The sequence below is a fragment of the Oryzias latipes genome, chromosome 17 (genome assembly GCF_053564925.1).
Source record: "Oryzias latipes strain Hd-rR chromosome 17, Olatipes_Hd-rR_3.1".
NCBI classification, from domain to species: Eukaryota; Metazoa; Chordata; class Actinopteri; order Beloniformes; family Adrianichthyidae; genus Oryzias; species Oryzias latipes.
In genome coordinates this window covers 20,650,475-20,787,058 of record NC_136253.1, presented here as the reverse complement: position 1 = coordinate 20,787,058, position 136,584 = coordinate 20,650,475, and the positions used below count along the sequence as shown (strand labels likewise).

The 136,584-nt window shown below is 40.4% G+C and overlaps 14 protein-coding genes across 28 annotated transcripts in view; 8 read left to right on the top strand and 6 right to left on the bottom strand.

The window, feature by feature from the left end:
- mier1b (mesoderm induction early response 1b, transcriptional regulator) overlaps positions 1–3,435 on the bottom strand; it is a 9,049-nt gene extending 5,614 nt beyond the window's left edge. For 2 of the 8 annotated variants that reach the window (XM_078935037.1, XM_011486499.4), the window contains exons 1-4: positions 3,324–3,435; positions 2,200–2,224; positions 1,790–1,938; positions 808–1,002 (exon numbers count right to left, since the gene is read on the bottom strand). In XM_078935037.1, the coding sequence (XP_078791163.1) occupies positions 808–1,002; positions 1,790–1,938; positions 2,200–2,224; positions 3,324–3,332 (378 nt within the window). In that variant the 5' untranslated portion in view covers positions 3,333–3,435. Of the gene's footprint in view, positions 1–807; positions 1,003–1,789; positions 1,939–2,190; positions 2,225–3,159 lie in introns of all 8 variants that reach the window. The other 6 variants (XM_011486500.4, XM_011486498.4, XM_011486502.4 and 3 more) reach the window with 5 other exon arrangements.
- A 3,548-nt stretch (positions 3,436–6,983) lies between these two features.
- Positions 6,984–21,733, bottom strand: LOC144981296 (SH3-containing GRB2-like protein 3-interacting protein 1). The gene is made up of 17 exons (XM_078935035.1): positions 21,727–21,733; positions 21,308–21,351; positions 21,001–21,025; positions 20,828–20,891; positions 20,665–20,741; positions 19,650–19,724; positions 19,500–19,568; positions 18,661–19,425; positions 16,689–16,810; positions 16,386–16,536; positions 15,840–15,951; positions 13,740–13,895; positions 13,463–13,595; positions 13,184–13,386; positions 11,985–12,049; positions 11,079–11,243; positions 6,984–10,970 (listed from the first exon to the last, which is right to left on the bottom strand). Exons 4-17 carry the CDS (start codon positions 20,848–20,850, stop codon positions 10,948–10,950), a joined length of 2,139 nt encoding a protein of 712 aa, XP_078791161.1. The 5' UTR covers positions 20,851–20,891; positions 21,001–21,025; positions 21,308–21,351; positions 21,727–21,733; the 3' UTR covers positions 6,984–10,947.
- Positions 21,598–28,845, bottom strand: sgip1b (SH3GL interacting endocytic adaptor 1b). Its single transcript, XM_023965184.2, has 7 exons — positions 28,456–28,845; positions 23,246–23,306; positions 22,837–22,876; positions 22,520–22,576; positions 22,251–22,308; positions 21,839–22,014; positions 21,598–21,738 (listed from the first exon to the last, which is right to left on the bottom strand). The coding sequence occupies exons 1-7, from the start codon at positions 28,463–28,465 to the stop codon at positions 21,715–21,717; spliced, it is 426 nt and encodes a 141-aa protein (XP_023820952.2). The 5' UTR covers positions 28,466–28,845; the 3' UTR covers positions 21,598–21,714.
- A 23,888-nt stretch (positions 28,846–52,733) lies between these two features.
- LOC101155144 (phosphatidylinositol 3-kinase regulatory subunit gamma) lies at positions 52,734–57,969 on the top strand. Of its 2 annotated transcripts, none has more exons than XM_023965050.2 (10): positions 52,734–53,083; positions 54,379–54,490; positions 54,585–54,683; positions 54,801–54,981; positions 55,061–55,177; positions 55,288–55,424; positions 55,516–55,692; positions 55,798–55,872; positions 55,962–56,132; positions 56,394–57,969. In XM_023965050.2, exons 1-10 carry the CDS (start codon positions 53,029–53,031, stop codon positions 56,668–56,670), a joined length of 1,401 nt encoding a protein of 466 aa, XP_023820818.1. In that variant the 5' UTR covers positions 52,734–53,028; the 3' UTR covers positions 56,671–57,969. The 2 variants fall into 2 exon arrangements, with proteins under 2 accessions (XP_023820818.1, XP_078791745.1); XM_078935619.1 differs by lacking the exon at positions 52,734–53,083 and adding an exon at positions 53,306–53,583.
- A 12,558-nt stretch (positions 57,970–70,527) lies between these two features.
- On the top strand, positions 70,528–76,851 carry ipp (intracisternal A particle-promoted polypeptide). Of its 3 annotated transcripts, none has more exons than XM_004078998.4 (10): positions 70,528–70,648; positions 71,026–71,422; positions 71,502–71,713; positions 71,779–71,998; positions 73,413–73,568; positions 73,675–73,842; positions 73,935–74,072; positions 75,272–75,394; positions 75,471–75,691; positions 75,768–76,851. In XM_004078998.4, the coding sequence occupies exons 2-10, from the start codon at positions 71,092–71,094 to the stop codon at positions 75,990–75,992; spliced, it is 1,794 nt and encodes a 597-aa protein (XP_004079046.1). In that variant the 5' UTR covers positions 70,528–70,648; positions 71,026–71,091; the 3' UTR covers positions 75,993–76,851. The 3 variants fall into 3 exon arrangements, with proteins under 3 accessions (XP_004079046.1, XP_020566568.1, XP_020566569.1); XM_020710909.2 differs by having other exon boundaries at positions 70,589–70,659; XM_020710910.3 differs by lacking the exon at positions 70,528–70,648 and adding an exon at positions 70,815–70,945.
- A 984-nt stretch (positions 76,852–77,835) lies between these two features.
- LOC101156042 (transmembrane protein 69) lies at positions 77,836–79,354 on the bottom strand. The gene is made up of 3 exons (XM_004078996.5): positions 79,155–79,354; positions 79,003–79,062; positions 77,836–78,917 (listed from the first exon to the last, which is right to left on the bottom strand). Exons 2-3 carry the CDS (start codon positions 79,039–79,041, stop codon positions 78,207–78,209), a joined length of 750 nt encoding a protein of 249 aa, XP_004079044.1. The 5' UTR covers positions 79,042–79,062; positions 79,155–79,354; the 3' UTR covers positions 77,836–78,206.
- Positions 79,332–93,348, top strand: gpbp1l1 (GC-rich promoter binding protein 1-like 1). Of its 3 annotated transcripts, XM_078934931.1 has the most exons (13): positions 79,332–79,781; positions 82,112–82,619; positions 82,714–83,332; positions 83,642–83,756; positions 87,634–87,763; positions 90,061–90,389; positions 90,472–90,547; positions 90,630–90,826; positions 90,921–91,064; positions 91,154–91,309; positions 91,396–91,520; positions 92,500–92,602; positions 92,692–93,348. In XM_078934931.1, the coding sequence occupies exons 4-13, from the start codon at positions 83,697–83,699 to the stop codon at positions 92,866–92,868; spliced, it is 1,497 nt and encodes a 498-aa protein (XP_078791057.1). In that variant the 5' UTR covers positions 79,332–79,781; positions 82,112–82,619; positions 82,714–83,332; positions 83,642–83,696; the 3' UTR covers positions 92,869–93,348. The 3 variants fall into 3 exon arrangements, with proteins under 3 accessions (XP_078791057.1, XP_004079126.1, XP_078791058.1); XM_004079078.5 differs by having other exon boundaries at positions 82,112–83,332; XM_078934932.1 differs by lacking the exon at positions 79,332–79,781 and adding an exon at positions 79,809–79,899 and having other exon boundaries at positions 82,112–83,332.
- A 2,745-nt stretch (positions 93,349–96,093) lies between these two features.
- On the bottom strand, positions 96,094–99,967 carry LOC101155799 (histone-binding protein N1/N2). Its single transcript, XM_011486493.4, has 13 exons — positions 99,829–99,967; positions 99,630–99,735; positions 98,862–98,942; positions 98,676–98,782; positions 98,329–98,604; positions 98,205–98,257; positions 98,059–98,135; positions 97,903–97,976; positions 97,024–97,212; positions 96,792–96,955; positions 96,659–96,700; positions 96,502–96,579; positions 96,094–96,425 (listed from the first exon to the last, which is right to left on the bottom strand). The coding sequence occupies exons 2-13, from the start codon at positions 99,728–99,730 to the stop codon at positions 96,300–96,302; spliced, it is 1,368 nt and encodes a 455-aa protein (XP_011484795.1). The 5' UTR covers positions 99,731–99,735; positions 99,829–99,967; the 3' UTR covers positions 96,094–96,299.
- A 3,104-nt stretch (positions 99,968–103,071) lies between these two features.
- Positions 103,072–106,887, top strand: prdx1 (peroxiredoxin 1). Of its 2 annotated transcripts, XM_023965078.2 has the most exons (7): positions 103,174–103,211; positions 103,485–103,546; positions 103,931–104,047; positions 104,143–104,296; positions 104,384–104,506; positions 106,124–106,254; positions 106,502–106,887. In XM_023965078.2, exons 3-7 carry the CDS (start codon positions 103,942–103,944, stop codon positions 106,582–106,584), a joined length of 597 nt encoding a protein of 198 aa, XP_023820846.1. In that variant the 5' UTR covers positions 103,174–103,211; positions 103,485–103,546; positions 103,931–103,941; the 3' UTR covers positions 106,585–106,887. The 2 variants fall into 2 exon arrangements, with proteins under 2 accessions (XP_023820844.1, XP_023820846.1); XM_023965076.2 differs by lacking the exon at positions 103,485–103,546 and having other exon boundaries at positions 103,072–103,211.
- A 422-nt stretch (positions 106,888–107,309) lies between these two features.
- zte38 (zebrafish testis-expressed 38) lies at positions 107,310–109,919 on the top strand. Its single transcript, XM_004079076.5, has 12 exons — positions 107,310–107,771; positions 107,905–108,049; positions 108,205–108,268; positions 108,384–108,420; positions 108,506–108,526; positions 108,604–108,630; positions 108,718–108,785; positions 108,853–109,001; positions 109,093–109,310; positions 109,378–109,426; positions 109,496–109,536; positions 109,659–109,919. Exons 1-12 carry the CDS (start codon positions 107,724–107,726, stop codon positions 109,704–109,706), a joined length of 915 nt encoding a protein of 304 aa, XP_004079124.1. The 5' UTR covers positions 107,310–107,723; the 3' UTR covers positions 109,707–109,919.
- Positions 109,716–117,915, bottom strand: aldh9a1b (aldehyde dehydrogenase 9 family, member A1b). 2 transcript variants are annotated; one of them, XM_004078994.4, is made up of 11 exons: positions 117,498–117,915; positions 116,393–116,538; positions 116,092–116,221; positions 115,733–115,867; positions 113,662–113,858; positions 113,447–113,587; positions 113,174–113,362; positions 113,017–113,104; positions 112,289–112,430; positions 110,784–110,896; positions 109,716–110,163 (listed from the first exon to the last, which is right to left on the bottom strand). In XM_004078994.4, the coding sequence occupies exons 1-11, from the start codon at positions 117,673–117,675 to the stop codon at positions 110,069–110,071; spliced, it is 1,554 nt and encodes a 517-aa protein (XP_004079042.1). In that variant the 5' UTR covers positions 117,676–117,915; the 3' UTR covers positions 109,716–110,068. The 2 variants fall into 2 exon arrangements, with proteins under 2 accessions (XP_004079042.1, XP_078791056.1); XM_078934930.1 differs by having other exon boundaries at positions 116,092–116,296; positions 117,498–117,889.
- A 200-nt stretch (positions 117,916–118,115) lies between these two features.
- On the top strand, positions 118,116–123,329 carry uck2b (uridine-cytidine kinase 2b). Its single transcript, XM_004078993.4, has 7 exons — positions 118,116–118,271; positions 120,228–120,387; positions 120,763–120,859; positions 121,231–121,373; positions 121,571–121,668; positions 121,885–121,933; positions 122,182–123,329. The coding sequence occupies exons 1-7, from the start codon at positions 118,167–118,169 to the stop codon at positions 122,316–122,318; spliced, it is 789 nt and encodes a 262-aa protein (XP_004079041.1). The 5' UTR covers positions 118,116–118,166; the 3' UTR covers positions 122,319–123,329.
- A 520-nt stretch (positions 123,330–123,849) lies between these two features.
- On the top strand, positions 123,850–126,876 carry czib (CXXC motif containing zinc binding protein). Its single transcript, XM_004078992.5, has 8 exons — positions 123,850–123,973; positions 124,064–124,147; positions 124,397–124,453; positions 124,542–124,623; positions 124,722–124,753; positions 125,118–125,195; positions 126,345–126,410; positions 126,554–126,876. The coding sequence occupies exons 1-8, from the start codon at positions 123,968–123,970 to the stop codon at positions 126,629–126,631; spliced, it is 483 nt and encodes a 160-aa protein (XP_004079040.1). The 5' UTR covers positions 123,850–123,967; the 3' UTR covers positions 126,632–126,876.
- Positions 126,877–128,326: 1,450 nt separating this feature from the next.
- Positions 128,327–136,584, top strand: part of scp2a (sterol carrier protein 2a) — a 22,370-nt gene continuing 14,112 nt past the window's right edge. The window contains exons 1-11 of the mRNA XM_023965174.2: positions 128,327–128,484; positions 129,880–129,937; positions 130,033–130,104; positions 130,195–130,326; positions 131,556–131,620; positions 131,767–131,893; positions 133,906–133,969; positions 134,095–134,181; positions 135,177–135,327; positions 135,399–135,546; positions 136,282–136,389. Of these exons, the coding sequence (XP_023820942.1) occupies positions 128,431–128,484; positions 129,880–129,937; positions 130,033–130,104; positions 130,195–130,326; positions 131,556–131,620; positions 131,767–131,893; positions 133,906–133,969; positions 134,095–134,181; positions 135,177–135,327; positions 135,399–135,546; positions 136,282–136,389 (1,066 nt within the window). The 5' untranslated portion in view covers positions 128,327–128,430. The remainder of the gene's footprint in view (positions 128,485–129,879; positions 129,938–130,032; positions 130,105–130,194; positions 130,327–131,555; positions 131,621–131,766; positions 131,894–133,905; positions 133,970–134,094; positions 134,182–135,176; positions 135,328–135,398; positions 135,547–136,281; positions 136,390–136,584) is intronic.

Here is a 136,584-nt window from a genome sequence, read left to right as displayed (position 1 = left end):
ATGTGAGGGTGGAGGCTCTTTTACAGAGAGGGCTTAGAGAGGAAGAAGAGTGTAAAAGTAATGGAGGAGAAGAGCAACACTAAAGACCTGTCAGAAGTAAAACATGCTTTCTGTGTTTTGGCCGTCTAAAATACGAAGTAAATCATTCATAACTTGTTTTTCTGCACACTGGCACATTTTTGCATTTTACACAAACCTTAAAGGTATCTTAAAATATTCTGTAAGTTTCCTTAGAAGTTTTAACAAGCAAGTGGCGAGCCTTTTGACACCGAGGTTCCATGGGTATGAGCCCCGGGACAGTTTACGGCTTATAACTGTCAAAAACGGGAGGTAGTTGCTCCACTTTCTCTCAGATGTTCTGGTCTGATCAGATAAGGCCTCTCTGAGTGATTTGTATACTTCCTTCAATAGATCACAGTTTCTTATGACAGTGGTCACTTGTTCATCACGAGTGTTACCCTAGAATATAATCATAGGCAGTATAACCCCTCACTACACACTTTATACACTTTACTAAGACAGACATAATTATTCATTTAACATTTTTCTCTTTTAAACTCTCAAAGTTTAAACTTTCAAAGAAAAATAAGTCCAGTATTTTGGAATGAAAGAGATCTGCTCGCGATCAAAATTGTAAATTTGGCAAACTGAACAGATTATAGAGCCACGGCACAGAAGATATTGATTGGCAAAGGCCTACAGCCAATCAGGACGCAGGACACAACCTGCTGTTAAAAAAAATTAAAAAACATACTAAATTGCATTGAAAAAAATCCGCAAACCAGTGAGACCACAGCTAAAAACTACCTCAGTTCTTTTCAGCTCCCCAGTGCTTCTGCTGCTTTCATCGTTATCAAGATCCTCCTCTTCGTCCTCTTCCTCGTCGTCCTCATCCTCAGGTTCTTCCTCCTCCTCTTCCTCCTCCTCCTCTTCCTCCTCTGCTGGTGATCTACCCCCATAGCCATAAAGGCTCAGCAGCTCATGTATGGGCATCTCACCTTCCTATTAAAAATAAAGCTGAGTTTAGTTCACTTCCTATTATTACTGATTCACAGTAAGACATTGAATGGTGATGAAAGTTGCCCTCTGACACAATGTGAATCTATTAAATCCTCAGTTTATAGAAAAAAACAAGTTTGTTGTTTGTCTATCTTTCTTTAGGAGAGATTGAACTTTTTCAATTTTAAAATTAGCCTAAAGGTTGTGACCAGGAGGAAAAACGTTATTGGTGTGATAAAGACGTCCAGTTTCAAGGTTAAATCAATATTCAAATGCTGTCAGAGGCCCTGTGGCGCGATTTGGGCATCGGGCGCGGCACGTCGGTCCGGCAGCAGCGCCATTTGAGTGTTGCGTCCAGAGTTCAAATCTCTGAACTTTGACAAAGTGGGGTCTTCCATGCATCGTAAATGAGATGCACACAGACACCGCTCCCTGTAGCAATCAGGCCAAAAACATTTGGTGGTAGCTCCTCCCACAAGCCACGCTTCCAAACATAGGCGGCCGACGCAAATCGTGTTTGGAGTTAACGCAGCATTACAATGATGGGAAATGAAAATGTGTTCGTTTATGTAAAAATATATCAGATCCATGAATAATATATCATTCCCATTATTAGTTACAAGTTAAAAGTAACTATTTCAATTAAAAATATCACACTAGATTAAAGACAAATTTTAAAAATCAGGTTAAAAACACACAAACAAACAGGGTTTTCATAACTATAATAAATACCACCAGAAATATAACATTACATTTAGCAAAAGGTCTTACAATTTAAAATAAAACAAACCCGTGCAAGGTCTTCAATCTCATTAACATTGGTGTCGTCTGTCGCCTCCAGCCTTTCTTCCTCCTCCAGTGTGCGTTCATCATCAAAGTCATGCACCAGCATCTCAGCGGTGGGGTCAAAATCATGGTCATCAGAACCTGCTGAACCTCCTTGGAAAGTGCAAGTAAAAAAAGGAAACAAAGGAGCATTTTTGAACCAAAAAGTCATTTATCAATATATAATACCAATTTTAGAAATTTGACATAACAAAATATTGTGTAACCCTAAATATTAACAAAACAGCCCAGAATGTATGTATGCCTTAGAGACCATTAAAATAAGAACAAAGATGGGGAAACCAGCTTTTACTTTTTATTTTTTTAAACAAATTCCTCTACAAATTATGTGTAAGCATTTAGTACCATGTGTACCTGGGCTCGAGTTCCCCAGCGAAGGCTAGAGAGAAAAAAAGGAAGAAAAGTTAGTCAAATAAAAAAGTTCAATACAGATGAAACCATTACAGAACACATCCAGGCATCATAACACAAAGATGTACTGAATGAGACAATACAAGACAGAAATACACACAACATGAATAAAAAAATACATGACAACAAAACAAGAGCCAAACATGTAACAAGTGGGAATAAAAAACAAAAAATTAGGAGGATTATTTGCTTTAGGTAAAATTTTCTTCAACATTTATGTTGACGTTTTAGGATTGTGTTTGTACATTACCGAAATAAATCTCTCTCTCTCTCTCTCTCAAAATCTTAAAAACCAAAAAATCTCAAATGTAAGTATTAAAGGTTAAAAAAAAAACAGGCATAAAATGAATAATTCATGGGATGTGAAACTGAAACCGTTCGCTGCTGAACAGCTTTACATAATCAGGTTCGTGTGGCGGGGTTTTGTTTAATATAAGTGGCATAAGAAAATATAAATGTACAATTAAATTCCTACAACACCTCAGAAACAACAAAAAAGAAAAAAACGATAAATTTCACGTCTTTTTCCGACAAAATATGATAAATAAGTAAATATAAATTTATAATAAATTCCAAAATTTAAAAATGCATCATCTTTAACTATAAGGAATATTCTAGAAATAAGCGCTGACAAACTTTATTCATACTAATTGAAATTACAATTTTTGCAAGCTAAATAATCTTTACTCGTTTTTTTGCTAAAGCATTCCTAATTTAAGCTCGCTATTTATAGATTTCAGGTGAAAAAGAAAAGAAAACGCGTAAATTACAGTTATTTAAAAAAACTTTTAGAATTATGTTTATGAAAAAACGAAATCCTTTGTTGATAATTTATTTTTAAACAAAAACCGCGGAACATAGTCGCTAACGCCGCAGCTAACGTTAGCTAAGCTCAAAGTTTACCAAACATGTCTGGATCCAAAAAATGGCGCCCGTCCAGCGAGACAAAACGCTGACGTTCCGTGTCGTGTTCAAAAGCTACAGCAGGGGAGTGTGAGTAAATCTGGCTGAACCAGCCGCCCACAAGAAGAAAATAATTTTAGTGAAAATGTATAAGACTTTCTTACCTCCGCCATGTTTGTAATCCTGCAGGGTCACGTCAGGGGTCAGCTTCAGCACCCGGATGTGAAGCTCCGCCTACCTGCGGTATCAACAGTCATAAAGCAATGCGGCTCAAATGAAGCGGATTACTTCCTATTCCTATTTTTATTCAATTACAAAAGCACATCATATTATTTGGAGTAGTTTCTGGTGATGATCTATTTGATTTGACATTCAATACTTTATTAATATCTGGGAAATTTTTCATTCATAAGAGCAGATTTTCAAAAACCAAACCCATTACTCAATAAATTTCAAAAAGAGATCAGTTTATATTTTAAATCTCTGAACATAATAAATAACAAAAAACGCAATACAATTATCTTTCATTGAAGATCACATGTTGTATGACAATCCCTAGTATTGTAAACTACAATTTTAATGTTATATTTTTATTTTATATTGTTTTTATTAAAATAATTTTATGTGTAATTTATTCTTTTTTATTTCTTTCATCTGTATCTATGTGTATATGTTTGTTTGAAGTTCAATAAAAATTATATGAAAAAAGTTTTACCGGATTACTTCCTGAAATAAATAAATGAAGAAAAATTAAAACCCCAATAAATCAATCAATACATATAAAATGATGATAATAATAAACAATAATGACAAAATGTGATTTTGAGTTTTATATTTAAATATATAAAATCAAAAGTTTAGACTCAAGCACAGCAATAGAAACATGGCCAACACTAGAGTTTTACATTAGTTAATACCAGAATGTTTAAGTTGTTGTGAAATTGTTTTAATGGCTATTGGTTTCCTTTATTATGCATTTGATACAAAGTCAAGTTGGTAACCTTATGAATCAAACTTGATTCAGTCTTTTGTATTTTGTGTGTGTAAACACACAGGTCATTCCAGAATTGGAGGACGTTTTACATCCCTGCCATCAAATTTTAAATGCACCCCAATCAAAATCCCCAAATCTTGCATTTGCACGTACATTTAATTTTCCTGAAACCAAATCTACAAAAACTAAGGGGGAAAAAATGCTTGAAAGTAGTTTTTTAAAATACCAAAACATATTTTTGCTGTCTCTTGCAACTGTGAAAAACATTTGTCTTAATAAACAAAATATCATTTTCAATAATTTAATTCCAAATGAAACATGTCTCTCACAACATGCACACATTCCTGTTACTATAACTTCTGTTTTTATCATGATAGAAAAAGAATCCAACAGAAAATGACATGATATTCTGGACTTGGCATTGCTTTTCCAAAAGAGTGGCTGAAGCTAAGGAATCTCCTCTCTCTTGTTTGTGATATTTTTACATCATGGTTAGCCTAGATTAAAATTCCTACTCTAACCAAAGCAACCATGTCAAACATTCAATCAGAATAAGACAACTGTTTATTTATTTATCTATTTTACTTATTTACATAAGTACATTTGTCTTCTTGGTCATTAGTAACAGCTATCTGAACAAGTAGTTCCTACTTCTTAGAGAACACCAACGTTAATACAGATTTACAACCCTGTTACCTGCAAGATTGGTACCAGGGTTGCACTGAGTTTGTAAACACCAAATACATAATGCAATAAAAATTGATCTCTTAGCTGAGATAATCACGCCTTTGATGGTTTATTACATGTAGTGTATTACATATTATTGATAACTATGTAGCAGAAAATCATAAAAGTAAGTGTTTATTTGTACATTTTGAAGCCCACATTTCCTCCAATTCTGGAATGATCCACGAAGAAAATCAAATAAACACTTAAAGTTCAATTTTAAGTAACTAGTGTTTTCATGCCATGCTCAAAGAGACAGAGAACTATTGTAATATCTCTTGATCACATATTTCACTATTTTTATGATTCACTGTTTTATATTTCAGTATTTTAATTTTTTGCCAATGTTTGGTTTTAATTATTTTATTCTCCCAGTTTTTAATGTTTTTGCTGTCTCAGGGTTGTAATGTTTTATTGTTCTAATGTTTTGATGCGTCTGTAAGTTGGAAACTGACGGTTTTTAATCTTAATGGGGAGTATGCTGCTTAAATAAAAGTTAAGTAATAATAATTCAATACACTTAGAAATTATATAATTTCTCTTTCTTTTGTTCCTGCTCTGTACCAATCTATTGATCTTTAAATTTCCTCTGCATAGTTTACCCTTTTTTCATGATATAAATTAGATAAGTGTCTCCATAAAAGTGTTTAATTTCTTGGAATAATTGTTCATGATGGCCACAAAACATCCCACTTTGTTGCTATGTGGACAGCAATAACCTCCGTTTGCTGGGAGGTGTATATCTCAAGCGATCCATTAAGCATCTCTTCCTTCAGTCGATGTCAATAAAAACTCTGCAGTTATGACATAAAAGACCACTTCTCTCAGAAACAACACAGATAACCAACAGGTTTCATCGCAACAGGGATTCCCACGCATGTCCGAAATGAACAAAGTGACATCCGTCGTTAAAAGCAGACGATGACTGTCTGAGATAACACCATGCATTTACAGAGGAATCAGTGCATATAAGGGCTGATCAGGACTGATGGTTTTTTGGACTGCAAACATGAGATCCAGAGTCTTACTCATCCTGCTGCTCTGTCTGTTGTGTGCTGCACACACTCAGACACAAGACAACACGAACACACTGCGGCTGTGCGGGCGAGCGTTTCTGAGGGCGTTGGTGTACACCTGCGGAGGGTCCAGATGGAGACGACTGATGGGACCGGAGGAGACCACATCAGCTGGTCAGTGCTCAGACACTCCAACTTTATTGCTTTAGGTTTTGATGCTAAAAACGAAACACTAAAAGAAGCGACTTTGGGCTTGCAGAAGTTTTCTCAGCGTCCATCTATCAGAAGAGAACAGCGGCACCAGTGATGGACCACCAGCGGAGAGACCAAAACCAATTCCTGAGAGTACTGTGTTGTCAGCAAGGCTGCCAGAGAAGCGACCTCTCCAGGCTCTGCTAACAGCAAAAATCACAAGCTGGCCAAAGTAATTGTAAAATGTGACCGGAAAAGATCACTTTTTAAGCTAAAAAAATAAAATGTTGTTCAAAACTCTTGTAACATTTCGTATTCCCTTGCTAAATTGTTAGATTTAAGCAAACGTTTTTTGTTGTTGTCATAATTTTCTCCTTCTTAGCATCAGAAACGTTCAAGATGTCTTGTACTCGGACAAATTTATTCCCACCTGGAAACAGTGAGGACTTAAACATTAATTTTATACCCAAGGATCAGTTCTGTAATAAAGCTTTAATTGTTTAAAAAAAAAGTGAAAATACATTTCTAATTGTCTTAAAATAAAGTTAATGGTTTTCTGTTGTCTGGAAGATGCTTCAACTGGTGGACTCTTGAGACATCTGGAGAATGAAAAGCAGTTCAAATAATGATTGCAAGAATACGATTTGGCTGCTGGGCCAGTAATCACCCTTTTGTTGACCTCTTGTAAGGTTTACATTGTTTATTCCCCATCCTTCTAATTTCCAAAATTGTCAAACTTGGCTCTGTCACAATATTCAGCATATTTGGAATATAATTCAACAATTGAATTTAAATGTTTATTTTTACCTTTTCTTCTTTGTCAAAAGCTTGATGTATCATTTCGTTACACATGTACAGATGAAGATCACACCAATAAATGATAAGGCTGGACACCATTTAGATTATTCAATCCATGAATTTAATTTCAAAGTCTTTGGATGAGAAATTTACACTAGATGATTGCATAATCCCTCTTTTAATGAAGTGAACGATTACAGCACCAATGCTGTAGACCAACATTTACAGAAAACATCAGGTACTAATATATTACTCTGTTCAAAATAAGGCAAAAAAAAAAGTGAACTCTTCTTTAGCTGAAAGAACAATCTGTCTTTTCTAAGAAACTATATTCAGTCTTATAATCAGGCCCAAAGTGTTAAGTCAACACAAAACATTCCATACGATGTGATGTCCACGAAGGATGAACATGAAGCTATGACCTTTTTTCCACAAATTAGATTTGTGTGCCAGTCAAACACAGGATAATATCGAACACCTAACATTGCATGGTTGTAGGTATACCAATGACATGCCAAGTATAATGAGGATGGGTTCCCGAAGGTGCATTAACATCAAAACAGTGAGAAGAGACTTAAAAATGGAGGCATAAGTCTCATCCCATAGCACACGGTACACAACAGCTGCATTGAGACAAACCCAAAATCTCACTGTTGGGGACTGGCGATGGACAAATGCAGCTCTCATGCAGGGCCAGCAACGATTCTTGTCGACCTGCATGTGAGATGAACAGAGCGCTGTGCGCTCTCAATCAAACGCATGATGAGTGCCGACATCAACAAACCATGAGACACTCACAGAAACATCAATTTGCCCAGAGAAATATTTGAACCATAACTTTTTATGTACACTTTTTAAACTTAAGTTTTTAAATATTGCTATTAGAAAAAAATATCACATTTATTTGACATTGAGGGAAGAAAATAAGTCAAGGATTGTATTAGTGCTGTTTTCATAAATAGACTTTTTTTGTGTTACTCTGATGTTTCCGACAGTCCTACAGGGAAATGCAAAAGTTAGCACCCCAACTCTTGGAACTTTTGTCTTTTTGTCAGACAAAAAGGAAACCGTCTTGCTGTTGTGGCTCTCAGTGTCACAGCTTCACATTGTGTTCAACCTGGCTATGCCATGTCTTCTTAAGCAGAAATCTAATACTTACAACATGGGCAACACCAAGCACACCCTCACTGTTTTAAATCATGCCACTTTCCCACCGGGTTCGGAAACATGCATTCAAGCTACCACTTTCAACGTGAAGTCTATGTAAAATAAATGCACATTTTAGGCTTACTCGTTCAAAAGTCTCCCGTTCATACGCAACAACGCACATTTTTAAGTCTGGTTTTGGCCTCAAAGTACAAAACACGCAGCCAGTAAACGCGCAAAAGTTAAACCAGTTAAACTTAAACTTTGACCAACTTTGGCTTTGGTGTGGGTAGCATTTTTCACACACGGAAGTACCAACCGTTTGATAATTGATCATGAAGGAGAAATTAATAACTGCATCTGGGCAGGATAATATGACAAGTCTTTCATATGACGGAATAGAGCTGCAAAAAAAAAAAGCCTGGAGCAAAATTCACAAGATTTGCACCACTTCGATATTTCGCACCTATCCTCTTCCAACTGTGGGTGGCAGACATGCGCTAGTATTGAGTAGCGACAGTCCAGTGTGAACACTATATGCTAAAAGCACGTTCAAGAGCTCCTGTGTTGGCGTATTCTTGAACCAGATGTAAGATGGGAAGTTGCATTTGATGCCAGTTTGAGTCATTGGGTTCAAATTGAGAGTTACTTTGACTAAAAGTGAGGGCTGCGATCTGTTCAGACAAGGCCATTCAAAGTGTACCAGAGCACACTTGACTTCAAATTCAAAACAAGATTCTTGGTTTGTTTATACAACACGTCTGTGCTCCGCCATATTTAAGATAACAGTAACAAAATGCAGACTTTGAGAAGGTTACATATCTAGTGTGATCTCTAAAGGTACAGTAGCAAGATTTTTCAAATCTCCCAATGCCAATTTTTGCCCAAAATGGCTCGACGTAAAACCACAACCATAGCAACCATAGCAAAAAGGAAAAAGACGGACCACATTTAAAAACTTAAACATTATGCTTTTAGCCCTATAAAACCTCTTTCAGCAGTCCCTGCAATTTTCTTTTTTTTTTAAATTATTATTATTGATGGTAAACCAAAAATGAAATGCTGCCACCTACTGTATGAGGTTCATAAAAACAGTGGCAAACAAGGTCAGGCACAAGCTGTCGTGAGCAAAGGGAGCACTGGCCTAGGAGAAGTCAGTTGTGTTGTGGCACGGTTCAGCACACATCACCTGGCATGAGTAGGCCCTGAAATGCTGCAGATAAAAGGTAAATAACACTCGTGAACATAAGCAATGCTGCAAAGATCAATGTACCAAACTACTTCCCCAATGGTTAGTATGAAGATAACGATGCTAAAGTTAAATTTCCATGTAGGTGAATTATGAGCAGACTTATTGCACACTTTGTTTTTGTTTTTTAGGTTTACTGTCTTGAAATGATATCAGACTAGAGAAACCTGTATTGCTGTATTTGTATTTGCGTGGCACTAAAAACCTCAGAGTTGATAGTTTAGGATGTATTTTATTGGGTTAAAAAAGAGGTAACTGACTTAGTTACTTATATTACTGTACTCAAGCTCTCTGTTAAAACCTTGTCCTCCCCCCACCCCAATAAAAGACTTTTCCAGGATTTAAAGCAGCATGTAAGGCAGCTCCAACAAGCATCAACCAGGATTCCTCAGGAAACCAGTGGATCCTTTTCCTTAACATATGGCACCCTCACATCTTTCTGCATGTGTCATAAATATTGAAAGCTTTCTAAAAAGTATGGTTTTTAGGTTGAGTTTTCTAAAAAGATCAGTCTACAGTAGCTGCTAGATCATTAATCTTCTATTTGGCGTAACATAAATCATAATAAGTGGCATTAAAACCCAGGAAATGATATTAAAGGTGGTAAAAGCACCCAATAAAACTGCAAAGCCACTATTGGCTCTCTGTCATAATTGATTGTGATGGCACTAATTCTGAAAACCAAAAAATAATTTTGCCCATAAACTAAATTTTGTCAAAATATCACTCAGTTGTTCAGTCACAAAGACATGTACCATCATTTATTACCTTTTAGAAACTGTTTCAAGCTGTTTTGAAACAACTTTCAATTTTATAAAATGTGAATGTGATTCTAGGTATTGTTAAAACATTGTGAGTTAGTTATATTTAAAAAATAAGTTTTACCAAGTTTGGAATTACATTACTGTCAGTGTAAGATGATGTTGTCTTTTTTAACTAAAGTTAGTTTGATATTTTTATTTTTTTTATATATAAAATATTGAATATAAGCACATTGAGATCTTATGGAGGATAATTTTTTAACAAAGTTCAGGAAATATATTACTGAAAAGATTCCACATCAAAAGCAATCCAAAATTCAAAATAATGTTTGTTTTTTTCCAGTTTAAAACAGACCGGTTCCCTTTGCACAGAATTGATGAAATTGGAGATTTTCTGAGCTTTTCTAAATGAAAGAAAATATTCGGTTTGAACGGCAATACAGTCAGTCACACACAGTGGAAGTAAAATGAATCTGAGGTGGAACTTAAGATTTGACAACAGACCTCAAATCTGTTTTCCGACATGGCCAAAGCAGCACCTGCCTCACTTTTCAAAGTTTCTCAGCTTTACCAGACTGGCTTTACTGTCAAATGATCTTTTGAAGTGCATATGCAAAGACAACCAGTTGGTAAACTTTAAATGAATCTGGATCATTGCATGAAATGTACAATTTTAACATTTGACAAGAACAAAGATCTGGGTTTCCTCAGATTTTACTCCACATAAGGGTTTCATTTGCACACAATGAATGATTTGTGTTTGCTTGCATAAACTCAGCAGCGGATCAGTCTACTGAACACGGTGTCAACTCCGTGAGTTATGAAGTGCACTAAAAATGAGACATAGCCATCATCTTTACAGTCGAAAGTCATTGATTCTCCTGGCTCTGTTCACAAAGAAGTCCCCTAGTTGTCCGCCAAATATTTCCCTGTAAGACAAAAAGAAACGTTTGATGTTGAGCTTTAGAGTGCGTTTTAAGCCAACAACTGTTGAAAGTGTGGCGAGTCAGCCAGCAGTTCTGATTCTGAAACTCAACCTGCAGCAAATCTCTTCTTCACCAACGACAGCCTGTAGCCGGTCCCAACCAGCTGAATGTCACACCCTGACAGAGTGCTGCCCTCGCTACTGAACTGGACCGCCAGCTGGGAGGGTTTACAGGGACCTTCAACCATCTGGAACCGGCCCAGGAGAGCTCCTACTCCTGCAAACATTAGGTTCTCATTTAAAAAATAACATTTGTAATAATCGCAAATATAGCTGTAACATTGCTTAAAGTGCTTTCACTTTAGAAAAGTCAGATTGTTGCTTTGGGCATGGACGGTATTGCTTTAACCTTTTAACTGCCTGCTCGACCAAAAAGCAGAGCACATTTAGAGCACGTAATACTAAAAACATTGATTGTGTGTATTACTCCCCAAACACAATAAGCAGTAGGAAAAAGAAAATATTGGTTTTGGCTTGGTTAGGTAAGTGGTAAATAGCGTTTACTTTTATAGCACTTTACTACCTTCTTGGAAGGACCAAAGCGCTTTACAGTCACAGTCCCATTCACCCACCAATGGTGAAGTGAAGTGAATGGGAAGTGAGCCTGCGATTTTCCGATCAGAGGTCAACCGCTCTACCTCTGCACCACGGCTCCCCCCTTTAAAGGGTTAAAGGGTCAAAAAATGCTTTGATGAGGAAAATATAACAGCTAGTCGTTCTAGTTCCCTGAACATTATGCTGTATATAGAAAAGCAGTGAAACTAAAATTGATATTGCCCTTCTTTCATTTTTCTTGTTTGTTGTGGGGCACATACATAATTTTACTCCCTTTAGTTGGGTTTTACATTTTCCATGTCCACTGCCATAAACTGCACCAGAGTTCACTTTCAAGGGATCCAAGCAACATATTTTACATAAGTGATGCAGACCAAATAGTCCAGTGTGAACGCATCCTTACCTCCGTTTTCTGACCTATGAGAAAGACTCGAGATATTCCACTGTATGGTCCGATGCTCTGGGTTCCTGTAAGAAAATAGAACTTCACATCAGAGAAGACTTTTGACTGCCAAAGAAATGAACATGTAAAATGAAGATTTAGCAAAATACAGATTTGAAAAAAATGTTTTTCTTTTGACTATGAAAGTGAAATTGATTTAGAGATCATAAAAGGGGGTGGGGGGGGGGGTTGTTATGTCATTTTTTTGATTATATCTTCAGATTTTAATTTAAAATAGTTGCATTAAAGAGCCAAAAGCTTGACTTAATTTCTGGTTTTATTGTTTTTACTATTTTTATAGAGAGTTTGAGAAATAGCTGTTTCCACTCATGCACTTCCTAATTTAAACCTTAATAATTGGATCTGTGGAGGACCTGGGCAAATTCCCTAAAAGACCCACTTGGATGGAAATCCTGTTTTTAACATGTTCTAAGATGTAAAGAAAATTAAGCTCAAAATTGTATTTCTGAGTATTTCTTTATTCAAATCATTGTGAATCAGGAGCAGAAGAAAAAAATGCAGTTTGAAAAAGATCAATTTTGTGACGTAGAAAATACGCTGGTTGGACCACAATGGGGAGGGTAAGGGGCTGGTTTGCTCTGGAGGCGAATTTCTAATTAACTATGACCTAGAAAACATTAATTTTGGCTAAAAATTGCATAATTATAAGATCATCAGAGTGAGTTTTTAAACACCAGAGTGGGGAAGCAACAGAGGGGCCAACCTGGCTTAATCCTCCCACCACGAGCTCCAGGTCTTCAATCCATTTCTACTTCTACTACTTCATATAAAGCAAAAGCTGACCTCAATGTTCTGTATAGCATTGGGAGAACTGAAACTACATGAAGGTTCGAATACAACCAAAGTAAAAGCAGATAAAAGTATGTTCCATTATCTTAGCCCTTGTGCTATCTTAGATGACCCCAATCTTACATTGACGTGTTCTCCCTACCATGACAAAGGTGGATAAAGGTGGAAAGATTTCATGTAATCCATGGACACCAGTGAAGATCACAAATCATTGAAGAAAAAAGGTTCAGAGCACTGTCTAGTGGGTCTAGATGACCCAACTCCCAACGTTAAAGTGCCTAGGATAGCACAAGGGTTAAAAGAGCTTCCTCAACTGTTTGGTCAAAAACAATAGAAGACTTGATTCATACCAGATGGCAGGAGGGACCATGGCCTGCAGTTTGGCTACCCCCGCGTCTACTGGGACCAAGAACTGGATGTTGTGTAACGGCACTGGTGCAGCCATGGCCTCGGTGTTGTATTTGTAATCTATTCTAAGGTCTGTGCTGGTGGAATCACTCCGCCAGCTCAGCGCAAGGTTCAGAGGAGTAGACTGAATCCCCTCTGCAGACACCTGAGAGGAAAACACCAGCATGAAGCTCCCGAGGATGGAATCCATGGGTTACCATGGGCCAAAGGTCCTTCCATACCTGATATTTAATCATATCTACATTGTAGTAGGTGGCCTGGGGCTTCTGTTCAGCCACTTTCTTCAGATGACTCAGCAGGTTTGGCATATTTACCCAGAACTCCTTGGTGCCCACAACATTTGTCGTGGAATCACTGCGGATGAGAGGAATGTATTTAGAACAAGTCGGCATCACTGACTCCCCACACCGTGTTACCTACAAATATACACCTTGTTTGTCATTCAAAGACAGCGCACTGGGCTCAGCCGGTCATGTTAGACAGGAACTCTTGCCTTACCAGCACAGCAGCTGTGGGTTGGGAAGGACCTGCTCCAGTCGATTGTAGTTGCTGATGCTAAAAGTGAGGATGGGTTGAGTTGGGTGACTGGCAAAATGTCTAGTTATGCCTGCAGGAAAGGAAAGCACAATTTCTCCAGTGATCTTCACCAAACACCTGCAAAAGAAGAGGAGGACTCAAACAGAGCCTACACCTTCACACAATCTCTAATTCTGACTTAAAATGCAAAGATCTACACCGAACATGGGTAAATCTTAATCATCCTTTAGTCCTGTGCCTTGTATTTGCAAGATTTTGTATACAATTTCAGTTAAGTACTAAGATAATTGTTTTACTTGCCTTATCAAAAATGATATTTTAAGTTACAATATCCCCTTTTTGCTGTTGCATTTAGTCTTTTAGTTGAGTTAAGAAAAAGTCTTCATTTTAAAAACATACGTATAATTTATAAAAAAGGTTTGAAAAGGCATGGTGGTTAGCACTCTCGCCTCACAGCAAGAAGACTCTGGATTGAATCCCGGCTGGGACCTTTCTTTGTGGAGTTTGAATGTTCTCCTCCTGGGTTTCCTCCAAGCACTCCAGCTTCCTCCCACTGACCAAAAATATGCTGTATAGGTTGGTTGATTGATTGATTATTCTAAATTGTCCCAAGGTGTGACAGTGAGTCTGTGTATGGGTGAGATATTGTGTGACTCTGACAAATTGGCGAGCTGTCCAGGGTGTACCCCGCCTTCACCCAACAGTAGGCAGGATGGGCATCCGAAATGGATGGATGAATCACTTTTATTATTATTGAGTAACTGGGCGGGCTCCAGCGACCCTATGACCCTAATCTGGACAAAGGGGGTTTGAAACATGGATGGACAGATGATTATTTATATTCCTTTGAACTTAAACATGATTTAAACTAACAGTTTTTTGACATATTTTCAGGGTAAAATGTCTTTGATAAATGGCTTTAAAATTGACTTTTCTTTCCAAGGTCACTGTTGTTAAAGTTTTCTTCCGACAGTCATGTTGGGACTTCTATCAAAGACTACATTTGTAATAATAAATCTATGACTTATGAAATGGTTAACAACAAAGGTATCCCTTAATGTTTAAAGGTATTTCTTAAACGGTGTGAAAACATTTTAATGTATTTTCTGAGCTAAAAATGACAAAACCAGAGAACTGAATGATTAAATTTTTGTCTGGCAGGGAACTTTGTTATTTAGGATGCATTTGTTTTTATAGTTTTTTACCACCAAGTTTTGCTGCAAAAAGAAAAGGAAAATGGAGGTACAGTAAGAAAGGAGACTGATGGTAGCGTTTAGTTTCACTAAAAGTTTGGTTCTTTCACAAGTCCGTTTCTATTCTAATCATTTTTTTAAATACGTATTTGTTAAATTCAGAAACAATCTATGGCTCCTTTTAGTTTAAGGTTGTTCTCATTTCCACCAATAACTTCTAGAGAGAAAGATTGATGAATGAAATACTGTAAATGTCTGCATCTTTCTTGATCATCTTCAATGATGCTTTATGAAAACTGTTAGCATCTTCAGAATCCTGTTATTGCAGCCAGTTTTTACAATTACACACTGGTATGTAAAGTCAAATAGGATGTCCTATTCACTAATAAATAATGACATAAACAGTTTATTTTATTGTTTGCACCTCTGGATTAAAAAGAAGAACAAGTGGACGAATCATTCACTGACTGCCATTAGTAAAAAATTAATTTTCTAACCAATTTCTAACTAATAACTTTAGAAAACAAACTATTGTTCCCCCAAGGTTTTTATTCAGTACCAACACTGAGAACCAAGTTTCTTTTGGTTTTTTGAGTTTTTGTCTCAGATCTGTGGTATTTTTTAGGTTTATTAAGGTTTTAGACCTCCTCCATAGTATCATTTATGTTTCTCCTTACTCTTGTGTTTCCTCCCACCATCCCGCCATAACAAAGATAAGTAAAAGCACAGATTTAAAGGATGGAATTAAGATTCACCCTGAACACAAAGTCAGCCATGTGTGTCTTCTTTAGGTTTTCATTACGGTAACAAAAGAACTCATAGGATTTAAAGTGTTTTTATGAGTTTGACATGCTGGATGTGGGCATACTTGCTGGGGTCGGCGCCTTTGAAGTAGGCATTAATGGTTTCTGTGAATGCAGCTGCAACAGGTAAAGTGTCCTGGGGTCCCATGGTGAGTGGACTGGGTCCCCTTGAGCACCCTAAAAAACAAAATAAAAGCCCAACAACATCACTTGGAGCTTTACACTGTTTTTTTATACTTTGCTGAAAAGTTTAATCATGCCTTACACTGAAAGGGTGTAAAAATAACCAAAATAAAGAAGTATTAGTGTCTTTTATGAGACTGGGTTCAAAAAGAGTACAGAATGGGATGTACTTAAGCAAACTCAATAGGGGAGAAACAGAAGGATTGAAGTCTTTGCACTTATGCTCAACTTACCTTCAAAGGCAAAATAAAACCTGCCATGGTCAAACCAAAGCAGAGGCTGTGAGGCCTCTGAGTTTGCAGAGACAGAGGAGGGAGAAAATCACGGAGAGGGACAAGGCCATGATAACGAGGCACAGACAACACATGGACTGAAAGTGAGATGTGATGCTGAATGAAGGTAAGCACCTAAACATGCAGTCCGCATACCTGTGGAGGGCATGTTGAGGTCTTTCCCTAAGGTGGGAGTGGACGCCGCGCTGTGCGAGGTAACGGAGGAGATGGAAGAAGAGCTCTCTGCTCTGGCCAGGGGTGCAAAAGGCGGAGGGCTGCCTGAAACTGGCGGACTGAACGACCGACTCTAAGGACGGAACAAGACACGTTCGGATTAAAACTGAAAAGACACTTTGAGAAAGGAAAAAACACATCAGACTGAGGAAAATAAGTAGAAAAATGGAGAGTGATGGCAAAACCAAAAGAGATCAAATAGAAAGGGGGACTTGGCATGAGTACCAGGTCTGTGATTGGCTTTCCTTGTGGCAGCTTTGGTCTTGAAGACGGGCGAGGAGGAGGAGGTGGAGGGATCGGGCTGCCTCGAGACTGAGGAGTGGTTGGACGAACTGGAGATGAAGGACCTGCATAAAGAACCAGGATCTCTGGTTAAAACTGCACTGAGTAAGAAGTTTTACATTGTTAGCTTCAACTAACTTTTCAGCTGTCAGATGAAGGGAAGAAGTAGCCGAGCTCTCAGAAGTTTCTGTGATTCATGGGGAAAATGTTACAGTTTTATTTTGATGTTCTTCTGTCATAACTAACATTGTTTGCAGCTGTTCTTCACAAGCTGTTGTATTAATCCTTTTTGGACACACCTTTTCAAATCACATATGAATTCAGAACATTCTGATTAACATACAAATGAAGTTTATGGTGGAATCGGCAGTCCAACAAGCCCATATCATCACCCTTCCACCTCTGTGTTAGACACCTAGCGTTCACTTGCTGTGTTGTGCTTCGTGACTAAAGACCTCCAGTCGTGTCTCATCTGGGCAGACAATACCATTCTAAATGTCATGGTTTGCTCTGATAAAATCTGTAGTTAAGCTTCCGCGTTGTCTCAATAAAAATTTAAGGTTATGGACATTTGGTATGAAAATGGAAATAACCATAGAATCAGAGAAGCTGCTTGCCAGCAGGTGATGTTAGTATGTGTCTGAAATTACCATTGTCCACAATCAAATGGCCCAGATTTCAGATCCCTAATGAACCTGCAGTGCCTAACGGGCACAAACCATTGTATTTGAATGAGGATTAGTACTGTACAAGTCCTGTCAATGCAATGGAGAGTAGAGAATGAGCCCAAGGACTGCAGCCCTCAAAGATAGTCTGACATCTTCTATGCACCAGGTGGGAATTCTTTTCAGAAACAAGAGCAGGCATAGTTTCTGCAGAGCTGCAGTAGTTCAGTAGAAATTCACCTCTGAATCGTAGGCGCAAGCACGGAACAACCCTGCCCCCATTTCCCATCATCTACCTGTTTACACTCTTGCTAGCCTACAGCCCCTCCCACCCCCAACCTAACATTAACGGGGGCAAAAAAAAATGGAGAGCAATACTGGAGCTATCCAGCCGTACAGTTTTGAGCCGGATGCCAACTGAGACAAGGAAAACAAAAAAGTACATGGATTTATTCATTATTATTCATTATATACTCATTATTATTGTTTAAAAACACCCAAAACATGATTTTCATCAGCGTGGGTCTAAGGGAGGTTACCCAGCTCATTGATGACCAGACTGCATCTGCACTGATGATGTACAATAAGGCTTTCAAAAGAGATGTCAGAGAGGGGTTAGAAGTGACGGTGAGAGCACCTTAAAGTCATCTGTTCTATAGCACAACATCCTGAGCTTGAAGAGAAAGAGGACCGCAGAAGAGACGGACAAAAAAGGAGAGAACTGTAGGCTAAAGAATCATCCAAAGTGAAAATGTGACCTTGACAAAAGAGGAAAATAGGAGGATTCATGTCAGCCTTAATGACCATCATTGCATCAGTCCTTACAGTAAGTCAGCCAGAAGCGAAAAGATTTGAGATGCTACAGCCAGTGCCCCCTAAAGTATTTGCCTTTAGCATTCCAAAGTATTTACATGAGCAGAGAAGAAACACTCTCCTGGATTATGTGACAACTTCCCCTCTGCCTCAGAACAACAACAGCAAATGTTTCAGCTGTTGTGCCATTCTGCACTTGCCTTTTAAACATGTGAAATATATGCACAAAACTGTGCCCATAATCCCATTACAGGTTTGATAAACTAAATTGGGTGTGCTTAGAATATCTATTTCTATTTACTCCTTTTAGAATCATCCACAAATTCATCAAAGGCAATGACCCGAAATGGGTAGAAGGTATTTTTTTGCCTGCCTCACAGAGATGAGTAAATCAAGAATAGATTGTAAATGAACCCAGAAAAGGTCAGAGGACTCACTGCTGCCTGAGTGTGGGCCCGGAGAAGACATAATGGACCTGTAGGTGGTTGGAGGAAGAGGAGGGGGTGTGCCTCTGAAGCTGGGTGTCAGCTCCCTGGGAGAGCCTGTCATGTCAGGTATATTGTCTCTCTGATACACCCCCTCTGGAGTCCGTTTTCCCCCCACAACCCCGTGGACAAGTGGGGACGTGACTCCTGCTCGAGGAGACCTCGGCTCCGTTGGCAGTGGGGTGATGGAGCTGGTGGGGGGAGCTGAGGAAGCGTACCCTGCAAACTGAAGCACCTCCTCGTCCACTGCCTCCTCATCAGGGGATACGGGGAGGGAGCTACTGGGTGAGAAGTCGGGGGGCAGGGGAGGGGCTGGCTCATCTGGAGGGGGGGGTCCAAGCACGATGGAGGGCGGAGAGTCCAGGGGCATAAAAGGAGGAGGAGGCGACCTGGGGGAAAATGGTGGGGGAAAAGGAGGGGGTTCGTTTGGTGGTGGTCCCGGAGAGAAACAAGGAGTTGAAGGGGTGGATGAGGGTGTGTCTGGGGGAGGTGAGTCAGGTGGTGGTGGGGGGGCAGGTTCATCCGGCGGTGGAGGTCTGTCGTCCGTAAAAGTGACCCATCTGGGAGATGCAGTGTCCTCACGGGTGTGGGGACTGTCCACGGGGCCAAACACGTCGTCCAGGTCGGGGGCCGGAGAGCTTCGGTAAGAGGCTGGGGAGAGGGCGTTCAGGTAGATGGGGGCAGAGCTGCGAGCTGCCCTGCCATTGGGTAGATCAACTGCGATAACAAAGAAGGGGGCGGGGTCACAGCGATCCGTGACTTTGAACCCATCACGAGTGACAGAGATTTACCTGCAAAGTCTGAAGGGCAGCCATATTGGCTTCTCGATGGAATGTTTTTAGGAGGAAGAGGAGGAGGGGCTGCAGCGACAGAAAGAATTCAGAGGTATTGTAAAAACACACAAGTCCTGCATCGATGTGATCCATTCATATCAGCTTCACCTCCTGTTGGAAAACCTCTGCTCAGCTGGGATTCAGAACGAGGTCGAGATTCTCCTCTGACACACCCTGGTACCACTGCAATGGGAAAGCAAACAGCTGTTACTCGAACAGAATTTTGCAAAACACAATATTATTTTTAAAAAGTTTAAAAAGTCCATGTGCAAATGTTTTTTTCTGTTATCTCATGGGATCTTTTGAAATCTTGGTCATTTGCTTTTGCTCAGATGTTTGACTTTTTAAAATTTGAAAATATTTAGTTTTGATCAATTGTCAGTTTTTAGAACACTACAGTGCCAAGTACAGATGCGCCTTCCTCTTAATTACCTTTGAGTTTTTTTGCTGAGTAAAACAGAGCAAGCCAAAATCATCAGCCTTCCACCACCATGCTTGACTTTTCTGAAATGTATTACGAAAATTAAATTTACAATGGAATTTCTGAATGTGGTGTTTGAAGAAGAGCTTATTTGTGACCTAGAAAATACGCTGGACGCCACAAGCTCCATGTTATGAGCTCACGGCAACAAGAAGGGGAAGAGGGGCGGGGTTGCCAATGGCCCTGGCACTGGACTGAAGCTGTAACATTGAACATGCTAGCAAAGTATCTGCAGGGTCTATTAGAGTATTTGAATTTCTTTCTAATAATTTCATAACCTGTGACGAAGGTGGATTTCACTTGAAGATTGACAACTATCTTGAGTAATTTACACTTTTGAAATTTTTTAACTAAGTTTGATGAAATAAAAAACAGTCTGAAAAAGACTATATAGCATGTTCAGCGACAGCAATTACAATGAATGGATGTTTTGTTGTCTAGAACAGAAAACGTGGAAATCCTATTGAAGCTGCAGCCTACTGGGGGGCTTATTATTGTCCCTGTAATTGAATTCACCTCAGGGCTTCTTATTGGATTTGTGAACGAATCTGTGAACTAATGCTATCAGTATACTTTTATAACGTATAAAGACCAGGCAAAAACGTTGGCTTTCTTTTGCATTTGACTGAAGAGAAGACAAACCATCATATCTGCTTTGTCTGCTGTCTGAAGGAAACCCAAACCCAAACAAAGGAAGAACGGTTTGCTGTGACGAGTCACTGGAAACAGAAAATGGAACATCAGAAACTGCTTTGTCACAGACCCAACAGTCGGGAAAAGTGCTCAATTCAGAAGGACGCCAGACCTCTGCATTTCAGGAGCCGCCATCGGTGTCGGGGTCGAACGTCGGGGTCTTGCAATTTCCTCGCCTGTCACAAACAAAAGCAAACACATGCACCTTCAGAAATAATTACCAAATGCAGTCAAAATTTAGATTATGAGGAATGTTTTTGGTTATCCATAAAGGGATGTACTCACATGACAAATTCCTTTTTATCTGCCTCTGAAAAGAGAGAAAAATACTAATCAGTAAAGATAATAGACATGGTGTCCATTGTTAATTATTTTTCTGAACTAAATAAAGCAACAAATATTTGAGAATTGTGAAAAAAACTTTTTTTTTCATTTTAGGACTAACTCCTGATATTGAATCAGTTTTAGAAAGACGCTGGACGGCCACAGGTTTGCTTAAATATCCCATAGCCCATTTTAAAACCGGTCAGCCAACTTAGATTAGAAAGCATTGTTTCAGGCTGTCATCCTGCAGATGGAGGGAGAAACTCACCGGACTGCGTCTCTGAGACCAGCAAAAAGGAAGAGAGAACAGACCTGGGTCAGAGAGTGAGTGACAAATCAGTCAAATGGACACCAACTAAAAGGCTACACAGCACACCTCTTTACTTAAAACCGCAAAGCCTTAAAAATGCAGCACAGGCCACAACATCCAGGATCCAGTGGACCAGAACCAGCTGAAGTCTGGTGTGGACATGCATTTGTGCTATGTTTACTTTGCGTTGTGCTTTGCCAAACAGGTTTAAGTAAAGCTGGACTTGAATAGAAAATAACAAATGCATAAAAACAAATACATTAAAACGGCATGCAGAAAGAAGGACCTTTACTATTAAGGCCTTTCCACCAAGTGGGCACATGCCATGCAATCTGTCTTGGCAGTGATACAGCTGTGAAAACACATTACTGGCTTACCGGACTTCTCTTCTACAGAAAAGAAAGACAAGTCAGGAGAAAAGAGACGAGTGGTAAGAAGATGGTGACATTGGATGAACCTGTGTACTCTTAGAGTGTCGTGTTGGCTCACCAGAGAAGGGGAGAGCGCCAGGCCCCCCACTGAGGCTTTCAGCTCATCCATGGATGGAGGGATGCGTCTGGGGCTGTCCGACACCAGCGGTTTGATCCGGATTTTGAACTTCTTCTTTCTATCTTCGTCCTCTTCCGAGTCACTGGAGGACAAAAAATGCTTTTCTTTGGAAGCTGGTAGACAAGGTTAAAGAGAAATAACTGGGATGGGAAGTTTTCAGCAGCATTTTAAAGTAGAGCATTGCATAAGGAGGAGAGCAAAGCATCTGGAAAACTTTTACCGGGGTGACCAAGCGAGGCCAAGCAACGACCTAAAATTTCAACAAGCAAAATTGCAAGTATTTTGTCCGAGGGGTGTAATTATTGATCTGTTTTTTGACTTTTTTTTTTATTCATACTTTGTGAAAAGATATCATCACCTCCATCCCCAGGCCGGAGGCTGAAACCTTCCTCATCCACGTCAGGAGAGGCCTGTGGAGAGAGGAGAGCATGGTCATTCCCACTGCGCCCCCAGCTTACAGAAATGTAGATTTCTATCATCGAGACGCTCTACTTCCTGGCTTAAGCTCTTGTCGACTCACACCACACGTTGCTGCCATTCCCCCCATGCAATTTATTTAGTAAAGCCTCTCGTGAAAAGAGAGAAATTTAGGGTGGAACTGAAGAAAGAAAAGAGACTCACATATCTGTCCCAGTCGATCTCCCCATAGAAACCATTAGGAGCCCCATTTGCCTTTTTCTAGTATTAAAAATAAAAAAATTAAAAAAAAATGTGAAAAAGAGGAGGATCATTTCTATCAATGTTATATTACATATATTGTGTTTTTTTGTACACATCTATTACAATGATTCTATAGCATCTTTAATGGATTTGCTGCAGAATGTGGCAGCAACTTGTGTTTTACTTTTACTATTTACTGTAACATCTTTGTGACTGTCCTCTCTTATCTATCTTTGTTCATATTTGGAAAACAAAGCTGAAGGAAAACCTTTACGTACATTTCCTTTCTTGCCACCTCCTTCTTTGTCAGGTGAGCTCCTGTCAGGGATGTAAGCGTAAAAAAAAACATAAGAACAGAAATTACAGAAAATATGTTCAGTGTTGATTTGACCTCCTTAAATCTACAGTTTTGTTCCCCTTGAACACTAAATATACATTCTTTTTACAAAAACATGCCTTGTTAAGCTCTGGAACGGGCTGGCGACCTGTCCAGGCTGTACCCCGCCTTTGGCAAACAGTAGCTGCAATAGCCTCAGGCAACCCGTGACCCCAAAAGGGATTCAGAAAATAGGTAGTTGTAAGTCTTCCTAAGTGTAGTTACAGCCCAAAAATCTTCTGTTCCGATCCCGCATTTACTTTACATTTTATGATTGAGTGATTGTCGAGTGGGTGTCGGGTCAAACTCACGAGTCTGTGTCCTTCTCTTTTTTTCGTAAACCCAGGGCTTTCCTGGTTCGGTTTTTCAGTCCTAAAGCAGAAAAACAAAAGAACAGTTTAGGCCTTTTGTGTCCCTCCTGCAGTCAGACGTCACCTGAATGCACCTTAAAGCAACAAACAGGACAGAGAAACACTCTTGCCTGTTAAAATAGAGCAATATGGCAAAAAAACTAAGACTACGATGCTGCTTTTTATACCAGCTTGTTGATTTACATCACCGAAAGCTTACTAAAAAGACAAAAAGTACTCTCACACTAACACTTATCAGTGTTTGTTACTGTGAGGCCCCCTAACAATCAAAAGTGTTCCCAGTGGTCTTTTAAATATGATTATGCCATATTTAAGCCATATTTAAAAAAACTGTTATTTTCTAGGACTGCAGGGCAGAAATAATTCATTATAAAGTTGCCTCGAAATTGTGGCCAGGACAGATATCCCATCATCCCTGTGTTTGCACTCTCTCCCACTAGCATACATTACATTACATTACTGGTGCAACAAAAATGGTGAGCATTATCGGAGCTGTCCAGCAGTACGGATTCCAGCTTAGATGAGGAAAACAAAGATGTGCATGGATCTATTTGTCTGCAAGTGGATCATTGAGAATGGAGCAGAACAGGGAGTTTGTGGCCCGACCATGATAGCTACAAGCTTTTTCCACCTGCACTTGTTTGTCTTCACCAGATTCCCAACAATCTGAATAAAGAATATTTCAGAAAAGCACATTTACTGTCTTACTGTCAGATATTTTCTTTATATATGTGCTATAGTTTAATAATTATTTTACTCAGTTACTTTGGGCTTAAATAGAGTACCCAAGGAAATCCTCACGCAAACAGAATTGTTAACAATCCAAAAGGAAAACAGCGAACGTGAAGGCTGTGCTTGGACATCCCTTCTCATCATATCCTGTCCCGTCTCTAAAGGACATGTCTGGGTCCGTGATGTAATGGTACCTAGCTCCACGCTCTCATACAGACCCTTTTCTCTAGTTTTAAGGTGGCCTGACAGCAAATTGACGCACAAATCTCTTTGTAATTAAGTTGGACTCTTTGTTTTTGTAAGCCAGCGACACAGTCAGCCTGAAGAGGCCGTCGCTAAACAAAGGAATTGTCATAATTAACAGCTTTGGCTGGAATTTGTGGGAAGTTAAGAACTTCAACAAGTCAAATATAAAGTTGTCCCATTTTTTCCAAACTTTTTAAAATTATTTTGACAGAAAAAGTCACTTGCTGTCAGGCAAACTTATAGTTTCTAATGCTGTATTAATGGAAAAATGATTATCACATATTTTTAATTAGTTTAAGTCTAAACTAATCGCCAAAAATCACAAGACTCAACAATTTCACAACAGAATACAGGAGAGGTTTAAACTGAAAAGTGTTCACACTTTTATACAATAAGTAAAAAGGTTGTTTTGCGGTTGATCCCCTCTACCGATCTATGTATAGTTGGGACGGGGCGACCAAAAGCGCAAGATCAGTTTTGTAGAGCGCATCTGAGAAAACATCTAAAAACTAACCAGGTTCATTTGTGTCATATTTGTTTGATGATTTAGTTAAAAATAAATTTCTTAGAGAGCCAGACTCTCTTATGGACAGATGATTTCCAAAGAACAAGAGGGTAAAATCTATGGGTGTAGGAAAAAACCTATTCAGCAATATATCGCAATATTTCTTTTGCCGATATTTATATCGACCTAAAATGCTATCGGGACGATATTTATTTAATTATTTATGAGCGTCCTTCAGCGCCTGACTCTTGTTTTCCACTTAAACCCCCCACCGCAAGTTGGCGGAAGAGCACACTGAGCCCTTTGAGCAGCTCTACACCACACAAAACAACTACAAGATCTCTGCTAAAACCAGCTTGTTTTGTTGTTATGAGACATAGAATACTTACCGGTAGTTTTTACTTTTACCGAACCGAAACTCTGTGCCATGTTGCTGCCAGTATCATATAAAAACACGGATTGTTGTGCTTTGTAGTCTGCTCAGATAAGAACGAGTGAAGCATTGGAGCACAGAGGCTAATGCACGGAGCACCAGCCAACATGCTGTCGGTAAAGCGGGCCAAAGTTCTGCAGAACCTCACAGCAATAGATTGTAGTTCAGCGATCTGATGAATCAGAGTAATGTGCACAACGCTCTGTTAAACGGCCCACGTCGTGGCGATGAGCGGTGAAATCCATGTTTTGGCGTGTGAGAAAGTGGAGCTGCAGCTGCAGTTCAGACTGTCATGAAAATAAAGCATCTTAGCCACAATGTTGAAAATAAACAACACTTTATTTCCTCAATCATACTATTAGAACCTTAGTGGTTAAGGATCATATTTTCTCTATTCTCTTCCTTTTACTGAAAAATGTGTTGTTGTGGAAACCAGACAATGTTGACTGTTCCCTTTAAGAATAAATACATTTTAAGTTATCAAAATAAAAGCACCATGAATTTGCTTGGGTAAAAGCAACTTGTATGTGAGATACAGCTGAGTGCTTAACATTGTGATCATTAAATACAATAACTTTTACCATTTTATTACAATGAAAGACGTATTAATATTCAGGTAAATTTTTTCTTAGTCATGCTCATAAAAAAAGAAAAGAAAATGTGTTTTGGTAAAATATTGTGATATATATCGTATCCTGGGACGCATATCGGGACACCCCTAGCAAAAACATTGAGGAATCTTTGAAGACCTACTTCAATGAAAACTGTTTTTTGGTCTTTTTATTCATTTGATTCATGATGGGAGACATTTAGTCAAACTAAGCTCAAAATTGCATTTCTGAGTATTTCTTTTTTCAAATCGTTGTGAATAAAAATGCAGCTGGAAAAATGCTGTTCGAAAATTTGTGACGTGGGTAGACCCCAAGCTCCCTGCTCCACTCCATTCTGATGCACTTGGATCTACTTGACTGCAAGTGCATCAAATAGATCCATACACGTATTTGTTTTCCTCTGGCATCTGGCTAAAACCTGGATTGTTGGATAGCTCCAAAATTGCTCACCTCTTTTGTTGCACCGGTAACTTTAGGTTGTGGTTGTGAGGGGCTGTAAGCTAGCGGGAGAACACGTAAACGAAGAGCTCTCAGCAACAGAGATGGGAATGGGGGGTGGGGTTGCTCCACACCAATGCTCCCACCCATAACTCAGAGGTGAAATTTAACGAACTACTGCTGCTTTGCAGAAGCCATATGTCCGAGGAGCGCTTTTACAATAGATCAATTTTTTTTTTAATCAGCCTTTAAAGGTTTTGGAAATCTTACAGTGCAGAACGTCATCAAAAGATTTAGGGGAAAAAACTGAGAAATCCTTAGTATAAGGAACAAGGCTGATATTCATTGGACATGAAATTACTCTGAGTTAATGTAATTCTTCATCTGTAGATGTTAATTAAAGCTAAATTAGTAAAAATGAATCCATATTTTAACAGAAGCACCAGTGAGTCCTGAAGTCCACATTAAAATAAAACTAGTGTCATAATAGGCAAGTGGAGATTTAGCATTCTTGTCGGTAATCAGGGACACTATGTCCTCCAAGCTGATGAGTGTACTCAGTTCAAACGCATGCATCTATGATGCTATATTTTGGGGTGCATAAGTCCAGATAAATGTGCACCTGTGCACGGCAATGCAAAACCACAGAGTGAAACTGACAATACAACAGTGTGTCTTCCTCTTGGAGGAGTCCAAATGGTGAATGGACCCGTCTGCAGTCCTCATCTTTCATATAAAGAGCACATAATGTCATTAAAAAAAAATATGTCAAACATTTGGTTGACCTTTGCTGCAGATGACATCAAAGCCCAACTATAAAACACCAAAGACTCATGAACACAACACCTCTAAATAGAAGACAAGACGCAAGACTGCAGTAAACAGAACCTCCGTCCAACCAATCTGAAAACTGGAGCAGATATAATTTAGAATTTTTCATTTCTTATTTTAAACCTTTGCTGCATTATTTATGCAATGATGTTAAAATACAACGTTAAGGTTAAAATTCTTTAGGTTTTCCTTTAACACAAATCCATTTTTCCTCTAAAATTTGGTTTGCACGCATACGTTATTGAGCACTTCCTAAAACCAGCATTTAAAACTAAAAAAGTAGTAAAGAATCGCTGATGATCTAAGTCCTCTTATTAATCATATATGTTTAAAACTGAATCTGATTAAATGGTCGTTTTGTCCATTATGACAGGAGGAGGTGTATGGATGCAGGAAAACATGAAGGTAGCTGGTGTTAGAGGAGGGCACGCAGAAGACAGGGTTAGATGGAGGAAGCTGATTTGCTGTGGCAACCCCTGAAGGGAAAAGCCGAAAGGAGAATAAAAATAAGAAGATAACCAAAAAACATACAGTTTTGTTTGTTGTTCTTGCAGTCATCAAGTTTGCCATTCAGGCAAGAAAGAAAGTGTTGCCAGCAAACAACAGAAAACATTTCCTTCCAAACCTTCATGGCTTTTATCAAAGAGTTGTTGAAAATGCACCAACCAGCATGAGATGATCTCACACAAACTTTTGGAGTCAGACTGCTTAGAACAAAGCAAATTAGTTAGTCATCATACCTGACAAAGTTTTGTAAAGGGTGTGAGGAGTTTGTGGCATCGGTGTGGCGTTCACCATCCAGGTGAAGATAGCAGGCTGACAGCAGAACCCAAAGCTAATAATGCCAACCTTGCACTGCCACATGGGACTGAATGCATGGGAAAGGCCCTGCTTGCCATTCATGATTCTTGTTCTTGCAGCCACAACTGCCTTATTTTTCTTTCTTTCTTTTTATTTTCTCCTGCGTGGTGCACTTTTCCTTCATCCAGCTCTTATTTCTGGTGTCCTTCAAATGTAGTTGTCGCTGTCAGAGCTGCAGCAGAGTTGTGCCACAGATTTCTGCCAAGGACACAACTGTAATCCGAACATGAAGCCACACAAGAATTGCCTGCTCTGGGGCTCGTTTCCTTACTCAGTTTCACCACTCCTTAAAATAAATAAATAAAGATCTGTCACGCAGTGGGACACGCACAGCCCAGGGATCGTTAGACTGATCATGCCCCTCAGTTGCTCCACACAGCGTGACAGATCACATCAATGGCTTCACAAGCTTTAAACGGCCCAGCAGGACTCACGAGGACGGGAGGAGGACGCAGGGGGATGAGGCGTGGAAAACATGGCACAGGCTTTTTACCTTGCATCATGGTTGCAGATTTTCATCCTATGTTGCCCTCTGCTGCGCAGGCGGTGGACAGGGAGAGATCTGACCGGTCAGGGGCAGCCTGGGCAGGGCATGCTGTCGCCAAATCACCACCACCCGCACAATTTCCTCCGAATCCTCTCCAAGGACCTGACTCCCAGCTCGCCCCTCACAGAGAAGAAGAGGGCAATGGGAGAGCTGCAAGGGTGCACAAGTAATGAAGGACGCAGCCTGTCCCCTTAACCCTAAAAAATAAAAATAACCAGCTGGAAGGGGATGCAATCCGTGCAGACTAGGCCCCAGATGCCTGAGCAACACCGACAAACGCCATCTCCGAGAGGGGGGATGCTGAGGAAAGGCAGAGGAGGGAGAGAGGAGAGGAGCGGGGAGAGACTGGGCCAGGAGGGGAGGGAGTGGGAGGCTCTGTGATGTCACATTTGCGCTCCGCCAATCCCCACAGCCGTGGTCACGTGGCTGCCGTCCCCTGATGGCTGCCGTCCCCTGATGCCACCTCCCTGCCCCCAGCAGACAGCCACAAAACATTTTTAAGCTGTGGGGCCACTTCTTTTGATTTCTCTGCAAGGAGAAGCTGTCGTCGGGTTACTAAATCGTGATTAAAGCCATCCTGAACTATTTGCGTGACTATTTTAACAACAGAAAATAAACTGATGCAGAAAATGAGGCCTAAACTCATACCTGCAAATAAAGCTTGCATTGTTCATGTGGACGTTATAAAAGTTGTTAAAACTATGTTTTAATATTTGTCTAGATGAAGTAAAAGGAGAGTTTTGTTGAATCTCCCATGGGTCCACCAACGTGCTTATAAAAAGACACAGCCCCAATAATGCAGAAAATACAGCTCTAATTAAAATTGAAACGACTGATTACCCTCCCCCATATTAAAACTTTTTTTTTCAATAAACAAAGAAATATAATTAATCTCAGTGTAAAATCAGATTTTTCTTCATCTCAGCATGTTATGAGAATTTTCTCCTGTCTGAAACATTCACACAGTGACCATTTGGAGAACTGCAACATTTGGTATTTCTGAGTTTGGGTCCAATTTGTAATCCAGATTTGTCCGCATGACACTGTCAGGATAAGATCGGAATAAGCGTCAAAGTTTTGGTCTCCTCTGGAGAGGCCGCTATGATCACACCAAATCCTCAACATTTTGGAGCCTCTCATCTAACAACCAGAGTATACAGGAGCAGATATGAGTCCTTCTGTCCTACAGCTAAGATATGACTGAAACTGGGCCAAGCACTGGATCCTTCTGAACATCTAAATGGCAGGAAATGTCTCAGAATTCAACCATGGCGTTGATATAAAAGGTTGTGTCCAAATTCCTTCACAACGTACCACTTAGTGCACAGTGTTGTACATTTGGCGTTTGGAGGGCTGTCCAAAAAATTCCCAAATCCAGTGCCTTAGAAATTTCCCAGAAGTCTCTGTGAAAACCAGTGTGCATTGATTGGCGAATATAGACCACAATGCATTGCAATTGAGCTCTTTTTCATGTGATGTGATTAATTTTGTAATCCAATTTTTTATCATCAGAACATGGTGGATTAATGAATAGTCTTCATTTAATGTCAATTTGCTTTAGGTTTTTCATTCGGGATATCTGTCAGATCATATTTGTCATTTAAAAAAAAAACAATAAAGTTGTGAGTACGGTGTTCAAATTGATTTGACTAGATATTCATGCGCTGTATGGATTTTTAGTAGGGACTAGGGAGGGAATTCGGACATAGCCACAGTCATGAAGTAAATAAATAACTGCTATTGCTGCTGAAGGTAGAGTGGAAAACATTTTTAAGCAAAGAAAAAATGATGCTCAAACCCTTGTTCTCTATTTCAACCTTACAGCAAAAGAATATTTACTCTAATCTGAAGATGGGCATAAAACTGAGTAGTGCTGAGGTGCAGATGAGGAAAAACTAACTTTTTGGCTGGCTTAGCCATCAACAACTAGAAACTTACATTGTGGGGGTGAAGTGACATCTAATGACTGTGAAAACCAAACACTTGAGTTACAGCCTGTCATGCTACTGTCTCCACAGTCTTTAATGCCTTAAAGATCAACCTCATCCAGTTCAAAACTCATTTGCAGCCTTTCTTCTTAGTTAAGGGCCAGTCTGAGCTAAGAATGTGTGCTTTGTGTAGTTTTTAGGAATGAATGTATCATGGGCCTTAAAAATGAAAAAAAAAAAAACGAACCCGAATAAAGTCAGAGGCTTAACACATCCATTTAATCCAGTTTCCAACACCGAGGTCTATTTGTAGTTGCTAGCTTAGACATTCAGAAGTTAATGAGCTTACCCAGGAAGAGTTCACCGGGTGTCCCCATGTGTCACAGTCCATCAGGAGTCGGAGGTCAGAGCAGCTGGGATTAGAGGGCACGAGCAGCAGGGCGTTGCAATAAACAGAGTCTGAACGCATCACAGACAACTGTTTGACAGAAAGGATTTGACGAAAGCTCAACGTCAAAAACTAAAAAAAGGATCCCCCATCAAGACCCCGACACTTCTTGGTTTGGATCTCTCTACAAAGATAGAAATGTGGCCTCTGACAGAGCAAATCACATAAACTCAGACTCTTTCTGTTGCAAAAATAGTAAAAATCAAACATGTTTTCATTCTGAAAGGCCACATTTACCACAGCAAAACACTGTGGCCTTCAAACAGGCTTTGCTAAGTGAAAACTGTGAGAGGATTTGAAGCTGCAGCAAGTCCCTCCACTGTGGGTGGCTCGATACTGCCACCTATTGGACTGCACTAGTTACAACGTCCATATGAACAATGCAAGCTTTATTTGCAGGTAAGAGTTTAAGCAAAGCATTTCTTACCCTTGTGCTACCCTATGGGGTCCAGATGACCTGATCCTTACATTGACGGGTAATTCCTACCGTGACAAGGGTGGATAAAGGTGAAGAGGATTTCATGTATTCCATGGACACCAGTGAAAATCACAGATTATTGAAGAAAAAAGGTTTTGTGGGGTCTAGACAACCCCACTCCGAATGTAAAAGTCCCTACGATAACACAAGGGCTTATTAGGTTTACTTTATGAAACGTTTGACAAGATATTTCCAAAATGATAAAATAAAAATAATGTAAATCTAAATAAAAAATTGTAAAACTGTTTAGAGCTACTACTTCAAACGTCTCAGTTTAAGCTTGATGGTTTGGGATTATGAAATTTTTGATAAGATTATTGAGGTTTTCGTCATGCTGTCTTCAGAGTTTAAGACAATTCTCATATATTTAAGGTGAGATTAAAGATAACTTGTGTGGAGATTGATTCAACAGCGTGGGACTGATGTTTTGTCGTCTTTATCCTGAATTTTCCTTTCTTAATTTAGTTTTCATTCTTTAATACTTGAGCTTTATCCACCAAATTCTGTTTCACTGTTTCAAGCAGTCATTTTAAAATCGTTTTGTATCTGTACTTGATGCTACGCTATCCCACAATAGATGAAGGAAATTTGATGAGGTTCCCGGTAAGAATTTTTTACTTATTTCTAAGGTGCCGGTTTTTATTGTGTAACTTCAGTCTCATTGGCTTGTTTGCACACTTGTCGTACCTTTGGACATGGTCTTCTTCCTCCATGAGCTGTTTTTGTCTGAGATCTGTGCTCCCCATCCCCCTGGCGTCCACATTACCCTGACTGGTCCCGTTGCTGCTGTCAGTACATAGGGTGATGGTGGAACCTTGCCGCCTGCTCTCCTGTATCCTGCATCTGAATGGTCATGACTGACCTGAAGCAGTGTCCAAGCTGTTTTTCTGTCATCTTTAACACATATTTTAAGTATCTAATAAGTGTCACATTTAAAATAAATCAAATCAATCTTAATTTATAAGCTGAAATAAGGTGGTGCTTCTCCTCTCAAAGAGAAAGTCCTACATTCATTCATCTTCTAAACCCGTTTTGTCCCTTTCAGGGACGGAGCCTATCCCGGCCACTCATGGGTGAAGGCAGGGGACATCCTGAACAGGTCACAAGTCTGCCACAGGGCCACAATCACACAACCATGCACACTCACATTCACACCTAGGGGCTATTTAGAGTAACCAATTAATCAATGAAGCATGTTTTTGGACAGTGGGAGGAAGTCGGAGTCCCCGGAGAAGACTAAAGCATGCACGGGGAGATGATGCAAACTCCACACAGAAACTCCAAACTCTGTGTAAAGAAAGTCCTACAGTATATCCAAATTCCCTCACTACTAGTGTGGGATCATTAATGCAATACAGACGCATACTCACTGCTTTTTTTATTTTTATTTTAAACTGCAAATATGATGCCACTCATTTTCCAAAGCGAAAACCTAATAAATAGCATTTTATCAAAATTATTTGTGAATGCACAGCGTTCTGAAAATAAAACTGATTCATAAAAATACATTTAGTGCCATTTTTTCTAAATCTCAAATTCTTTCGTTTTTTTGGGGACAGCAGAGGAGCCAGTTTAGCTCGTGCTGGTTTGCGGCGCCTTCCGTCCGTGAAACCCGGGTTCGACTCCGGGCTGCTCCCTGTTCCCTTCTCTACCTCTGCCGGTTCCAAGCCCGGTTTGGGAAGGTTGCGTCAGGAAGGGCATCCGGCGTAAAACATTGCCAAATTTACCATGCGACTCGTTCGCTGTGGCGACCCCTGATGGGAGAAGCCGAAAGTGGAAGAAGAGGAAGCTTAATGTTTAAAGACCCATTCCAAAGAAAAGTATTTGGGGAGTTCTAACATTTTCTTGTTGCAAATTTCTAAAGAATTACTGCTGCTCTGCATAAACCATTTCCTGAAGAAGCAACAGGTTTTTTTGTTTGGGCAAAAAATCAATATCATCATAATCAAAAGACAACTGGGATTGTTTTTAAAATAGATCGAAAGATGATTGCAGCCGGACTTCTTGAAGTCGCTCATGGGGATACAAACGTATGAGGAAAGCCAGTTTATTTACTGATATACAGTAAAACTTTTCAAAAATGAAAAAAAAAAAAAAACTTAAAATTGGTAAAAATTGACAGGAAACTAATGCAGTGACCTTAAAATGAGTGCAATGTTCTCCTGTTAGGATGTTTTTCTAAAAGAAAAAAAAATGAATACGATAAAGCATTACACCAGTTGAAATGAACATGGATATAAACATCTATTGATTTAAAATCACAAAATGAACAAACAGATTTTAACTGGACGTAAGAATAGAGCCAAAATATATCTGGAATTTAAATTTTCCATTATCAAACTTAAAACTGAGGCAAATTCAACAAATTTCTTGGTGCCAGAATTGTCTCCTCAGGAATTGTCTCCCATCATGCCTTCACGCCACCCAGACATTGGAACAGGTGTGTTGCTATTTAATGGCAAGCAAATCTCTGTGTGTGTCAACAGTATAGAAGTAGAAGAATTGCATTTTTTTTAATCCTGCCGGATTACAAGCATTACAGAGCAGTGAGCTCTAAAAGCAGCAAAAAAGAAGTGTGAGCAGTTAGAAAGAGGTCAGAAATGACATTTACAAATAAAAGTTGCAAGACTGCTATGCTGTAACAACAAAAAAATGTTTTAAGGATGCAAATGATATTTAACTCAAGTTAATTTGAATATGTGAACCAAATCTTATTTTATTCTTAATAAAATAACAGTTTGGTGTTCATTTTATTTTATCTTTCTGTCACTTTCTTAGATCTTTTGGTGACAAGTTTTTCCCTGACCAGCGCATCTGAAAACAAAATCAATGTGAGTGCCAAAGCTCCAAACAAGCACAGGCAAGTTTCATAAATATAGAAATACAGTGTAACCATGTAATCAAACCCGACCATGCTAAAAACTCCTGGCCTCCTGGGCTTGTTGTTATGGGAGGGGATGACAAAGATATGCAAGCACTGTTTGGATGCTTTGCAGTTTTGACAATGGCCTCATTTAGGCCACAGAGTGGACAATAAGCATTGACGAAGGTCCCAATCTGCTGAGTTCTACTGACAACGGAAATCAGAGTCAAAAATCGGCAAGAATGCAGAGTTCTTGTCTAAATATTCGGCACTAGGTGGCACAAGAGCACCATGGAAACTCCTGACCCACATTAGTAGCTTGTAATGGAGTGAGACCAGGCTTTACTGAGGGAAAGGGGCCCTGGAATTTGTTCTGCAGTTTCCTACCATGAAAATGTGCTGCATTGTGGAGCAGATGTGTGCTTCAACTGATCCCAGGGCTGTGCGATGTACAACGCAGTAGGCTCAACATGCTGTGGTGCAGCAGATCAGGAGGTGGCACTCTAACTTGCTCAACCAATTGTCTCTGGGCAGAAAAGATTCGCCATGAAGGAACACCAGGGGGAAGAAAATGAGCAAAGAAATGATGTAATCATTTAAAGGGGCATTTACGAAATCCTATATATGGGGACGGGAAAAAAAGAATTGACTGAAACACAAACAGAACCACAGCATTTATATAAGCTAAAGTGGACATTTATAATTGAATATCAAGTAAGCAAGTGCAGACACATGTACTGTGACCCCGAAATTAAAAATCATATCTAACTCACCTTACTGAATAATACATGGCAAGTTTTAACCCAAACAGAGTGTTTTTAATTTTCTTAACTGCCAGAAAGATGTGGGCATTATTTTTTAACAATGCTAGGACATCAACAAAGAAAAGATTCTTTGTATTGCAGCTGTGAGGATGCATGGTGCATATTTTACAGCCGGGCAGGCAGGCTGTGCCATCTGGAAAGGTGCAGGCTTAGTCACAGTGAAGGACGGATACATGCAGGTGCAAATAGTGCTTGTAGAATTTGTTCCAAATTTGCACCTTAGAGGGAATGTGTTTGATGTTTTGTATAAGGAGTAGAAGTGCATCCAATTTGAACAGGCAACAAAATTAAGCTCTTTTTATGGTCTAACATGGTGGAGGCACTAGAATGGTTTGGGACTAAAATAATCCAATGTATAGGAGTTCATTAAATGATCATTGAATCATAAAATAAGATGGAGTTCATCAGAAGGTTAGCTCTGGGTGGGACTATTGGCACAGAGTAAGCCTGCCCCTACTTCCAGTCATCCAGTTGTTCATGTGCTCTCCTGCTAGCTTACAGCCCTTTAGAACCCCAACCTAACATTACCAGTGCAACAAAAAAGGCGAGCAGTTTTGATGCCATCCAGCCGTACAGTTTTGAGCCAGATGCCAGCTGAGACGAGGAAAACAAAGATGTACGTGGATCTATTTGTCTGCATGTAAATGCATCAGAAATGAGTGGAGCAGCAAGCTTGTGGCTTGTTCTTGTAGCTTCCACGTCACATCTACAAGCTTTTCCCAATAGCAATAGAATGATTTGAATATGAATGAATACTCAGAAAAGACATTTTAAGCTTAATCTTCTTTCTGTATGTACTACATCATGAGAAAAATCCATCAGGAACATATTACAAACACCAAAACCACAATTTTCATCAGAGTGAGTCTTTTGCAAAAAGAATTCACAGGACAGTTAGCATCATACATCCAGCTTCAAATCTGTAACAAAACAAAAAAAAAATCATGAAAAAAATAATTAAAGAGTAAAAAATGTAACCTAAAAAGTTTTAGTTGGAGGAACATAATACTGTGATGTTGGGTGTCAAACAGCTTTTCTGCAGCAAGTTGTTTATTCCTGGTATCATAGATTTTTCCCTGCTTGCCGTTTGCTGATAAAAGGATCACCCGATTTTTGTTTTGTCTAAAATACTTGACAGACTGTATTTGGCAATCTATTCTATTATCTGTAACGTAATCACAAAACTTAAATCTTGCAAAGACACATCAAACATTTGTTTCACTAAAAGGAGTTTTCAAAGGACAGAGTTTGAGTTAAAGAGGCAGCCGGGGTTTGGTTCAACTCAGGTAATAAAAAGAGGAAATCCTTTTTGAAATAATTTAAAAAGTATTTAGAAGAACGTAAAGACTGCTCGATTGGGTTAGAGGGAGTAGTGCCAATGCGCCACTTTGCAGAACTGCAGGGCCTCCAGCGGCAATACGAGACATTTGACTTCTGGAATTTTGTATATTTTTGAAAAACTGGCTAGGGTTAGGTGGCCCCCTCCTCTGCCCGTTACAAAAAAGCAAACATTTTCAACAACTTCTTGGGCTCTGGCTGATGTATGCACGAGAAAAATCTAACTTTCTTACATAAGATGCTAATTTTGGTGTAAAGCAAGCAAAAAATCCCAGAGGGGAGAAAAGCTAACGATATATTAGACATTTGTTTTCATATTGAAATACGGTAAGGAGAGGATGGAGAAGCATTTTCTAAACTCGATCCTGACCTGCCGTGTTTGCATATGGCCTTAGCTCCAACGCCTTAGGCCAAACAGAAACACCATCCATTATAAGGAGTGGTTAACCAGCTGTCTACCAAATTACAGTGACTCTGGGTTCCCGTTTTACTGATGTAGCGGTTGTGTGGTTCCCCATCTCATGTTACTCGCTGTTCTTGTGAGACAGGCTGTCCCTCCTTTTGTAAAAACTGAACAAGACGTTGCCGGGAATGTGAGTGGCAGCACACTCAAACACTTTTGTGAAGCTTTTGGACATTATTTCTTCGATCCAAAAGAGAATTTTTAAATGTTTTTTTGTAATGGTGCCGCACAGGAACATACTGCTCTGAACCTGAGTGTTTGCAGCTGAGGTCTGACCACATCCTCTGACAAATAAAGATTGAACACTTTACCACCTTGACCAAAAAGGCAGTTTCTCTAGAATATTTTTTCTGGCTGTCTGGCTGCCAGACAGCCCATCGGTCTCACCGCAGCCTGATTGTGAGTGGCCACCATGGCGAGGTATCCAGATAACACTGTGGTTCGGATGTCGACCCAGCTTTTAACCTGTGTTTTCCCCCCGTCCATGAACCCCAGACTGGTTCCATTAAGCCTCCATACAGACAACTGCCCACCAGTTTGACTAACGCTGATCTATGAGCTGTTGGGCTGAAGATAAGTTAACCTCTGCCCCCAGGTTGTGAAGCAACCACCACATGCAGTTTCAGAGGGTGCCCTCATGTAGGTTACAGTTTTACTCTCACTGCAAAAGCATGGCAATTTACGGGAAGGAAAGAAAACTGTAAATGGCTGCTCAACCGTTTCCCCTCTTTTCTTTCCTGCCAGAGCGAGTCAAGGGATTTTCCTTCCCACCATTTTGGCTGGAAACCCTGTTTCCGGATTGTGTTGTTCATTCGGTTTAGCTCGCAGAGCACCCAGGAATGAGAGGACAAACTCAGAGCGGCGATGTGGCTGGAGCGGTGGGGAGGAAAAGACGGGGAGAGGAGGAGCGGTGCGTGTGTGTATGCAGGACAGAAAGAGGCCAAGACAGGGCTGAATTGTGCAGAGACAAGCCCACAAGCAACAGCCTCTACAAAAATAGCACAAAGAAGAATCTCTGTGGGTAACATATCTTTTGCGCCCGATGAGTGTAATCAAACTGAGAAGAGCTAGACATGCAACATAAACCATCTATGTGATCTTGGGGATTCTTTTTTTTCTATGTGCATGCCTCCCAGCTTGCCTGCTCACCGATGTCTTTGTTTAGCCGACCGTCTGCACTTCACCCTCAACGTCTCATTACACGCCTCTGCAGCTGAAACCCAGCACAGGCTCTTTGTGACCCAATTACCTTTTGACATTTGCTGTGTTGATAAAAGCCGACCCTCTGTGACAGGCCTAATTGTCAAAGTGGTCATATGAGCTTAAGAGGGCCTTAAACCTTAAGCAGCCACCCTCACTAAACGACCAAACAGTCCGAGGCCCCTTTCCGTGAGCCCATCTTTGTCTTCACTTAAGGGGATTTCACAGAAAGAGATTGAAAACAGTGGAACAAAGCACAGTTAAGCTGAAACTAACTCGTCATGTTAGTTCTGTCAGTAGCTACGGCTGGTTTGCTGTTCTGAGATGTGGGGCAAATGTCATTTAGTTAAAATACTCATAACTGATTTTAGACAGAATATTTAACGAATGTAGTTGTGTATGGATGGACAGGAAACTCATGTGACAACACACTGGTTTGATTTGGACTAATACAAACGCAACGGTTTTTCAGAAACAGGCACATTTTTATAGAGTTCAGAGGACGTCAGGTATGGGTAGAACACACCCCAGGGGGCAGAAAGCAACAGTTGCACCATACATGGAAGTTTATGAAAACCCACAGCTTGGTATCTCAGCTTGCCAGCGAGAGCCCTAATTGTTTAGGAGACGGAAAATGACCTGCTTTTTACAGAATCCCTATCCAAGTCTTGTCTATGCCATTCACCTTTCAAACCTGCAAAATCCTTTTTTAGGGTCATTGGGTTGCTGGAGCCTATCCCAGCAACTGTTGGGCAAAAACGGGTACATGCGGGACAGGTTGCGTGTTCCAGGGCCCCTATTCACATTGAAGTCAATTTAGTTTACCACTGTCGTCGATGTCATCGCTACATTTTCCCTCAAAATTCAGTTATAAAGGATTTTAGTGGCTATAAATGTGATCACATCATAGGTGAATAATTAACTTTTCTGGCTTCCACAGGGCCAGCTTGAAGCCAGGTTTTTTTAGTTCTTTGGCAATAATCATCTTTGCCAGCTATGATCAAACCATAACCTTTCCAAATACAAACAAGCCTGACAGTTGGTGGAGAACTCCAAAAGATAGCTGAGGTTTTGACTGTCAAATGTCAATCATAAAATCCCCCCCCTTTTTGTTGTGCAATTTCAAGGTCAACAAAAACTAAAGATAAAAAAGGATAGATCTCTTTAGATGTTGTCCCGCTACAGATGTTGTGAGTATAAAAAATAGGTTTTTGAAAAACCAATAGCTGTTTTTGCATAACAGAGTGAATATGCACTGTTTGTCTACTGAACAAGTCCAAAGCTCTTACTTTGAAAACTGATCTAGTTTCAACTTCTTCTGATTTCAAATGCTTCGAAAAGCCAGAACTAAACTGGTGTGGTAAGGCTAGTTTTGTGATATTTCAGCATTTTAGCAACAACAGCAGTAAGTTAAAGGAAACTGATTTCTCCCTTAAACACTGGAGATTTAATAAGCGACTTTGCTACACTTAACATAGTGATGTGTTGCATAGCTGACAAGAAAAGCAGCTTTTCTCTGCGTCGGAATCAGCAGATTCATGTCGATTGTGTGAACGGTCGAGGAGTTGCAGTATGTCAAAGAGTGGCATCTCTGGTGTCCAGAGGTGACAGTTTTTCTTTTTTTTGTCGTCAGGTTGTTTGTGTTGTTGTTTTTGTGTTCTCGGTCAGATTGTTATCTTTTTTGGAACAATGTATCTCTTCTAGGTTTTTCAGTCCATTTGAACGTATAATTAAACAACAACAAATACAGACGTGACTTTTTTTTTTTAATTACTCCCCCAGTCCATCTAAGTTGGTTCTACAATCCTGTATTCAAAGTGCTGGAAGATTTAGCAAAACCAACCCTAGCAGTAGTTCTGTGTAAAAATGTAAGTTCACCATGGTTAATTTGGCGTAGAACCTACTCTGGAACCAGTAATTTAAAGTAATTGTTCTCTGTGTGACTTTTTGGCCACTTGTGCCACTGTGGAGGAACCATCGCAGCATTGCTCCAGCTCTTTGAGGTTTCTGAGCATTTGCTCCTGCTCAGCTCTCTTCAGGTCCTGCTGAAACATTTCAGCCTGTCTTGGCTTGACTGGACCATGGCATTGATTCTATTATTTGTGGCTTGGCTCTGGCTTCTTTTTGTTTAATAAATAATTGCATGGTGTAATATGTCATGTGTTGCGGTTCATTTGAGGTTGGATCTACTTCATTGCAGACCTGGTAGGAACCAGATGACTTTGTTATACGTCTGATTGCATAAAACCTTAGGAGTAAGAAATGGAGGTCTTTTTTTTTTCAATTGGGACTTTTTTCCACCCTGCATGCAAACTACAGGTGTACACTGAATTTTTTCCCTTTTCATTTGATGTTATTGCATGAGGACTTAAATCCCGGAGCACCTTTCGTCTGTGTTGCTTTATCTAATTTAAGTCACGCAAATGCAATATATATTTAAATTTTATCCTGCAGGATAAAGAAAAAACCTCCCTGGGTCACAAGAATCAGAAAAAGTAAACAGCCTCTGGCATCATTTCCCCGTGTCACCATGACAATTGCAGTCTGTGCAGTCAGCGTTTTCACAGCAAAGTCATCTGTTGCGCAGAATCTCCTGTGTCGAGATCAAGAGAATAGTGAAAAGGCCACAAAACCAGGCATAAAGGTGAGGGACCATATACATTTGCTTTAATTTGTTGTGACAATAACTCCACTCAGTATTTTGGAACAGCGAGTGTGGATATGAGCTGTATAATAATGTAAGTTAGTGTTGTGTTAGGGGGGGATTTCATGTGTCATAAATCTCTGAGTTACTACAGTGATTTTTGCCAAATTTGGGCCCCATTTACTCAGTTCTCATGCCTAAAATTGTTTTTGCTCTGTGGCCCGAGTGGAGTAGTTTGGCTAAAATGGTTCATTTATCAACATGGCATCGTATTACATTTACCACTTGAGTTTGTTGTGCAGGCCTGCTTTAGTGTAAAGCAATGACTCATGATCTTTTTAGTGCTCTAATTCCTTTTCCAGATAAAATCAGGTCAAGCCAGGTAAAGTCAAACAGATGATGACATTCTTAGCCCTCTGGGACATGCATGGTTTTAAAAGGCTAGCTTAAATCCTAATGCATGACGCAGAAATGAACTTCATTTGTGTCCCTGTGGGCTCAAGGCTTTGTCATTTGCTCAGGTACGAACTGTTTTCTCGGGAGATCTGTAACCCTGGATCTTGTGACCTATCCGTGTCTTGTTATGACTTCCTGATCAGTGTATGAGTGTTTGAATAACTTCCCAAAGAAGCAAATAACCGCCTAACTTGCTGTTGGCGAGTGTGTGGGCAACAGGTGAGCAGGCAGGGGTCTGTTGCGTGACGGACAGGGGTGGCTTGTTTTGTCAGCAAAATGTCAATCTGTCTCTGCAGGGTTATCCCATATGATCTCCCTAAATACACAGGGCTTGGTTATCCATCTGGTTGGCAGTTGAGAGCCCCCCCTATCCCTTTTAACACCCACTAGTGCAAGCCCATGTCTAGAGGTCTTGGCTTTCTACCTCCCACTGAGAGGATATGAAAAGGCCAACTAAGCTTTCCATTCTCCTCTCCTACTGTAAGATTTCTGGATCAGTGTAATCCTCGGATGGCTGGAACACGTGTACAGCGGTTCCGGTTGCTCCTTAACGACTAACTCGACAACCAAACAATGCGATGGTGCTTCCTTAACAGAGAAATTTGCACGTCGCAGCCAAGAAAAGGGATCTGAATTCTCATAGCAACCGTGTAACTACAAAGCATCCCTCTCAAAGTGCCATCTATTCCCACTCCAAACTGCCCTGGCCTCCCTGAGCTTTTGGGCGTGTGCAAATGAAAGATGTGTGCAGTAGAGGTGCAGGCCTGCAGCAGAGTCGGCCTCACACTAACACACACACACACACACACACACACACACACTGCAGCCCTCTGGACAACTTTGGCATCTAACACCATCAACACTGGGCCAGAACTCATGTTGCGTGCTAACTCACTCCCTCCCCCCCCACCACCACCACCTCCGTGCTATCCCGCTCTGCAATTATATGCCACACTCCCACCCAAACATGCAAGAATAGGCCTTCTCAGTCAACAGACAAACCAAGTCATTCTGTCCTCAAACCATGACATCATGAACATTTGACTTCAACATGAAATTCAAGCTTAATTTAACTTTGTCAGGGGAAAGAAATGTGGTGTGCCTTACACTGGCAGAGAGCTGCAGCGGTGTAAAAAGGAAATGCAATTCTAGGAAGGAAAAGTTATGCGCCAGAAAATTAAACTCTTGTGTTGTTCACGCCAATCATCTTTAACTAAATAGGTAATGTCTTGGTTGGGCCTGGAAAGAAACACAGTAGCATAGACTTGGAATGCCTTTGTTTGACTGTTTTAGTGAAGTGGCGCAAATGATACCCTGCATTAAACCTCAACCTTACTTTGCTTTTGAACAACGAAGGCGGCCTCAAGTTTCCTGAAATTTCGTGGGATTTAAATGCCTGAGAGGCATCCATCAAACCTCTGGCAGCTATTGTGTGAAATCTACCTTATTGTCCAAATCTGCCTCGCAACAGTGTCCTGTCCTCTGCTCTGGGAGGGGTTCCTAAAAGTCTGCAAGCACTTGCACGCATATCAGAGGGAGCTAATGGCAGGCGCATTGGCTCAGCCCAGTCCTCACGAGGAAGAGGGCTGGCGGGTCTAGAACGGGCTCAATTGCTCTCCCACACTCTTATAAATAACTATGAAGATGCTGGCCACGGGCAAAAAAAAGGGAGATAAAAGGGCCATTTAGGCAGCTCCTCTCATGCCTTCCAAGTGACCTTTGGGTCAATCAGTCCAACCACAAATTCTTACTGAGAGACCGCTGCCATCCACACGCGTACGCACACACCTTCCACCTCTGATGATTCACCTGAATAACCCCACGCTGCTGCAGAGAGGAGCCACTTAGCAGGAATGGGTTATTATGACGCTTTTAAGACCTGGGAGGCACAGAATCTCACAAGCTCCTGCTCCCAAAGCATGTGAGATGTTAGCTGAGGTCAGAGTTAAAGGTCCCAAAACGGGAGGAGGGGAATAAATCCTGCAGCATGGATCACAATGGCAGCAATCCCAACTGACAATGATGCCATTGTGGACTACGAGTTGCTCGGCGTGTCCTGGAGCTGTGCCTAATAGAGTTATAGTGCTGATGTGATGGCTGCGGAGCTGAGGAGAGCAGTGTCCTTTTGTGTAAGTGTGGGGGTGGGTGGTGGGGGGGACTGCCCAAGAGCTTGAGAGATTTCTCAGCTTTGCAATTTTGCTTTGCATGGAAGCCCGGGGTTGTGTGGCTGCATTTGCGTGCGTGTGCGGTGGAAAAAGAAAGAGGTTTCTCACTTAACATCAGCCAGCCTCCACACATGACTCCTCACTTTAAAGAGTTTCAGTTGACGAGACCCAATGCCTGTGTTCTGCTGATTTTAACACACAGGCTGGCTGACTGACTCCAGCATGACTTCTCGTTTGTCAACATAATCAAAGGAGCTATATCATGAAGAAAAACGTCTGGGTTTTTACCAGAGAAAAAAAATTTGTCCAGTCAAAAATCCACCAAAAACTACAATTCCCAAAGCCCCACCCCTTCACATTTGGTATCATTGGAAAGCCTCAAATGTCCTCTGTTGTACTGTTGCAGCCATGTAAGGCTTTCTCAGGTTTGGATGGTTCAGGGCAAGCAAAGGAGTTTATTCAGTATTATGTAATGAAAGGAAGATATTCAAGTTTAAAAACGCTCTCTACGGAGAAGAGATTTGCATTGCTGGTAATCAGGAGGTTAGGTCTCTAATACGTCTGTGCAAATCAGTGATCCCTTGGATTTGAACCTCAATTTTGAAAATGTGTTTCTTGTACACCTTCTTCTTACTTTCAATGCACAGTTTCTTTTTTGTCACAATCTTTTATTAGTAACACTTACGGTAATTTTTTGTTTCATCCATGTAGTAACCAGAGGCAACATTAAAAAAGTCTGATCTAAAAAACAACGCCTCCTTTCACACAGCCGCTGCCTATGAGGCATCCTCGTTTGACCCTCGCTGTGCAGCCCGAAACAGCCCGTTTCTCTATGGTGTAATATTTTGTTTCTCACCTCTGATCATCTTCCATAGGTAGTGTCAGAGACAAATTCAAGGTAATACTTGAAAAAGTAGAACAGGTGGATTTTTACATAGGAGAAGAGTGTTTGAACCCAAAATGTACCTTGCTTAGCATTGATAGGCTACAGTTGACGCAACTCAATTTAGAAAAATAAATTCTTTAATAATAAATACTTTTAATGGAAGCTGATTACACCCCACCAACATAGATGTTGGGACCATCCTGCTGCAGCTATTTTGAATCCGTTTTTGCATTATTATATTAAGTAGATCTCTACCATGAAGATTAGCACCACTTAGCTGTTAGTCATAAATGCCAAAGAAGTAATCGTTTTGACATATTATACATGTTATAACCATGATGGACTCTCACTAGTTAGACTCCTTTTGGTTCTACAATGGGATAGGCTGGACTCCGTAAAACTGAGTGATTGAGTTTGCAAAGATTCAGCCAACTTTTGGTGGTTTTATTTGAAACTCTTTTAGTTAGCTAATTAATTTATCCAGAGCCAATGTTGTTTTTTCATAATCTGTTAAATTGGGACTTTATTGTTCTCGTTTGTGCAGAATAAAAAAAACACGATTCCTTATTATTTTGTGACGTATAGATTCTTCTTGCTGTTTATTTTTCAATCTTTTCTTAAATATTACATCATGTGCAGTAATTGAATTGCAACCAATTTCATTAAAAAAAACGTAAAGGTTCATCATCTCTTATGAGCCGTGATTGATGCAGTGCTACCAAAGTGTGCAAATTAATACAATACTGCAAAAGAGATGTTGTCATGTGACTGCAGAAAGATGTGGGCGGCCATGGTCCAGAGGTAGACGCTGTGGACCTCTGATCTTAAGATCACAGTTTCAATGTCCGCCCTGCTCGCTCAAGTGTTGAAGAGTCAAGAACACCTGAATTCCACATTGCTACTGGTGGTTAAAGGTTGGCGCCAGTGTTCAGCAACGGAGCCACCATCAGTGTGTGAATGTGTTTGGGTGATGGAACTGTGACTGTAAAGCCCTTTGGGCCTTCTAAGTAGGTAGTAAATCGCTATATACATAAGTATACTCCATTTACCATGGATGAATTGAGAAACAGAAATATATGAGAAAGAAATATCTGATAATTGAGGTCTATTGTAGACATGAGGCTTGACCTATTGATGAATCAGTAAGCAGACCCATTTACTAAGTAAAAACTAGGTGACACAATGAAGTCAAACGTCACTTACGTTACTCCTATGTTAAATGGCAGAACTTTATCATGACCTGACTGGGTGTGTTCCAACAACTCTCAGGCTCTTTTGTCCATTCCTGAAACGGCTGGTTTGGTGACGTCATATCTGGCTGCGAAGGTGGTAACCACAGAGCTGAAAACCTAGCTTCAGATCGACCCAATATAATGAGTGAGATCACCACAAGCTTTTATTAAGACAGTCTATTAAACAAATTGCAGATAATTCACACTTTACAATATTGTCTTAAGGTCAAATGAATTACAGTGTGTTGCTTTGAGTCAATGTTACAGTTATGTCCCCTTACAAATAAATGTTTTTGGCCTTCTTAGGTCATCAATTTAGCAGTAAAGAGTATAAATCAGTCAGCAGGGGAAGTCCCTGTTTTTTCAATCTTCATAAACAGCTTTAGGATTGCAGCTCTCACATCAAGTTCATAAATAATGATACTAGAACTGCAGTGTTTTGTACTTTCTCTTTTCGTTTATTTTCAAATTAATCATTCAGAGAAGTGGAAAAAGTTTAATGATAAACAAGGTCCTATGATACTGATTGTCCTTCGAAGAATAACTCCGCCTGCAGATTTGATGCGACGGCTTGCCTCAGTCGCCACTACTGTTGGTAACATAATGGCCAGAATGGAGATAATGAATGGTGGGTTTGACCACTAGCTGCTAATTCATAGGAGGGAGAAGGTGAAGCTGGGGGTTAGATCTTAATATAACAGTGGCAGGCAGGCAGACATTGAAGCACTTGGAAAAACTGTATGTCCGTTTTGCTGATGCCTATATTTACAGTAGCCACCAATTTACCGTTCCCTCCATCAAACCCTGGTTTCTGTTTCCCTCTTGCCTTGGCTGTTCTCTGACCTCCTTAAAAGAACATGCAATGTTTCCCAGGGCCTGGCTATTTGAAGCTCATAGTTTTGGTCACAACTCAAGTCGTTCCTACTCTGTCCCCACTTACATTTCCACAATGGCAGGATCCTGGGGTCCAGACCATAGCCGCCCTGCACCCTGCCCACAGCTGAGTTGCCTCTGGCAGGACTGCTGCATGCTTTGAGTGCTGGTTCTGGCTGTCGCTCAGGGAAACCCCACAGTTTCTCCATGGTGAACTGTGAGTAACCTGCCAAGACATTTTTTTGTATCCTCTCGGTGGCTGTGAATAGCAACACAATGCAGTGCAGGATTTGAGAGATGTGCATTTCCTTCAAGGACACACTGCAAGACCGTGACACAGATTCTGACATTGGTCAAGTAGTCAAATTCCTGACATGAGATTTCTGTATTGTGTCTGTGGGTCTTTTTTATGGGAAACAACAAAAGCAAAACCTGATGATAACCAAAAAAAAGTGTCCTATGTTGCATAAAGGAAGCAGATGAAAACAACTGGTGAATCAGTGTTCCTTGACATAGTTAAGTGCAAAGTCGAAACATTTTCTGATATCGTTAAATTTTCCATTGAGTCAAATGTGGGTGGTTCTGGCTTATTGAGGCTGCATGAACTACAGCAGGAAACCTATCACGTCCACATTTGACAGACATAAATAATAGGATTAACATATTGTTCCATATTTTCACTGCAGGGTTTCACATAGAAAGCCACACATGCCTCCTAATCTCCACACCACCAACGTTGTTTGGCAAACTTTTCAAATTAAACCTGTGAACTTTCTTTTTTCCCTGACACTTCAGCCTTATATACGGCAATAAAATCAATACCTATAAGTTTTTGAGTCTGCATCGTTCGATCAAAATAGGGGACTTTATTTTTGGCATGACACAAATACGTGTGTTCTTTAAAGCCTGTGCAGGATTCCCCCAGCGCCACTGTACTCCTCTGGGATATTGTGGCACTGGAGATCCTGATGAGTCACATCAGCTAACTGGCAGCTGGCAGCCTTGCAGTATCAGCCTATCCGATAATCACATGATTAGCCTTCACTAATCCCATCAGAACTGCCTGGATCTGGGGTGCATAACCTAGAGGTTTATCCCACAAGTCAAGCACGCACCACATGGGAGGGGGGCATGTGAAAGAAAAAAGTTCTCTAAACTTATTAGAACCTATAAGAAAACTTTAATACGGTAACTTGTAAGAAAGTATTCGCAAAGACTTGTCCAGAAGAGGCTTCACTATTTTAGACTTATGACCTACTGGGGATAGAAGTGCTTGTGTTGCATTGGCATGTAAGTTTTAGAACTTTTATGTCTTTAACATGTTCTTGTGGCATTTTTCTCATGATGAAGGACATATATAAAGAAAATTAAGCTTAAAACTGCATTTGTGAGTATTTCTTTATTCAAGTTGTTTTGAATCAGGAGCAGATGTAAAAATCCAGTCAGAGTTGTCTGATCTGGCATCTGAATCAAAACTGTAGGGATGGATAGCTCCAATATTTCTCGCCATTTTAGTTCCACCAGTAGGTTGGGGTTGCGAGGGGCTGCAAGCTAGCAGGAGAGCACGTATACAGATAGATGATGGGAAGGGGGCGGGTTTACTCCACACCAACAGTCCTGTTCACAACTCAGAGGTGAATTTCTAATGATCTTCTGGCACTCTGCAGAAACTATGTCCTAGAAAATCTGCAAATTTTTTTTGGATTTTGGCTGAAAACTGCATAATCATAATCAAAAGACCACTGGGAACGCTTTTAAGAAAAGATCAAAAGAAGATTGGAATGGGATTTTGAAGATGCAAATCTGTGTGCTTCTGTCAAATGTGTGCTGGGGGGAGTCAGAGGTAGAGGGTGGGGGTTGGGTAACCGCCAAGTGGTGACATGTCATGACATGCTCCGAGACGAAGACATGGAGCCATTAGAACAACACATCATACTGTACATCACTAATACATAAAATGACCATACAAGCATGTACCTCAGCAGGAACAAGAATGTACATGACTGGTTATATATATATCTTACTCTTAAATCTCGTGTACAATAATGTCTTTTTTTGACCATGTCTTAACTGGACACCAGCGAGGGGTAAGCAGGGGTGGGGGTTGCTGGAGACAATTAGTTCTCTTACTCTCAGTGCCAGGGTCAAAGGGGAGTTGACCATAAACGCCTGGACACCAACAGATACAGACCTCTGACCAAGCAGGCCTTGCTTTACTCTCTATGCTGCCATGTCAGCTAGTGCAGTGTTTTTCAACCAGCATATCTCACGGCACACCAGTGTGCCGTGGGAAATGACCCATTTTCACTGATCTAAAAACATTTACCATCTCCAGGACATCAGCTCTTTGTTCATCAAAACAGGCCCTGATAGAACAATGAGTAGTTAGGAATATGAAAGATCATAAAATACTTTTTACTTTCTGTTCATATGATTCTATTACAGACACTTTGATAAGAATAAGCCGCGAATCAGCCATAGCTTCAGCTCTGTTTTCGGAAAAGTCCCGCCCCTTCAACTGTCTCTGCCAATCATTCTTGAACCCTTAATCATAGGTCATCAGTCTGACCAATCAGAAGTGGTTTAAGTCTTCACTTCCTTGTTACGATTCTGTTCATAAAGTCTCTCAGTTCCAACAAAATTAACAGCTAAAGATCGTCTTTAGCGGTATAGCTTTTCGCGGGATCCGGTGTCAGACCGTGGAAAAAGTGATCAAAATAAAAAAACTCAGAGACGTGAGTCTTTCTGCGTCAGTTTTTTGCACTACATCTCCCATGATGCATCATGTTAAAGTGACAGCATCTCTGCGCTACAATGAGTCTTCCCCGTGAAACATCTTGAAACCACAACGAACAGACATCAAACTGTTTTTAAATCTTCTTGATGAAATCAGAGGTCAACAATTTAGTTCCCTTCAAGGTTTGTCTTTATTAACAGCCGAACATCCCAGAGTTTGGTCCAAGTCATCCTTCTAACTGAAAAACTTTTCTAATAATGTCTGGATTGAAGGACAAATTCGCTTTCAGACTTCAGTCACTTGAAAAATGTATTAAGGTGAAGTGGCCAACAGACACAATTAAACTAAATTAAACAATTTAATCATCTTTGTTATAGTTTTTAAAGACTTCATCTTTGATTAAGACAAAAGAATAACTAAAAAACATCAACATGTTCGCTTTTTGTGCAGCTACAATAAACATATTGTTAGTTTTTTTTGTGTAAAATTTATTAAACATATTATGATCACATTGTTCAAAAATTATAGTTGCTTTTGCACCAACATTGAATAAAAAATATTTAAAAAATAAATCATTATTTAGAAAGAATATATTTGTTTTTTTGTGAGGTTACATAAAATTTCATGTTAATAAACTGGAGGAACAAACAACTACCAGGGTAAAATTTCAAATAATTTAGTTGAAAACTATTATTGAAAACTAAACTAACTTTTATTACATCTTTTAGAAAGAACTGCCGCAACTTCTAGCTTTTTCTGCCACAATTATCACAAAAATGCAAGTGAGATTGCGAAGGGACTGTACATCAATACAGACTATAGAGTTTGTCCTTTTTTAATTTTTGGATGCTGGTGTGCCGCAAAAAAGGTTGAAAAACTGAGCTAGTAGAGGAGGCCTTCACTGTTTGAAATATACAACCCACTGTCTGTGTCGTGAGGAGCTTACAGTGCCCCCATTCCTTCACTGCAGCAACAGAAATGGCTTATTTTGGCCCATAAGGACAAAACGCTTCATTGTGAATCAGCGGTTTTATAGTCTCTCAGGTTTTTGTCGTTAGCCTACTTACTGTTGCATCATCATTAGACTGACCACATGATGTGTTTAAACTCCTTGTAAAAATTAGAGTGGTGACAGCAGGATGACAGCCATGTTTGCCGTTGAGCTGGTTGGACAAGCCAAACAAGAAAATAATATTCAGTTGCCAGAGTAAAATGCTATTCTTTTACTTCTCAGAAAAAGGTGAGGAGCTCTAAGAACTACTATACCAAAAATCAGAAACAAGGAATGTGGAGCAGTTATTTTACTTTTAGGGCAATAGATTTGAGTATGCTTGAAAGTAGCTGCCCCATGCCCAGGACCGGCCCCTTTTTCTGGGCCCTGTGGGTCTGGTGCGTCTAGAAACAAAGACAAAAAGGAACCAAAAGAAGTATGGTTGTTTTCAAGCTAGGATAGTCATGAGGGATCAGTTTGATTGTGCAGGGAATGTCAAAAAGTATTTGGTTACCTTGAACATTTGGAAGAGGCCACACTCCCTGCACGTGTCAAACAACAGCTGATAGTTTGGGAGCATTGTAACTAAGACACCACAAGGCAGCCAACCAGAGAGTACATATATGGTAGTCCTCTTTCTGTTGTGTATTAATTAAAGTATATGTTGCTTCACTAGACTCTGTCTGTCCGGGAGACATTTTTTGAAACTTTTTTTGTGATTCACATTTATTAAAATTCATGCTGTGTAGGGTTTGTTCCTTTTTTGGTTGTTTGTTTTGTTTTTGGTTATTTAAAAAGTGCTACGTTACACCGATCTTGGAAACGCGTGCTAAAGTGTCCATGTTTAATGAAAAGTTTATGTTTCAGGCTCTACACATTCAATAGTCCTGTATTCATGAGCCGCTACGCAAGTTTTAAAATCAGTTTTTTGGACTCTATGTACAAATCGTGCGTCTATTGAACGCACATTGAAAGTGAAACCAGTTGATTTAACTGATTTAATCAGGACTCGGACTTGATAGTGACGTATGGATAGCGTCCTTTTCAATTGAAGTGCTGAAAAATGGATTGTGAAGGAGGAATTAATTTTTTTATTCAAGAATGCACAGACAGTCTTAAATGAGCTTTTGCTTATCAGACTGTAGTGAAGAACACCAGGGTTCGCTTTGACATGAAACTTGGTTGTTGTCTTAAGGTTCAGGGCTTCCTCTTTGACCTGAGTTTGGATTATCTTTTAGGCTTATTAAACAAAAAGGCAATTCTAGTTCTTAGTTCTTCTATTTTTTCGCTCCTTTCTGGTTGTTTTGGGCAATACCACCCCCAAACCACCTGCAGCTGAAGTCACTTGGTGATGTTTTCAGGTGGTCCAATCCACCATCCGCTCCGGAGTATAAGTCGCACCAGCCCAAAAATGCATTATAAAGTAGAAAAAAACACAGATAAGTCGCACTGGACTATAAGTCGCATTTTGCCGGGAAATTTGTAACAATGTATTTATTTCAATTAATTTCTAATATAAGTCGCTGTGGAGTATAAGTCGCACCCCTTCCCAAACTATGAAAAAAAGGGCGACTTATAGTCCGGAAAATACGGTATATGACACCATCTTTCAGAGTAGAGCTGTGCAAGAAAAAGGCCAGAGCGAAGTTTGCACCGTTTTGACATTTTGTACCAAGCCTATCCAAATGTAATTATGTGCGCTGGTATCGGCTAGCAACAGTCCAGTGAACACCTTATGCTAAAAACAGGTTCAAGAATGCACCCAGTCTGTCTGTAGCATCATACAGACAGTCTTAAATGAGCTTTTGCTTATCAGACTGTAGTGAAGAACACCAGGGTTCGCTTTGACATGAAACTTGGTTGTTGTCTTAAGGTTCAGGGCTTCCTCTTTGACCTGAGTTTAGATTATCTTTTAGGCTTATTAAACAAAAAGGCAATTGTAGTTCTTAGTTCTTCTATTTGTTTGCTCCTTTCTGGTTGTTTTGGGCAATACCACCCCCAAACCACCTGCAGCTGAAGACACTTGGTGATGTTTTCAGGTGGTCCAATCCACCCAAGAAGGAAAGCAACCAAATGGAGATGTTAGAATCCACATCTTTCTTCTATTTGTCCTCAAAAAAACATTTTCCAACAAGTTTAAACCTATAACATGTTATTTGTTCACAAACATGTCATAAAGCCAAGTTAGGCCTGGATCAGGACGATCGCCACACTACTTCCCAAAACGTGCTTGCTCAAAGGGAAAACTTTAATTCTGCTCAAATATAGCATTACGAAAACTTAAATTACTGCCTACTTGCCCACCAGTTACCTTGGGGTAGCCCTAAAACAGCATAATTCTTGGTTGTTTGATAATGATCGGGACTAGTTTTTCCTTTTCCATTCATGCCCTGGACGGTTTTTTCAGCTGTTACTGCCGAGCGAGAGGAGAACTGAATGAAAGAGTCTGGAATGTACCAATTATAATTTTAGGGGGTGTGTCTTTCACGGATTGCCAGAGACCTTTGGAGGAATAAATTAACAGAACACCTTAAAGTTCGGAACAGTTTCACTGTAAACTTGATATTTAATGTGTGTCAAGGTTAAGATGTTGAATATTTGGTATTTTTCCACCGTAAACAAATGCTGCGAGGAACTGGCCATCCCTTCGTCGTCTGGGTGGGTTGGCTCGTACCAAGATGAGGTAGGGAGCAGCTTTAAAGCCGCTCCGCTTCGGACGCGCATTGAAAAGAGCTGCGCCGCGCTGAAACAGGGCGGTACGCGTCAATCTGCACCTTTACAAGTTAAAAAAAGGAAAATTAGCCCTCAGTCTGTCAGGCTATGCTGACACAACACATTTGGTCTCTGGAATTTTCAAGGAGGACATCTCTTTTGTTCTTTTTTTATCCGTGTAGGACGTGGCGCTCGCATTGAAGTTTAAACAGACCTGCTTTTTAGTTTTTTAAGCGCAAAAAACGACAAACTGCAACCTGGACGTCTTATGTGAAACAGGAATGGTTTATCCTTCCGAAGGTTTATTCTACATCGAAATGGATCAAGCGCCACCAGGTGAGGTTGGGGTTAATAATCTGCCAGATTGTCTGCTGTGCAAGAATATATGTTTTATTTAATTATTTTATCCGATGTGTTGACATATTTCCCTAAAAAGGATTTTAAAAAATCCTATGCAGGCGTTAATAATAGTGGAAGTAGAACCACAGCTCCTTGGTGCTGCGCTCCCCCAGCGGCATTGCCCAGGCATGCATAGCGCAATCTACTCGCCCATTACGTAATACCTTTCAGGAGGAACGAGCGCAGTGGCTCGCCGCCTTTCTTTTGTCCCGGCACATATGACAAAGTCGGAATGCCGCAGCAGCGTCCTGGCAGCAGATTCGCCCCAAAGTGCGTGGCTGCGTGGAAGGGGAAACGCGTAATGAGCCCGGCATGAAACGGGCGCTTTGTTCTCCTTTGCAGCCAGCCGTACTTAATTTGTGCTCCGAAAAGTAGGCTACAGGCGAGGAGGCGAGACGGCCTCGTCTCTGCGAAAACTTAAGGAAGGCGCCTTCTCTGTGCGTAATTGCGCATTTAAAATCTGCCTTCCATGGCGATTTTAACTGTTTTTACCCATTTTGGCAATGATTTTATTTAGCTCGTGTTATAATTCTCTTTTTATATTTTTAGCACGGTTAGTACAAAAGCTTTAGATGAAGATAAAACTTCCTTTTGTTTTTTTTGGTTTTTTTGTTATAGGGCCACATTTTAACATTTTTGTCTGTTTTCTTTTCTGGCCAATGCTGGATTTTCCGTTTTTCAGGCATAAAGAGGGTTTGGATATGTGTTTAAAAAGATACAGCATTTTGCTTGTTGTTTCCACTGCACCTGTCTTTTGCGTCTTTTAAGTCAGAAACAGACGTAGGGATGGTTAGACGCCACATTTTTCTCTCTGAAAAGGCACATTTGGGGAAATGTATCATCACATAGCTCCTCTTTTATCTAATTTGAATCCCCAAGAACACCAAAGTAGCTTTTTTTTTAAAACCATGAACCTGTTATCTCCAGCATAAATAGTATTGCATTGTGTATTGTCATTGCAAATTGTCAAAAACTGGACTTCTGAAAAATGCGTCAACTCCGTAACTGCCACTGATGACCAAAGTGGAAGTGTCGGTGAGGATTTGGTAACTGGCATGTGCTGGAAACATGCCGGGGCTTGCCCTCAGACCTCAGTTCGTGCATATGTGTGTGTGTGGTGGTGGGGGGGGGGGGGGGGGGTGAGGGAGGGCCATCATATTCAGGAAATTATGTTTTCATAGATAGATGCCAAACCTTTTCTCTTTTTTTTATTTTCTTTTTTTTTCTTGTAGCTCTTCCTCCCAGATCAAGTAAACCAGTAATGTCTGGTATGAACAACAACTGCCTTTCTCTACCTGTGCACTCGCTGCTGGATGCTGAGTGGTACTGGGGAGACATAACTAGGTAAAGAACCAGGGACCCCCATAATTTCGAACCAGATCTATGTGGTTCTTTGGTTTAGTTCATTGTGGTAAGTAATACGTGCCTCTACCCACAGAGACGAGGTGAATGAGAAGCTTCGGGACACACCTGACGGCTCTTTTTTGGTGCGTGACGCATCCACAAAGCTGCAAGGGGACTTTACACTGACATTAAGGTAAGCTGGGGGGTAAATAGAAAATCCCCCAAAATGAAGAGATAAAGTGCCGACACAACTATCAATCGTCTAATATTTTGCCCTGATTTTTATGTGTTTGCTCCTCCATCGTCACAGGAAAGATGGACACAACAAGCTGATTAAAATTTATCACTGTGACGGCAAGTACGGCTTCTCGGATCCGCTAACCTTCACTTCGGTGGTAGAGCTAATTTGGTACTATCAGCACCACTCTTTGGTTGAGTACAATGCCACCCTGGACTTGATGCTCACCAACCCTGTGTCCCGTTTCCAGCAGGTTAGTGTCAACAAAAAGGTTCAGGCAGAGACATTTTGGAGAGCTGTTCAAGTTTAACTGGTGGTGTTTTGGATTTCAGGTGAAGGAGGACAATGTGGATGTTGCTGGTAGAAAGCTCAAGGAGCTTCACAATCAGTACCAAGTGAAATCAAAGGAGTTCGACCAGCTTTATGAAGCCTTTACAAAGACTTCACAGGTAATAAGCCCATGTATCCCCTCCTCTTTCATGAAAGGTCGGCATTTTATAGGAGACGTGTGTGTGTGTGTGTGAGTTGTTCCTGACGGGATCTTTTTCCTGTGATGCAGGAGATCCAGATGAAGCGCACTGCAATAGAGGCCTTTAATGAAACAATGATGATCTTTGAGGAGCAGTGTCGTGAGCAGGAGCGCTACGGAGAGGAGATAGAGAGGAACTCAGAAGGCACTGACAATGATTTGGAGAGGTACTTCACTCCACCACGTTCTAAAAATAACCTCCTGGAATTAATCTGTGCACTCTTGGCTCATTGTCTTTCTGTTTTGCCTCCTTATTAGCTTCCTTATAAACTACGAGAAGCTGAAATGTCGCCTCGGGGAGATTTATGACAGTAAAATCCACCTTGAAGAAGACTTGAGAATACAAGTGGAGGACTATAGAGATACAGACAGGAAGATCAACAGCCTGCGGCCAGACCTCATCCAACTGCGCAACATCAGAGACCAATACCTTAAGTAAGTAGCTCATCTGTGGTGATAATGTTGAGTTTGATTGCAAGACAAATCCGCTGTAGCTGCTCAATTGTTGCCTTTTATATTAAAAGAGCTATGTCTTTGCAGCTGGCTTAATCACAAAGGCGTGCGGCAGAAACGCATCAATGACTGGTTGGGGATACACAACGACAGCTTTGATGAGTACGTTTTAGCAAATTTCCCTTTTGCGTTCACACAGCATGAACTTGAAGCAGCATGGGAGTGATGCAATTCCTTTCTTGCCTTTTCAGTACGTACGTGCTGAAAGGAGATGAGAAGAACCTGCCACATAATGATGAAGCAAGCTGGTTTGTTGGCGAGTTGAGTCGGACGCAGGCTGAGGAGATGCTTCAAGACAAAGCTGCAGGAACATTCCTGATCCGCGAGAGCAGCAAGCAGGGATGTTACGCCTGCTCTGTTGTGTAAGTACACCATAGTTTGGGATGTCCAGCTCCGGGTCTCGAGGGACATTGTCTGCTTGCCCAAACACCCCTGCCCTTGTAGCTTCTTATTGGAAAGAACACGCTTGTTCCAGGTAATCGGGTGAGATGGGGATAACTGGAAAACAAGTAGGACAATGGCCCTCCAGACCCAAAGTTGGACATTTCGGCTATAGAGGAGCCAGCTTTAGCACAGTAAGATGGCATGGTTGACTGGTGCTAACCAGCTTTTATTCATTGCAGCGTGAACCAAGAGGTGAAGCACTGCAAGATCTACAGCACGCCGCACGGATATGGCTTCGCAGAACCCTACGACATCCATTGCTCGCTCAAAGACCTCGTCCTGCACTATCGCCTGCACTCCTTAGCGCAACACAACGATGCTCTGGATGTCCGGCTGTCGCACCCAGTGAACGCCAAAGACGCAACAGCCGCTGCTTCTCAACAAACAGAGGAAAATAAACTTTTACAGACTCCAAAACACACGTCGGGACTCCCTCCCGCCGCTCCAGAGATGTGATCCGGCAGACGAAAGTGGACTGTATCCTGCGAGAACAACTGCGTCAGAGGGGAAAATGTGTTAAGTTTTGCACTACAGTGATTCCATCAGGATTTGTGAATGGAATTTTTCAGAGTGAAGTGGGGCCGGAACTTGAATGTCAGCTTGACTGTTCAAGCTTTTCCAACCAATTTTATACTTCATTTATTGCTGTTCATTCAAAAGGACTCTTTCTCCGGCGGGGGATGTTGCTGGCCTGAAAGATGTTTTCTCTGGCTCCGGGTTGTTGCACTTCCAGACTGTTGGAGATATCCATTTCCCAAATGTATCCAGTTGAGAAAATCCAACCAATATGTTTAATATATTGGGTTGTTATTACAAAGTGCTTTCGTGAATAAATGGGGGAAAATGGGTGCTATTAACAGGCAGATCGCATCCTAAACCGTTTTGGGTTCAAATTGCCACATGTGAATATATAAAATTGTGATGCATCTTAACTGTTTGCCCCCTTTCTTAAGAGACATTCATATACAGTGGATAATTATGTAGCATTAACATACTTTAGAAAATGATAGTAAAAGCATACTCAATGTTATTCCCATTGACCAAAGCACTTGATAGTGAGCAAAACTACATCCCTGTTTAGTGTGGTCATTGCATTTGGGCAAAGGTAGGGCAAGTTATGTACACCTGCTGATACGCTGATCAAATCATAATCTGAAGTACTGTATGTTATATTCTGTTACTCAAAGAAGTATAAGCTTTTTGTATTCTATATATATTTTTTCTATAAACATGCCACAAGATGAAAGCTTGAAGAAAGTGCAATCCAACAGTATTTCTATTGTTGCAATGTATAATGGCGGCAGCAGCGGTGGAGACGATAATGCTGTTACGATGATGCTGTTAGGGGTCGGCATTTGCCACAGAAATGCACTCTCCCTGGTGGTGTTGATATAGTGTGGCCTCCGATGTTTGCGTGAACTGCCAGAGGTCCGGAAGTATCCTGCCTCCATTACTTGAACTGTGGCATTGCTCTGGCTATGAATGTTTTTCATGACATGCAGCCTGCATAGCTGATGAGGAAAGGAATCCATGTTGATCTTGGCACATTTTTCAAGTTTGAGGACAATAGACACTCTGTATAGAGATGCCATAAAATGTAGTTCTGACGTTGGTTTGGGGAAGGAGGTTAATGATGCCTCTTGAAAAATATTACTCTACTGGAGGACTGAGGAAACTCCTCGGGTGAAGCTAAGCAATGTGAGATCTTGACCTTTTTCTTGCTGAAAGACAATAAACTAAAGAGAGTTTTGTCAACTTGTGTGGTCAATGGCTTTTTTTTTTTTACTTTGAAGAAAGTTCTCTTTTCTATCAGGAAGGAAAACTTTGAATTTATCTCTGCTTTAGCCATTCAAAGTTGACAAGCTTATCCGTAGTGTTAGAAGGCAGTGAGGCCACTGGAAGGCAGATGGAAAAGAGAGGAAGCGATAAAGACAATGGCAGGATATCTGCAAGCTCTTAGCATATTCAGCCTGTCTGTCGTTTTGTCACTAGAAAAATATGTATCAAACCTTCGTCACTCTTGAAAAACATCCCATTTGTTCCCCCTTAGATGCTTGTGAAAGGAATGCAACCTTACTTCTGGCACTTCCTAACTTTCGTGCAGCTGCCTTAATCACTGAACAATGTGGAGAGTTTCTGCTCTGAAATGTGTTTAAAAAGTGAGCGCACCTTCATAGAAGTGCACACAAACTCATGGAAAAACAGGCTGTGGCCTCTCATGCTGATGACCCTGGATGGCACCACTACCTGGCCTCTCTGTAACATATACACAGCAACAGGTGGCCTCTTTCAACTATCACGTACGGTCTGTGTTAGGTAAGGATTAATGAGATGCAGAGGGCAGGGATGTACTGAAGGGAGTACCTGCGTTCCAGGCCACGGATTACTCCCTGTTAACTGTGTAAGCTTGGAGGGCTCTGCTGGGATTGACCATATGCACTGTAGATAGATGGGCAGGACAAAATGTACCAAAGTTGAGTCATGCCCGGCTGCGTGATTGTCTAGAAGACAGAGTGTGGGTAGAGAAAATGTGTGGGAAAGACAGGAAAGAGGAGGGACAGGAAAGAACACTCAGAAAAAGCATTTTTTTTCCACAGCTGCCAGATTCACTTATTAAAACCAATTCTCATTGGGTTTTGTTCCTATAAATTAACCTAGCCGATTCCTGATTCAGTTTTTCTGGGGGGATGCCGTGTTTATTTGCACTTTTTTCCACAGCTGTGTCTTTATAAAACAATCGTCTTCTTTGACCCAGAGCTTTTTGGTGTCTTTTACCCCTCTCCATTACACACCGGTGACAGTCAGTGAATGTGAAAATGATTTATAGGGTGCTTTAGTTACTTACCTTACAATACTGCAGACTGTGGACTTCTTCTTTGTCTGTCGGCTGCTCCCTTTAGGGGTCGCCACAACGAATCATCTTCCCCCATCTAACCCTATGCTCTGCATCCTCCTCCCCTACACTGATCACCCTGTCCTCCTCCATGAAACTCCTCTTCAAGCCTTCTCTAGGCCTCCTTTCTAATAGTTCCAACTAAAACATTCTTTTATAGACATTGTCACCATCCCCTCTCTCAATGTGTCCAAATCATCTCAGTCTGCTTCTCAACATATGTCTCCAAAATGTCTGACATGAGTGGTTCTTCTGAAATTGATTTCTGACCCTATACATACTTGTCACTCCTTGATGAGAACCTCGACTTGTTTGCTCTCCTTTCCAGAACTAACCTAAACCTCCCTGGATGTTCTTCCATCTGTTCCCTGCTCTCACTGCAAATCACAATGTCATCTGCAAATATCAATGTCCACGGAATATCCACTCCTCTCTAACCTCCTCTGGCAGTCTGTCTATCAGCACAGCAAACAAGAAGAGGCTCAAACTCTCATCTGCATCTTTAACTCTTCTGTTACATCTCCAGGACATCTCACCACGGTCTTATAGCTCTCATCCATGTTCTGCACCACTCTTACGTACAATTCTACTCCAGACTTCCTTAATTCCTTTTTCCTTTTAAAATTTAGTATGTTTAAGGATTTTATGGCAAAGTTACGTTTTTTTGTACCTGGTGGAGAGCTAGCAATAACAGTAACAATCGCAACTTACATTTCAAACTGTAAAATCAAACTAAAATGTTGATGTATCACTTCAGCTGATAATAGCTTCATGAAACTGTTTCTGTGTCAGCTTAACGGTCAGTTCAAGGTTTTTGAGGGCCATTTTGATTAACCGTGTTAAAGCTGTTCATACTTTGATCTTTGTCTGGGTCACTGCAAAATTTTGGATGTGTTTCCTTTTTCAGCCACCTAATCCCAATAAAAAATTCTAAAAGTTGTAAGATTTAAATAATGTATGCCATTGCTCATCCGTTAGATTGCGGGTTCGATTTTGTCTTGCCTGCCCATGTGTCGAAGTCTCCTTGGGCAAGACACTGAACCCCACCTTCCCTCTGGTGGAAGGTTGGTGCCAGTGTTCGGGAGCCGCCACCAGTGTGTGAATGTGTGTGTGAATGGGTAAATGGGTCTGTGACTGTACTGCGCTTTGGGCCTTCGAGGAAGGTAGAAAAGCGGTATATCAGTATACGCCATTTACCATTACTTGTTAAAAAAACTGTTTATATGCCTTCGATGTGGTTCAGTATTAACCACTCGCTTTGTTGGCAACAATCCTATACATTCTGACTTAAAAAAAAAAAGAAGCCATGGAGAAGATACTAAAAGTTCCACTTCAATCATCTTTTGATCTGTTTTAAAAGCGCAGTGATCTTTTCATTATGATTATGCCATTTTTAGTCAAAATAGAAAAACTTGCGTCATTTTCAAGAGGAGAGTTTCTGCAGAGCGGCAGCAGTTTATCAGAAATTCGCCTATGAATTGTGGACGTGACTGTTGGCATGGAGTAAGCCTCTGCTGATATCCCATCACTTTCACTATCTTACAGCCCATTACACCCCCTATCTAGCATTTCCGGTGCAACAAAAATAGCGAGCAATATTGGAGCTATCCAGCCATAAAGTTTTGAACTACATGGCAACTCAAATGAGGAAAATGAAGACGTTAATGGATCTATTTGTCTACAAGTGGATGGATCTTAATGAAACAGGGCAGGGGCGCACAAGTCCGAGTGGGCCTAGTTTGAAAGTTGGCAGAAAATGTGGGCCCGGAATTGGTTTGTCTGCAGTTTATGTGGTGGCCCGTCCTGTGTTTGACCAACAGAGCTTTTTTTTGTGGGCTGGCTTGCTACGCCAGCCGCCTGGTGGGCAGTGGAGCAGGGTCCGGCAGAGCTACCAGGGACCAACAGCCTGGGCGGCGACCCCGCTAGCTCTCCCAGACACTGAGTGTCCACATAAGCCAATGTGGGCAAACACAGGTGGGGCCACCACAGAAACTGCGGACAAACCAGTTCAGGGCCCACATTTTCTTCCCACTCTTAAACCATTTGTGCCCACTTGGCCTTGCTTGCTGGGAATTGTTTGCCGATTGTAGCACCTATGACACTCGATCAAGCTTTTTCTTTCTTGTTTTTTTTGCCTGCTTTTGATTCCCAACGATTTGCATAAAGGAATACTCACGAATGGAGCTTTAAGGCCCGTACACACCTGGACGAATATTTGCCAGCGTTTTTTTCGCCAGCGTTTTTCGCCACGTTTTTCGCCACGTTTTTTGTGTTCACACCCAGGTGATTTTCGCTGACGATGAGCTGAGCGAACATGCAATTTCATTCCCTGACATTAGATGGCGCTAAATGTAAAACAGAAATACCCCTGTACACAAGGTGGCGCTGCGCAACTTTACGCTTCTTAAAGTCGCTTTTCAATCAGAAGAAGAGAGCAAGTATTTACGCGCTTGTCAGAATCAAACAAAGAAAACATGAATATTTCCAGCACCAGTAGCTCTAGCTCCAGTTCCAGCGATGAAGAAATTATTGTTCTGTTGAATGATGAAAGACGCCGGAAAAGACGTCGATTTTGGGTACATCCCATAGTTACGAGAAGAGAAGAACATGGGGAGTTTTATCGACTGGTACAAGAGTTGAAAATGTATCATGAGCGTTTTCGGGGATATTTTAGAATGTCCGTCAGTGAGTGCATCTTCTTCGTCTTATTTCTTCGCGGCAGTGTAAACGCTACTTGGCGTATATCTTCTTTGCCGTGACGTATGTGTGCTCAGCAAGAAAGTTTTGTGTTTGAGCCCCCCCAAGTTGTGTTTTACTGTAACTTCAGAAGCTCCAGACACGTGTGTAAAAGCGCCATTCTCATTGGTCGTATAGTTTTTGACGGAGCGCGTCAAACCAAAAAAAACGAACCCGAGGCGTTTTTTTAAAATGACGCTTTTACGCGATGCGTTTTTCGCGTCGGTGTGCACACTCACATTGGTGCCCTTTGTTTAGTCACGAGGCGTTAAACTTTGGCGAATATCGCGCGCGAAATTCGTCCCGGTGTGTACGGGGCTTTAGTCCTAATTTACTTTAAATATATCCCCTATCAAGAAAAAAACACTACAAGAACTTGTAAAAAATGCGATTTCCATTGGAGTGAGTCTGAAAAGTCTCTCCCGCAATATACCTGTTATCTTTTTTCACAAACTTACTTTGAACCTGAAGAAATCCACAAAGATTTCGAGCACTATTAAAATCCAAATAGACAGGCAATTTCTTTTCACGTAGGCTTCATCATTTAATGTGTAGGTCTTGAAAGGTCAACAAAATGCTTTTTCATGGCTGCTTTTCATTGTCTAAATTTTTACATGTAACCCAGGTCTATTTAATGTTGTATGACCAGCTTCTAGTTGCTCTGACTTCCACATTTCTAAAAGTTTGATCTATGTAAAAACCTTGTCCCCGCATCTTTTTGACTCATTCATTCACCCTCTTCATTTGTCTGCACAACTTCGGCAAACACCCCACTGGCTTAAAATCATCTCATTTTGCTTTATGCCTCCCGATTTAAATAAGTCCTGACTGACAGGGAGAGTGGGGGGCAGGACGAATTATCTTTGGAGTCACGCCTAAAACACACACGCACACACACACGACCAACTGTCTCACAGGCTTTCAGAAAAATAGGTTTTCGCTTTCAGTTTGGAGTAGCCAATAGGGTGCCTCGTCTTCTCTGTCTCCGTCCGATTCCAGTTTCACGCTACACGGTCAGCCAATGAGAACCGAGTGCTTTCCGCACGCCGGCCAATCAGAACCCAGTTGCTATGTTGGAGGAAGAATCGATAAGAGGGATTTTTTTTCCACCCCCACTCCCCCCCTCTCTTTTTTTTTTTACTTGCTCACGTTATAGCAGGCTTGCAGGCTTAGGGCAAGATATCCTGTTGCTTGCCAACCAACATGTCTGCCAAAGACTGAACCAATAAAGACACCAGAGCCTCGTTTTCTGTTCTTTTCAGGTCACAGGCAAGGTTGGAAAGAAAAATGAAACAATACAACCAAAACGTCTGCAAAAATTTGTGCAAAAAAAGAAAGTTTGATACTGAGAATATGTATATGTTAGATCTCAAAATTTTTGCACTTTTTTCTATAATTAATTGAGTTTTTATTCAAATATCCAACATGAAAAAAAAAGGATACCAGAGGAGATCACAAAAAAACTGAGACAGACTAGTACTACTTTGTTAAGTCTAAATTCTCATCTGTTGAGCTACTTTAAGCCATTGACACAAAGACCACAGACTGACGATGATTGTTATGGGGCATTTTGATCCAACTTGGCATGTTTTCAAATGTTTAAAGGGATTCATAATTGGATATGTGTGTTGTTTTAAGTGAACTTATGTGACGCAGATTTGAGTAACAAGCTAAGTTCACAGTGGGTCACAATGGGACATTGAGCCTGCTCAGGAAAAGCTTACGGACCGCTTTACTGACAAACCATCCGATCCTAGTCTACAACCAAATGAGATTTAGACCTTCCAGGTTGTTAAGAATGGAAGATGATGCCACTGAACTGAATCAGACATAGCAAGACAGCACCACTGACATTTGTATGGTTTTATTTTTTAAGATACAAACCCCACCTTAGTCTGACTTAAGCTCTGGATGTAATTTCCTGGCAGCAATCTTGAGTCAAAATTCATTAAAAAAATAAAGACATTCAGTCAAACTACACTAAATGGCCACAAGGTTGAGTACCTTATTTTTCGCACTTTTGGTAGAAATTTGTTTAACAAAATATGGCACCACAAACACACACTTCATCTTGAAATGCATCTCATAATAACAGAATCCGTAACAATAAATTTAATGTAACACATTTATCTTCATGAAACATAGGAGAAATTTAGTATATTAGCTCAACATATCAACAATTATTCAGATTACCATTGCATAAAGAATATGCTAACAAGACAACAAACTTTTATATCACTTCAAGTCACTAATCCATTGGAGTCTTCATCCTCTGAGTTGTTTTGGAACAATTCCACGTAAAAATGAGAGTCACTTCTTCTTCTGCGTCAATTTCATTAGCAAATGATACACACCTACAGTGCCCTCTAGTGGTTATCACTTTTTAAAAAAATCACATATAAGTCACACCAGCCAAACTACACAAAACAATGCAACTTATACTCATTGATTGACCTCAGATTTCTGTGTTTTCTGGGTAAAGGTGGGTCAAAAGTTCCAGCCAGTTGTTAATGATTGGTTAAACTGTTTACAAACTAGGACAGCCATCTCATTTTGCACCAGTAAAAGTAAATATTGAGATAAAACACACAACCCCATGTTCAGCAGGGGTATCTACATTCAGGACCATAAATATTTGGACAGAGACACATTCTTTCTATTTCTGTTTCTGTACATTACCACAGTGAATTTTAAATAAAACAACTCAGATGCCATTGAAATTCAGACTTTCAGCTTTTATTCCATGGGTTGAACAAAAAGATTGCAAAAAAATGTTAAAAACTAAAGCATTTTTTAAACACAATCCCTTCATTTCATGGGCTCGTAAGTAATTGGACAATTGTCTTCCATGCTATTGCATAGGCAGTTGTGGGCAATTTCCTTGTTATGTCATTATGAGTGAAGCAGATAAAAGGCCTGGAGTTGATTAGAGGACTCGTGCTTGCATTTTGAAGATTTTGCTGTGAACATACAATATGCGGTCAAAGGAGCTCTCCATGCAGGTGAAAGGAGCCATCATTACGCTGAGAAAACAGAAAAAACCATGTGAGAAATTGCTACAGTATTAGGAGTGGCAAAATCAACAGTGTGGTACATCCTGAGAAAGAAACAAAGCACTGGTGAACTCAGCCACGCTGAGTTTCTGGAAAAACATTCTTTGGACAGATGAAACCAAAATCAACAACTACCAGAATGATGGCAAGAGAAAAGTATGGAGAAGGCGAGGAGAAGCTCATGATCCAAAGCACATATGACGTGATGACGTGACACAGGACAGAAGCAGCCCAATGAATTCTAAGGTGTTCAGAGACATACTGTCTGCGCAGATCCAGGTGAATGCAGCCAAACTGATTGGGCAGCGTTTCATAATACAGACGGACAACCACCCAAAACATACAGCCAAAGCAACTCAGGAGTTTAGTAAACCAAAGAAGTGGAAAATCCTTGAATGGCCAAGTCAGTCACCTGATTAACCCAATTGAGCATGCATTTCACTCGTTGAAGACTAAACTTCAGACAGAAAGGCCCACAAACAAACAGCAACTGAAAGCCGCTGCAGTAAAGGCCTGGCAGAGCATTCAGAAGGAGAAAACCCAGCATCTGGTGATGTCCATGAGTTCAAGACTTCAGGCTGTCATTGCCAACAAAGGGTTTTCAACCAAATATTAGTAATGACCATTTTGTTTTCAGTTATTTACTTTGTCCAATTACTTACCAGCCCATGAAATGAAGGGATTGTGTTTAAATGCTTTAGTTTTTCACATTTTTATGCAATCTTTTTGTTCAACCCATGGAATGAAAACTGAAAGTCTGCACTTCAATGGCATCTGAGTTGTTTTATTTAAAATTCCCTGTGGTAATGTACAGAAACTAAATTAAAAAAAATGTGTCTCAGTCCAAATATTTGTGGTCCTGACCGTATATGCACTCCGTTGTTTTATCAAATCTGGAAAGATTTCAGTGATATAAAAAAATGTAATATTTACTCTCACTTGTACCTTACATTTGTCAGTTTTATCTCCAAATATTTTCCATAAAGTGATATTTAGCCAGAGGACGGAGCCCTAATGAAAAACTCAAACATACCCTATGCTTAAACAACAGAGTAGTAATTATGGTGAGCTTTTTCCATAGGATGACCCTGGCGCTATTTACTTTGTCTCCTGCTGCATGGGAAAATCTGGCAGGAGGGTGAACTTTTACCACAACGGAGAAAACATAATGATTGAGGAAAACAATTTTTTGCTCTTGACCAACTCAAAACTTTGCCTATAGGAGGAAAAAAGAAAAGCTGAGTTATAGCATTTCCTCCTTCCAGGGAATAATTTTCACCACAAAAAGTTTATGTCACCACAATTGTATTGCTTTTAGTGCCTCACCTACTTATTAAACCTTAAAACCTGTTTTACAAGCGACACCACCCCTTGGCAACAGCGTGAGGAACAAAAGCAGCACGCTTGTGCTACAAATTTAATATATAATAGGCTCCAATTTTCAAGCTCAGTTTTATCCCTTCTGCATCCAAATCAAATACGACGTTTGATCCCCAGATGTTCTCATGTCGACCATGTTGAAGGCATGTATGTAACATGTTCCATCTGTGCACTGAATGGAGGCTGAAGTCACGCTTCAATGGAACACTAATAAGGTTCTTGAATTGCAAATGAGCGCCGATCACCTCATGACTGCTAAAAATAAACAATGTGATTAACACGTAACTTCAGCTCACATGAACACAGTCAGTCCGGAAAAGATTGGAGGTTAATGAGGACAAGGGGAGAAAAAAAACACTCTAATATTTTGGACATTTTAATTAAATAAGGTAAAACTGATATCCGATCAGTTCAAAAAAACATGGCAGAAATCAGTTTGAAACAGATTTTTTAAATTTTTAAATAAATAAATCATGTCATCTTATTACAAACTGACTCTGAGAAACAGGACTTTAAAATTATTCATTTTGTAAGTATAAGTTTGATCTTTTTGAAGCTTAATTTTTCCTTTTTTGGGATCTTATACATGGTAAGTTTGCCTTTTAATGTTTTTTAGAAAGTTGACTTAATACGCAGTGGGAGCTTTATCTTGCTTTAAAGTGTCATTTCAGTCGCATCCAATGAGGTAATTGTTCAGCCGAGAAAGTGATCATGGTGGAATTCCCTTTGGGAGAACCAGATGAACTGGAAATTTATCAATGCAGTGTTGCAGGAGGGTGTAACTAAAAAGGGTGGGCAGATTGGCACACACTCACCTTGAGTTTTTATTGGCCAGCACTGGTGCCAGCAGTTTTTTCCTTGTAAACCACTGGCTGTCTCTTAGTGACACTGTAAAAAAAGCAGGCAGCACAAGTCTAGAGACTGTCGTTACTGGACTTGAATTTCAGGAGTGTGAACTTTTGAGCTCACAAGTTTTTTTCATTAGAAGTCAGAAATTTTGAAAGACAGCCAACAAAAATAGTGAACAGAGATGTGTATAAAAGCACATTTTTGCATTTATTTTCACTCATTTGATTTGATTGGAACATGCTGGCAGTGGCACAGTCTTCCACCAAACCCATGCTGCTTCTTGGAGCCTTCTTCTTGGTGCAGCGTGCAGCCAACTCTGGAGAATGAATCTATCTAAAATTACCACTCTGCTGGGAGCTGAAATGGCAAAAACACCACGGTAATTTACATGTAAGCTTTCTGTGGTTTGTTGTCAAGGATTTCTCTGCCTTCATCTGCAAGATTAAGGGCAGCACTGCCACCTGCTGTTGCATTTCACCAAGAAAAGTGTTGAAATCAGCTGAACAAATCTAGTGAATGACAAATAAAAACAACAAAAATAAAGCTTCATAAATTACCATTTGAAACAGATGTTTTTTTTACATGTTTGAACAAGAAAGACAGCAAAAAAGGGATGTAATACAAAGTTTGTAACCGTTTTTTGGCAGGACAAACATGAAGTGAAAATAACTGATAATCCAAAGAATCAGTAAACAGAAAAGGCAGTTTAAAAAATGGAAAGAAAAGGAAAGAATCACAACATACTGCAGAACAGACTCAACAAAAATTTAAGAAATTTTAACGAATTGAAAATATAAAAAAGTAAATGGATTTTAGCACTACAAAAATATTCTAACACGAAGTGATCGCCATTTTACTAAATGTTTTTAAGCCTTATTTTCAATAAAATAAAGTCAGGACTTGTTTCTCGACAAACTATAAACAGACAGACAGATAGACAGATAGATATAGATAGATACTGTCAGGACCATAAATATTTGGACAGAGACACATTCTTTCTAATTTTGTTTCTGTACATTACCACAGTGACTTTTAAATAAAACAACTACAAACAAAAAAAACGAAAGCTTTTTTTTTAACACAATCCTTTCATTTCATGGGCTCGTAAGTAATTGGACAATTGACCTGAAATGGAATGAATGAATGAATGAACCTGAAACAGAACATCAATGGGGGGCCTTTCTGTGTGGAGTTTGCATGTTCTATCCGTGCATGCGTGGGTTCTCTCCGGGGACTCCGGCGTCCTCCCACCGTCCAAAAACATGCTTCATAGGTTAATTGGTAACTCCAAATTGTCCATAGGTGTGAATGTGAGTGTGCATGGGTGTGTGGTATGTGTGACCCTGCGATAGACTGGCGACCTGCCCAGGATGTCGCCTGCCTTGGCCCATAAGTGGACTGGATAGGCTCCGGCAGCCCCGTGACCCCGAAAGGGACAAACGGAAGAAGATGAATGAATGCTATTGCATGGGCAGTTGTGGGCAATTCCCTTGTTATGTCATTATGAGTGAAGCAGATAAAAGGCCTGGAGTTGATTAGAGGACTCGTGCTTGCATTTTGAAGATTTTGCTGTGAACATACAATATGCGGTCAAAGGAGCTCTCCATGCAGGTGAAAGGAGCCATCATTACGCTGAGAAAACAGAAAAAACCATGTGAGAAATTGCTACAGTATTAGGAGTGGCAAATTCAACAGTGTGGTACATCCTGAGAAAGAAACAAAGCACTGGTGAACTCAGCCACGCAAAAAGACCTGGACGTCCATGGATGACAACAGTGGTGGATGATCGCAGAATCATTTCCATGGTGAAGAGGAACCCGTTCACAACAGCCAACCTAGTGAACAACACTCCCCAGGAGGTAGGCGTGTCAATAACCAAGTAAGAAGACTGCATGAAAGTAGATACAAAGGGTACACTGCAAGATGCAAGCCACTTATAAGCCTCAAGAATAGGAAGGATAGATTGGACTTTGCTAAAAAGCATCTAAAAATGGCCAGCACAGTTCTGGAAAAACATTCTTTGGACAGATGAACCCAAAATCAACCTCTACCAGAATGATGGCAAGAGAAAAGTATGGAGAAGGCGTGGAGAAGCTCCTAATCCAAAGCACACTACATCATCAGTAAAACACTGTGGAGGCAGTGTGATGGTCTGGGCGTGCATGGCTGCTAGTGGCACTGGGACACTAGTGTTTATTGATGACGTGACACAGGACAGAAGCAGGCCAATGAATTCTGAGGTGTTCAGAGACATACTGTCTGCGCAGATCCAGGTGAATGCAGCCAAACTGATTGGGCAGCGTTTCATAATACAGATGGACAACCACCCAAAACACACAGCCAAAGCAACTCAGGAGTTTAGTAAACCAAAGAAGTGGAAAATCCTTGAATGGCCAAGTCAGTCACCTGATTAACCCAATTGAGCATGCATTTCACTCGTTGAAGACTAAACTTCAGACAGAAAGGCCCACAAACAAACAGCAACTGAAAGCCGCTGCAGTAAAGGCCTGGCAGAGCATTCAGAAGGAGAAAACCCAGCATCTGGTGATGTCCATGAGTTCAAGACTTGTGGCTGTCATTGCCAACAAAGGGTTTTCAACCAAATATTAGTAATGACCATTTTGTTTTCAGTTATTTCCTTTGTCCAATTACTTACCAGCCCATGAAATGAAGGGATTATGTTTAAAAAATACTTTATTTTTTCACATTTTTATACAATCTTTTTGTTCAACCCATGTAATAAAAGCCGAAAGTCTGCACTTCAATGACATCTGAGTTGTTTTATTTAAATTTCAATGTGGTAATGTAGAGAAACTAAATTAGAAATAATGTGTCTCTGTCCAAATATTTATGGTCCTGACCGTACATATATATATATATAGATATATAGATAGTATAAAAATCATCCAACACTGTATGATTCCAGCAGCTGGTGATATGATTATTACTGAAGTTTTCTGGGGTTTTTCTTTTTCTAAGAAATGTTCAAATAACATAGCAATGGGCAAAATATGCTTTATCATATTTAATTTAAAACATGAAGAAAAATCAGCAGGCGGAGATGCATTAAGGACATCTTTTTCCTTCTCTGCATCTGTTTATTTCGAATTAGTGGGATGAAATTTAATCTTGTATTGCTTTTAAATGCCCTAACATTCTCGCACCCTCTCTGATATGTCCTATGAATTCCCCCCAGTCCTCACTGTAATATAGTTAACAAATAGTTTGACATTCATATTTTATGGCTCAATTGATAATTTTTGTTTAAGTCTGTATGTAAAATATAGTTATAGTCTTGTCTTTCTTTTTAGGAAGTTGTCCTTTGTAGGCCTCTGTAAAAAGGACTGCCAATAAAAGGTTACATTTTATTTTGTTTTATTTCATTTCTTTATTTTATTTTATTTTGTTTTATTTTGCGCATGTTGATTGGTTGAGACCAAAGCAATCGATCCAGAGCAGTTGGATTGACAGCCTGCAGATCACCGGAAGTTCGTCCGCGGCTACTTCCTCTGTAAACAAACCAGTAAGTTCACGGTAGAATAATTCTTTATTTTTTTGCAGTTCTTTCTGTCATTTTCTGCGTGGTGATACTGTTGTGTTTCGTTTTTGAAAGTTCAAAACTGTTATTTGGTTAACACGCATTTTAAACTTTAATTACAACATTTGAAAGCATATAATGGTCCGCTCGATGGTTAGCATAGCGCTAGCTAACAAAACAGTGGTGAAGTGTAGTGGGTTTTATTCGTGATTATTGTTAATGCAACTCACGGACTATTTTACGTTTGCATGTGTCTTATTGTGACAGATACCGGAGTTTCACGTGGGTATCTGCATGTGCCACATGTTGGTTATTATACAACAGTTTCCAGATTCCTGCCTTTTCTGTTCTGTTACTACTAGATGCTGAAACCCCTTACAGAGGAGGGGTTCTGGCCTCCATGGTAACACCGCTGCACCTCGGTTACCATGTCCTCCCTGTCAACATCCGCTATCTGTGGTGATGCTGCGGCTGCCATGGCAACCCCAGGGTGTGACCAGGCTGTGCTGGCCTCAGATTGTCACGCCAGGCTGATGCTGGCCCAGATGAACAAGCTGCGTCTCCGCACAGACTTCTGCGACGTGGGTCTGAACGTCGGGGGCCGGGTCTTCAGGGTCCACCGGCTTGTCCTCGCTGCCAGCAGCCCGTACTTCTCAGCCCTGTTCTCGGGGGGGATGAAGGAGGCGGACAAGGAAGAAGTGCACATCATTGGAGTGGACCCGGTCGTCTTTGAGAGTTTGCTGGAATTTGTGTACACAGGTTGTCATCTGAATCACATTTTTTTGGGGGGGGGAACAAACAAAAAACATGTAAAAGCAAACATTTTTTCTGTATTCAGGAGCGATCAATGTAACCGTGGACAACGTTCAGGAGCTGATGGTGGCCGCCGACATGCTGCACCTGAATGAGGTTGTTTCCGTCTGCGGGGAGTTCCTTAAAAGTCACATGGACTCCTCCAACTGTGTGGGAATCTTCCAGTTCTCAGAGCAGATCGGCTGCTTGGAAATGTTGGAATTCACCGAGAACTACATCTACGTTCACTTTTTGGAGGTCTGTATACAGCAACGCAGTGTTTTAATCAAAGTATTGTTAACAAACACGTCTTTCATCTTCAGGTTTGTGTCACTGATGAGTTCAGGAGCCTGTCCAAAGACCAATTAGTCAGGCTTCTGAGAAGTGAGGAGTTGAGGATTGAGGATGAGTACCAGGTCTTCACTGCTGCGATGGACTGGGTTCTTCAAGATGTGCCAAAGAGGAAAAAACATGTTGTGGAAGTTTTGGAAGCGGTCCGCTTCCCTCTGCTTTCCCCACAGAGGCTATTCAAGTACATAGAAGGTGAGAACTTATCCTTTTTTTTTCTTTTAGGTTTCCTGTTTCTTCACAACAATTTGAATAAAAAAATACTCAGAAATGCAATTTTAAGCTTAGGTTTCTTAATATATGTCATCTATTATCAGAAAATTTCACAAAAACCAAAGAAGCATGTTTTTTTTTATTTGAGTGGGTCTGTAAGAACACTAAGGTGTCGCATTACAACATATGGGATAGGGGTGCAATGGATCACAGAACCGACAGTTCGGATCGTGTCACGGTTCGAGAGTCACAGAAAAAGGAAAAAACAACAGGAAAAATAACAAGAAAGGCAGTGGAGCCGTTCCATCCCTAATGTGGGCGAATCAAAATAGAAACATTTCTTTAACATTTACTCCAAATGTGTGAGGATGTTTTCCAGGATAGACTTCCAACATGAAAAGAAGAATATTTGTTTTAGGAGCTCCAAAGTTTCTGCAGAGAATGAGCGGAAGCCGTTTCACACCACATGGCAAAAACAGCAGGAAGTATCTTACATCCAACAGACATAGTTTATCATTTTCACACTTGTAGAAAAGCACCTGCAACCCCTTAAAAAAAGAAGTTATTATTATTATTATTATTAAAAGATGTGAAGGCTGAAAAAGAAGATTTACAAATAAACAGGAAGTTGATTAGATTTAAACTGTCTTCCTTCTGTGACATTTCAGAATAGAAGTTACTAAGCCTGAGAGTAAACAAACTCTTTTTTTAGACATTTTAAGAAGCTAAATCCATTCATTCCCTGTCTTTACATACAGCATTTTATAACCAAAGGACAAAAGAGTGTGCAAACAATTACACAAAATTAAGAAGACTTGAAAATTTCTAAAATTGAAACAAGTTTAAAAACACAGAAGGAAAAAAAAATTGAATTTGAATTTGTCCTCTTAATTTTTTGTATTTTAGAAAGTGTGTCTTACTGGATAACACAGCAGATGTGGGAACTGTTTGGTTGAAGGTTCAATACCCCGACTAGGCATAATTATACTTTAAGCCGAAACATCTGCGTTACTTGTTTTTAAATAAGTCACAAAATTGCTTTTCTTTGCTGAAGGATTTTTAAAAAGTGATGCTTTTAAGCAGAGTGAAAGTCCTCCTTTTTGAGGCAAACAAACCTGAGTGAGATTTGAATAATTAGGGAAATTAAATCCAGTATTTTTGAGTTGCAGGATCAAAGGAGCATTAACGGTAAAATTTGGGTTTTCTATTCTAAATGATAAAAAAGGGGATAATAAGTACAAATGTATCTTTTATTTTTACATATACTTCTATTAAGTTGATAAATTTTATTAAGTGCTATATTGTTTTAAATTTGTTCAAATGGTTTATTATAAAACTTGTGTGTTTTTTCTAGTTTTGTTAATAACTGAAAATTACATTTTCTTTTAATACAAAGGCATTACCGACTTCAGCCTGCGGGTGGCACTGCAGACTCTGCTGAAGGAGTACACTGAAGTCTCAAAGTCTCCCAAAGAAAATAAGCTGTACAGTCAACTCCAGCCGGCCAAGATGAGGCCCAGACGGAAAGCCAGAAAATACCTTTATGCCATAGGTTCTCTGTCACATTCATTACTTTACCGCGTCGTTCTAGGTGCAGATTTTGATGGAAACTGCTGGAGTGAAGCTTTGAGACTTCATGAAAGTCTTCATGTCTGCAGGAGGTTACACCCGCCTGCAGGGCGGCCGCTGGAGCGACAGCCGGGCGTTGAGCTGCGTGGAGCGCTTCGACACCTTCAACCAGTACTGGACCACCGTGTCATCGCTGCATCAGGCTCGCAGCGGACTGGGGGTGGCCGTTCTGGAGGGCATGATTTATGTGGTGGGAGGTGAGAACTGTTTCCTGCTTAGAAATATACATGGAAGAAAAACAAAACATCTTACAGTATCTTTTTTTTAATATATATTTTCTTCATTTTAGGGGAGAAAGACTCCATGATTTTTGACTGCACAGAGCGATACGACCCCGTCACCAAACAGTGGGCCGCTGCTGCGTCCCTGAATTTCCCTCGCTGTGGGGTCGGAGTATGTCCATGCCACGGTGCTCTGTATGCACTGGGTAAAGGATGCCTAACATTCAAGCATTTACACAAGGGAATCCCTTTCAAATGAGAACTTAGAGCTTTAATGTTTATTTTAAAGTTGTCAAGTGGCAAAACTGTTGCTTTTGATCCAATATCTACGGTGGCCCTGATGTCCATATTATGTTTACAAAGCATTTAATGCAAAAGCACTTAAAGATCAAAATGAAAACAAATAATAAAAAAAGAGACCTAAACAAAATCCTAAAAAGCAAAACGTCATTCCAAAAAAATAAAAAGGAAACATTTTGGGGGGAAAAACGTGATTTACAGAAATCAAAGTAAAATCTAACAACATAAGAAACCAGAGAAGGTAGATCTTACAGAACCTCACTGGTTGGATGAGACCTTTGTTCACCTTTTCAACCGGATGTTATCTGACCACAGCCACTACAAAAGCTCAGTGATTGCTCAATCAACTCTTTTACTGCTCTCTTATTTTGCTTCACTTTGATTTCTGGAAATTACTTTTGTTTTCAGAATTCTTTTTGTCTTTTTACATTTTGGTTTCGGGAATTTTCTATTCATTTCTAAAATGTTGTGTTATTTTCATATGATTTGTTTTGCTGTAATATGCTTTTGCATTGAGTGATTTGCACTTCAGGGCCACCGTACAGGATATAAAAATATAGTATGTGTTCCAGCGTTGGGAGACACGGTGCAGGAACGACAGCAGGTTGAATCCAGTTGTGTAATGGTGGTTCAGACAGAGGAAGTGATTTGCTGTCGGTTCCTTTGCGGTTCCTTAGAGCCACACGGTTGGATGAGTCCATCACTGAAGCTGCTCTTTTTTATTTACTTTTTTAATCTGTTCAATCTGTTGGCGTTCTTTGCCTTGATGCCAGCGGCCCCAAGATCACACCACAAGGCAGAAGGTGGCACTCCCCACAACCGACTGGTAAAACATCTGCAGGATCTTGTTGTAGAAAGAAGAAGTAAATCCAGCTTTATGGCCTCCTTTAGATAGCACACTCCACTTTCCTTGCAGGACAAGGGTCGGGTTTTGTGCAGTAGGTCATGACAGGGCGTGAAAGGTCACGTGTAGCATTTTAAAAGACTTTTATTGTGACAGGTTCTCGTAAAACTATAGACCTGAGCTTGGTCGAGCTTCCTGTAAATCCAAAAGCGTGAAGGTCATTTCACAAAGACTAAAAGGGGAAATGTCACCTGCCTGCAGGTGGCTGGATCGGATCAGAGATCGGGAAGACGATGGAGCGCTACGACCCGGAGGAAAACAAATGGGAGGTCATTGGCAGCATGGCAGTCCCCCGCTATTACTTTGGATGCTGTGAGCTGCAAGGTTTGTTTGTTTGTTTTTCAAAATCAGTGGAATGCTGCAGGAATAAATGCTTCCATTTGCCCCCACCGCCCTGCAGGACTCATTTACGTGATTGGAGGGATCAGTGACGAAGGAATGGAGCTGCGCTCAGCAGAAATGTACGACCCCATCTCCCGCCGGTGGAGCGCCCTACCTGTGATGGTCACTCGCCGGGCGTACGTGGGCGTCGCCTGCCTGAACAACTCCATATACGCCGTGGGAGGCTGGAACGAGGCATTGGGAGCGCTGGAAACGGTGGAAAAGTATTGTCCCGAGGAGGTAACGTGGCTTCAGATGTCTCCTTTCCAGCTCTCTTGTTTCAGTTTGAAAACCATCAATGGAAATGTCTGCGCAGGAGAAGTGGGTGGAGGTGGCATCCATGTCCACGGCACGCGCAGGGCTGTCCGTGTCCGCGGTCAACGGGCTGCTGTACGCGGTGGGAGGAAGAGCCGCCAGCAGAGACTTCTCTGCGCCGGTGACGGTGGACTCTGTGGAGATCTACGACCCTCACCTGGACACGTGGACGGAGGTGGGGAACATGATCACCAGCCGCTGCGACGGCGGGCTGGCCGTACTCTGACGGACATCGTGAACCCCTGAAAAACTGTGGACGGCACTTTAAGACAGACTGGAGGAACGGAGCGTTTCTGTGGTTTTCAAACACCCAAGCAACTATTTTTGGACTGGAAAGATGTCCTGCTGTTACACAACTCACTGCTTTCCTTTTCCGTTATTCTGAGTCATTTTATTTGAATATCAAAGTGACAAACATGCGATTCTGTTTACAGTCCTGATCAGTTTTCATCATTAAGAAGTCCTAGTTTAGTTTGAATGTTTCAAAAGGATGTTTTTTGATGGATAAATGCTGATTTTAGGGTCAAATCTCCCACATTCTTGAGCTGGACTGTTTATGGACCAAAGTGTGTTGAATTGCCAGATCATGCACTCCACTTGTAGATTTTTCTTTGAGTTTCTGCAGAAAGTTATGCTTCTTAACTACCATTCGTACTTAAGTTGTTTCAAACCTAAGATGAATATAGTTTGCACTAAATTTGCATTTCAGTCACTGGATTGACAGGATTTATTGACTCAGAAACAAAAAGTTTGGACACAGATAATGAAAAAGCGTAAATAAAGTGTATTTTCTAACTTTTACTCAACTGTGAAATGATAAAAATGTTTAAGAACTGGAAAAGAAAATAAGTTTTTGACTTCCAAATGCAGAAAAAAGCCCAGCATTAGCAGGTTCTGTGTGTGGAGGGGGGTGTCCTCTGGGCTTTCCATTTCCCCCCACAGTCCAAAAACATGGTGGTTCTAAAACGTTCTCTAAGAGTGATGGAGTTTAGCAAAACAAGCAGGTTTCAAATATGCTGATTTATGATTAGGGTTGCCAGATCTGAGAGAAATGAAGGAATAAAAAGCCATTTACATCTGAAATATTTCCGTCTTCTCCTAAAACTGATGGAGTTTTTTACATTTTTCCTCAACCTCTTCATCTTTTGGACCTATTTTCAAAGTGTTCCCAGTGGTCTTTTAATAATGATTTTTACCAGTATTTTTTAGCCAAAAATCAAACGGTTTGTGCTGTTTTCATGGACAGTTTCTGCAGAGAAATTCACCTTTGAGTTGTGGGCGGGACCGTTGGCGCAAAGCAACCTCCCTCCTCGGTCTTTTCTGGCCCGCCCAGCAGATTTTCTACGTCACAAATAAACTATTTCAAAGAGCATTTTTGCATCTACTCCTGATTCACAACGATATGAATAAAGCAATATTCAGAAATGCAATTTTATGCTTCTTTGTTATGTGTCCATCAAAAAATAGGCTACAACAACATGTTAAAAAAAACGATTGTCATGCGCTTTTTATTTATGCAAAACCATTGAGCACCTTTTTTCTTCTTTAAACTCTTGATTCCCTGCTGCTCCTGAAACCACTTTTCTGTCTTGCTTCCTTTTTTGAGCAAAAACAGCTGAAAAATCTTTGGAAACATTTGTCTTCAAGGCAGCCTCATTCTGCATCAGCAATGAATGAATGAATGAAAATGTCTCATCTTTGACATGTAAAGTTTAGATTTAGATAAAAAGAAAATTAAAAACTGAGAAGATTTCCCTCTGAGGCACTGCGATTCTTCCAGGTGTGATGGACATCTACAAAACTATTGTGAACTATAAAGAAAAGAATCTGCAAATGTCTTATAATTGATCTTTAAATGTAAAGTTTAAATTGTGTATTTATGGCTGATGTTTTTCTGTCCATCTTTAAAAAGTTTATTGTGCTTTTCTCTTTTTTTTTTACAATTTTAAATGACCCAGTTCCACCTTCCTGGAAGTTTTACAAGCTTAAACATGAAATGAAAACAGTAGTGATGAGGGTGAAAAAAAAACAGTGTTAAAAAAGAAAAACAAATCAGAAAAAGGAAAAACTTGAATATTAAGTTTTTAATTAGTGGGCTTTGGTTCTATCCGTTTGTTCCTCGTGTCTTAAAGAGGATGGTGGCTGATAAAGGAGTGGTGTCAAAATCCACCTCTCAGGTGACATATTTAGAGTTACCTGGAACAGAATGACTAACAATACATAAAATGTTTAATTATTGGGATACAGTACCTCTACTTTATGTAAAGGCTGATTTCAACTAAACTTAGAGGTGCAAAACTACTGAAAAAAATCCCTCAATACTTACATTTATAACAGTTTACAATGTCAATTAAAATAGACTTTTAAGTAGCATTTAATACAGAAAGTTTTCTGCACATCTTAACTAAACGTTACCTTTTTAGATTTGCTTGATTTGAATTCACTTCCAAGCATCTTTGATTTTCTTCTCAGTGCAAAAATGTTTTATGAGCAGAGAAGCAACAATTGAGAATGTGGCAACTAGAGTCAGAACAGTCCTCATGGCCTTAAACCAGGCGGGATAACCGGGCAGCAAGGTCAGGTCATAATGGAGCGACAGGCCCAGTCCCATGACAACTAGAAGAGCTCCCTCTGTGAAATTGTCCCTGCAAAGCAGTGCTAGCCAGGCCACGAGCGACGGCACCACGCTGTTTCCCAGGTTCATCCAGTCTGGCTGAGCGGGACTACCTGGAGGGATGGCAAACCCCCAGCGGGCGCCTCCGAGGAAGGATACAATGGAGGCTCCGTATACCATCTGAGCAAACGCCACTTCAGGGTAGAAGGATTGGGTGGCAGTCATGAGGAGTGGGGCAGACAGGAAGGGGATGAGCCCGGAAAAGCCGAGGTACAGAGCAGGTTTGGGTGCCTGAGCGAGTGCCTTCATGCTGAAGCTCTCTTGCTTCTTGTTTCCCTCTGAGGCAGCAGCTCTTGAGTCATTTTGGCAGAGGCGTGAGGCGTGCCAGGTCACTGGTTTGATCCTCAGCGGCCTGTTGGTGGAGGCTGCCCTTCCTGCCATCAACACCGAGGAGGCTGGGAAGTACAACTGCAGCTGGGGTTTGGTTGTGTTGTTTGGGACTTTTATGGTCTGCAAAAAATGTCTCCACACTGGAACCTGAGACCACAACAATCCAAATTCAAACATTCATTTCTCTTTCTGCCAACAACAGCACACTTTTATTCATTATTATGATGCTTACCCCAGATATTATCCATCTTCCAGATAAGATTCTTATCATTTTTTTCACCTTTAAATAGAACTAAAAAAGAAACTTTTTAAAAATCAGTTGAGATACACTTAGCATTCACATTAGCTTGTTAAATTTAGAGTTACGTTACATATTTCACTTACCAAAGAGCTGAGCCAAACGTATTTATATTTTGCAAACCGATTTACCTTTTTAACTGGCCGTTAGGTTGTATTGAAAAACAAAAACAAGGCTAAACCGCGTTAGCAAGACTGGAGGTCGATTGTTGGCTTCTGTTACATCGGTGTTCGATTAAATGCCTGCCTGCCTCGCTACTTCGAGTCCGTCGATTGATATGACTGTCGTTGGCGGGGATGGACTGAGTTGTGTTCACAATCGCAAATCCCTTCCGAAAAGATTATCCGCGGGAACATTATTTGTAAGCATAAAATTAATCATACACTTTGTATACATTTTGTATTTTTTTAGTTAATTGGGATTTTTTTATTTGTCCAAGCTTTGTTGAAAGAAGATTAAGTAAAAAAACAAAAAACTTCTGAGTTTCGACAAAGTTTTTTAACCATGAGCGGTATTGAACGCAGCACAGTGAATACAGCACGAATCCCCTAGTGCCAGCGCCAGTGGTAAAGCGCACCTAAAACCCAAACAAACATCGACGGCCCCTTTTTTCAGTGAAGGTTATACTTGCTTAAGAGCTCAATCCCCTTGGTTCTGGGAGCGTGTTTATATATTTGACTTATTCTGCTCAATTGACCGTCTGCACAGAAAAGGTACGTGCTAATGTCTTGCAACATTGCAAGTTAGCTCGCTAGCACTTAGCAGTTGATAAATGTGTGCTGCCGCTGCTAAGGTAGCCATTTTGATACAGTGTTGTTCCAGCCGAGCCAGGTATATTTACCTCCATTGTACACACTGACAGCTGCATAGACATATACTTTGAAGCAAATTGTGAAATAATGGATGTGTTATTATTGGTCCAATAGCAATTGGTGATCTAACTAATCTAAATTACTTCAAAGTTTAGTTTCTTCGACTTAACTAGCTAGGTATCGATAGCGATTGGCTAAACCAGCAGCTAACATGAGCTTTGGCTCACTACTAGTTTACTAGCTGGGCAGTTAGAGCCTATTTAGCTGCTAAACTAATTAATACTGAAGTTCTTGTCACTTGTGTTAGCATCTCTTTAATTCAATGATTATTATGCAGCATAATACACAACATTTAGCTAGCTAGCTTGGCTAAAACGTGCGCAGCTGTGGAGTTGCTGCAGTGTTTATCGGCTGTGTGTTGCTTGTTCGCGTTGGTTTAAGGTTTCACAAAGTATTTTTCCCTTCCCAATGTAGCCATTTTAGCTTTGTGTTAGCATGAAATCGCTAAGAAGTTAATGTTTATGCTGCACACTTCAGCCGTGGTGAACTCATTGATGATAATCTGTTACGTAATAGTTACAAAAGGAGGAGTGAGTAAAGCCTTTATTCATTTAGGTTTTTACTACTTAAACGTTAATTTTAATTCATTTTGAACTCGATTTTATGTGAAAATTACAGGAATCTGGCGTCTTGCAACAATTAAAGGTTGTATTGTGTGGGTGTTATCCCCAGAATACAAGTATCAAGAAAAAAAACTTTTTTTTTTCTTTTAAAAAAACTTTATTTTTTCTTTAGTGTTATATTCTGGGGTCGATTTGAGCTCAAATGTCTTTTATTTTATCACAATAATGTTTTATGCACTGATTATTTGCAGAAATCAATCATTTAGCCTTCATTCTTTGAACACTTATAACATTAAATGCAAACAAACAATTTACTGAAGTGTTTTGCATTGGGATTCTTTTCATTTCTTTCGCATAGAACAGAAATATATTTAACTTTACCCAAATGACTGTGATTTTTTTATTTGTAGGCCAGAAATAAAATGAAGAAAGCCTTGATGAAAGTAAAAAACATTTGTCATCATTAAGTCTGGCTTCATAATATAAATTGCATATTATTCTTTTTACTTTTTAAGTGCTTACTGTGAAGCTTTAAATGTAAATCATGTGAACAAGAAAACATTCATCTTTGTCAGAAGTGCAAAACGCTGGTTTTGATCCCAGAAACAAATCCATTCATTTAGCGTACAGTCGACACGATCTAGAAAGTGTCACAGAAAGGTCCAGCCACTGTGTCGCTTATGACGGAGTTTAGCCAATCACAATCAAGAAATCGCACACAGTTTTTAGAAGCTGCATGGGTGGCGCTTATTGATTTTATGACAGGAACCTGTGGGCTGGTAGAAATCTGAACGTCAGCCGCAGGCCAGACTTTGGACATGCCTGCATTAGTGGTAAAATTGCAAGAATGTATTTGTAGATATTGATGGGCAACAAAAATATATGAATAGTGTCAAATAGTTCAATTTTTTTACCTTTTAATCTTCATATTTTTGTATGTTTCCCGTGCAATTCCAAGTAATGTCTACATGCTTAACGGGCAATTTAAAAACATTCAAGGGAAGATGTGTACATTCCCCAAAAGTCATCTAAATTAGGATCTAAAACCCCAAATAATCCTCATAAAAGCAATGATGTGCTGAAAGGTGAACAACATCCTCACATGAAAAATCCCGTGCGAGTTGTGATGTTTCTGGTTTGGTTTTCTTTCACCAAATCTCTTTTTGAAGCGTCCAGACTTGATGAATTATTACAGGATAAACACATAGAGGGGTGTTTAGTCAAAATACACTTTTAAACACTAAATGAATTGCTATTAAAATTCAAAACATCTTACAAATATAATATATACTTAGATGAAAATAGTCTTAAAAGAAGTCCATATCCAAAGTCCATTAATTTGATTATTTTAGTTTTTTGTCTAAGGTGTGTTTACATTTGTAAATATATTTTGAATGGTTTTTTTTGTTTTGTTAAGCAGTTTTCTTGTTTCTTTTCTTACTGAAGATTCGACTAAATAGATCAGACTTTTTGCTTGACCAGCATCAGAAACTGCACAACAACACCGATGTGTAGTTACTTGTACCACTAAGAACGCGCTCAGGTTGTTTGTACTTCACATTTTCCGAGTCCTAATTCTGTTTGTTTGTTTGTTGTCGTTTCTTGCAGCTTGACTTCCTGTGCCCGTACATATGAACCCTCAGCAAGACCCGTCAAAACCGTCAATTAAAGCATCCTTTCGGGTCGGACAAAAACACATTTAAGGAAGGACAAGCCCGGTTTTTGATTTTTTCTGGATCTTTTTTGGGCCCTTTTCCAGATCTGAAGCAGGTTGAGCTGTTTTTTTCAGAGTTTCTTTTTGGGACTATTCGCTGAAGGCCTCCCATGAAGGACTTTTGACCTTGAATATCTTATGAAATCAGAGTTGAATTCTTTATCCTGGACAGTCAGAAAAGTTCAGCTCATTCAATGGGCATCTATCAAATGTGATAGTAACTATTATTACGACAGAAAAGGCCTTACGATGCATCCTTCAACAGCAACACCCTTTCATTAACCAAAACCGAAGATGACCGCAATGTAACATAGAGCTTTACTTCCTTCATTGTCATGTGACTTTGAACCTCTTGTGCGCTATTTTCTTCTAATAAGACAGTCTTTGAACCACTTTAATGAGGTGAGCTGTGGTTCGAAGCTACTCAATTGCCAATAAAAGACTGTCTGGAAATTCATTTTTCCTTTTTTTTCCCCCGCCTAATGCTTTAAGGTAGATCTTAAAATGATTCGGTAAAAGGCGGATCTGCAGAAAGCGAACTGGCACAAAGTGTGGCAGGACAACACCGGTCTCTTCCTCCCTCTGGTGTGGACACCCTTCCAAACTGTCGTCCATGTTTCAGGACACTTTTCATTTCTGTTGTTAAAAAGAAGAGTCGGGTTTTTCGTCCTCTTTCACATCGCCTCGCTTTTGCAATCCTATAAACTGGGGTTTGAGTCTTACTCATGACGAGTGGAGTAAAGGCGTCGCAGACGTTGAAGGATTTGACCCGCCAACGGAGAAGTGTCCTCTGATCAACCAGCAGGAAAACCACTTGGATTCAGCTTTGAGAAGGGAAAGCCGCCCCTCCGCCTCGCCTCGGCCAGCTTTCTGGATCACTCCAGATCATTCCCGCAAAACATTTTGCTCCTCTCCAAGTGTTCCACCCTGGACGAAGGGATCTGCCTCTGGAGAAAGGGGCTGAGGTGTCCTGTTGGAGGTGGTGTGGGCGTTTTTGGTGTGCTGCTCCCCCTCCGTCGGTGCACGCGCTCCGTCGTCAGAGCCAGCAGGCCTGAGGAACCGAGCCCAGCCGGACCAGGAGAGAGGCAGAGGACTTCAGAGCCAAAGACTCTGGGGTAATTTCAAAGTTCCCCACACAGATTTAAAGGCCTTTAAATGACATTATGCATTTGATAAACAGAAATAATCTGTTTGGATTCTATTAGCTGATCGTTTAAATGTCAAAAGCCGAGCAGGAGGAATCAGCGTTTCAGACTCTGCTGTAACAAATGAAGATTTGTTTGTTGTTGTTATTTTGCTGTGGTTTTTTTTTTTTCTTTAATTACTGATCCTGGACAAATAATTTTAAGTGTAATCTAATCATCAACATGAGTGTAGGTGTCGATTCTTGTGTCAAAGATCTGTGTTTGTGTATTTTTTTCTAGATCCTGGCCATGAGGTTTGATGCCTCGATCCACTGACCGGAAACACTGGACCTAAATGGCGCAGCATGACTTTGTCCCTGCCTGGCTTAACTTCTCCACTCCCCAGCCTGCCAAGGTAGAGGAACATCTGAGCGCTCTCTGAGATATGTGTGTGCGTGTGTGTGTGTGTGTGTGTGACAGCTAAACATGAATCTATTGCATCTGTTTTCAAACTCTTCCCAGCGGTCCTTTGACAATGACGATGCCATTTTTAGCCCAAATCAAAAAACCTGTGTCGTTTTCTGGGACAAAAGTTGTAGAGTGACAGTTCTCGGTGCAGAGCAACCCCCCTTCCCTTCCCCATTGCTGAGAGCTTTCCATTACATGCTCTCTCGCTAGCTTACAGCCCCTCACACCCCTAACCTAACACTAGTGGTGCAACAAAAATAGTGAGCAATACAGCCGTACAGTTTTGACTCAGATTTGGAGAACAAAGACGTACATGAATCTATTTGTCTGCATCAGAATGGAGCAGAGCAGGAAGCTTTTGGCCCACCCACTGTAGCTTTTGTGCAACAACTTTTTCAAATGGTCCGCTCCTGATTCACCACTATTTGAATAACAAAATACTCAGCAAAGCAGTTTTAATTGTTATTTTCTTTACATAGGTCCTCCATCATGAGCAAAATGCTACACGGACTAAAAACACAATTTTCATCTCACTGCATCTTAATGGCTGACATAAAGGAGCCCATACTTTGTAGCTTCGTGGTTCCTCTAGGGCAGTGGTTCCCAAGCCCCGGGCCGCGGACCGGTACCGGTCCGTGGGTCATTTGATTTGTTTTATTTATGTTTTATTTATTTCGGAATCTGAAAGATGTTTTATTTTGAAAAATTGCCGGATTCTCTGTTACATCAGTCTATGTTACTCCTGATGCAGGCCAATTCGCTCGTCTCGGTCACGTGATAGGATACCGCTAAAATAAAACCCAGGAACTAGCAAAATGAGTAAAAAACAAACGTCTTTGGAAAGTTTTTGGAGCCTTCCACTTCTAAAAAAAAAGAAAGCTACATTTAATAGACAGTATCCGGAGTCCCAACGGGAGATTCCCTCAAACCATTCAGCATTGTGTTGAGTTGGATTTTCCATGCACTTATTTTGAAGGCATGTTTAAATGTTGCAATAATAGCAACCAGGGAGTGTTTGGGCAGAGAGGGCGTTGCTCATGTCATAATTCGTGTTTATTGTTATGTTTAGAAAATACCACAGTTTTCATGCAAGTCATATTATTTTGTTGTAGTGTAGTGTCGGTCACGTGCACGTTTGGTCTGCTGGCTGCAGGGGTTACTGTCGGAGCTGGCATCACAGGGAATGAAATCAATCCCCTTTGCCTGCTTTGGTTAAAATAGGGTTGAGCCGGGTGTTTCTCTTTGCCTACATGTCCTTTCATCCGGCAGTTATGTTGTTTCACCGTTAGTTTTTCTTCCTGTTGTGTTTACTGCTTTTTAGCACAATGAGTGTGGGAAGGGGAGAGGATGATGACACCTGTGCGATGTACAATGTTAGCGTGTCAAAATAAAAGTGCAGAGAACGTCTTATCACGTGTCTCGCCTTTATTGCAGCCTTGCCGCAGCGTGTGTCTGCCACATATAACATACCGGTCTGTGAGAATTTTGCCAGACATCAAAGCGGTCCGTGGCGCAATAAAGGTTGGGGACCGCTGCTCTAGGGTCAATGTGGGGTCAGCTGCAGGGCTTGCATCTATTAAGTCCACCATAGCAGGTCTATGTTTATGAATTGAATAGGATTGATACGGTTTCTGCTCGCCTTCCTGGACATCTGGGTGCACATCTTTGGTCCAAACCCACAGTAACGTGATGTTTGGGGGCCGACTTCCTCCTGCAGTCTACAGTGCAAACCATAGTGGCTTTATATTTCAAAAGACTCAATTCCATGTTTTCCTGAGAAACTGGTTTGAACATATTCTGATTAACCGTCAGAAAATGTTCATTATAATGAGGCATGTTCAACTCTGACTATTATTGCTGTCCCAGCTGATTAAATAAAGCTCTATAACATTCAAAAAATCATTCCATCTGCAGAAATATTGAGTTTTCTTTGTACCCAATCAGTTTGACACATATTTTTAGCTAAACTATCATATTATGTAATTTATTGCTACAAAGCTCACTGGTTTGTCTTTCATTTAAAGAGCTTCTCTGATCATCTTTGAGCGTTCCCAGTGGTCCTTTAATTATGATGATGCTGTTTTTAGGCCAAAATCTGAAAACCTGTGTCTGTTTCTATTTCAGTTTTTAGCAGAGGGACAGTAGTTGATTAGAAATGTTGAGCGGGACTGTTGGCGCAGAGCAACCCCGCCCCCCTTCCCCATCTCTTTGCTGAGAGCTTGGAGACGGAGCTTGTGGCCCACCCAGAGATTTTTTTTACGTCACAAATAAACTTTTTCAAAAACACCATTTATTTATCTGCTTCTGATTCACAACGATTTGAAAAAAGTAAAAACCTGGAAATGCAATTTAATCTTTTTAAAAAAAAATATTTCCTCCATCATCAGAAAAATGCTAAAATTGCCCCAAACAGGATTTCTTTGCTTTTTTTATTTATTTATTTTTTTATATCGGAGTACATCTTTTTTCGTGTTTGATTTAAAAAAATAAAAAAAGCTCAGCCTGTAGGTCGCTGTGCTTTAAGTATCGTTTAGAATTTTTTATTTTTATTTTGTACGAACAGTAGAGGTTTATCAGGGTTGTTCAATAATTGAATTATCTTTATTTAATGTGACACCCAATCAATTTGTTTCAAATCAGAATTCTTCTTGTTTTTGCAGACTGCTGCTGCTTTCTCGTTGCTGCTTTTCTGTTCCGGCCCTTAAATAGATTGTTTTAGAAACTCGTTTATTTTCACGACACAAGCTGTAGAGGAGCTTTGCCGTCACATCAAGCTGCTCCTGCAGCTGAATTCAAATCTGGATCTGTCCTCTAAAGCTCAGGAACAAACTCTTCCTTATATTTGACGACGAGGAGCCGCTAAATATCTATTCAAATAAGACTTGTTTGGAACTTGTGTGTGTCATTTCTGAGAGAAACTGTGAAGATAATTTTCGACAAATGTTTTTTTTTTTTTTTGTGTTCTGTGGTTTGATGCCCCTTTTTTGTTTGTTTGAGTTGGAAGCTGTTTCTCTGAGGTCCACTCAAATCTTGAACCTTGAACTTAAGTGACGTTTGTTCAAATCTCTGCTTCCTCAAAATGTTGCCTGCCATTGAGGTCCAGTTCAAAAGAAGGAAACCATATTTTTTTATGGTTTGCTGTGCTCCACTATACCCTCACAGTTTTCAACATGAATCTTTTAAATGTCTTAAATGTACAGGGTATATTGAAAACCAAAAAGGAGATTTTCTTTTCTTTGTGATACTTTAGGAGCTGTTTGGATAGAAGCAAAGTTGGTAAAGTGTTCTCATTTTTGGAGCTTGATGTCGTCGTTCCGACGTTTCTGCACAGATGAGCCGATCGCATCGGCAAAGAGGACGAGGCTGTGGTTTCTGTCCTGACGCATGACCTCGCTGACTGGCGGCTCTGCATTCACTTGACAGGATTGGAGCTGTAGCTTATGCAGTATAAGTAGATTTTGTGCGTCTGACGCTATCCGAGCTCCCCGCCGTCGCTGGCAGGAGTGACGCCCGCAATCAGACGCGGCCTTTGAACCTGATCTGATTATGAGAACATGCTGCAGAAAGATCCAGGAGGTTTCAGTGCAGACTTTCAAAATAAACACAGTTTTGGAGTTTTTTTTTTGTTAATTTTGTCCTTTAAAAATAGACTGTTAGAGTCACCGTAACTTTGAAATGCAAATTATTCACCATCTGAGCTGATTTTATGGCAGACTAAAATAAGTTAGTGCAACTGCAGGTCCTGGTGAGATCATTGGTGTTCAGGTTGTGTGTAAAAGCATCATGTCCCCCTTTCTGACGTCCCTGCTTTTGTTGTCCTACAGTCCCCTGCTGCCAACCTTGACAAGCAAGGTGAGCCGCACCACCACAGAGACGCCCGGACCGCTGTGAGCCGCCGCCGCCACAACTCCTCCGACGGTTTCTTCAACAACGGCTCTCTGCGCGCCCCGTCAGGTAACCCAGCCCACGGCAGTCGCACAACAAAAGCTAGCGTGAGACGCACAAATGTAAATCATTAAACTTGCTCCATATCTAGTTGTGCAAATACACAACCCTTGCTGTGTCTGTCCAGGACGGGGAGCAGAGGGACAAACAGTTTTACTTTAGCTTTTCATTCAATTCAGAATCAAATTGGTTTTGGTTTGATCACTTTTGGATGTATGGAGTGGTTTTTGTTTGAAAATAATGGTTTATTCATAAGTTGATGGTGTTTATACGTCTTATATTTTATTTACAATTTTATTTTAGCACTTGTGTCTTTATTTCGTTGAGTTTTTGAAAGCTTCCTGTTGCTTCCTATTTTTGTAAAGTTTACTTTAGTTTGACAGGGTCTCTCTTTAGTTCTGTCATTTGTTTAGACTTTGGTGTTTGTTCATGTCTGTTTTTGGTTTTAGATACCTGTAAGTTGGCCGTGCTTTTATTGCAGGATAGATCTTTGTTTTTGTTTTCAAAGTCCCACTCCGATCATCTTTAGATCAGTTTTTAAAAGCGTTCCTACTGGTCCTTTAATTATGAGTATGTCGGCCCACAGTTTCTGCAGAGCGGCAGTAATTCATTACAAATATGCCTCTGAGTTTTGGGCGGGACTGTTGGCGCACAGCAACCCCGCCCCCTTTCCCTTCCCAGTTGCTGAGAGCTGAAAACAAGGAGCCTGTGGCCCAGCCAGCTTTTTAAACGTCACAAAACGCTCTTTAAAAAAAATTGTGTGCTCTTTATTCACGATTTGAAGACATATTCAGAAATGCTATTTTCTTTTTAATTTCTTTTTAATCAGAAAAATAAATAACATTTGAAAATGAGCAGAAACAACATTTTCATTGGAGTGGGCCTTTAAAGCGCTTTGCAGCTGATATGAAACGCGTTCTATAAATATTTTGTTATTGATGGATGTTTGCAGCGGAGCAGCACAGATCTGTCAATGTTGGGCTTTTATTCTTCCATCTTCAACAACAAAAATCCAAAGCTTGTCTTTAAAAGTAACCTTTAATTGTTCAAACATCTGAGCTGATTCAGACATGCATTTGCATTTGCTTTGGACTTAATCATGGATGACATATTGTAGCATTTTATGCACAAATACAAGCATCAGCAGAGGTGCAGCGTATTTTCTGATGTCTGTTTTTGAAATTCCTATTGTTTATCTGAATTCCAGCTCTTCCAGATGAACTGAAACTAAAACTAAAAAGCTTCATGGCTCTACTGATAGACGAGCTAAAATGGGTTTTATTTGTAGTTATTTGATGCCTGGCCATTTTCAGCCTGGTCTGAAGGTTTTCTTAAGGTTACTGACGTGAAACTTGAGTCATCTTCCACCGACTTTGAATGGGACTTCCCCTCACTGCAACACATCAACAAGCTCAGGGTTTTCTGCCATTTTTGGAATATTCCATACATAAAACATGGACCAACTGTAGCGTCCCCTCAAGAAAAATGACGTGCACTCATGTTCTTAAACCTTTCACAAAATATTTACTGACCCCAAAAAAAAGAAAAACAGTTTTTTTTACGAGTTCTTCTGGTTCTGTTGTGTGTTTTGTTTGTGGATCAAGGGACAACGTACAGTTGTTATTTGTGGTTTGTGTTGATGTTTAAAGCGTCACACTGAAAGCTTCTCCTTTTTTTAAAGTTCCTCCAAAACATCCTGTGTTTCTGTGGTTTTAGCCTGTATTTACTTTTCTTTTTAATAAATTTGTTGTCATTGTTTTCTTCAAAAATCCCTTTGAAAATCCGTTTGTCTCTTAATATAAATGGAAATGTGAAAGCACGCTTAACCAAAACCCTTTTTTCAAAATAAAACGACTCTCAAACAAGAGAAATTAGTGTGAGAGCTCTGCAACAGAAGAAGAGAGGTTTAAAGTTGTCATTACGCAGTTCCTGTTTTTTTACATCGCGCTGTTTTTGTTCCTCCTGTAAGTTTGATATTTTATTTTATTTTGTCGTTGGTCTTTGAGATAACACTGAATTTACAGACAAGGGTGTAAAGGTGTGGCCCAGCTTGAAACTGTAGTCGGATGTTTGCGTCTTCAGGTTACACGCTGCAGGTCAAAGGTCATGTGGGAGGGGTCATTTTGAGATTTTTTCTTTTTCTTTATTAAAAATGTCCTTTCTTGTTGACAATAATTGAGATATTTCTACAAAACAAATGGATCTAAATGATCCAAATGCTTTGGTTTGTTTCTTTTCTCTGGATTATTTTTCCCTCCTCTGTTGGCGTTTCATGTTCTTAGATCTATTTCTGTGTTTGCCTGCAGGTGATGGCTGGCAGCAGCCCTCGCTGCTGCTGAGGCACGACTCTGTGGACTCCGGGGTGGCCAAAGGGGGGCACGGCGGGCTCGCAGGGGGCTCCTGCTGGAAGGACGCGTCCAACTGGCACGGGGCGCCACGCGGGGCCCAGGACGGCCACCACCATCAGGGACGTCACCCCAAAAGGCCAGTGGGCGACAGGGACAGGCAGGGGGGACACCGGCAGCGCAACGGCAGCTTTCATCCCCGTAAAGGAACCTCGTACCAGGACAAGTTTCCCAACGAGGAACGCAAAGACAGCAAGGATGACAAGCTGAAGTTTGTAGAGGAGGACTTTGTAAGTTGATGCTTGCCATTTTCCCACAGATTAATAACATTTGGATTAGTCATGTTTTTTAATGGGGATTGTAATTGTTTAGCCTTCCTTGAACCCTGAAACAACTGGAAAGCCTGGGATTCAAACGCGCGCAGTGGCTCCCCATGCTGGTGTGTGGGGTAAGAGCGTTCAGTTGCCTCTTCATTTCCTTGGTCTTTGTCCTCTCAAGTTTCATCCTCCATAATCCGGATTCTGTTCCAGAAAATCCGCCCAGCGGCAAACAGATGGTGTCCAAAATGCTGGTTATCAAAAAGGTTTCGAAAGAGGACACCAGCACAGCCTTCTCTGCAGGGTTCGCCACTGCCGGCGCTTTGCCCACCAATGGCAATAAAGCCCCCATCACAGGCTCCAGCGTCTATAAGAACCTGGTCCCCAAGCCTGCCGTGGCCCCCGTCAAAGTAAGAGGCTTTAGATTTGTCTTTTTTTAGAGTTATGCAGTAAATGTGTGAATCAGAGCGTTTGGAGATGACGAGCTCTGTGACTCCTCCTCAGAGCGCCCAGTGGAAATCTGGAGGCAGAGAGATCACAAAGCCGGGTCTTCACATGCAGGGCCGAGATCCGGTCTTCACCAGCCCCATGTCTGCAGCCAAACCCAGCACCCCCGTCAGCGCACCACAGCACAACCCCCAGAAAGAGGTGAGCGCCGTCCTCAGCCACCAGAGAAGAAGAAATGAGACACGCGTTTAGGGCTTTCATACAATCCTTCGTCCTGCTCGTCCTCACAGCACCCCTCCAGCACCACTCCTCCCATAGATATCGCCCCGTCAAGGCTGAAGCTGATGCGCCGCGGCCCGGACCGCAAAAGTGAGTTCCTCCGAGCTCTGAAGGACGAAGGAACGGGAGAGCTGACCACGAGCAGCAGCCCGGGAACATCAGGAGAGGTGGGGAGTGGGTGCAGCGCCGTCACCAGAGCCCATGACATAATGCCAGGAAATGCACTCATCTTTTAAAAAAAATGTCATCTTAGGGTGAAAGCAGCACCCCAGAACCCAAACCATACAGAGAGGAAAACTGCCACGAGAACGGGATGTCCTACTCGCTCAGTGACTCGGATACAGAACATCTGTCCAGCTCACTGGAGGCGGAGCACAGGTACGGCGCCTCCAGTTCAGCTGCCAACTAAAATCTCTTCTTTAACATCTCAATGAATCCTGACAGTTATGCTCATCAATGTGTGTAAAATCCAGAATGCATCTAAAGGAAGGATTTTTTTTATTTTTATTTTTTATTTGCATCTGAAGGGTTGTTATTTCTCCTGGTTTGTTTGCAGATGTTTGAATGCTTTTCCATATTTTTATCAGTTAAATGAACCCCTCGTTCTTTATGGGATGTCCTTAAACGCGCGTTTCTAGACTTTTCAATAGAAGTGGTCGCCTGAACGCGCGCTGTCCGAGCCCGGTGTGAACGGAGCGTAAATGTTTGGCTGTCGCTGTTCCTTACACGCTTTATGGAGCTTTGTAGACGCAGCTCGAAGTCACTGAAAGCTTGGATTACATTTACAGGAGGATTAATGATCTCTAATGGAAACCACAAAAATATCAAGCCTCTTTTTGCCAAATTGTTTGGATGATTTCAGTCTAAATCTAACCAAGAGGATTTTATTAAGACTCATACAAATATTTGTTCATTCGCAATTTTGTCTTTTTTTTTTTTTTTCCTTACCGCGAAGGGGGGTCTAAGGGCAGGGATGCCAGTATAGCTTAGTCAGTTTGTTAGTTCATTTTAGTATTTTACTATTGAACTCTTTGTATTCGTGATCCTTTTGAGTTCATGTTTTACTTCGAAGCCCATCGAGACGACTGTTGTTGTGATTTTGGGCTATACAAATAAAATTGAATTGAATTGAATTGAATTTACCACTAAGCCAGAATTATGGGAACGTTTTTGTCGACAAATCTTGAAGCTTTTAAGCTGAAACTAAATTATTCAATGATCTGCATTAATTTTGTTTTTTAAACTGCGTTTTGCTTTTTTTGTTGTTGTTTTTTTTGGTTTTAGTCGATCTTAAGTCCAAGTCAATCTTTGATTAGAAACCACCAGGAGTGATGTTGATGCCACTCTTCTTCTGCAGGTTACTGAAGGCCATGGGGTGGCAGGAGTATCCAGAAAACGACGACAACTTCCTGCCTCTGACCGAAGACGAGCTGAGGGAGTTCCAGACTAAAACCGAGCAGGTGAGGAGAAGCTTCAGCCGGCACCCCCCCCCCTTTTTTTCCCCTCCCACCCGCCGCTCTGGCCCTCACTTCTGCCGTCTTTTGACCAGCTGAAGCGCAACGGCATGCAGAGAAACGGGGTTCTGCCGAGGACGCGGGGCGTGACCCTCCACTTCACCCCCTGGAGGAGTGTGGCGGAGGCGCACGAGGAGGAGGAGGAGGGCTCGGAATCCGACACCAGTAGCAGCAGCCAGACCTCCGACGACGACGACTGCATCAAATCCTAACGTGGCTTTACAGAACAAAACAATAATAATAATTATAATAAAATGACCACATAAACAAAGCAGCCAACACCACATCGCAACAAGCAGCTCCCCCCCCCTCCTCTTTTTGTTTTTAGATCACTGTTTGACTTTCTTTTGATTTCTTTTCTTTAGTTTATTTTTTTTTTGTTCTTGCACAAGGGAAAAACCAATCATATCCCAGTGAAGGAGGGGATTCCTGCGTTTTCCTGCGGCTCCTCTTTGACTGCAGACCCTGACCTCTGACACGCCCCCACCCCAAGCAGCCCCCCCCCCCCCCCTCCTTCCCGTCTCTTCCTCGCTTCGTGGAACTGAGGTGTTCATCAAGAAAAGAAGGGCAACGAATGCACTCTTGATTCTGCTTTAAACAGACTAACTCATTTCATTGATGATGCTGATGACACATTATTAATGATATTAATAAAAATTGGTTCCTGTCAAGCTGAGATGTTTCAATACAAAGCCGCCTGCTGTGGTGTTTCTGTCTGCTTCACTCGGCAGGGGGGCAAAGGTGAAGTTGAAAGGCTCCTCAAGACCTGCTGCTGGGTGGGAGGGGTTAGTCAGAGATGACACAACATTTCCTCTTCTTCGACAAACTGAAAAAATGGAAACCAAGCTTTGTTTTTAGCTTCAAAAAGATAAAATCCCAAACTAGAATCTACTAAAGGAAGCTGGTTTATTTACTAAAGCTGGACCCACTGATGAAAATCCTGTTTTTTAACGTGTTCTTGTGGCATTTGTCTGATGATGGAAGGCATATTTTGAGCAAATTGAGCTTTAAATTCCATTTCTGAGTATTTATTTATTCCGATTGTTGGAAATCAGGAGCAGACGGAAAAATATGCTGGAAAAAGATTGTATTGTGTAGAAAGCAGGCTGGGTAGACAGCAAAGTTCCTGCTCTGCTCCATTCTGATGCAGACAAATGGATTCATGTTCCTCTTTGTTTTCCTCGTCTGAGTCAACATCTGGCTCAAAACTACAGCTGGAAAGCTCCTATGCTGCTCACCTTTTTTGCTGCAGCGGTAATCTTCGGTTGGGGGGGTGTGAGGGGCTGTAAGCTAGCAGGAGAGCATATAAACAGATGGATGATGGGAAGTGGATACGGGTTTGCTCTGCACCAACGGTTCCGCCCGAAACTCATGAGGTGAATTTCTAATGAACACCTGCTGCTCTAAAGAAACTATGTCCTAGAAAAAGACAGGTTTTTAGATTTGTGGCTAACAACGGCATAATCGTGATTGAAAGACCACGGGGAACGCTTTGACAATCGATCAGAAGATGATCAGCGTGTGATGTTCACGTCTCCTCTGGGAAATACGTTTTTCAAGAAAACACAACTGCATTATATGAATCTGACTACTAATAGTCCCATTTTCTCACAGAAAAAACAGTGTTCTTATATCCGCTCTTTAAAATTTCCGCAAGTTTCATAAATGTATCATAAAATCAGCTTTTTACTGCTTTTCAATTATTAATGGTTTATGGCCGTATATTTATATTTTTTAATCTTAATGGTTTTATTTGTCTGAGCTGCTTTTATTCTTGGTTTGTACTAACTAATCAAATGTTTTATGTCCATTTTCTCCACACCAACAATGAGGGAAACGTGTAGAAAAGGAAGTTTAGCAACCAGATCATCTGTACTGATATTGGTGTCATTGAAAGGGGAAAAAAAAGACAGTTGTTCGCTAATGAGGCCTTACAGAAAAGCTTTGTTTTAACGGCCTTAAGACGGGCTATGAAAGCATGTGGCCGTGCCGTGGTGCACAGGTAGAATGGTCAACCTCTAAGCAAAAGATCGCAGGTTCAGTTCCCTTACCTGAGAGGGTCGCCGTGTCCTTGGACAAGACCCTGAACTCCACATTGCTCCTGGTGGTTATAGGTTGGCATTAGTGTGTGAATGTGTGTGTATCAAGGTTTGACATAGGTAATATCCCCCCCCAAATGCCACAACTGCCTTCCTCCCCCCAATCTAAAATTAACTAAAGATTAAGAATTACAAAAACAAAAATTAGAACAGTTGTCAAAAATCAATGACATGGAAAAATAGACATAAAAAGAAAAAAAAAGGTAAATGCAGACTACTATAGGCCCAAACTAGTGTCCTGTCCCAAGCAAGGTAAATGCAGAGCGTAAGAGGCAGGAGGACGCATGAAAAAAGTGGGGGGTTTTCTCCAGGGGGGGCAATGATTTTCATTCAGTGTAGGTCTTGGGCAAGACCGTCACACTTTACACCAGGGGCGTCACACTAATTTTCATCGAGGGCCACATCAGCAATAGTGGTTGTCCTCAAAGGGCCAGATGTAACTTAGACATGTAACCAAATGTAATGAAAAATAAATGCAACTACTCCTTAATGTTAAATAACTTATTACTTTTTAAAGTGGCAATAACAGTTGCATAGAAAACATGTTATATGCTAGAATAAATCCTTTTAAATTTGATTCTGCCAGGTTTGGTTATATGGACAGTGTTTAAGTCCTAATGTATAGTTGCCCAATCCGATATTTCATCCTGAATCCCCCTAGATATGAATAAATACACACCAATTTTTATTTTAAGAAATTAAAAACCTTTATGCTCTCGTGGGCCACATAAAATGACATGGAGGGCCACATTTGGCTCGCGGGCCATGAGTTTGACACGTGCTTTACACTAATGTAGCCACTAGAGGGCCCAAGCCTGGGTCTCCCTGTGCCAGTCCCCAGCCCAGATAAAATACAGGGTTGTCAGGATGGACATCAGCATAAAAATGTGCCAAACCAAAATGTAAAAGCGGAATTGCTGTGGCAAATCCTGAGATGTGCTGAAAGGTGAACCAAGTGTCAGCATTCAACATGAAACCTGCAAGTCATTCAATAGATCAAAGCAGAAGATAGCATGTTTATGCATTTTTAAATTCAGGCCTGGTGGGCACGGGGGTAAAAGGGACCCACTGTAAAGGGCTTCCAGCCTAAAGTACTAGATAACCTTGTCATTTATGAAACGCGATTCCCACCTGTGGGTTTACCACCCAAAGATCAATTAAAACATCCTCTAGAAGCAAACATGTGACAAAAGTAGACAAACATTTTTTAAAATTGTTCCAAATAAAAAAAAAAAAATCCTTTAAATGGAAACTCAACATGTGTCCCACACTGACCTGAAGAAAACCCCAAAACCTTAGGAAGTGTGTTCCTGTTTCATTCACAGATCAAATCAACACTTCCCTTTATTCAACAAATCTTTATTGATCTATACAGTCACTACAACCAACAAGCACAGAAATACATATTTACATTAAAAGAGAAGGAACTTAGTTTGGAGAATTTAAGATCCTGACGATACAAAACACCTCACAAAAAAAAAAAACCAGAACAGTGAAGCAGATGAACCGTCCAGAGCAGCAGACGCTGGTTCCGTTTCCAAGTCTCACTTTGCTACTTCCATCTCGTCGACATGTCCGTTTGAGTCTCCCGTGGCGGCGGGCTCCTGGTCTTGGTCATGCTTTGCCTTCTTGACCTCATTCTTCTTCACTGGACTTTCCTCTGGTTTCCTCTGAAAGAGTCGTTTCAGATACGTGAACACGAGCTCAAAGTTTGAGCTTTACTTCACAAAAATCAGGAAATCGGACCTTCTTCCTGACCAGGTGGGAGATGTTGGACACTGGAACCGCAGAGGTCTGCCCACCGTTGCTTAAAGTGCCATTGACCTAATTAGGAGGGAGGGGGAGGAGTCATGTCAAAGAAGTTCTTTCAAAATAAAAGGGAAAAAAATAAAAAGTAACTTACAGATGAACTGGAAGCCCCTCCATTTACAAGGGATCCTCCATCCTGCAGGAAGAAAAAGAAAGTTATTTAACATTTTCACATGGAATACAACAGATTTTGATCTTTTATTTTGTAAGAACAATTGCCATCTGACCTGATCTCCCCCCACAGCCGCTTTCACCAGCTTCAGGCCCTCTGTGGCGTCCTCCACCTTCTCCTGGATCTCTGGCAGCAGAGCTTTCAGCTCCTCCATCTCTTTCCTCTCATCAGGCAAAGCTTCTGGACCCTCAGCGGTTTTCATCAGCTCCTCGAGTTTCTCTGAAAGACGAGCCAGCTGGCTGACCGAGTACACCGAGGACGACCTTAGTTTTTGTCTAAGACCTTACCCAAGCGGCTCTTGATGACAGAGATGGAGTTGTTCAGCGCCTCAATGGCAGGGCTGTATTGAAGGTTCAGGCTGTACGTCAAGCCGAGCTGGTAGTGGGTCTCGGCGAGGAGACGGCTGTTCGCCTCCAGGTGCTTCACCTGCAGCTTCAGACACTCCTGGAAGTCCTCCAGGGCTTGTGTGTAGTTTCCTTAAAGTCAGAGGAGACGTGAAATAAAGGCCTAATCTCTATTGCATAATAAAAAAATTAATTAAAAAAAAAGCAAACAAAATGGTTTTTTTCGTCAGAATAGCAGCTACTGAGGTTGACTGTTGCATAGCAACCAGAGTATTTTATGCAGGTCTAGAGCTGATGAACAGGAATACGGTTTATAACCATGAAACGCGTCATTTTCTTTAACAGAAAAATACTATTTTTTTAATAATTCCATCAATGTGCAAAACGTTATGCAATAAGTTTCTGAAAATGTTGCATTTATTAGTTTTATTCCATGATTTTGCCTCCATCGGTAACCTAAGTCCCAACAACAGTAAGCTCCTTTTTGTTTTTGTCCGTGTGAGAAACGTCACGCGTGCATTCAAGCACCCGCATTGATCTACAATGACAAAACCAACGGTACAAGTCCAATTCTTTTGCTTCTCAAATCAACCAATCGGTGCGCTGCTTAGACCAGCTGATCAGATGCATGAAAAAAAAATCCACATCGGTTCACAAAGCAGTAGAGACAAATGGTGAGTGATGCACGTCATCCTCACATTTCTGCAGTTACAAAACTAAAAATACTTCAGCAACAATTCTAACTGTATTTGAGGCCCCTTTAAAGAGCTTCAAAGAGAGAAAAAAAGCAGATAAGGGAAGTAAAAGCAAGTCTTCTGGTACCCGATTCAGCAGAAACTTCCCCCAGTTTCAGGTGCGCCTGAGCGGCCAGTAGCTGGGCCTCCTTCGTGTCCTTTCTGGTTGGAACAGATTTAAAAAGCTTTATTAAATTAAACAAAAGAGAGAGAGAAATGTAAACACTGAAAGAGCTGGAAAAACCTTTTGTAAATGCTTTTAGCGACTTCCAGCATCTCCCAGGCCAGCTGCAGGTTCCCCACCTCCTCATCCTCACTGTCCTGGTGCCAAACACAAATATGTTAAAACAGAAAGAGTCCAGAGAGGACCGCAGGGGCGTCTGGATGTACCTTCTCAGCAGCACCATCGCCCTGCTCCTCTGCCTCATCTTCACCTTCATCGTCTGAAGAACACCAGCGGTTAAAGGAGAGGTCATCAACAGCATTCTGACACTTGAAGTCAAGGAAACGTCACCTTCTACGGCTTCTTCTGATTCTTCCTCAGGTTTGTCTTTAGGAGCAGACTCTTCCTCCCGCTCAGCAGCTGCTTCCTGGTCTGCCTCCTTCCCGTCTTCCGTTTTTTCCTGACTGACATCCTTGTTTGGCTCCTCCCCCTCGTCTGCTTTAGGCTGTTGACCTTCAGGCTTCTCTGCACCTTCACTCTGATTTTCTCCGGCTTTCTCCTCTTCTTCGTCCTTTTTTTCTGCCATCGCGTCGTACACCTGAACCCGGAGCTCATCCCTGGTCTCCTCTGACCAAACGGGAAAAAAACATCAGCGGCCATGAAGACGCCGACATCTGCTCTACAAAGCATTTCCTCACCATCGATGCTTTCCGTGCTCTCAATGTTTGAGTCTTTGGGTTTGTCTTCCTCCTCATCTTCCTCCGGCACTCCTTCCAGAGCATTTCCCAGGACAGAGTTCTCCATACTGCACGCACAGCCATCATCGGACCAGTCTCTTTTTTTAGGTTTGTATGATCGGAGCTGCTTTGGATTTGAACTCTTACCGTGCCAAATCCAACAGAGCTTTACCGCACCAGAGGAACGCTTCGCCACACTCATCTGCCGTGTCGCCGTACTGTTTAGCTCTGAGGAAGAAAAAGACATTTTGAAGGTGGAATAATGAAAGACCGAGTTATATCAGATTATAGAAAAGCCATTTTAAAATATTTGTCCTTGAATAAGAACTGCAAATCCAGAAAAAAAAAATAGTACCGTCATCAGGAATCGTATTCACCTTTTATTAGACATTCTATTCAGGATTTAAAACAGAAAAACCACAAGAAAAAAAACGTAACGATCTTAAAAAAAAAGTTTACTCTTAAAATTCTTTTAAATTTAGTCTAGTGTGCATTTTATATCATTATGGTTTTTCTTTATTTTACATTTAAGACAGTTCAGGACTTTTTTTTTAATCTCACTGCCGGCGATTCCTCAGAAAACATTTGTGTAATCTGATTACTATTAACTTAAATACTATTAAGGCTATTTGAACCGACTGCTAAGCACTTTAGACACCCCTAGTGCCTAATAAATACATTAAGAGCAAACTTGTGTTTTGCTTTTGTTTACAATTTTATTATTTAATAACACTTGTTAAAGGTTTAAATGCATCGAACTCAACTCCAGCTTAATTGGTCTACAACCTGGCTAATTGCACTTAATTAAATGATTGGAAACACATGTTGATCAATGTGATGCGTTCAGGGTCAGTGGGATGAAAGATGCCATGCACATTTATATTCGGTTTTTAGGTCCAAACTAACTGAACTCACAGCATGCCGCAGGCTTCCTGCAGGGCGCTCACCGCCTCCACGGCCTTCCCCATCACCAGGAACTTCTTCCCGGCGCCGATCAGCTTATTGGCCTCCTCCATGTGGGCTGAGCGGGGAGAAAAGCGTGCATTCAAAACTTTTCCCGCCATCAACCAGTTCAGATAATAAAGTTAACATGTGTTAAAACACCTGCTCGTACATTAGGAAAACGCCAGCAGATAAGGTAATAGAATGACCTCCGAACTGATCCCCTCGCGTCGCTGTAAATGACTGCTGCTGCGTTTCAATTTGGCGCGAAATACTCACACGGTTTCCCTCTGACTTCCGGTTGCGTGGACGAGCGCGGGAGTATTCTTAAAGGTATAACGCACCATAAGATCACGCAATGTGACTCAATCTTGATAATTGCTTCTTTTTTGGACAGTAAATTAGCCATTTACAACAAGGTTAAGGCTTTTACCGAATAAAGTTAAAACTGTCACTTTGACTGTGATATCCCATCAACTTTTTAATAGTGCAGCCTGCAATGCCCACTACAGGCAGAAAAGAGAACAACAAAATTTCTTCTAGATTTCACTGACAAAAAAATGTTAAAACAAACCAGTAAGTCATTACGTTTAAATGATTTACTAATCAGTTTCAAGAAATAATAGAAAAACTTGTTTTTATATAAAGCTTTATTATAGAATTTTCACAAAATCTACTATACTAATAGACTGGATGACAAGGACACAAGCAGAAGAAAAGAATGACAAATACAGCTTCCTTTTAGAAAATATTTTGCATCAAAGGTCCTAGAAATGCCTGACACACATTTAAAATCTGGGGTTATTTCACTCACAGTTTATTCATAATTATTGTCTCTTTAGAGTTTTTTATTTACTTGTGTGACATTGTATGGCTGGAACAAATAAAAAAACGTAAAAGTAGTGAGGAACTAAACGAAAAACAAAGTCCATTTCACCAGCATCGGAAAAGACATTATGTAGTGGGACAATATCAGTGAAAAAGGGTTTTTTAGCTGTGAGTTTATCTGGAATTTTATATTTTCAACAGGAGACCTTAAAGGGAAAACCTTAAAAACATCCATAAAAGCATAAGCTGTTGCAATAAAATATGGTGGGAAGGGTTATGATTTTGGCCTCGTTTTACAGAAAATCAATTTATGTTCATTTTGTGTATATTGACATGAATCAAGCCAAATGTGAGGCTATATGTAAAGTGCCCTCATCAAGAGCATTTAAAAAAAAAGTTAAAAATCCAGACCTCAACTTGACAAACTTGCTGAGAACTGAGCTTTACCTAACATCCATGTATGTTTTGATTCTAGATTGCTTATTGACCTACGTGTGCTATACATGCCACAATCACGTCCTCCTTTTGATCTGGTCCTGCTGATTTCTTTCCATCACTGCCTTAAAAAAGGCAAGATTCAACGTGGCACCCAATCAACCTCCCACTGTTCAACTCCCGTATTCCCACCGCTATTTCCTCATTAAACATTTAGCTTTATCAGACATAATTACCTGAAAAATACACTCCACAGTGCACGCATCACTTTATCTACATTTAGGATCGGGAGAAAACAACTGATGTTGGTGTAATTCAAACAAAGTTCTTTGATGAAGAGACATTTTTGACATTTCTTTTTAAATCACACACATTTGATGGTGGAGTAGGTTTGTTTTCTTGCTCTGGAAACCTGAGGCTTTGCTTTAGTAAACAATAGGATTTCCCGATCACACCATGAAGGCATTCACTTCAGCTTTGAGCAAAATAGATTAAAGGTTTTTAAAAGACATTTCATCAAAATGGTGTAAATTTGTGCACCATTTTTGTTTTAACTTGTGTATGGGTTGGAACTTCAGCCGATTTTGACACCATTGAACCAAACACTGAAACAAATGATTTATAGGATTAACACAATTAAATAGGGGAAACGTGTTGCACCTAATTTGTGTGGATAGAATTTTTAATTCTTCTTTGTGCTGTTTCAACACAAATGGTTTCAGTCAATCTGACATTTTTTGAGTAGAATTCACGCAATCTCTACACAATTTCTGATAAGCGGATAAGAGGTTTGTACTAAAATGACTGTGGTTTCAATAATTTGGTAAAATGCCTGTAGATATTCTAGTTTAAAATAGACATTAGCAGCATTTCAGCCCACCTTCACATCTGTGGGAAATTGTGTTTCAAAACTGCAGTGCTGACTGAAACCACAATGACAGCCCCACAAGTGTCCTTCAAACGTGTACGATCACACGCCCTCATTATGCAGACATTAGGATGAGAAAGGGGATGAATGCAGGCCAGCGTTTGATCACTGGCTCAGAGTGCTGCTTCTAAAGGGGGTTATTGTGTTTCTCCCTCCAGTCTGGTCCTTGAAGTAGCGCTATGGCAACAGCCTGCAAAGATGCAGCTTGATTATAGCTGAAGACGGAGGGATGCTTCTGCCATGACAGAGAAAATACACAGAAGAACTCTTTCCAACTTTATATACACTATTGTTTACTCTACTGTGTGTAGTCTTATTATTATTATTGTTTGACCTCCATTGAGTTGTTTCCCCCTTTTGAGATAATATCAATCATGAGATCTGTGGTCATATGAACATTAAGTTAGAGTAAATGAGATCAGCTTCTGGGCAAAACAGAGAAATCTGAACGTTAGCATTTCACAATTCATACGCATCATCGCTCTAGGTGTGAGAAAATCACTAAAAGTGAGGTATCTAAATAAAGAACTAGACATAGGTTAATCATTTGACAAGACTGAATGATTCACATGAAGAGCAACCACTTAAGGATTATGCAGATCTATTTTTGTTAAACAGAAGACATTTTGTTGTTTTTCTTTACCTTTTTTGCTTTTATTTAAGCGTTTAGGGCTTGTAATTAAACAACAAGAAACCTCTTTCTGTGCGAGACAGTGTGTACATTATGTGTTCTGTTCCTTCCAGTAAATATTACAGAGGAGAGGAAAGCAGGAAATGAAAAAGATAAATGACTTTGGCAGCAATCTGGATAAGCACACAGTGTTGCAATAAAGTGTTTGAAGGAAGGGAGTGAGATTTTCCAGAAACTGCTTAAGAAAATATAATATCGTTGGCAAGAGAAATGCAGCTTAAAATACCCTGGTTGAAATATAACGTCTACAAGACTTTTCCATACCGGGAGTTTTTTTGTAAGGGCATGGCCAAAGTAGAAAAAAAGGAGAGGAAGAGTTTAAGAAATATGGATAAACGAAATGTATACTTGACAAAAGTTATGAGAAAAATTGAGAAAGCTACCAAACGCTGTTTTTCCCCTCGTCTGTGTTTTTAAAACAAATTAATGGCTTCATAAACTAGAGATGTTAGAAAAAAAGAGGCATCTCTCTAGCTTCCTTTTCATGAAATAGCAGTTAAAAAGTGCAGAGTCATGCTGAATGCTTCATTTCTGGAAATAGGGATCAAGGAAAGGTTCTGTTCTTGTTCGGTCGATGTTATCGCGAGATTTCTGGGCTTTATAAAACCTCCTGATAGCGCACTCGAGCCCGCACGTTCGCTTCTGACAGTTGGTGTGGCGTGATCGCTAAGAGGTGAGTACCATAATGCCTTCATCTTACCACCCCCCCCCCCCCCTCTCGTTTACTTGTGTTTTTAAAGGTTTTTTTTTTTTTCATACAGTTAAACCCGGAAGTTTTCAGTTCAACAAGTGTCTGTTTATTTCCGTTCGGGATTTGATTTCGTGTGGAAAATCAAATAACCAGATTTTTTATAACTTTTATTTCCCCATATTATATTAAATGAATTGGGTCTTAAGACTAACACTTTTGGGCCTCTAAACGTTTTCTTTCTTTCTTTTTTTTAAGCGTTGTGGGGCGTGAAAACCTCTCTGTTCCCCAAAACGGGGCGATCTTCTTTCCCACCAAAAGTAAAACATTTAACTTTGTCTCCCACATGCGGAAATGTAAACTAAAAGAGGCGCTCGTAAGCTGTAATAAATACTAGTTTAAGTGGACACTGTCTAAATAACATTCCAACTCTTTTTCAAACCATTCTCTCATTTGACGCTTTTATTTTGAAAAACCCACTTCATTGATCCAGTTCATTATTTTGACTTTTGTATCATGTTCTTTCTAAATGTTGTTATATTTCACGTATCCAGTTGATTATGCATTACGTTAAAACTCTTAAAACTACTACTCTTACTACTTCCTCTTTCATGGATGCATAGATTCGTGCTTTTTGTCTGGCAAACGAGGAAGGCTTTTTTTTTTTTTTTTATTTAATCCCACTTCCTCCTTCTGTATTTCAGTAAGGACAAACATGGCAGCAGGAAAGGCAAAGATTGGAAGCCTGGCCCCAGACTTTACAGCTAAGGCTGTGATGCCTGACGGCCAGTTCAAAGACCTGAAGCTGTCAGATTATAGAGGTAAAAGCCTCAGTCTATCTTGTAAACAATAATTAAGGCAGCGCAAGAGCACTAATACCTTATATTTTATTTTTCCTGTTTCACTCTTCCTACAGGAAAGTATGTCGTTTTTTTCTTCTATCCTCTGGACTTCACCTTTGTGTGTCCCACTGAGATCATCGCCTTCAGCGACGCTGCTGACGACTTCAGGAAGATTGGCTGTGAAGTCATCGCTGCCTCTGTGGACTCTCACTTTTCTCATTTTGCATGGTACTTTCAGATTTTTAACATAATACCTTGTGCTTCAACTTTTGCAAATAGTTGAAATCAATTTTTCTTTTTGTTTTGGTTTGAAAGGACAAACACACCACGGAAACAAGGCGGTCTGGGTTCAATGAAGATCCCCCTGGTGTCTGACACGCGCCGCACCATTTCCACAGATTATGGGGTCCTGAAAGAAGATGAAGGCATTGCTTACAGGTGACACAACAGAGTTTTTTTTATTTTTTTCTATTTGCACATCCCTAAATTAGACCTTAAAGTGTGGATGCCATGCTTTGAACAACTTTGTCAAATAAAAAAGCCCTTTAAACGCTGATTCTATTGATACCAATAGTTCGCGTCGAAAAAAATCCGAAGCATATGAATAATAGACATCTTTCGAAGGAATCAGAGATTTGGATCTGCCGCTAGAGCGCAGGCTGGAAGTGAACCCGATATGACCTGTGACGTCATGAAAGGCGTTGATTTTCGCAGTTCCGCTTCGGACAGCATGTAAACAAAACCGGTAGTCTTCGTTTCTCTCGTGTTTAAATCTGTTAATCATCAACATGCCAAGTCGTTGTGTGGCAGCTGGATGTAGCAATACATCTACTGAAAGTGTATCTGTGTATAAAATTCCCAAACAAGAAACGCTGCTGAAAAGGGGAAAGTTCAAGAAGGTGGACGGCGAAGGATTTTTCCCTCCAGATCTGCAGGAGAGAAGTCTGCGTTTTCGAAGGGACAAAAACCGGGACACAAACGAAGAATTTTGAACGGAGAGTTGGGAGGAGGATCTTGGCTTCTGAGTCGAGGAAAGGCGGGTGAGCTGGAAGCGAGCGAGCCGTTTTCTGGGTCGGAGAGGACGGCGCTGGAGTCGGGAGCGGAGGCTGCTAAGCTAGTGTGCATCACGATGGATCACATTGAGGCGAAGTAGTCGTGTTTTCTGTTGTCCTTGGATCCAACTGGAGTATTTCAACGCACTCAATGTTTTGCAAGAGAAGCAACAGGCCTGCAACGTTTTTTTTCTTTTGCTTTTGAGGTGCCGGTACCATGAGTAAACTAAACTGTGTGTGTGTGAGCGCGCGCGCGCGCACGAGAAAAGGTTTCAAACGGGTTCAAACGGGTAAAACTGTTAATGTTCCACAGTTGTTAATGGTATACAGTGACTTTGTTAACTAAAGAGTAGTAATATCTGGGAAACTTTTATTTTGTGACATTTATTTTGTAAATTGGGTTGAAAACCAGTGTTTACCTTTGTTTAGATTAGGCCAAAAGGGGACATTTTGAGTATATTTTAGGGTAAGTGGAGTAATTTAATTTTATACATTTTTTAGACTTGCTGGAGTCTAGCCGAATCTTCATGCTGGCTATCGTCATGATCGGCATGATCACTAGACCTACTACTTTCTGCTATATCCTCCTCACTTTCGCAAAAGGGTTCGAATCGATACGGTTGCAAAAGTGACTCATCATCATGATAATCTCCGCAACTTTCCTCTTCATCTTTCTGTTCATCTGATGATAAATCGCTAATAGAGACGGTAGCATCACTCTGTGCTTCGCTATCGGTGCTAGCCATGTTGTCTGCCTTGTCTTCCTTTCGTTACGTCACAAACAGGGCGGCGCGAATTCGGCGGAATGCGTGAAGCCGGCGGCCGTCCTCGTTGTTTATATTGCGTTTTTCGCTATTTATTCTTTTTCGAAAAATATTAAAAACAATCGCAACATGAAATAGAAACTATTTACTATATTTTGGCTTATTAAAATAGGCCATGTCACCCACACTTTAAAGTTGACTTAAACCTGCAATTTTTTTTCTTCTCTCCATGATTTTAGAGGTTTATTCATCATTGACGATAAGGGCGTCCTGAGACAGATCACCATCAACGACCTGCCAGTTGGACGCTCGGTTGAAGAGACTCTGCGTTTGGTTCAAGCGTTTCAGTTCACTGACGAGCATGGAGAAGGTATGATACTACTGCTGCTATTACCTTGATCTGCATGCCTGGGAATAATTACTTTGAAGCAAATGTTTACAGTATGTTTATTTGCATTACAATACAAAAAATACTACATTTTTGGATTATTTTTCCTAAAACCAGACTTTTTTTTTTTTTTTTAACCCTAACAAATATTTTCTTTACACTGCGCCTGTGCTTTTATACTGGCACATTGTTATAGTGGGACCTGCTGCTCATCGCTCTTTCTTTTCAGTCTGTCCAGCTGGCTGGAAACCAGGTAGTGACACCATCAAGCCTGACGTCCAGAAGAGCAAAGACTTTTTCTCCAAACAGTAATAAAGCTACGACTCAAGTCTGCTGTAGGAGCTGTATTTTGAAATAGTATTTAGCACAATGTGTAAGTGTCCACTGTTCCTGTTTTGGAATGCTCTCCTGTCCATGTGGTGAACATTGTACTTGGACCAATTTCTTACTGTTGTTACAAAGATTCCTACAACCATTGTTCTTGAAATGGAACCAGATGACCTGTTCTCACGGTTTCTTTTTTTTTTTTTTACTGTAAGCATCTAAATAAAGAAAAAATGGACTCCTTTTTAAGGACTTTTGCTCACTAAAAAATAAAGGTGAAAATGCCAATAATGTTGTGAACAATGTACTTTAAATGCCCACGTAGTGCACAGAAAACTGCAGTAAAAAAGTATCAAACTGCAAAAAAGCCTGGTGTTGATCTACTTCCTGTTCCACAAAGCCTACCGTACTTCTGGAGAAGGATAACTTAATGAAATCTGAAAATTAGGCACATAAATTAGACTGCGTATAGCTGGAAATAAGTGTTTAAGTGTTAAAAGCTAGATGGCCTGAACCCTCTGGTCTTTTATTAATGAATTAAAACCCTTTAAACAAATTTAATAAAACTTTATTGAGCCAAAAAATACAGATACAGACAAATACAACCAAAACACAGCAATGACCATAAAATGTGATGTAAATAGGAAATTACAAGTCAAATTGTAAAGAACACGAAAAGACATTTACTCATCGAGAGAAGTACAAAGTTATACAGTATGGTACACTTTGAAAGTATGAATATTTCTAGGAGTGTTCTATGAAAATTCAGTTGTAAAATATTGGGACAAATTATAAATCTCACTCTAATGTTAATAAAATTTGGTTGGAAAATTGCCAGTATTATGTTTTATCAAAACTAAAAGGTGTAAACTACATCACGTAAAACTTCACGCGGGAAAAGATGACGCAACAACATTGGATAATTTTCCCATCAGCAAGCTTTTACAACTGCGCCTAACTTAACCTAAATAACTCAAACGTGTTTTAAAACCAGACAAAACTAAGTTGTTAGAGTCTAAGTCTACTACTTTATAGCAAACTTATTAGCGTGTACACGTTAAGATATATTAACGCTAATTCGTTCGCTAGCATTTGCGGTTAGCTACTAGCAAGTTCAGTAGAAGAAAATGACGTCCGGGAAAGTCTGTATGAGAAACAAAGAGAAAACGTCAGAGGTTTGAACATACATTTTTAAAAATATATTTTATTGCCAATCTAATGACATCTCTGTACACTTTTTGGGCTTGTTACAATTTAAAGTTTCTTTTTGGTGTTTTCACTTAAAAACCTGTGTTTTGGTACTTTAAGTGGCCAGGGTTGTTTCTGAATGACCTAAAAACCAAGAAGGAGTCTCTGATCTTTGTCAAGAGGATGATGGCTGTGGCTGTGTCCTCCATCACCTACCTTAGAGGGATTTTCCCTGAGTATGCCTACAGATCCAGATATCTAGCAGGTAACTAAGTACACCAGCCTACAATATCAAATCAGTGTCAAAATAAAACATAGACAATGTTTTAATCAAGATTGTTGTGAGTTTTCATGGTTTTTAAAACGTAATCATAAATAAAACTCAAAATAGTTTATTTTCTTGTTTTTCTTTTTCGGCAGATATGTGCATCAAAGTCTTGCATGAAAACGGCAACACCCCGGGCGCAAGTAAAGTTGTGAAATGGTAGAAAATAAAGCAAAATGTTTTAGGTTTTGAGAGCTTGTGTAGCTCTGAAGTTTAGATCCTTGTTCTGGTAAATTCTCATCCTGATTATTTCTTCTTTTAATTTTTTTCTTAGGCTGATGGGATCCTTTGATGCATTGGAGAAACAGTATGTAAGTCGGTCACTTTTCCCAGTCTGACATTTCTGTCCTCACATTGGAATCTCTTAATATTTCTAAATGTTTTCCTTTTTAACAGCTGCAGGTTATATCCATTGGGGTAAGTTCATGCAAACATGCAGCTTGTTCAAAAAGATGGACAGCCAAAGCTGATAGCTTGTTATTGTTGCAATCAAGGTCTACACCGATCCTGAAAATCCTAATGTGAGTAAACTCAATTTAGAGAATTTAACCTCCACGTTCAAGTCAAGGGTAACAAAAATACCTTTTGAATTTTTTTTTACATGACAGTGCATCATTGAGGCGTACCAGTTTAACTTCAGATACACTGAAAAGGGACCCGAGATGAACATTCTCAGGTTTGGATCCTGAAAGTATTTGCATCCGCCGTACGGCGACTGACTAGAAGTTCTTATGCAATGACAGGAACAAAAACGTGGAAATGCAAGTGACGCTGGAAAACACCAAGCAAGCCTCGGTGCTGCTCATCAGGAAGCTCTTCCTGCTCATGCAGAACTTGGATGCCCTTCCCAACAAAGTCTACCTCACCATGAAGCTCTACTACTACGATGACAGTAGGGGACTTTGTGGCACTTTGTATCAAGTCTGAAATCAAAAGATCTGATTTTATTTTTGTATTTTTTTTGCTCTATTTTACCTCAAAAGTCACTCCTGCAGACTACCAACCTCCAGGCTTCAAGGAGGGGGTGTACGATCACCTGTGGTTTGAGGGAATGCCTGTGCACTTCAAAGTGGGTGAGGTGCACACATCTTATCACGCCTTGAGAGTCCAAGTGTCTGTGGAGCAAAGCCAGGTGGAGAAACTTCAGAGAAGAGATTCCCTGAAGGAGAGCGGGCCACTTTCTGTGGATGAGGAAAAGAAGGTAAGCTCAGTGTGAAGATGCTACAAAACAATTTGCTCCTGGATCTGACAATTCTCCTTTTTTGTAGGTTCCTTCAAAGAAAATGGACACTGAGGGGGATTTCCCTTCTGAGGATGGTAAGACTGCTTCCAAAAACCTGTTAGTTTGAGCGTTTTAGTATTTATTCTTCATCTTTCCTTTAAAAGAGTCTGCACAGTTCAAGAAACCTGCAAGACCTCTTCAAAAGGTACAGTACATTCATGAGTTTCTGACTAAACTGAAAAACACACTATGTTGGTTTCTCATGGATGGTAATACGTTAGTCAAGTATGCAGAAAATACAGCTTTTTTATTTTTGTGTTTTCTCAGAGAAGGGCAGCAACCAAAACTCTGGTGACCAAGAAACGAAGAGTTTAGACAACCAGACGAGTTTCATTTAGTGTTTTATTGTGATCCATACAAACAGTTCAAGTTAGGTTTGTAGCAAAAAAAAAAAAAAAGAAGACTTTAGGCACTGTTTGGTAGAAAAAAAAGAATATCTTTTGTGATTTTGGACAAAACAAGTGAATTTGTTGCTTCATGTTATAAACTTGTTCGGAGGTAAAAGAAATAAAGATTTTTGCAAAAGTTGACGTTCCACGCGAGTCCCGTTTATAATAAATGATCTAGAATCAGAAATCCTTCAGTTGAAACAAGAATCAGTCTGTCCTCTAGTATAAAAACATCCATAAAACTTTCCATTTTTGAATTCACTTCATTTGTGACTCAAAGCTGCAGCTCTAGAACAGGCTGTCCACATCTCCCATCTCCACAAACACCGTCTTCATCTGGGAGTAGAACTCAATCGTCACCTGGCCGTTCTCCCGTCCTATACCTGTGGAGTGCAAAGATTAGAGAAAAACAATGAGCAGCAGCTTCAAAGCATGATAGTACTTTTGACACAGCAAGTGGATTACTCAGATATTCATTGTTGCAAACTTTACTGGGAAAACAATTACAGGAGCTTGGAAAAGTAAGAAAATACAGTGGTCCCTCGCTTTATCAGGGTTTACCTTTGGCGATCATGCAGATTTGATTTGTGTATAATTGTGCATGCTTTTTTTTTTTTTAAACAGCGCCTTGTGTTCTGCATCCTGATTGGCTGTAGACTATTGCTAATCAATTTCCTCCGTACCATGTCTCTTGTACGGATTGTGTTTAATTTGCCAAATCTACATAAATCTGTAATTGCGATCAGATCTTTGTTTTCATACTAAAGTACTGGACTTTTTTTTTTAAACATAGGTTTGAAATTTGATCGTTTAAACAAGAGATAAAAGTGTGAAAATGCTCGTGTGTGTCAGAGAATAGTATATATAGTGTATAGTGAGGAGTTTTACGGCCTTAAAACATAAATATACAGTTGACGTATTTATTAGAATGCAACTCCTGTGATAAACGAGGGGACTCTGCATACATGATTTGTGATATTTTCCTCTGAAAAGGCAGTTTTACCTGACATTTTGAAGCCTCCAAACGGCACCTCCACAGGAGTGACGTTGTAGTTGTTGATGAAACAGGAGCCGGCCTTTAGGTGCTCAACCACTCTGTGGGCTCGCTTCACATCCCTTGTTGCAGCAGACGAAGGGTTAAAATAGCGGACATGTTAACACACACATATTCATATCAGAGCTCCTATTCTGAATTAAACACACATTCTTGTCTTCATTTCTGTAAAATGTGTATATTTCTGTGAATCCATATCCATCATCTCATGCATTGTGTGTTTTATTCAGAGCTATGTAAAGATAGTAGGGGTGTAACGATACGCAAAAATCTCAATTCGGTTCGATTCAGAATTTCATAATGCTCAGTTTGGTACATTTCGGTTCGGTGTTTAACAAATCTGCCTGATATGAACTGCTGTTTTATGAACTATTATTTTATTGTTATTTATTGTGTGTGTTTTGCTGCCGGACACCTGAATGTCTCCCTTGGGAGATTAATAAAGTTTTTATCTATTTTCGGTATTTTTTCTGTACAAAAAACGAAGGCAGAAAAAAATTACGTGCAAAATGCATTTATTGGTTTTACATAATAATAAATAAAACTGACATATGTAGGTGATCTGCTTTATAAAATAAGAACAACTATTAGCTGGCAGGAACCAAAAACTTTGGATAATTAACACTGGCCTGAAAAAAAATCATTTAAACTAGCACTTTTTTTTTTCTTGTAGACCCAATTGTTACAGTCGGGTGATGCTGTTTTAAGTTGGTTAACAGATTAGATGTGTTACTGTGGCATACACTATCTTTGTGTAACCATGTCAACACACAGCAATCGACTTATCCAACTGTCTTTTCCCTTCATGGATGCTGACAGCAAAGCTGAAGTGTTCCCCCCACACAGGAGAGCGTAAGGACATGGGGGGGGTCCTCATCTCTGGCCTCATGTCTGCATATGTTTACATGCTTACTTTCCGTCACCTAATAGCGTCTCGGAGGAAACTCACGGCTAACGTTACTTCTGCCTCGGCACAAAGTTAATACTGTGTCAACCTGGGGGTTAGCCCCGCCTATAGCCACTAAGACTCATGGGAAGTGCGAAATCTTGTGCGTTGAATTCTTCACCATCACTGAGAGAGCTATGAAGAGAAGTGAGGTTCATGCTGTTACGCTGATTGTGTGTGTTCATAATAAATGGGTTTAAATGCCAGAAAAGGAGATGGAGCAATCTATTTCTCTGTCTACTCTCTCTCTGAGACTGAATGAGTGTGTGGTGCATGAGGGGAGGATAGTCAACGCAGCTAGTTAATAAGCAGTTCGGCTCTCGTTTCCCGCTACTAGTGACAAAGCAGCTGGGTCTTTACAATGCATATGCGGGGAAAAAAAAGAAAAAAACGTACCGAAACGGTTGGGTTCAACTACGTGTATCGTTACACCCTTAGAAGATAGTATCTGATCCACACACGTTGCCTGTCTGGTCACATTGGTCAGTCAGCTGCAGATGTCTCTAACCTGGTGAAGATGCCAGCAGCCAGTCCCAGTGTCGTGTCGTTGGCTCTCTGCAACGCCTCCTCTTCTGTTTCGAAGGACAGCACAGACATGACTGGACCAAAGATTTCCTCCTTCACACAGGTCATGTCATCCGTGCAGTCCCCTGAGAGATGGACGGCAAAGAAATATGGAAAAAAACGGAGAGGTCAAAATGAAGAAATGGGCGATATGGCCAAAAAATAAAATCCCATTTTTTTCAATCCAAACTGGATTTTCCATTTTAATCAACTTTTTTCTCCCTTCTTCTTCTTTTTTCACAAAAAATGGAATATATAAAAAAAGAACTATTTTAGTTTAACATCTCCTTTGGGAATTGACTCCAACACAAAGTTCAACTAATGACATAGTTGTCTCTAAATCAACACTTCTTATTACACAATTAATCCAACAGGTTTATCCTCCAGTTCTGCTGGATCCTGTTAGAAATCCTCTGCTCCTTCGGTTCAGCCAGTGTTTTCTTTTCCTCAGCCTCACAGAAGAAGCTCCTCTTAGCTTAGTGCTGTTTTCACATCTGTGCTCTGCGAGAGACCGACGGACTGACTTTACGCCGAACAACGGAAGCCCAAGAGAGCTGGGAAAATTAAATCTCAATTTCCCCCCAAAAAAGAAATAGTCTAAAATGACAAATTTGAATTAATCGATTAATCGCCCGGCCCTACTCAAAATAAAATTACAAAAAAGGAACTTACCAAGAACACACGGACTCATGTAGTATCCACCTCTGAGTTTGGGATCTGATGGGACAAAAGGTTCTCCTCCACACAACACTGTGGCTCCCTAACAGCAAATAAACACAAAGTTTTAAAGCAAGCAAAGCAACAGATTCAAATGTAGAACTTCTGTTACCTCTGCTTTTGCCTGCTGAACATACGATAAGACTTTGTCCAGGTGGGGTCTGCTGACCAGCGCTCCCATTCTGGTGCTCTCTAACAAAGGGTCTCCTATGGAAATGGCTTTTGTTCTTTTCACCACCACGTCCACAAACTCAGGCAGGATGTCCTTCTGCACGAAAACCCGCGTACCGTTGCTGCAGACCTGAGAGTCAGACGGAACAAATGGAAAAATAAAAAAGGATTCCTTCATTTTCAATCTCAGAACAGCCAGACCAGGAGACCCCACCTGGCCTTGAGAGAGGAAGTTGGCCATAAGGGCCCCCTTCACGGCATTCTCCACATCGCTGTCCTCAAAAATAATCAGCGGGGATTTCCCTCCCAGCTCCAGCGTCACAGGTTTGATCCCCTTTGATGCCATCTCCATGATCTGATTCACATGTGAGAACATTCAGAACAGAACTGGGCCTCTTTGATAGAATATTTCTGGACTGCATCTCCGACCTTCTGTCCCGTGGGCACGCTCCCGGTGAAAGACACCTTGGCTACATCAGGGTGATGGCAGAGCAGGCTGCCAGTCTCCTGACCCCCCTGGACCACGTTAAACAGCCCCTCCGGGGCGCCGGCCTTTGCATAAATCTCTGCCAGTAAGACCGCCGTCACAGGAGTCACCGGTGACGGTTTAAAAACCATGGAGTTACCTGGAACACATGATGGCAACCATATGACTAATCTAATAAACTCTTCAATATGATGCCAAAACAAGAGAAATGTCCTTGAGCGCCATCTACTGGCAAGATTTCACATTTCTAACCATGAACTCATTGTAGCCACTCTGATGAAAATCGGGGTTTTAACATGTTCTTGTGGCATTTTTCTGACAATGGAGGACAAAGATCAACAAAATTAAGCTCAAAATTTCATTTTGAATCAGGAGCAGAAGAAAAAACAGTTTGAAAAGGGTTATATTTGTGACGTAGAAAATATGCTGGGGGCCACAAGCTCCCCCTGCTCCATTCTGATGCAGACAGCTAGATCCTAGATCAATGGTCGGGAACCTTTTTGGCCGAGAGAGCCATAAACGCCACATATTTTTAAATGTAATTTTGTGAGAGCCATATAAAATGTTTAAAGCTAAAAATACAAGTGAATGTGTACATTTAATGTAATTTTAACACTTTTAATACCACTTTTAAAGTACAATAAGTCTGTGGATTCTTTTAATAACATTGTTATTGTAGGCGACTGAGTTGGACTCAGTGGCTGTGGGGTAGCGTTCTAAGTTCCGGAGTTCATTGAACGCACCAAGCAGAGATGCTGGTTGGCCCTCAGTTCTGTTGCTCAGCCTGTTGTTGGGTAGTTTGGACCAATGGGGTAAGCTATAAAGGAAATAGGAGGGCTAGCGGGGTAGAAAGTTGGGGGAGCACTCTCGGCGGGAGAGTCTCAGGAGTTGGTGAATAAATTGTACGCCGTCGGTTACGGCCTGCAGTAACCAGAATAAAGAACCCTAAAAGAGGTTAAGTCTCTGTGCCTCACTGTGGGAAACAGACGGTACATTATGCTGTTGCTAATAAATGAGTATTTCTTAGCATTAATGCTACTTCTGGTGCTGCATGGTGGTTTTGCTGATGGTCTTATCTGGTTGATACGTGGTGAGTTTAAGCTTCATGCAGGCGTTGAGACTTCTATCCGTTAAACGTGATCGTAGGTTGGTCTGAATGTTCTTTAGATGTGAGAAAGACTGCTCGCGTGTAGACGTGGAGCCAAACATAGTCAGTACAGCCATACTCACACGTTGCAGTGTGTGGTATGTGACGGGCAGCGTGTTGTAATCAGAGCGCCGCTCACCTTGCTGCCTGCGCCCACTACGCCCTCCCCTTTTATTCTCAAAGACGGGAGCGTGCATCTGCCGGGACGGCAATTTGCAGGTTTCAGGCTGTTACAGATTTGGGGTTTTGATGCGCAATACATTAGACGTTGAATTGACACCATACTTTACAAACTGGCATCGCATCGCACCCCAGAAGGAATGGTCTAATGAAACGTTAAGTTTTTTGTTTTTGTTTTAATAGTTAAAGATTTGTCTGCGACCCAGATGTGGCCATCAACAGAGCCATATATGGCTCACGAGCCATAGGTTCCCGACCCCTGTCCTAGATGTACATCTTTGTTTTCCTCGTCTGAGCTGTATGCCTGGATAGCTCCAATACTGCTCACCATTCTTGTTGCACCAGAAATGTTAGGTTGGGGTTGTTGTGAGGGGCTGTAAGATAATAAGCCATCAATGGAAGCACGTGGATAACGGGAAGTGTGTGAGGGGGGGTGTACCCTGAATCAACATTCCCGGCCACAATTTAGAGGCAAATTTCTAATGAACTCCTGCTGCTCTGCAGAAAAAATGTCCTAGGAAATGACAGAGGTTTTACCATTTTGGCTAAAAAAGGCATAACCATGATTAAAAGATCACTGGGAACACTTCTAAAATACCGTACATCAAAAGAGTGGGATTTTAATACTTTTGTTCAACTCATTGCAAGAATGAAAGTATTTCCAGCGAGAGGAGAGTCCTGCTCACCACAGGCCAGGGCTGGAGCTGACTTCCATGCAGCGATCTGAAAGGGGTAATTCCAAGCCCCGATGCCAGCACACACTCCCAGGGGCTCCCTGCGGGTGTAGGCGAAGGATCCTCCGGCTAACTGGACATGCTGGCCTTAAAACAAGAGGTTGACAAGGTTGGATGAACAAGCTGGGCTCTTTTCCATTTGGTTGGCATAAAACTTAAAAAAAAAAAACAACTTTATTACTGACTTACTTTTACTTTATAGTTAGTTTTTTAAACTAAAACTTTTATCTTTTTTTTTACTTGAGAGCCACAATGGAGGGATACAGGAGCCTCATTTTGCATGTTAAACTGAATGTGCATTTTGGGCTAACCTGCCAGAGTACTGGCTAGTCCTGCATAATATTCTATGCACAGCCTTGCAGAGTCCACATCCAGACGGGCTTCTGTGATCGACTTCCCATTGTTGACCACCTCCATCTCAGCAATCTCCTCTCTCCTGCTCTGTGTCAAACCACAGCAAATGCCAACAAATGCATTCAGGCAGACACAAAACTGGAGGAAGAAACCGATTTCCTTCTGTGCAGTATCATGCAAGATATGTAAACTAAGTTACCCCATCCTATCTGCATGGAAAAAAGGATCAATGTGTGTTTTTTTTTTCATGTTTCATACCTCCATTATGTGGGCAGCATTGATCATGATCCTCGCTCTCTCCATCCCAGACATTTTGCTCCAGTAGCCAAACGCTGACTTGGCAGCCTTGACAGCCTGATTGACCTCATCACCGCCACAAAGTTCCAAATGGCACAAGATGCGTCCTGCAAATAGAAATACGCAGCATCTAAAACAAACGTAAACAACAAAGCTTAGTTTCTTGGATTCGTCTTTTCTATACATAGGTTTTTGCGGATATTAAAGTCCTCCTCCGATCATCTTTTGAGCTACTTTGAAAACATTCCTAGTGCTCTTTTAATTAAGATAATGCCGTTTTTTGTGCTAAAATCTGAAAAACCTGTGTCGCTTTCTAGGCCATAGTTTCTGCAGACAGGCAGGAGTTTATTAGAAATATGCCTTTCAGTTGAAGGCGGGAGCAACCCCGTCCCCCCTTCCCTACCCCTTTCCTGTTGCTTAAACTGAGCAGGGGGGTTGTGGCCAACACAGTGTATCTTCTACAACACAAATAAGAATTTCTTGGATAAACAAATTCTTAGAAATGGAAAGTCGATGTTATTTTCTTTGAAAATGACCTCCATCATTAAAAAACAATAGAAAAACACAAGGACATGTTAAAAAAAGTGCCAAAAAACACACTTGTCACCACAGTGGATCTTTAAGGTTTATAGACTTCTGTGTTTAGTCTACATACTGTCTGCTTTACCCAATTTTGATTTGCTGAAAACAGAATGTACCAGAAAACCAAGCACAAAAAAACTAAAGCAAATGTTTTATTTCATTTATTTAACCTTAATTTGACCGGGAAATTCCATTAGATCAAATCTCTGAGGCCTGGGCCTTGTGCTCGCAGCTTGAAAATTTGCTGCACGAACAATGGGAAAATAATAATTGCATAAGAAAAAACAAACGCCACACATGAATATATTTGTCCAAAATAAGAATATTTATAGGTATAAGTTTCAAATAAAATGTTAAATAAATTATCCTAAACCTCCAAGGTTAAAGAATAATGAATAAAAGATCATAAGAAAGTCGTGGTCAAAGTCCAGATTTAGCAAAAAAAAAAAAAAAAAAAAAGACAAAAAGTCAACAGTCTGTTTACCTGTTGCTGGTTCGTAAACATTCTCCGTGCTGCATTTTTCTTGACCAGCCTTCCTCCGCCCTGCCCAGTAGTTCAAGGGGTCTGTGATGGTTACCGAGCCGGAAGAGAGGCACCGTGCGGCCGAGGTGGCAAGGACGGCCGCCCGCCACCGTGAGGACGCAGCCAGCCTCTGAAGCATGTTAGTTTATCCGAGCCGTTTGCTCTAAAATCCTATAAAACCTAAAGAAGGATAGCTAAGACGGGAAGAAATGACACGCACGACATAAGGAGAACAACTATACGTTCTTCCTTTATCTGGGGGCGTATGAGTTCCTAACTTACGTAAAGTTTTCTTATCTTTAGGAGGTATTGAACTGTTTATGACCGTAACTCAGAAGAAGGACCGTAACACTAGTTTTTGGTGAACAAACATGACGTCAGAGAATGCCGTTGAAACGTAAAAGCCAATTTGCTAGTTAAGCCGTCAATCAAATGCGACTACTTAATAAACAATTTCAGACTTTTTTTTGAGTGGAAAATGTTCTCATTCTCAATTATGACAACAATAAATATATAAATTCAATTAAATTTAATTTTAAAAAATTCGAATTTTCTGTAGCGTAGAATTGTGGGAGGAGCTTCGTCACAATGATTTTCCCCGCACAGCCGCTCTAGCTGCTCATTGCAAGCATGGCCGGGGACAGCGAGGCTCTTCTTAAAGACCATGACGAGAACACCAACGGTGTCCGGCAACCTTTCCTCATAGGTGTCTCTGGTGGCACCGCCAGTGGCAAGGTTGGCACTCCGACCGCCTTATTTAGGCGGCCTTATTTACTGTCATATTAGATTTATTTATTTATTTATTAGTTCAAACGTGGCTCTCTGAGTCTCGCCCTAGTGTTGCCGGATGCTAACGCTAATGGACCGCGTGGCTTTATGACGCAAGGCTGAGCCTTCATTGTCAGCTCGGTCATTTCTTTTTCTTTCACAGCACCACGCGGACTTTGAAGCACTCCCGCTTTATATTAGTCACTGTTCGCAAAAGCAATTGGGACCTTTTAATAAAAAAAAAATCTTTGTTAGCACACCTAGCTAAATTCCATCACATGTAAGCTAACAATGTCGCTCGCTCAGTCGCTGTCAGACAAAAGCCGGGTTTCATTCTTCGAGTTTTTTAATCTGTAAACAATAAAGGAAGGAATTTTTTTTTAATATAAAATATTTTGACCGACATTTTAATTCAAGATCACTTTAGCCCAACATGTATCCTATGAATTGAAGTTTAGCCCGCTTTATGCAAACTGGTATGTTGTTTAGAGGTAGATAAGTCTGTGGAAAATGCCAAAGACAGGATTCGCCCACGCGCCCTTATTGTTCGACTCTGCGCTTCAGTTAAATTTAGAACGGTCTTTTTTTTTTAAAGCTACCGTTATTGATTATAGTAGCAACAGCTGACTCACTGAATGGGACAAAATGCAAACGTCATCACTTTTTTCTTGGGTCAGCATTGATTATATTCCAGGTTTAATTTCCACATGATCTGATGTCTGTACTGCTTGCAAAGGGATCTGGTTCTGTTTTAATGTTCTCACTATTAAATGAAAAACTTGAATATGCTATAAAAAAAGTGGAAAAGCTTAACCCCAGCCTTGTTTTATCCGTATAATTTTATCTAAAGATGGGTATTTTGTGGTGCCACAAAGGAATTTCTGAACTTGAGTCAACATTTTAGTAGTAAAATGAATTTTATTCATGTCTTTTTTTTTCTCTCTCAATACATTTTTGTGAGGGATTCTACCTTGAAGCATTGACACGCCTTATTACTGTTGCACTCAAGTGCTGCAGATGACAGAGACTCCAGAAGTGGGACGCCCAGATTCATTGTTGCACAAAGTTGTCTTTTCACTTGATTATTTTATTTTAAATTTATTTTTTTGTGAGTCTGTGGGCACAAAGCAGCAGTGGTTCAGGCATTGGGGAATGTCCAGTCAGCACTTGGTTAGACATTTCAGTGGGGGGGGGGGGGGGGGGGGGGGGGGGGGGCAGTGAGGACACAAGCCCGTAACCAGAGGGCGCTTAGATTGATTGGACTTCATCTCCCTCTCGTCTTGTTTTTTAATTTTCATAGAGCTCTTTTATGATGGAATATTAGGAGTGCCACAGTTTTACAAGAAGTTGCACAATTATTAGGAGAAAAGTCAATGTGTTACAAGAAATCATACATTTATAACTTATAATTATAAGTATAATTTTACAAGACAGAAAGTTGTGCTTTTCGAAAATAAAGTTGGATGTTTACACAAAAGTGAAGCAGGTTCAGCAAGACTCTTGAGCCGTGATGTCAATTGCTGAAACATTGTCAATTGTCTTTGTGACATTTTTGCAGCTGATAGTGACATTGTATTTTGGGGGAGAAAACTATTTTTCTTGTAAAATTAATGACTTCAAGGAAAAGATTTACTCCCAAAATATTCATTTTTTTTCCTTATTGTACTACTTTTTTCCCTAATAGTTTCACAACTTTATCTTTGTACAGTTTAGACTTTTTCCTCATTTTATGATTTTTTTTTTCTACAGTTTTTACCTTTTCCTCAGTTTTACACCTTTTTATTCTTGTAAAAAATGAACCTTTTTCCTCTCATAATTTGATGACTTTATTTCCATACTTTTTTCTTCTTTTAAAACGTTTTGATTCTGTCATATTTGCTCTTTGTATTTTCTTCTTATGGAAAACCCTCCTTTTATCTGCAGTCATCTGTATGCGAGAAGATCATGGAGCTGCTGGGACAGAACAAGATAGACCACCATCAGAGGCAGGTGGTGATCCTCAGCCAGGACAGCTTCTACAAGGTTCTTACTCCAGAGCAGAAGGCCAAGGCGTTGAAGGGCCAGTACAACTTTGATCATCCGGGTGAGATGACACACAACCTTATCTTTGTGTTATTATTGCAGCATTGTGTTTATATTTACCAAGGACACAGCGTCTTTTTCAAGGTGGTTATAATGTCAAATGTGTGTAAATAAAGTCATTTTTATCTTTTTTTTATAACATAAGAGGGGTTATTCTAGTTGTTTTAGAAATGGAGCAGCCTCCCTTTGGGACTCATACAGGAGGCCACACCTGCTAATGAACCATTCTTCCATTGTTTGATGTAGAATGGTGTTGGAGAGAGAGTTTTACCTCCAAATAACAGGGAAAAAACTGTCAATTTGACCTGAAAACCCTTACGTGGTTACTGCAGGTGTGCTGGTGTAACTGTAACAAGTGTTGTTTCCTTCTCGTCAGATGCTTTTGACAGTGAACTGATCATGCACACGCTCAGGCAGATTCTGCAGGGGGAGACGGTGCAGATCCCTGTTTATGACTTTGTCACCAATTCCAGGTGAGTCGGCTTTTTTCATGTGCAACTAAAATCAGAATAAAATGACCGACTGTGATGGATGTTTTTATTACATAAAATGAGGCTGGGGTTAAACAATTGATTTTAGAGAATTGGCTATATCTTTATGTGCGAGATGCACCTTTTTGTAATCAACAGAATGATTTTTACCAGAAAAGCCACCTCTTGTATGCAATTTAGTTTCTGCTTTGGGCATTGACAAACATAAATTAAATATATTTTTAAAAATCCACCCTAAATTGATGTAGGACTTTGTCACTGCTACCCCGCTTTGCATTATTTATTTAGGCTTTATTTGCTTTTTTCTGTGTGGAAGTACTCACAGAAGAGGAAACTTTTCTGTGTTGTTCCAGGAAAGAGGAGTTTATTACGGTGTATCCGGCCGATGTGGTCCTTTTTGAGGGGATCCTCATGTTCTACTCACAGGACATCAGAGATCTGTTTCAGATGAAGCTCTTTGTTGACACAGATCCAGACACGCGGCTCTCACGTCGAGGTGTATAGCAAAGAGTTTTGACGTCCACAGCCTCTCTGTTGTAGCTGTTTTTATTTTTACTATGCTAATTCATCACTTGACTCTTTTTAGCCTGTAAGTTTTTTTAAACCAATACAAAACTAATGGTGTGAAGTTCTGCATTAATAAAAGGTGCTCGTTCCTCCAAACTAACATGTTTCATTCTGTCTTTGTTTCAGTCTTGAGAGACACTACTGAGCGCAAGCGGGAGCTGGAGCAGGTGCTCACTCAGTACATCACGTTTGTGAAACCAGCCTTCGAGGAGTTTTGTTTACCTGTAAGTAAACATTTTTGATGAATTAACCCCTTTCGATGTTGTTGTTGCAAATGTTGACCACTAGATGGCATGAGGTCATAGATACTTTGATAAAGTGTTTTTTTTAAATGTTTTTTTGGTCTGTAGTTGGGTGGTTAAATATATAATTAACGTATATTTAAATTCAAGTATGGATCTACTGCACAGCTTTATCCTAATTGTGTCTTTTTCTGGTAGACAAAGAAGTATGCAGATGTAATTATTCCACGGGGAGCAGATAATCTTGGTAAGGTCAAAAAAATGTATTATTGGAACAGATTTGACCTTATTTCCTTCAAGCATTAAAGCCCTGTTACTCCTGATGTAATCCATTAGTGTTAAATCACGAGTCCCATTGTCAGTATGTTTGCATCACATTTTAGAAGAAGCTTGAACATGTTGCTAAGGGCAAGAGTTTCTAAAATGAAGAATATAATTGTTGAAATGTGTTTTTTTTATAGTAGTTTCTTTTTATATATATGTGTGTATTTTCAGTGGCCATCAACTTGATTGTACAGCACATCCAGGACATTCTGAACGGCGGGCTGAACAAACGCTACAACGGCTGCATGAATGGGCTTGGGACTCCCCGGCAGCGGCGGACCTCAGAATCGAGCAGCCGACCCCACTGACCCCGTGGCACCTCTCTTCAGAGAGGAGAGGAGTGTAATTGTTGAGTTAAAGATAATAAAAAAAAAAGCCTCTTGGCTTCACTGTATTTAAGACGGGGGGAGAAAGACAAAGATAAATTGAGATGCCTTGTATTATTATGACCGCTCCGCTCTTGTCAGTTACTTGGATTTTAAGTGTTCAACATGGATTTAAGTTCCTGTCAGGAGGATAAATGGAAACTTTTTTTTTTTTTGTTCTCGGTGTCCATTGCTGCTTACAGGAACTTCCTGTCAAAAGCAAGCTTTTTATTTCTATTTCCTATGTCTGATAAAACTTGAACCCCCTAATGAACGGGGCATTTCAGATGTTTGGAAGAGTTCCAAACAAAAAAAAGAAGAAAATTGAATTAAAAATCTGGAAGGATTGCACTCCACTGACAATCTCCTTAGTGTTTTCATACTAGTTTTGTCCACTTTTTAGGTTGGGTGGCTGTTGCTTTACTTTGTCCATTACTGTCCAAGTTTCTCGTTTGTGGCGAAACGTCGGATTTAAAGTGACGACTAAAGGGTTAAACTGGATGCGGTTAAAAAGAATTCCAACCAAAAATACATATTCCTTCATCTTTATGATTGATTTAAAGGGATTTTGGGTTGAGCCAAAATATTCAGATGTGTAAATAACTTGATTTGTGTCCCTGTATTTGGGGACAGCCAGGTGTTTCAGGTGGTGCGTGCACACTCAGGTCAATCATGACGGTTCATCTACAATGCCATAGCAATACCAGTCCTGTAGAAAAACGGACGACAATGCCTCAGTGAAGTTGCCTCAGGTTCACTTGTACAGTAAGCATCCACACCTGCTAGCAGAAAAACATTTTCATCTGTTTTTTTTGAATGACAGCTCTGTATTTTTGATGTATGAAGGAACTGAATGATGTCCTCTGAATGGTTGTGGAGCTTAAGACTGATTTTGTGATTTGTAATGAATGAAATTATGAATCACTTCATGGTCAATAAACTGACAATGTTGCATTAGTTGTCTTTGAAATCCTTTCTTCTGGCTGTTGAAAATGTACCAGTTTTTAGGTAATTGTCTTAAAATCTAAATGTTGGCAAAAAAATAGTGTTGGAGGTATTTCTGGACGCCCTCTGCACCTTTAATGTTTTCCAATCCTGGTCCTTTAAACATTGTCCGGATTGATTTCTACCCCAACGTGCTCAAACGTCTAGATCCATGCTATGAGGGAGTTTCATTTTAAAGTCTTGAAAGGTTGGTGATGAACTGAATTCGGTGTAAAATATTCAACTTTTTCCTTTAACAAAACAGCATAAATAAAGAAAAGAGTTTACTGTCAGGATCAGGTTTGGATACTTCTTTGGTTCCTTGAATTTGGACTATTTTGACTTTTTCCCCAAGGGAAAAAAGTACTTTTAAAGACCAGAGAAAGCACACACAAGAAATAAATTAAGCCACAAATCTAAACTTCACCTTTTCCAGTAATTACATCATTAAAAAATGTATGCTTATGGGAAGAACATTGTATTTTTACGCAGGTTAAAACCTATAGCTGGAACCTGTAAGACGCTGACATTTGCACCTGCGTGGTGTAATTATAGCATTTCCGAGGAACCGTGAAGGCACCATACATAGTCAAGGGAGGAGCGTCAACATGGTGGTATGTTTGAGGCGTTTGTGTTTATTTCTGGAGTAAACGTGCTCGCAGTTTTCAGGTCTTTTAATTTCAACGTCTTGTTTTATCCAACAGAAATTTGGCCTCCAGTTCAAGGCCACCTTAGAAAACGTCACGAACGTGAGGCCGCTGGGAGAGGACTTCCGTTGGTTTCTGAAGGTAGCACTGCTCTCAAGCTAGCATGCTAAACCAGTGCGTTTTGAATTGCTTTTTTAACCTGAATTAAAAAATTAAAACACCTTTTTGAACGTTTGGGATGTTTTTACTGCGTGTAAGGCGCGTTTTATGTAGGATATAGTGTCCAGTTTTCAAACACGAATTGAAATCTACTAAAACCTCTTAATTAATAATAGTTTCAAACTTGTCTGATCTTTGACTTTGTGTTTTTTTAATCCTTCGTTTGTTTAGCTTAAATGTGGGAACTGCGGCGAAATTCCTGACAAGTGGCAGTATGTGACCTTAGTGGTAAGATTAAACAGGAACCCCCCCTCCCATTTATTATTAATTTGGGGGAATTTCCATCAAATTGTTCTTTTTGTTGATGTTTTCATAGGAGAGTGTGCCCTTAAAAGGAGGACGAGGGCACGCCAGCATGGTACAGAAGTGCAAGTTGTGTGCCAGGGAAAATTCCATTGGTATGCTCTTGTGTCATTTAAAAAAAATCATTTTTAGTTTAGAATCAGCATTTTTCTAAGACTCTTAATCATAATGCTTTCTTTTTTTCAACTTGCAGATATCTTGGCGGACACAATAACAGCCTATAATGTAAGCAAGAATCTTTTTCTGCACAAAAGCACACTTTGAGTCAAATAAAAACCTGAAAACAGAGATATTCAAACTGTGTTCATCATGAAGGCTTTTTAAAAAAAGTTATATCTGGCTGATGGCTCCGTATTTGTCATGGAAATGAGTTGTGCGAAGGACCCCCACCGGAATTGGTTTGTATAGAAGACAATACTTTTTTTTTTCCTAATAAACAAACACCTTAGTGCATGCGGACGCACCAGACACCAAACTGAAAGCAGAAAAAAAGGCAAAAAATTCTGTCTTAAATGCAGATGTTGTGCTAAGTGGAATTTGCAGATGTTCAATCTTGTGTGTGTGTTTTTGTGTGTTTGTTGGGAGGAAGGCTGAAGACAACGAAACCTTCAAGACGATGGTTCAGTTTGAGTGTCGAGGTCTGGAGCCCGTTGACTTCCAGCCACAAGTGAGTTAAAGACCCAATGTGAAGGTTTTTTGTGTAGGTGTTGTGTGGGCCAGAAGGTTAACGTGTTCTGTCAAGTGATGCTATAACACAAAAGCAAAGAACAGCACTTTCATCCAAAAACCCTCAAGATTTAGTTACAAAATTGTTTTGTCTTTATTTCGTCGTAAAACTGAAGCTCTGTATTTCATGTTTGAGTCGATCTTTTCTGATTGTATATTTGAAGAGTTCTATTAACTGTTGATACATTTGGGTTTTTGGGAAAGACGTGGGTTTTTGATAATTCATAAGTGAAGATTAAATAATTGAAAATGAAACTCCCCACGTTTAGTTTCACTTTTAATCGCAACCTATTTGTACCTAAAAAATTTTTTTTTCTTTTTTAATTCCAGTTCTGATGTGCAGGTTTTGTTTGGGGCAGCTCCTCAAACTGGTAGAGAAGCTAACAAGGCTGGCCAGTGTTCAGTGATGTACACTGTTATCCAGTCTTTAGTTCCTGTGCCAGCAGTGCCCCCCCCCCCCCCCCCCCCGCAATGATTTGGTAGCAGATCAATAAAAAAAGGCAAGTTTATTTGTATTGCACAATTTGTACATAAAGTAACTCAAAGTGCTTCACAAAACAGGAAAATGCAAAATTAAAACATACATAATAATTCTAAAATTTACTTTAAAAGAAAGGACAGAGGAAAAAAATGAATAGGCGTGTCGAGAAAGGACCCTTTACGGCTAAACAGGAATGTTTTCAGTCTAGATTTGAATCTGTCTACAGTTTTTCTACCTGATTTGGTCTCAAATGAAAAGTTGCTGTGTTTCGGTTGTTGTGTATTGTTTGAAAAGGAATCGCAAACTGTCCTTGGAAATCAATATGTGACTACAAAAAAAAAAAATCCACACATCTCTATTTGCACATTTTCTTTCCTCTGCTAAAGAAATGACTTTGAGTGTTTGTTGGTTGAAGTTTGTTCAAATATCCCCAAAAGTATGTTGACAAAATAATAAATATTTTTTTAATTCTGATGGTGTACTTTGGTCAAATGCATGATGGGAATTAAATTGTTTAGATTTTCTCCCTTTTAAATTTGTCATGCCTCTCCTGTGTTTCTGAAGGATGAAGTGATTCATATGGTGAGTCTTTTCTTTTTTTTCCTTCAGGCTGGCTTTGCTGCAGTGGGAGCAGAAACCGGAACACCTTTTCCTGAAGTCAACCTGCTGGAAAAAGTACGTTCAGGACCAACACTGTTCCCAACACTCAAGTTGTAATAAGTCTCTCGTTTTTAGTCGGTGCTTCACCCTAAATTCATTCATCACTGTTTCAGAAATGTTCCGTTTAGCTATGTCCGCCTTCCTTTTCCAATTTTCAGGACTGGACAGACTACGATGAGAAGGCCAGCAAGTCAGTCGGGATCTATGAGGTCACCCATCGGTTCACTAAGTGTTGATGCCGTCCTCCCATAACCTTTAGGACGGGGTGAATGAAACACTGCAGCCAAGACTCCAGACTCTGATTCCTCCAAACCAGAGTTCCTCCTAAACAGAGAGCGTGGACTTTGAGTGATGAGGAACATAAATGTATGTGAATGTGACACAGTTAATTCCATCCTGGATGGATCAGTTTAATTACATACATGCTTTTTTTCTTTTTTTTACTACCTTTGTCAATAAAGGTTAAGTTTACAATTCTGAATTTAATTTTCCCTTTCTTTTGCTTTAAATAGTTTTAGTTGAACTTCATGATGGACTAGGCAGATTTAGAAAGTTAAACATGGCTGTAAAAATGAACCTTTAGATAAAGATTAAAGTTTTTTTGTGCCATCTTAAATTACCCCACCCTTACATTGATGTGTTCTTCCTACCAACACTAAGGTGGATAAAGGTGGAAAGATTTCATGTAATCCATGGACACCAGTGAAGATCACAAGTCATTGACGAAAAAGGTCCAGAGCACTGTCTAGTGGGTCTAGATGACCCAACTCCCAATATTAAAGTGCCTTGGATAGCACAAGTGATATAACATCAAAAACCTAGAAAAAGGTGGTTTCTTATATTTAGTTGCACACTGCTTTCTTGATCATCACAAATATAAACCATAAAGTGGGAAACAATATTTGCAAATTTGCTTTCTCATGGGGTATTTTTATAGATTATATATATATATATATATATATATATATATATATATATATATATATATATATATATATATATACACATATATATATATGGAAACAAGTAAAAATGTTATGCACAAGTTTAATTAAAAACTATTTACAATAAAATCTGAATTTAAGCTTGGAAGCTCACTTTTTTCACAAAAGTGATGTAATGACTAAAGACAGATATTGAGATGTCTTATTTTTAGGTTTGATGGGTCAAAACAACATGAAAGCAATAACTTATATGAATCCTAATGAATTTAAATTACCAAAGTATTAAAAAAAAGTCTGCAAATGAACCGTATGATAGCAATATTTGAAAAATAATGTATCCACATAGTTCACAAATATAAAGTAACTTGTATAATAGATAATGTAGTGTGGGTCCTTGGGCAAGCAAGACCCTTTGTGCTACTTCCTAACTATGTAGCCACAGGGGGTCTGGGTCCCACTAAGCTGGTCCCCAGCCCGGATAAAATACAGGGTTGTGTCAGGAAGGACATCTGGTGTAAAGATCCGTGCCAAACCACCTGTGTGAAAGAATCAGTGAAAGCTGATTCGCTGTGACCCCTGATGGTGAATTTTGCAGTGTGAAGTGTGCATCATAAATGTCATAATAGATATTCAGAAAAATAAAGTGAGAATTATATAATTTTTTTGTTTGCTGTTTTTGTTCATATACATTTTGACTCATTTTGTTTAGTTGATTTAGCATTTTAAGCTAATAAACAAGCTCTGACGATCATAAGACATTTCACTCTGTCACATTTTACAGGTACTCTGTCTAGCTTAAGTTTACAAAGAGTTAAGTTTTAAATTTTACTTGTCATTTTCTTGAACTATGGCAATCTCTATGTTTAACATAAATATTAATTGTGAAAATTAATTATTGTTAAAAGACTAATACGATTGTTTGGATAGCTTTCAGAGAACCGAAGCCAATTGAAATTGATTCCAGAGTGATGCATCTGAGAGTTTATAGACGATCTTTGACGTAAACGTCAGCCTGTCCATCAGCTGCTGCCTGTCAGTGGTGTCATTGGTGCTCCTCTGTCCACATCTTAGTTAGGGACAAGCACGTCGCCATGGCCCCCGGAAAGAAGAACCGAGTCTTTGTCATCGGTGTGGGCATGACAAAGGTATTTTCTATGCGTGTCCTTTAGAGAACAGACTTGAATAGCAAAAATGTATCGAATATGCTGTTGAAGTTGTGATGCTAGCTAGTTTTAGCTAACTTTTATCCAGCAACATTTTCCCAGATGGAACATCGAGGTGCGATGATGACGTTAATTAATAAAAAGAAAACGCTGCTCCCATCGACTTAGGAAGTTTTGAGCTTTTAACTTTAACGTTTTAACATTTCTCCAGAACTTTGCACATTCTTGTCCATTCAGGTATTTCATGTTTTGGGTTTTTGGTGAGTGTAGACTGAATCCCCGTCAAACTTTAGGGCTGGATGATCCAACCGTTCCTGCAGCTCTAGGTTCCGATCAGAGTCCATCTTTAGCTCAGATACAAACTGCGTCTAAGGGCTTCAATCTGTGCCAAAGGTCTGCTCGATGACTGACATAACAGTGAGCGTCACTTCAGACTGAATAAATAAATGAAAGATATGCTAAAACAAATTAAATTAAAGTTAATTGTTAAATACATATTGAAAACTGATTTTGGACATTTTTTTAAAAGTGAATTTTTAAAATTAATCTAAATGTAAAAAAAAAAATCATTAATGAAGTATTGAAATTAACCTGTAAGCACCTGTAGTGGGCGTGATGCATTGTGGGATGTGTTGTTCTGGGCTGTTTTGGGTGTTTGTTGTGGTTGTTTACAGTTGCGTTGGTTGTTGCTCCGTTTACTGTTGTGGTTATGTTGTTTGGTTGTGTTGTAATTTGTAAGTTCCTCACAAAAGTTAGACAGCCCTCAAAAAAAAAAAAAAAAAAAAAAAAGGACATATACAGCAAAATGTCATGCTGATATTTATCTGTATGTTTCAAATGGAGGTTTTTTTTTTCTCACTCTTTCTTCCGGTTCATTTTGGTCATCATCATCATTTTATTTGACACGGGTTGGCATAAAACTCTGACTTCCAATGTGTATTAGGTGGTAGTTTTGACTATCTTGCTAGAACAGCACTGTACTTTGTTCAGATGTGAACCTGTTTCCCTTTTCTTGCCCACTGATTATTTAATATATTAATCTCATTAAAACTAATTGGAAAAAACAAACACTTATTTCAAATAATAATTTAATTATGTTTAGATATGTTCTACTGGTTTGTAGGGTTGAAGTTTCTGCTTGGGGCAGTTTCCTACCCATAGGTGCAATAAATCTTACGATTGCTCCAGTTTCATGTTTTTTTTTAATTGCAAGTGTTTTTTTTGCCCCCTGTATTAATGTCTTATTTATTTGTAGCTTAATGGGTTAGTTTGACTTAAGAATCTTCATCTTGATGTGATGTACACGTGGCAAGCGTAATGTTGAACTGTGTAAGAATTTCCTGCATTTGATCTGTCTTTTTTTCTTTATTTCTTCAGTTTGACAAGCCTGGAGCCCGAGAAAATGATGACTACCCTGAGATGGCCAAGGAGGCAGGTACTTATCTCTTAGTGATAGTGTTGATAAACTGAAATGAAACCATATCATAATTTTTTTTTATAAATCTGTGATTTCACTGCCAATTGTTTCAGGTGTAAAGGCTCTGGCAGATGCAGGAATCCCGTACTCGGCCGTTGAACAGGCCTGTGTGGGTTATGTCTATGGTAAAGCTTAAACTACAATATATCTCCTCATTAATAAAAACTAAAGAAAGTTGGTTAAAATGATGTTAAGTGTGTCATTCTTAATTTCAGGGGACTCCACTTGTGGGCAGAGAGCTATTTACCACAGTTTGGGTCTGACGGGGATCCCCATCATCAACGTCAACAACAACTGCTCCACAGGCTCCACCGCTCTGTTCATGGGCCGTCAGCTAATCATGGGAGGTGAGCTTAGCTTCATTGCTTTATTCTCTGCCAAATCATTGACAGCTGTGGCGATTTGCCGAAAGGTGAACAACTTCCAAGCTATTCATCAAACGTTATTTGACAATCATTAGATTTAAAGGGTTTAATGTGTCATGAGTGTGTACTGTAAAAGTGGAAAAATGTCTATTTATGATTAGGAGCCATTATCATGTCAAAAAGATTTTATGTTTTTTCAAATCAACTCATGAACTAATATTTCTAAATTGATTTGAGATATTTATGCATTTATATCGTCTTTTCCTTTGTTTTTTAATCAATCAGTCTTCATTAAAATAGCTGTAATCTGTCCATCCTAGTGGATTTGGCTGTCGAGTCAGATCCCCCTGCTCCCCTGTGGTCCCTCCTTTGGGTGGTGGGTGTCACCCAGGAGGAGCTTGAGGAGCGGTTCCTCCACATTTAGAGAGGCCAGTTTAGGGAGGTTCTGTCAGCTCTTTCGTACGCCCCCTTGACGCCTCGCAGGGAGGTTTTATTTTTTTTGTTTTTTTTTTAGGTTTTTAGTGGGGGGGGGGGGGGGGGGGGTGTTGGAGATACTGACTGTCCAAATTCCTTAACATCCTAAATAGCGCGGCACTATCTAGTGCCCTGGATTTTAACATCCTCACTACTTTTCCTTTTTTTAAGCAGCATATCCGATTTGCAGAAGTAAAATCCTAATAAATATGAACATTTTACGAATTCCATGTATGAATCCACTGTGTATTGATGAGGAAAATATGGATGATTTATAAATAATATATTTTTTTTTCGAAGCTCAAATTTTTCAAACGCAATGCATTATGGTCCATATTGGCCGATCTAGTGAGCATTGATACAGACTGGGTTTTTTGCAGAGATTTTTGGGAAATTTCTAGGCCACTGGATTTTGGAAATGTAGATTCGGACACTGACAAACACGCTAGATAGAGCACTAAGTAGTGAGGAATTTGGGAGACGGCGTCAGACTTAGGTGGCCTGGGAGCACCCAGGGGTTCCAGCAGCAGAACTGGAGGAAGTTTATGTGGTAGGGAGGCGTGGCCATCTTTGCTCAGGCTGCCTTCCCCCGGCAGGAGAACGCAGATGGACCAATTGGGTTGTACTCCAAATATTTTGCAGACTTTTTCACTCTAGTTGATCCATGGACTCTTATTTAAAAGTTTTTAAATTAGATTCCTCCAGAGAATAAGTGAAATAATCCTCTCTGCTTGCAGGTCTTGCTGATTGTGTCCTTTCTCTTGGTTTTGAGAAGATGGAGAGAGGTTCCTTGTCTACTAAGGTATGGATGCTCCCTGCCAGACCAAATTCAACTCTCAAAGACTCTTCAGCAGAGGCTCTTTCTCTGGTTTTGGAAAGAAAACAAACAGTGCATCTTTAAATTTGTTTAAATCAGTCTGTTTTTGTTTTGTTTTGTTATGTTTTCAGTATATGGATCGGACCAATCCCCTGGACAAGCACATGGAAGTGATGATTAACCGTTATGAGATGGCTGCAGCTCCAGCAGCACCACAGATGTTTGGCAACGCTGGAAGGGAGCACATGGAAAAATATGGTAAAGAAATTCTCAGGAAAATGCAGCACATTTTTTTTAAAGGAGCAACTTCTTTTGGTTTATGATGTTTCAGCTGCTCATCCAAAATAGCCATGAGACATTTCTGACAGGATAAATTCAGAATTTGTATCGTCTTTGTATTTTAATTTGAACCTGGAACCCTAAATAACAATTTCTGTCTTTGGATTTAGAACATTTCAACTTTTCAGGATTGTAATCTCTCTTTTTTGTGAATACATTGTTAATTGTATATATATATATATACCGTAATTTTCTGACTATAAGCCGCTACTTTTTTCCTGCGCTTACAGCCGTGCGGCTCATACAGTGACGCGGCTAATTTATGGATTTAATTGGCGGCCGCCATGTACGTATTTTCTGACGCAGTGAATGGTTTGAATTCTCTATCCAACTCCAAGCACAAGTCATTTATTTTTCAACACACCTCTAAGCAGCCAAACAGCATGGACTTCACTTCAGGTCTTAGACACTTCAGTCATGGTTCAACAAAACGAAACACGCATGCCCCGCCGCATCCCAGAATCCTTTGGTGCCATTAGACCCAACGTGCACGTGATCGCCGCTACAATATGATGAAGCTTTCAAGTTAAAAGCAATCGTTAAAAGCAGCGTGAAAAAATCCACCATCACCAACGGGTTTGGAAAAGCCGGTCAGCTGCGTGACGGAGAGAACAGCGCATGCTCAGGAGTGCATTTACCTCTGAGTCATAGTGACTCGGCTGGCTGCACGTAAATATGTGGGAATAATATCAGCCTTTATTTTGTAGGGACACGACTGGAAACACAAATTGACGTGGTCGTTTTAACGGTTATTAAGGACTGAGCAGAGTTTTGCATTGAAACGCTCACAGCCTCCGTGTGAGCTGGAGACTGCGTGTCGTGTGAGCTGCGGGGCCGATGGCAGTCTGAAGGCTCCCACACGTAACAACGCATCCGCCCCCCATACACAAAACTTACAGTATTAAGTCCGATTGCTTTGCACAGACACGATTTGCTCCGTTCACCGGCGCAATGGGGACGAAGCGCTCCTCCTTGAAGCCGCCCTGGCCAGAGCTGTCGGAGTAGATAGGAAGGGGAGACAAGGAGCGCGGGAGCGCAGAGGCGTCGAGCCATTCTGCAGGCGGCAGCCAGGGCTTACTCGAGGCGTCCGCGGAGCAACAGTGTTTGTTGTGGAAGGAAACTTCTGACCCACGCGCCGCGAGGAGGCGCGCGTATCGCGCTGAGGCGCGCGCTTTTCAGTTGTCGCTGCTTTATTTTACTAGTGTGTTTTTTAACCAGCCCTGTTACTCCCATAACGCTGCTGCGACACAAGCGGAAGGAGAGCTTTACCCGTTCACCCTTCCGTGCACTGCTGATACTTGCTCATTCTTAAACACGTACAACAGAATGTTGCAATTGTTCAATAAAAAAAAAGAAAAAAAAGAATGGCGAGCCGGGCGTTGGCCCCGCCTTTAGCCCCTAAGACTCATGGGAAATGTGGAATCGCGGATGTAAATTTCCTCATCATAACTGAGGGATGTAATGTTGATTATATGGTTACTGTTTGTAATTTTATGTATGATACCTAGATTGTCAATAAGTAAAAAAAATAAAAATAAATAAAAAACCATAACTGAGGAACTTGTGAACAGAATAGAGGTCCATACTGTTTGGCTGATGTGAATATGCTCAAATACATGAGTTTGAGGCAAAGCTGACTCCACCCACTGTGGTCTAATAAATCACACTTACTGTGGGATTCAGGACGTGATCTGTCTGGATGACAATGTTGCCTAATACATGCGGCTTGTACTCCGATGCGGCTTGTGTATGTATAAAAGTAGTTAAACACGTGAAAATGTGTGGGTGTGGCTAATAATCGGGTGCGCTTTTAGTCCGGAATTTACGGTATATAAAAAAACATTATTTGTAGTATTTGTGACATTTTATAAGTTCTTTCACCAGGAGATCCAGTTACTTGTGTTCTTGATGCATGTGTTTGACTCTCCCAGGCACCAAACCAGAACATTTTGCCAAGATTGCCTGGAAAAACCACAAGCATTCTACCAATAACCCGTAAGAGATGGCAAAAGCTGCACACTGACTTCCAAATAATCTTCATTTAGTTCGGTTTTGACTTGTGGATAAGTCAGCTCCACCATAAAGCAGAACCGCTGACAGTTCTTTGCCTGATCATGTAGGTATTCCCAGTTCCAGGACGAGTACAGTCTGGAGCAGGTGATGAACTCCAGGAAGGTGTTCGACTTCCTGACTCTCCTGCAGTGTTGGTAAGATTTCTCCTCTGTGAGATCACTAAAGTTCAATTAAAGAATGACACTTTTGCCTCCTAAAAGTGAGTGATAATCCAATCACCTATAGCTGGCAGCAGGTTGTTTTTTTAAAACCTGGATAGTTACCATTTCCAAATTTTCAAATGAGGCTTTGATTGTTTTTGTAACACCTTTTTGCTGGGTCGATGACAGCTGTGTCTTCAGCCACCCCATGCTCTCATTACTGTCAGAATTCCCTTTTTTGCTTGAAAACATCACAGGCATTCTGTAGTAGAGACTTTCAGGTTATGTCCCTAGCATACAGAGATTTCTCCAAAATATCTCATGGATGGATATTACAAACTGCAGATGATATGAGCTACTGAAAGTATTTCTACCTAAAAGAATGATCATTTCTTATTTTTGTGTCAAACCTTCTTAGTTATCTCCATAGTTGGGAGACAGATTGGATCACCTCTGACTATTGCTTCTTTTCACAGGTTCTCATTTAATAAAATGATCAAGTTATTTATTCAAATTATTCTAGTTTAATTACAACAGTCGCTACATAAAATTTAACACGACCCAACATTGTTTCTTAATAACATTATTGGACATAGGCCCCATGTTTGCCATCCTTAAGTCTTCTTGTGTTCTGTTGTAAGAAAACCATAAATAAATAAATAAATAAATACCGATAGATCCGTTCAGTTTCAGAATTGAATAAGTTATTGCTGTCAGTTTTTGTTTGCAGTTTATACTCCTTTTTAAGCTTTTTTTCCCCTGAAGTATAAGTATGCTCTTGTACTAAAAGAAAAAAAAGATTTTTGCGCTTATTTGATTGGAGTACATTCAAGACAGAAAAAAACTGAAACACGTAATGAATTATGTTCACATGTTTACAAATAGAGCTTAGCAGAAATGGTTAAAGGGCTTTATGTTTACATGTTTAGATGAAAAGTGAAATTATAATATAATAATATATATTCTTTCTTTTCTTCCTCACTCACAAGTCCGACTTCAGATGGCGCCGGAGCAGCGGTTTTGGCCAGTGAGGATTTTGTCAGGACGCATCAGCTGGAAGGTCAGGCTGTGGAGATCGTGGCTCAGGAGATGGTCACTGACCTTTCTTCTACGTTTTCAGAAAACAGCTGCATTAAGATGGTAAGCTGTAGAGAAAGGACAAATTCCACGGCTCATCTCTGTTGATGAAGCGTTCAGCTCCTCGGTTGCAGGTTGGATACGACATGACCCGCTTGGCGGCCAAAAAGTGCTTTGAAGCTGCGGGTCTGAAGCCAAGCGACGTTGATGTGATTGAGCTGCACGACTGCTTTTCGGCCAATGAGCTCATCACTTACGAGGCTTTGGGCTTGTGTGATGAAGGTACAGTTTGTCACAACCGCATCTACAACATGCAGACTTGGTGTTTGTTTACAGCAGACTCCTGAACACAGCTTTTGCGGGAAACCCCAGCTTCAAACTGACTTATGTTCACAAAGCTGACTTTCTGAGCGGTTGCATAATCAAACAAAACAAGATCTCCACGCTTGTGTTTCTGTCTTGGAAAACATAAACTGCATCCACTGCTGCTTTAGAGATGAACAGAAAATAATACTTTGCAGTTCTTTAAATGTAAAATAAAAAAAGGCCATGGACGCTAAATTTTTCAGGTGAATGCTGGGAAAATCTACTTTACTGTTTTGTTTTAGGCCATTACAGTCTTTTCTATGGTTGTCCTGCATGAGAAACACGCCAACAAATTCCCTAACTAAACACATAGCTAATTGGATTTTTACCTGTAGGTCATGCTAATAGTAAATATTCAACATGAAGACGTTTCCCTAAAATAAATAATTGTAAGTCAAGAAAACGGCAAGATATGTGTATGTCTCTGTCTGAGCAGCTGTGATTTGGCAACAAAGTTATTACAGTGACCTCGAGGAAACAAACAATTATCTTCTAAAGGTTACATTTGCTCAAAAATGTCAGCACTTACGTGGATGTTTTTTGGATAAACCTATACGATGTGAGTGAGAAAAACTGTTGATGGAGTCTGCTGACTTGTGAATTCTCTGATTATGATTATCCTGATAATCTGCCTGTCTGATGCTTTTGCAGGTAAAGCTGGTGAGCTCATTGACAGAGGGGACAACACGTACGGTGGCAAGTTTGTGGTCAATCCCAGTGGAGGCCTCATCTCCAAAGGTCATCCTCTTGGAGCCACAGGTACACAGATGTCATACTAGCCAGTTAAAAGTGGTGGAAATGGGCCATTTATTTTGCAGGATAAGTGTACTGTAAGCAGAAATGGGAACATTGATCAGATTAAGCAATTTTCATTATCTCCATTATATTTGATTATACCATGGTCCGGGTGAATAAATGTTCTGTATCACTGTGCTGGCTTCTTTAAAACAAGAA

What these genes read in the sequence shown, in the direction of transcription:
- LOC144981296 (XM_078935035.1), bottom strand. Translation starts at nt 20,850, where the DNA reads ATGGCGGCTCCTGAAATGCAGAG. An exon ending in GGGCCCACACTCAGGCAGCA is followed by an intron (nt 16,811 to 18,660) that starts GTGAGTCCTCTG and finishes TTCTTTATGCAG; the next exon opens with GTCCTTCATCTCCAGTTCGT. An exon ending in GAAGAAGAGATTTGCTGCAG is followed by an intron (nt 10,971 to 11,078) that starts GTTGAGTTTCAG and finishes TTTGTCTTACAG; the next exon opens with GGAAATATTTGGCGGACAAC.
- sgip1b (XM_023965184.2), bottom strand. An exon ending in AAAGAGAAGGACACAGACTC is followed by an intron (nt 22,877 to 23,245) that starts GTGAGTTTGACC and finishes CATCCCTGACAG; the next exon opens with GAGCTCACCTGACAAAGAAG. An exon ending in GCCTGGGGATGGAGGTGATG is followed by an intron (nt 22,015 to 22,250) that starts ATATCTTTTCAC and finishes AACCTTGTCTAC; the next exon opens with CAGCTTCCAAAGAAAAGCAT.
- LOC101155144 (XM_023965050.2), top strand. Translation starts at nt 53,029, where the DNA reads ATGGTTTATCCTTCCGAAGGTTTATTCTACATCGAAATGGATCAAGCG. An exon ending in CTGTGTCCCGTTTCCAGCAG is followed by an intron (nt 54,982 to 55,060) that starts GTTAGTGTCAAC and finishes TTTGGATTTCAG; the next exon opens with GTGAAGGAGGACAATGTGGA. An exon ending in TGTTACGCCTGCTCTGTTGT is followed by an intron (nt 56,133 to 56,393) that starts GTAAGTACACCA and finishes TATTCATTGCAG; the next exon opens with CGTGAACCAAGAGGTGAAGC.
- ipp (XM_004078998.4), top strand. Translation starts at nt 71,092, where the DNA reads ATGTCCTCCCTGTCAACATCCGCTATCTGTGGTGATGCTGCGGCTGCC. An exon ending in GCTGGAATTTGTGTACACAG is followed by an intron (nt 71,423 to 71,501) that starts GTTGTCATCTGA and finishes TTCTGTATTCAG; the next exon opens with GAGCGATCAATGTAACCGTG. An exon ending in CATGATTTATGTGGTGGGAG is followed by an intron (nt 73,843 to 73,934) that starts GTGAGAACTGTT and finishes TCTTCATTTTAG; the next exon opens with GGGAGAAAGACTCCATGATT.
- LOC101156042 (XM_004078996.5), bottom strand. Translation starts at nt 79,041, where the DNA reads ATGATAAGAATCTTATCTGGAAGATGGATAATATCTGGG. An exon ending in GAAGATGGATAATATCTGGG is followed by an intron (nt 78,918 to 79,002) that starts GTAAGCATCATA and finishes TTGTGGTCTCAG; the next exon opens with GTTCCAGTGTGGAGACATTT.
- gpbp1l1 (XM_078934931.1), top strand. Translation starts at nt 83,697, where the DNA reads ATGGCGCAGCATGACTTTGTCCCTGCCTGGCTTAACTTCTCCACTCCC. An exon ending in CCACTCCCCAGCCTGCCAAG is followed by an intron (nt 83,757 to 87,633) that starts GTAGAGGAACAT and finishes GTTGTCCTACAG; the next exon opens with TCCCCTGCTGCCAACCTTGA. An exon ending in AGTTTGTAGAGGAGGACTTT is followed by an intron (nt 90,390 to 90,471) that starts GTAAGTTGATGC and finishes GTAATTGTTTAG; the next exon opens with CCTTCCTTGAACCCTGAAAC.
- LOC101155799 (XM_011486493.4), bottom strand. Translation starts at nt 99,730, where the DNA reads ATGGAGGAGGCCAATAAGCTGATCGGCGCCGGGAAGAAGTTCCTGGTG. An exon ending in CAGGAAGCCTGCGGCATGCT is followed by an intron (nt 98,943 to 99,629) that starts GTGAGTTCAGTT and finishes TTTCTTCCTCAG; the next exon opens with AGCTAAACAGTACGGCGACA. An exon ending in GCGATGGTGCTGCTGAGAAG is followed by an intron (nt 98,136 to 98,204) that starts GTACATCCAGAC and finishes GTTTGGCACCAG; the next exon opens with GACAGTGAGGATGAGGAGGT.
- prdx1 (XM_023965076.2), top strand. Translation starts at nt 103,942, where the DNA reads ATGGCAGCAGGAAAGGCAAAGATTGGAAGCCTGGCCCCAGACTTTACA. An exon ending in GAAGCTGTCAGATTATAGAG is followed by an intron (nt 104,048 to 104,142) that starts GTAAAAGCCTCA and finishes CTCTTCCTACAG; the next exon opens with GAAAGTATGTCGTTTTTTTC. An exon ending in GATGAAGGCATTGCTTACAG is followed by an intron (nt 104,507 to 106,123) that starts GTGACACAACAG and finishes CCATGATTTTAG; the next exon opens with AGGTTTATTCATCATTGACG.
- zte38 (XM_004079076.5), top strand. Translation starts at nt 107,724, where the DNA reads ATGACGTCCGGGAAAGTCTGTATGAGAAACAAAGAGAAAACGTCAGAG. An exon ending in CCGATCCTGAAAATCCTAAT is followed by an intron (nt 108,631 to 108,717) that starts GTGAGTAAACTC and finishes TTTACATGACAG; the next exon opens with TGCATCATTGAGGCGTACCA. An exon ending in GCTCTACTACTACGATGACA is followed by an intron (nt 109,002 to 109,092) that starts GTAGGGGACTTT and finishes TTACCTCAAAAG; the next exon opens with TCACTCCTGCAGACTACCAA.
- aldh9a1b (XM_078934930.1), bottom strand. Translation starts at nt 117,675, where the DNA reads ATGCTTCAGAGGCTGGCTGCGTCCTCACGGTGGCGGGCGGCCGTCCTT. An exon ending in TGTTTACGAACCAGCAACAG is followed by an intron (nt 116,539 to 117,497) that starts GTAAACAGACTG and finishes TTCTATTTGCAG; the next exon opens with GACGCATCTTGTGCCATTTG. An exon ending in AGCTCCAGCCCTGGCCTGTG is followed by an intron (nt 113,859 to 115,732) that starts GTGAGCAGGACT and finishes CATGTGTTCCAG; the next exon opens with GTAACTCCATGGTTTTTAAA.
- uck2b (XM_004078993.4), top strand. Translation starts at nt 118,167, where the DNA reads ATGGCCGGGGACAGCGAGGCTCTTCTTAAAGACCATGACGAGAACACC. An exon ending in TCGAGGAGTTTTGTTTACCT is followed by an intron (nt 121,669 to 121,884) that starts GTAAGTAAACAT and finishes TTTTTCTGGTAG; the next exon opens with ACAAAGAAGTATGCAGATGT. An exon ending in ACGGGGAGCAGATAATCTTG is followed by an intron (nt 121,934 to 122,181) that starts GTAAGGTCAAAA and finishes GTGTATTTTCAG; the next exon opens with TGGCCATCAACTTGATTGTA.
- czib (XM_004078992.5), top strand. An exon ending in GGCAGTATGTGACCTTAGTG is followed by an intron (nt 124,454 to 124,541) that starts GTAAGATTAAAC and finishes ATGTTTTCATAG; the next exon opens with GAGAGTGTGCCCTTAAAAGG. An exon ending in AAGTCAACCTGCTGGAAAAA is followed by an intron (nt 126,411 to 126,553) that starts GTACGTTCAGGA and finishes TCCAATTTTCAG; the next exon opens with GACTGGACAGACTACGATGA.